Genomic DNA, 135,979 nt, shown 5'->3' with positions numbered 1-135,979 from the left:
TCAATAATATTTATTGAGCGCTTACACTGTACTAGTAATAGTACAGTAATACAGAGCACTGTATTAGTAAGCGCTCAATAAATACAATTGAATGAATGAATGAACCTAGGAGGTGCTCAATCAACACGATTGAATGAATAAGAACGGAAGACTGGAAGCAGGAGACGGGGAATGCAACTGTTAATGGTTGGATTTTCCTCTCCCAAGCGCTCAGCCCGGGCCTCGATACACAGCAAAGCCTCGCCCGCGCGCGGCGAGGGCAGGACTACAACTCCCGTCATGCGTTGCGGGCCGGCGCGCGGAATGCTGGGGGGGCGCGGACTTCCGGTTCCGTCCCTCCGAACTACAAGGCCGAACTACAATGCCCAGGTGGCTTTGCGCGCGCGGGGGGGCGGGGCCGACGGCACTTCCGCTCGGGCTGAGATCGGCCTCCTCCGCCGTCCGGGGTCCCCGTCGTCGTCGCCGGTGGGAAGAGGGACGTCTGGGGGAGCAACATGGTAAGGGGGTCGCCCCCACCCGGTTTGGGGGGGGGGGGTGGGGAGGGGGCGGGGGCTCAGGCCCCTCCCTTGCAAGGACGCAACGGCCAAGGGCTCTGCGTCCCGGCCGGAGATGCCAGTGGTTAGCGTCAACCTCGGTCAGTCCTATTTATGGAGCGCTCACTCTCTGCACAGCCCTGCGCCAGGCGAGGGGCAATGTGTCTGTTGTTTTATTGCACTCTCATTCAGGCGTATCGATTGAGCCCTTCCTGCCTGCCAAGCACTGTACTAAGCGCCTGGGAGTGTACAAGAGAACAACGGACACATTTCTGCTCGCAGTCGGGAGTCACCGTCTCCCAAGCGCTTAGTAATAATAATAATAATGTTGGTATTTGTTAAGCGCTTACTATGTGCAGAGCACTGTTCTAAGCGCCGGGGGAGACACGGGGGAATCAGGTTGTCCCACATGGGGCTCCCAATCTTAATCCCCATTTTACAGATGAGGGAACTGAGGCCCAGAGAAGTTAAGTGACTTGCCCACAGTCACACAGCTGACAAGTGGCAGAGCTGGGATTCGAACTCATGACCCCTGACTCCAAAGCCCATGCTCTTTTCACTGAGCCACGCTGCTTCTCTAAGGCACTTCTGCTTCAGTAGCTTACCCTCGATAAGCGCTCAGTAAATACGATCGAATGAATGAATCTGTGTGCAAAGCACTGTACTAAGCGCCTGGGAGTGTACAAGAGAACAGCAGACATATTTCTGCCCGCAGCGAGCTCGCAGTCTAGAGTCACCGTCTCCCAAGCGCTTACTACAGTGCCTTGCCCACAGTAAGTGCTCGTAAATATGATCGAATGAATGAATCTGTGGGCAAAGCACTGCAGTAAGCGCTTGGGAGTGTACAAGAGAACAGCAGACATATTTCTGCCCGCAGCGAGTCACAGTCTAGAGTCACCCTTTCCCAAGTGTTTAGTACAGTGCCTTGCACACAGTAAGCGCTCAATAAATACGATTGAATGAATGATTGGACAGGGTTGGCAGAAACGTCCCCTGACCACAACGAGCTTAAATGCTGGGGAATCAGTGGTATTTATTGAGTGCTTACTGCGTGCAGAATACTGTACTAGGTGTTTGCGAGGGTACAATACAACAGTGTGGGCAGGGAATCTCCCCCGATTAGACCGTAAGCCCGTCAAACGGCAGGGACTGTCTCTATCTGTTGCCGACTTGTTCATTCCAAGCGCTTAGTACAGTGCTGTGCACATAGTAAGCGCTCAATAAATGCTATTGAATGAATGAATGAATGAATGTGTCTTTTTGTTGTTTTAATTGTACTCTCCCATGCGCTTAGGACAGGGCTTTGGACGCAATAAACGTTCAGTAAATATGAATGAATGAACACAGTTGGCAGATACGTTCCCTGCCCACAACGAATGTAAATGTTGGGAATCAGTCAGTGTTATTTATTGAGCGCTGACTGGGTGCAGAACACTACTAGGCGCTTGGGAGAGTACAATACAGCAGAGTTGGTAGACATGTTCTGTGCTCACAACGAACTCACAGTGTCGAGGGGGAGATGGACATTAATGTAAAGGAATGAATTACGGATGTGGACATAAGTGCTGTGGGGCTGAGGGAGGTGGGACTGGAGAGGCGATCATGGGAAGGATTTTGGGGGAGTCAGGGTTACCGAGGGGAGATAGAGGTGTGGAAAGAGATAGTGGTGACAGATAGAGGCCAGGGAGGTGGCCTAGTGGATAAAGCACGTGCCCGGGAGTCAGAATAATAATAATAATAATAATGTTGGTATTTGTTAAGCGCTTACTATGTGTCGAGCACTGTTCTAAGCGCTGGTGTAGACATAGGGGAATCAGGTTGTCCCACATGGGGCTCACAGTCTTAATCCCCATTTTACAGATGAGGGAACTGAGGCACAGAGAAGTTAAGTGACTTGCCCACAGTCACACAGCCGACAAGTGGCAGAGCTGGGATTCGAACTCATGAGCCCTGACTCCAAAGCCCGTGCTCTTTCCACTGAGCCACGCTGCTTCTCCAGCTCTGCCACTTGTCTGCCAGGTGACCACTTCACTTCTCTGGGCCTCAATTCCCTCATCTGTAAAATGGGGATCGAGACTGTGAGCCCTGTGTGGGACAGGGACTGTAGTCAACCTGATTATCTTCTATCTACCCCAGTGCTTAGAACAGTGCCTGGCATGAAGTAAGCACTTAAATACAATTATTAATTATTGTTATTGTTATCCAGGGCAAGCCCGGGGAGGGGAGGAGGGGGCATCATACCTGCCTGCAGCCCCCTCTATCCCCGATCCCTTTCCCGCCCCTGCCAGGGAGAGAGGCGAGTTATGCTGTTAAATTGTACTCTCCTAAGTGCTTAGTATAGTGCTGTGCACATAGCGAGCGCTCAATCAATACCAGTGACTGAGTTGGCGGTTCTTAGAGCCCCCCACCCCATAACGCGACCCTGACTTGGATGAGTGGGAACTGTAGGGGGTTTGAAACACGTGATGACTGTGAGCTTATTTTGCTCAGGGATTGTCACTGTTTATTGTTTTATTGTACCTTCCCAAGCGCTTAGTACAGTGCCCTGCACGCAGTAAGTGCTCAATAAATACGAGTGAATGAATGAATGGTGGGAGAAGGGTCCGGAGTCAGGCCCCTCCTTAGGGCCCAGGAGTGCTCCTTCCCCTTTCCGCTCCGACTCCCTGGGCGGGGATGGGGTGACCGGAAGCCTTTCCCTGGCTCAGCAGACCAGGCGCTTCCCGTCCGGGCCGGGGGTGGGGAGGCTGGGGGGAAGGAAACGGGAAGGAGGGGTGGGGGGAGCAGGGAGGGATGGGGGGACAGAGGAGGGGGTTGGTCCGAACTGCTTGCTTACTAATCATGCCAGCAGTGTTGCCTAGTGGAGAGAGCACAGGCCTGGGAGTCAGAAGGACCTGAGTTCTAATTATTATTATTATGGTATTTGTGAAGCACTGTGCCAAGCCCTGGAGTGGTTACAAGCACATTGAGTTGGGCACAGCCCCTGTCCCACGCGGGGCTCACAGTCTCCCTCCCCATTTTACAGATGAGGTAACTGAGGCCCAGAGAAGTGAAGTGACTTGCCCAAGGTCACACAGCAGGCAAGTGGCGGAGCCAGGAGGAGAAGCCATGACCTTCTCACTCCCAGGCCTGAGCCCGATCCACTGTGCCATGCTGCTTCTCTTCCAGACAATGACTGGCCCCTGCTTCAAAGCCTTACTGAAGTCGCATCTCCTAATCCCAGCTCCACCACTTAATATAATAATTATGGTATCTGTTAAGTGCTTACTATGTGCCAGACACTGGACTAAGTGCTGGAGTGGTTACAGATGGAATCGGGTTGGATACAGTCCCTCCCTGTCCCACGTGGGGCTCGTGGTCTAAGGAGGAGGGTGGTCAGATATTAATTCCACATTTTAATATTGAGGTAACTGAGGCCCAGAGAAGTGAAGTGACTTGCCCAAGGTCACTCAGCACACAAGAGGGGAACAGGCGTGACGTAGTGGCCAGAGCATGGGCCTGGAAGTCAGAGGTGCCTGCCTGGGAAATCGAGGGCTTTCAGCTTTATAGAGAGGGAGGAGATGGGTGGAATCGCTGGTCTAGTGGATAGAGCACAGTCCTGGGAGTTAGAAGGACCTGGGTTCTAATTCCTCCTCCACCATTGGCCTGCTGTGTGACCTTGGGCAAGTCACTTCACTTCTGTGGGCCTCATCTGTATAATACGGATTAAGATCGGGAGCCCCCCATGGGGCAGGGACTGAGTCCAATCTGATTTGCTTGTATCTACCCCAGTGTTTAGTTCAGTGCCTAACACATAGCACTTAGCAAATACCATTTTAAAAAAAGTGAGGGCTTTGCAGTCTCCTCTCTCACTCTCTCCCTCTCTTATACACATACACAGCTTAGGGGTCAGGAGGCATGGATGGCATCTGCCCCATTGACTGATCCCCTCCCCTCCCCTCCTGCCACTTGTCTGCTGCATGACCTTGGGCAAGTCACTTCTTCTCTGCCTCTCAGTCCCCTCATCTACAAAATGAGGATTAAGACCGTGAGCCCTATGTGGGACAGGGACTGTGTCCAGCCCGATTATCTTGTGTCTACCCCAGCGCTTAGAACAGTGCCTGGCACATAATAAGCACTTAACAAATGCCACAATTATTGTTATTATTATTATTATTCCGCAGATCCGCTTTATCCTCATCCAGAACCGGGCCGGGAAAACCCGCCTAGCTAAGTGGTACATGCAGTTTGATGACGACGAGAAGCAGAAACTGATCGAGGAGGTGCACGCCGTGGTCACCGTCCGAGACGCCAAGCACACTAACTTTGTGGAGGTGAAGCCCCTCTCTCTCTGTCCCCTTCCCCTTCTCTCCCCTCTTTTCCCCTCCCCACACTTAGCCCCCTTCTCTTTACTTGCCAGGATGCTGGTCTCGTCAGGAGGCAATGTGTCTGTCTGTTTATTGTTCTGTTGTTGTCTCCCAAACGTTTAGTACAGTGCCCTGCACGTTAAGTGATCAATAAGTACGATTGAATGAATATCAGAGTGGCCACCAGGGGGCGCAATCTCTCCCATCCTAAGGAAGTGATAATAATAATAACAATAATAATGATATTTGTTAAGCCCTTACTATGTGCCAGGCACTGTACTAAGTGCTAGGGTGGGTACAGGCAAATCAGGTTGGACACAGGCCCTTGTCCCAAATGGGGTTCACAATCTCAATCCCCATTGTACAGATGAGGTAACTGAGGCCCCGAGAAGTGAAGTGACTTGCCTCTGGTCATGCAGCAGACAAGTGGCAGGGCCGGGACTAGGCGTCATGATTAGAAGTCATGACCTTCGGACTCCCAAGCCCATGCTCTATCCACTACTCCATGCTGCTTCATACGCAGTGCTGCTTCGTTATTCATTTATTGGTATTTATTGAGCGCTTACTGTGTGCAGAGCATTGCACTAAGTGCCTGGGGGAGTACAGTATAATAGTATAACAGACACATTCCTTGCCCACAATGAGCTTACAGTCTAGGGGGAAGGCAGAGATTAATATCAATAAATAAATAACGGATATGGACGTAAGTGCTGTGGGGCTGGGGGAGGGGATGAATAAAGGGAGCAAGTCAGGGCAAAGCAGAAGGGAGTGGGAGAAGAGGAAAGGAGGGTTTAGTCAGGGAAGGCCTCTTGGAGGAGATGAGCCTTCAATAAAGCTTTGAAGCGGGGGGAGAGTCATTGTCAGAAAATTGGGACAATTTTCCTGCCTCCGCCTCTGGTCCCAACACCCCAAAATTCCTGGACAGTCCTTCCTCTGCCAGAGCTAAGTCTCAATCAATCAATTTTATTTATTGAACACTTTGTGTGCAGAGCACTCTACTAAGCACTTGGGAAAGTACAGCACAAGAATAAACAGTGACATTCCCTGCCCACAAGGAACGTACAGTCTGGGCAGGAGACAGACATCAACACAAATAAATAAAATAGCAGATATGGACATAAATGCTGAGGGGCTGGGAGAGGGGAAGAGCAAAGGGAGCAAGTCAGGGCGACGCGGAAGGGAGTGGGATATGAGGAAAATTGGGGCTTGCTCTGGGAAGGCCTCTTGGAGGAGATGGGCCTTCAGTAAGGCTTTTAAGGTGGGAGAGACGGGTTGTCTGATGGATTTTTGAGGCGGGAGGGCGATCCGGGCCAGAGGCAGGACGCGGGCTAGGGCTCAGTGGCGAGACAGGCGAGATGGAGGCACGGTGAGAAGGTTAGCACTAGAGGAGCGAAGTTTGCGGCCTGGGTTGTAAAAGGAGAGAAGCCGAGGTGAGGTAGGAGGGGGCAAGGTGTTACAGTGCTTTAAAGCCAATGGTGAGGAGGTTTTATTTGAGATGGAGGTGGATGGGCCGCCTCTGGAGTTTTTTGAGGTGGGGGGTGACACGTCCTGAACATTTATAACAGAGTTCGTAGACTCGTTTGTGTTCCCTAACCACAACCAGCTTCCAGTCTGTCTTGTCTCTTGGGAGGGGCTCATCCTCATCACCCCATTGCATAGACCCCCCTCACCAAGCAAGGATGTGGCCGGAGAAGGTTCAAGTTGGCTTGGACTTCTTTTTTTAAAATGGCATTTGTTAAGTGCTTACTATGTGTTGGGCACTGTACTAAGTGCTTAGTGCTAAGTTCTAAGTGTACTAAGTGTAGATAAAAGCTAATCAGCCTGGTCACAGTCCATGACCCACGTGGGACTCAGTCTTACTCCCAATTTAAAGATGAGGAAGCTGAAGGCCAGAAAAGCGAAGCGACTCGCTCAAAGTCATTCATTCATTCATTCATTCATTAAATCATTCGTACTTATTGAGCGCTTACTATGTGCGAAGCACTGTACTAAACCCTTGGGAGAGTACAGTATGAGAACAAACAAACAAACCATTCCCTGCCCACAATGAGCTCGCAGTGTAGACGGGGAGACAAGACATTAATGAACGTAAATAAATAAATTGCAGATATGAACATATGTACTGTGGGAATGGGAGGGAGAATGAAATGAAGGAAGCAAGTCACCCAGCAGACAAGGGGCAGAGCCAAAATTAGAACCCAGGTCCTTCACCAAGGCTCACTCTCTATCAACTAGGTAATGTTGCGTCTCCAGATTATGCAGACATTTTCCAGAGAGATTTAGATATGGCCGTCCAGGACATTTCAGGACCCATAACTCCTTCAGACTTCCCGGGGCTGTAGCCGTAAACACCGTGTCCGATCTGACAGTCCCGTGCCTGGGCCCGCGCTCGGCCCAGTCGCAAGAGAGAAGCAGCATGGCCCAGTGGCCAGAACACGGGCTTGGGAGTCAGAGGACGTGGCTTCTAATCCCGGCTCCGCCGCTTGTCCACTGTGTGACCTTGGGCGAGTCACTTCACTTCTCTGTGCCTCAGTTATGCCTCAGCTACTTCATCTATAAAATGGGGATTAAGACAATGAGGCCCACTGGGACAACCCGATTATCTTGTAACTTCTCCAGTGCTTGGCACATAGTAAGTACTTAACAAATCCCTTTATTATTATTATTAGCCTGAGGCCTGGCCCGCAGGTGGCGGCTGCTAAACTCACTCTCCAGTCCTGGATGGGAGTCGTCCCCCCCCCCACATCCATCCTGCCCCTGGGGGTGACCATCTCCTCCCAGAGAGCATCCCGCCTCCCCCCAACATCTTGCCACCCACCGGTGGTGACGGTGCCCATGCCGGGGGGCTCCCCAGCTCCCTCTGGCCATGACGGTCCCCTCTCTTTCAGTTCCGAAATTTCAAGATTATTTATCGTCGGTATGCGGGCCTCTACTTCTGCATCTGCGTCGACGTCAACGACAACAACCTGGCCTACCTGGAAGCCATCCACAACTTCGTCGAGGTGGGTGGAGCCTCAACTTTGTGGAGGGAGGGGCTGGGATGCTGGGTGGAGCCTAATCAATTAATGGTATTTATTGAACTCTCCTACGAATCGACGCCTTACCGAGGTGCGAGAGTTTGCATACGCTGACGAGGCTTAGAGCTATGCCTCATAGGGCTACCCCGGATGAAAAGGTCTCAACCAAAGCTTCAAAACAAAGCTGATTCGCCTGTACTGGGCAGCAGCGGCATGAGAGAGAACCAAAGGTAGATAACCAAGCGATCAAAACTTTGGTCAAAGACGATGGCAGAGACTCGAGTTTTTACCGCACGGAAGAAGGCATCGGTAAACCGCTTCCGTCTCTTTACCAAGAAAACTCTATGGATACACGTACCAGAACGACTTTACGACAAGATGGGGTGTTCTGAAGAGGGTGTGTCCATGGAGTCGCTGTGGGTCGGAAACGACTCGACGGCTTTTGAAGAAGAAGAATTGAGCACTTACTGTGTGCAGAGCACTGTGCTAAGATCCTGAAGGAGTACAGTCAAACAGAATTGGTAGACACTGTCCCTCCCCATAAGAATCTTTCAGTCCAGAGCGGGAGACAGATCTGATGTGACCATAAGTTTTGTGGGCCTGAGGTTGTGGTGAGTATCAAGTCCTTAAAAGTACAGATCCAAGGACAAGGGTGATTCAGAAGGGAGAGGGAGTAGGAGAAATGAGGGCCTAGTCAGGGAAGGCCTCTTGGAGGAGATGAGCTTTTAATAAGACGTAGAAGGCCCCGTCTCCTTCCCCCTCCACAATTTCAAGGAAACGAGGGCAAGACTGGCTCAGTGGAGTGGAGCTGCCATCTGCCTGGAAGTTGATAATGATGATGGTATATTGATTAAGGGCTTACGGTGTGTCAGGCACTGTTCTAAGCACTGTGCTTTGGTAGTAAAAGCATCACCTAGACACACAGGTATTATTATCCAGCGTATAGAACAGTGCTTGGCACATGGTAAGCGCTTAACAAATACCATGATTATATTATACTAGCTAGTCAGTTTGGACACAGCCCCTATCCCACTTGGGAAGTTGGGACTGGTATTTAAGGGCTCAAGACACTTACCAGACACTGTACTAAGCACTGGGGTGGATACAAGTAAATCGGGTTGGGCACCGTCCCTGTCCCACAGGGGCGCACAGTCTCAGTCTCCATTTTACAGATGAGGTAACTGAGGCACAGAGAAGTAAAGTGGCTTCCCCAAGGTCACACAGCAGACAAGTGGAGGAGGCAGGATTGGAACCCGTGACCTTCTGACTCCCAGGCCCGTGCTCTGTGCACTAAACTGTGCTGCTTCTCAGCCTGGGAGTATGGCAGGGGCTGGGCCTCCTCCCCTTAGCCTTGAGAGCAGGTTCTTTCCTCCCACCCACAGAAGCAGCGTGGCTCAGTGGATGGAGCACGGGCTGGGAGTCAGAGGTCATGGGTTCTAATGCCGGCTCTGCCACTTGTCAGCTGTGTGACTTTGGGCAAGTCACTTCACTTCTCTGTGCTTCAGTTATGCCTCAGTTACCTCATCTGTAAAATGGAGATTAAGACTCTGAGCCCAATGTGGGACAACCTGATTACCTTGTATCTACCTCAACGCAAAGAACAGTGCTTGGTACATAGTAAGTGTTTATCAGATGCCATCGTCATCGTCACCCCGCACTTATATCATGTGGCTTCCCCAGGCAGCCAATCATATTTATTGAACACTTACCATGTGTGGAGCAGTGGACTAAGTGTTTGGGACAGTACAGTGTAACGATTTAACACACATTTCCTGCCCACAGTGAGCTTATAACAGTCTAGAAGGGGAGGCAGACATTAATAGAAATAAATAAACTGACAGATATGGACACAGGAGCTGTGGGGCTGGGAGGGGAGATGAATAAAGGGAGCAAGCCGGGACGACGCAGAAAGGAGTGGGAGAAGAGGAAAGGGAGGCTTAGGGAAGGCCTCTTGGAGATGTGCCTTCGGTCAGGCTCTTAATGCCACCACGGCCGTCCGTACGTTGCTCCGTAGGTCCTGAATGAATACTTCCACAACGTCTGCGAGCTGGACCTGGTGTTCAATTTCTACAAGGTGAGTCTTCCCCAGCCCGCCCGCCCGCCGCCACTCCCCGGCAGGGCAGCCAGGCCGCCCGCCTCCCCCACCCTGCTCATTTTATTATTGATGTCTGTCTCCCCCGGCTCCAGACTGGGAGCTCGTTGTGGGTAGGGATTGTCACTGTTTATTGTCGTATTGTACTTTCCCAAGCGCTTAGTACAGTGCTCTGCACACAGTAAGCGCTCAATAAATACGATTGAACGAGTTGCGGTTCTCATCAGGGAGCGAGACCGGCCACCACCCACCCTCCTTTCAGGCGGGGAAGGGAGACCAAGCACAGGCCCCAGCTCAGGTACCCCTCGTGTACCTAATAATAATTAACAATAATTACAGTCCTTGTTAAGAGTTTACTATGTGCCAAGCACTGTTCTAAGTACGGGGGCGGATATAAATTAATCAAGTTGGACACAGTCCTTGTCCCATTTTACAGAGGAGGGACCTGAGGCCCAGAGAAGTGAAGTGACCTGCCCAAGGTCACACAGCAGACACGTGGTGGAGCCAGGATTATAACCCAGGTCCTTCTGATGTCCAGGCACTATCCATTAAGCCACGCTGCTTCTACAGGGGTCTAGATAAGCGTCACTTCCTTGGGGCCTTCTGGACTACCCAACCAGCTCATCTTTCATTCATTCATCCATTCAGTCGTATTTACTGAGTGCAGAACACTGGGTGCAGAACACTGTACTAAGCGCTTGGGAGAGTTCAAAATAATAAACACACACATTTCCTGACCACAACAAGTTTATAGTCTACAAGGGGAAACAGACATTATTGTAAATGAATAAATTACAGATCTGGACATAAATGCCGTGAGGCTGGGACCGGAGAAGAACAAGGTAGCGAGTCCGGGTGACGCAGAAGGCAGTGGGAGAAAAGGAAAGGGGGGCTTAGTCTGGGAAGGCCTCTTGGAGGAGGTATGCCTTCAAAGAGTTTTTGAAGCGGGGGAGGGTCACTGTCGGATTTGAGGAGGGAGGGGCAGGACGCGGGCGAGGGGTTGCCAGCGAGAGATGGGCGAAATCAAGGTTCAGGGAGATGGAGGTTCAAGAGCGCGCCCCACAGCCACCTGTCCCCGGCCAGGCAGCGGCGTGTGGGAGGAAGAGCCGCCCCTGGGCCCCGGGGTGGGGGCGTTCCCCGTGCCCAGGGCTGACCCACCCGCGCCCTCGCCAGGTGTACACGGTGGTGGACGAGATGTTCCTGGCCGGCGAGATCCGGGAGACCAGTCAGACCAAAGTGCTGAAGCAGCTGCTCATGTTACAGTCCCTGGAATGAAAGCCGGAAAATCCCTCCTCCCCCTCACCCGCGGCGGGCACGGGATCACGCCCCACCCCGGGTCTGAGCGGCACCCCGTGCCCTGCCCCTCGGCCCCGGCCGGCCCGGGTCCCGCTGGGGCCCTGTGGACCAAACCCGGGACATCTCTCTGGGCCTCGGCGCTGTCGCGGCCGGAAGGGCCCCCGGGGCAGGGGGAGGTCCCCGTCCCCCTTCCCGGGCCTGTGGCATCGCTAGTCTGGGCCCCCTCTGTTCCCAACCCTCCTTGCCCCCTCCCTCCCAGCAGGAGGCCAGGGAAGGGGTGGGAGGTCATGTGCGTACAGTTGTGTAAGCGTCTTGTAAACCGGATCCAGCCAATAAATCAACGGGCCATGTCCTAGCCCTCACTGCTTTCTCCGATCGTATTTCATTGTCGGATTTACTGAGCACTTATTGTGTGCAGAGCACTGTACTAAGCGCTTGGGAGAGTACAGTGCAACAATAAACGGACACATTCCCTGCCCACAACGAGCTTACAGTCTGGGGGGGGGAGGGAGACAGCAATACCGATAAATAAATTACAGCTATATCCTCTCAGTGTGGACTGGCCAGGGTCCAGGCACCAGCCTCCCTGCAATAGGACAGTGTGGGGTGAGGCCCAAACAGAGCCTCCCGCCTGTCTGGTCGTTATCTCCTTCGGACAGCAGTGCCAGGGGGAGGGAAAAGAGGGTGAACAGTGTGTCAGCACACCCAGTCAGTCAGTTGTATTTATTGAGCACTTACTGTGTGCAGACCACTATATAAAGTGCTTGGAAAGGTACATTAGAGCAATATAACACATTGCCCGTAATGAGTTTACAGTCTGTGGGGGAGACAGACATAATAATAACAATAATGTTGGTATTCGTTAAGCGCTTATTATGTGCAGAGCGCTGAGGTAGATACAGAGTGATCAGGTTGTCCCACACGAGGCTCACAGTCTTCATCCCCATTTTACAGATGAGGGAACTGAGGCACAGAGAAGTTAAGTGACACCCACGGTCACACAGCTGACAAGTGGCAGAGCCGGGATTCGAACCCAGCATAGTAATAGAAATAAATTACAGATGTGGACAGAGGTGCTATGGGGTGGGGGGGGGGAGATGAATAAAGGGAGCAAGTCAGGGCGATGCAGAAGGGAGAGGGAGAAAGAGGAGAGTAGGGCTTAGTCGGAAGGCCTCTGGGAGGAGATGGGTCTTCGATCAAGGACTTGAGGGTGGGGGGAGAATAGTAGTCTCTGCTAGGAGGAGGGTGGGCGTTCCAGGCCAGAGGCAGGGTGTGGGTGAGAGGTTGTGGGGCATATGGAGAAGCAGCAGCATGGTTTAGAGAAGCAGGGTGGCACAGTGGAAAGAGCACGAGCTTGGGAGTCAGAAGTCCTGGGTTCTAATCCCGGATCTGCCGCTTGTCAGCAGTGTGACCTTGGGCAAGTCACTTCACTTCTCTGTTGCCTCAGTTCTCCTCATCCGTAAAATGAGGAGGAAGACCGTGAGCCCCCCGTGGGACAACCTGATTACCTTGTATTTACCCCAGCGCTTAGAACAGTGCTTGGCACATAGTAAGTGCTTAACAAATACCAACATTATTATTATTATTATTATTATTACATGGAGGGCAGCAATGGCAGATCTGGCCCTAGAGCGCTCAGAAAGGCCGGATTTCAGGGGTGCGCGGGTGAGGCCGGAGCTGGGCAGGAGCCCCCGCTCCCGCCGTGCCCTCCCCGAAAGCCCCAGCAGGCGGCGCCCGCGCCCGCTCCCGCCCTGCGATTCTCATTCTTGCCCGCAGGCGGCGCCCGCGCCCGCCCTGACCCTCCGCGGAGCCACACCGTCTCATTCCAACCGGCAGGCGGCGCCCGCTCCCGCTCCGAGCGAGCCATGTCGGCCGCTCCGACAGAGGGCGCGCCTGCGCTCCCGCTCTGCGGCCCCGTCTCGCCTTCATTCCGTCGGATCTGTTGAGGGCTTACGGTGTGCAGAGCACTGTACTGAGCGCTTGGGAAGTACAATTCGACAGCAAATAGCCACAATCCTCGCCCACCTCTGCAGCTCCCGGGGCGGCGGGAGGCGGGGCGGTTCCTCTCCCCCTCCTCCTCCTCTCGGAGAGGAGCTGATTCTTCCCACCAGGGGGCGCAAGAGGGGATGAGTGGGAGGGGTCGGTGGGCGGGGGTCCTTGGGGCGCTGCTCCCTCGCTCTCCTTCTTTCCTTCCTCCTTTCCTTCTTTCTTTCCTTCCTCCCTCCCCCCGCGCCGCCGTCGTGCCCGTGCGGGTCCCGGCTCCCAGCTGCGCCCTCAGGTCGGGTTTCCGGGTGGGGGCGGGGGCGGGGGCGCTGGCATCGGCTCGAGACCGGCTGCTCCCACCCCGGACACTCCCCTCCCCCTCCCCCCGCAGCCCTTGATGCCGTCAGAGGGGAGGAGCAGCTGGTCCTAGGCCAGCAGGCGAGGGAGGCACCCGGACCTCCTCCTCCCATCCCCTCCCCCCTCCTCCCATCCCCTCCCCCCTCCTCCCATCCCCTCCCCCCTCTCCCATCCCCTCCCTCTCCCATCCCCCCACCCCTTTTCCCCCCTTCCCAGCCCCCCACCCCTTTTCCCCCTTCCCATCCCCCCACCCCTTTCCTGCCCTCCTCCCATCACCCCCTTCCCTCCTCCCTTCCCTCCTCCCCCCTTCCCACCCCTTCCCCGCCCTCTTCCCATCCTCCCCTTCCCTCCTCCCCCCATCCCCTCCCTCCTCCCTCCTCCCCCATCCCCCCACCCCTTTTCCCCCTTCCCATCCCCCCACCCCTTTCCTGCCCTCCTCCCATCACCCCCTTCCCTCCTCCCTCCTCCTCCCATCCTCTCACCCCTTCCCCGCCCTCTTCCCATCCTCCCCTTCCCTCCTCCCCCCATCCCCTCCCTCCTCCTCCCCCCATCCCCTCCCTCCTCCTCCCATCCCCTCCCTCCTCCTCCCATCCTCCCACCCCTTCCCCCCTCCTCCCATTCCCCCCATCCCCTCCCCCTTTCCCCCCTCCCCCCCCCCGCCCTGCCCCGCGGGAAGCTCCGGGATCCGGCTCCCTTAATCCCAACGACGAGCGAGGAAGAGAACCTATGCAAAACGCACAGGGGAGCTCCGTCAACCGGACCCGGCTCAGTCGATCGGATTTGTTAATAATAATAATTGTAGTATTTGTTAAGCGCTCACGACGGGCCAGGTACTGAACTAAGCGCTGGGGTGGTTGCAACCAAACCGGGTTGGACGCGGTCCCGGTCCTACTTGGGGCTCCCAGTTTCAATCCCGTTTTATAGATAAGGTAACCGAGGCACAGAGAAGAAAAGTGAATTGCCCAAGGCCACACGGGCCGAGGCGGAATTAGAACCCATGACCTTCTGACTCCCAGGGTCAATATAACAATATAACAGATACAGTCCCTGCCCATCATGAGCTCACAGTCTAGAGGGGTGATGGGCGGGTGAGGCCCTGCAGCCCACCCCGTCCCTGTCTTAATGAGAGGCCGGGGCCAGCTCCCCCCCCCCGTGGGCCTGTCCGGGCACGGGATGGGGGGTTTGTTTGGGCCAGGCCGGGCCCATCTTTCGTGCCGATCCCCGTGTGGGGTGGGGCGGTGAGGAGTCAGGCACCTTCTTCTGCCCCGGGGCCTGTGTGTGAATCCAGGTTGGGCGAAAGGTCAGGGCCCGGACACGCGCGGGGAGAAACAAGCAAGACTCGGCCTCCCTGGGGTCTCGGGGGGGGGGGGGCAGGCGGCGGTCACGCTCAGACAGACCACCCCCCCCCTCAGAGCGTCTCCGACAAGCCTCGGCTGCGCTCCGCCGGGCCCATTGCCCTCACGGGGGCGGGTGAGGTTTCCGTGCCAGGTGGACCGTCGGGCCGGGCCGGGATCGGCCTGTCTCTGCCCGGGTGGGCTCCGTGCCCGGGCCCGGGATTGCCTCCGGTGGCGGCGGCGGCGGGAGGAAGGGGCAGGCGGGCTCCTTGCTGGAGCGGGTGCCGTTGCCCGGCCCGGCGCCACGCTGGGGCTTGTCTGGCGGGCTCCGGTTTCGGGGAGGAGGGGGATTCGCTCACCCTGCCCCCAGCTCCTTGGCCCAGGCCCCTTCCCTACTTCCTGTGGCTCCCTGGGACCTCGCACCTGACCCCCTTCCGATTTTCCCAAGTGCTTAGCACACAGTTAGTGCTCAATAAATATGATAATAATAATGGTATTTGTTAAGCACTTACTATGTACCAGGCGGCGTGCTAAGCGCTGGGGTGGATGCAAGCAAATCGGGTGGGACACAGTCCCTGTCCCACGTGAGACTCACAGTCTCGCTCCCTATTTTACAGATGAGGAAGCTGAGGCCCAGAGAAGTGAAGTGACTTGCCCAACGTCACACAGGAGACAGGTGGCAGAGCCGAGATTAGAACCCATGACCTTCTGACTCCCAGGCCCGAGCTCTATCCCCTATGTCATGCTGAATGAATGAATTTAATATCCAGGGGGACTTGGCTGGGAAAAGAAGCCAAGGGAACCAGGGTCAACAATCATCTCCCCCCACCCTGGGCACCCAGCTTGTCCTTTCCCCAGGGTGTTGGGGGGGCAGGATGAGCGGGGGACGATCTGCTGGATTGTACTTTCCCAAGCGCTTTGTACAGTGCTCTGCACACGGTAAGCACTTTGGCTCAGTGGAAACAGCCTGGGCTTCAGAGTCGGAGGTCGAGGGTTCGAATCCCGGCTGTGCCACTTGTCAGCTGTGTGACTTTGGGCAAGTCACTTAACTTCTCTGGGCCTCAGTTACCTCATCTGTAAAATGGGGATTAACTGTGAGCCTCTCGTGGGACAACCTGATTACCCTGTATCTACCCCAGCGCTTAGAACAGTGCTCTGCACATAGTAAGCGCTTAGCAAATACCAACATTATTATTATTATTATTAATAATAATAAATACGATTGATTGAATGAATAAATGAAACTGGGGGCAGGACAGCAGGCCAGGGGGTGTCCGGGGGTCACATCTCAGTGCCCTGGCCAGCCTGGGTGCTGACCAGACACTCTGCAGCCAGTGACCATCTGGTGGACAAAGTCTGAGAAGGGCAGGGGGCACAGCGGGGAGCGGCGAGGGCAGCCCAGGACGAGGGCGATCGGTCCCGTCTCCGTCGATCCAGCTGGTGTCCATCTCAAAGCAGCGCCCGTCCTGGCCTCCTGCCCGCCGCAGGCCCGGAGGCAGGCCTGCCTGGGTCCGGCTGCCCTTTGATGGGGGTGGGAGTGGGGAGGGTCAGGTGCCGGCAGAGAACGTGACCAGAGGAAGCGGCGGGAGGGGATGGGGGGAATGTGGGCACCATCAGGGGCAGCGAAACAGAAGCAAGCGACCGTTCCAACAAGCCTGAAGGCCGGGAGTTCCTCAGCGGGGCTGCAGGCTCGTGGCTCTTGGCAGGAAGAAGCTAAAAGAGAAGCAGAGCTCCTGGCGCCACTTACGAGCTGGAGGCTGCTGACATCCGGTGGGGGGGGGGGCAGAAAACGGGCCCAGGCAGCTCAATAATCATAATAATTGAGGTATTTGTTAAGCGCTTACTCTGTGCCAGTCATGGACCAGACATGAAGCAGCGTGGTTTAGTGAAAAGGGCACTTAACTGGAGTCAGGGGATTTAATAATAATTATGGTATTTGTTAAGCGCTTACTACGTGCCAGGCATGGTTCTAAGCGCTGGGGTAGACACAAGATAATCGTGTTGGACACAGTCCCCGTCCCACTTAGAATTCACTGTCTTAATTCCCATTTTACAGATGAGGAAAATGAGGCCCAGAGAAGTGAAGTGACTTGCCCAAGGTCACACAGCAGACAAGTGGCAGATCCGGGATTAGAACCCATGACCTGACTACCAGGCCTGTGCGTCTTTCACTAGGCCATGGGTTCTAATCCTGACTCCACTTGCCTGCGGTGAGGGCTTGGATAATTCACTCGTTTTTCTCTGTGCCTCACTTTCCTCTTCTGTGACTGAGAGTGTGAGCTTCGTGTGGGACAAGGACCGTGTCCAACCAGATAATCGTGTCTCTACCCCAGCGTTTAGTGTGGGGCCCGGCACATAGCAAGCGCTTAACAAGTACAACTGGCAAAAAAAAAAAGTCCCTACCCTACACTGAATTCACTAAGGCGGAGGAGAACAGATGAGGAAACTAAAGCCCAGAGAAGTAAAGTGACTTGCCCAAGGTCACCCAGCAGGGAAGCAGCAGAGCTAGGATTTGAACCCAGGTAGCCTGATTCCCAGCCCTGTGCCCTTTTCCCTCTGGCTACGCTGCTATTCCAGCCCCTAGACAGCCCAGAAGAATTCCCCGCCTAGTGGTATTCCGATCTTCAAAATAAGGATTTGACAAGCAGTTGTCACGAAAAGGATTCACTAAGATTTATTTGCCAGCTAGGGAGCCCGTGGTTATCAAGTCATTCAGTATTTATTGAGCGCTTACTCAGTGCAGAGCTCCGAATTAGGCCCTTGGAATATTATCAATCGATCGGATTTGTTGAGCGTTTACTGTGTGCAGAGCGCTCTTCCAAGTGCTCGGGAGAGTACCATATAGCAACATGAGAGAATTGGTTGATATATTCCCTGTCCATGACGAACTTAATCTAGAGGGGGAGACAGACATTAATATAAATAAATAAGGTACAGATTAGGTACATGAGCGCTGTGGGGCTGAGGGAGGAGTGAATAAAGTAGGCAAAAGAGATAATGATCCCTGCCTTTAAGGAATTTTGAGGCTAGGGAAAACTATCATGGGCAGGGGCCTTTTGGACGCCTGTTTCTACAGCAGCAAAACTGAGGAGGCTGGAGGCAAGAGGAGAGAGGCCTTGGCCCCAGGCTACCTTCATTTGTAAAATGGGGATTAACTGTGAGCCTCCCGTGGGACAACCTGATGACCCTGTATCTACCCCAGCGCTTAGAATAATAATAATAATAACGTTGGTATTTGTTAAGCGCTTACTATGTGCCGAGCACTGTTCTAAGCGCTGGGGTAGACACAGGGGAATCAGGTCGTCCCACGTGGGGCTCACAGTCTTAATCCCCATTTTACAGATGAGGGAACTGAGGCACAGAGAAATTAAGTGACTTGCCCACAGTCACACAGCTGACAAGTGGCAGAGCTGGAATTCGAACTCATGAGCCCTGACTCCAAAGCCCATGCTCTTTCCACTGAGCCACGCTGCCAGCAGCGCTGCTCTAGAACGGTGCTCTGCACATAGTAAGCGCTTAACAAATACCAACATTATTATTCGTCGTGAGCACACTCTTCCTCCCGCAGGCTGGGTGGAGTTGAGCTTTGGGCATTCCCCCTTTTTTGTCCCCTTTAGACAACACCCTGGACTTTTAATTCCCCCCTCTCCCCTGTCTTTGCTTCCCCCCGGAGGGTAAACTCGTTGTGGTCAGGGAATGTGTCTGTTTATTGTTGCATTGTGCTCTCCCAAGTGCTTAGTACAGTGCTCTGCGCTGTAAGCACTCAGTAAATTGAATGAATGAGTCTTCCCTCTGGCCAGAGTCCTGGGGGCAAGGAGGGGGTCTGGGCTCCGTACTAAGCAGTAAGATAATAATAATGGTGGTATTTGTTAGAGCTTATTATGTGTCAAGCACTGTTCTAAGCACTGGGGTAGATACAAGGTAATCAAGTTGGACACAGTTCCTGTCCCACACGGGGCTCACAGACTTAATCTCCATTTTACAGATGAGGCAACCGAGGCCCGGAGAAGTGATTTGCCCAAGGCCACGCAAAAGACAAGTGGCAGAGCCGGGATTATAACCCATTACCTTCTGACTCGTAGACTCTGTGCTTTGGAGAAGCAGCGTGGCTTAATGGAAAGAGCCTGGGCTTGGGAGTCAGAAGTCGTGGGTTCTAATTCTGCTTCTGCCACTTGTCAGCTGCGTGTCTTCAGGCTAGTCACTCAACTTCTCTGAGCTTCAGTTCCCTCATCTGTAAAATGGGGATGAAGCCTGTGAGCCCTATGCGGGACACCCTGATTACCTTGCATCTACCTCAGCGCTTAGAACAGTGCTTTGCACATAGTAAGCGCTTAACAAATGCCATCATTATTATCTATCCATTACCCCATGCTACTTCCAAGCACTTGAGAAAGACAGTAATAATTGATATTTGTGGTATTGGTTCAGCATATACTGTGAACCAAGCACTGTGGATAATAATAATGAAGCAGCGTGGCCTAGTGGCAAAAGCACAGGCTTGGGAGTCAGAGGATGTGGATTCTAATTCTGCTCTGGCACTTTGTCTGCTATGTGACCTTGGGCAAGTCAGTTAGCGTCTCTGTGCCTCGGTTACCTCATCTATAAAATGGGGATTAAGACTGTGAGCCCCAGGTGGGATAGGGATCGCGTCCATCCTGATTCCCATCTAAGCGGTTGGGAGAGTATAAGACAACAGAGTTAGCAGACACATTCCTCCACCACAGCGAGCTACCGTCTAGAGGGGGAGACAGACATTAAAATAAATAATTTGTACTGTATAATTTAAAGAGATGTGCATAAGTGCTGTGGGGTTCAAATATCAAATGCCCAAAGGTTACAGATCCAAGTACATAGATGACGCAGAAAGGAGAGGGAGCCAAGGAAAAGAGAAGACCTCTTGGAGGAGATTCGTTCCTTCATTCAATTCAGTCGTATTTATTGAGCGCTTACGTGTGCAGAGCACTGTACTAAGCGCTTGGAAAGTACAATTCGGCAACAGAGACAATCCCTACCCAACAACGGGCTCACAGTCTAGAAGATGTGACCTAATAATGCTTTGAAGATGGGGAAAGTTGGTGGTGTGGTGGTTTGGCATGTAAGGAAGGGGAGGGATTTCCAGGCTGGGGGAGGATGTGGCAAAGGAGTTGGTGGTGAGATAGATGAGATTGGGGCACAGTGAGTAAGCTGGATGGAGAATCCAGGTCCTCTGACTCCCAGGCCCTTGCTCTTTCTACTAAGCCCATTTTGCTTCTCTGTTCTTAAGAATACACTGATTACACATGCATGAAACTTCCCTGTGCCATCCGTATAATGGGGATGATACCTATTCTCTCTCCCTCTTAAACCGTAACCTCATGTGGGACAGGGACTGTGTCTAATCTGATTGTATTGTATCCACTCCAGTGCTTAGTACACTGCTTGGCACAGGCCTGGGAGTCAGAAGGACCTGGGTTCTAATCCCAGTTCTGTCACTTGGCTGCTGTGTGACCTTGGGCAAGTGACTTAACTTCTCTGTGCCTTAGTTACTTGACCTGTAAAACGGGGATTAAGACCCTGAGCCCCATGTGGGATTGGGACTGTGTCCAGCCCGATTTTCTTGTATTCACCCCAGCGCTTAGTACAACGCTTGGCACATAGTAAGCGCTTAACAAATACCTTATTATTATTATTTTTATAAACTCTTTAACAAATACCAAGCCTTGACTACTGCATCTGGTATCCATGCTTGCTGATATCCATGCTTCCTGCCTCTCCCCACTCCAGTCCATACTTCGCTCTGCTGCACGGATCATTTTTCTATAAAAAAGTTCAGTCCATATTTCCCCCTTCCTCAAGTACCTCCAGTGACTGCCCAGCCACCTCTGCATCAGTCAGAAACTCCTCACCATTGACTTTAAAGCACTCCATCAACTCACCCCATCCTACCTCACCTCACTCATCTCCTCCTACTCTGGCCTCATCTGCAAATTTTGCTCCTCTAGCTCCAATTTACTCACTGTGGCCCGATCTTGTCTATCTCGCTGCCATCCTCTTTCCCACATCCTCCCCCTAGCCTGGAAATCCCTTCCCTTCCATTTATGCCAAAACATCACACTCCCACATCTCCAAGAGGCCTTCCCCAATTAAACCTTCTTTTCCCCCATTCCCTCTCCCTTCTGCATCATCTATGCACTTGATTCTGTGACCTTTGGGCATTTGCTCTTTGCCCCCCGCTCAACCCCACAGCACTTAGGTATGAATCTTCAAATTATATATTATAAATTATTTATATTAATGTCTGTCTCCCCTTCTAGACTGTAGGCTTGTTGTGGGCATTCATTCAATTCAGTTGTATTTATTGAGCGCTTACTGTTTGCAGAGCACTGTTCTAAGCACTTAGAAAGTACAATACAGCAACATGGGCAGGGAATGTGTCTGCTAACTCTTTTGCATTGTACTCTCCCCAGCCCTTAGTACAGTGCTCCGCACATAGCAAGTGCTCAATAAATACAATGGATTGATTGATACTATAATTATGAATCGATCCTACATAAAAGCTGGGGGAGGAATAAATAAATAGATGAATGCACAAGGTGGCTGAGGGTATATATGACTTGGGGAGTTAGTGATGATGGTGAAGATTTTCACAATCAAATGATTTTTGGAGTCTCAGATCCGGTGATCTGGGTCAGGAGAATCTGGGTGACAGCAGAGGAGTGGGGGCACCATCTAGGGCAACCTGGCACCCCCAGTCACCCCGGAAGGCTGAATTACTCTTGAACCCTCCGGGGTAGAGGTCGGTGCTCTCCCAAGGGGCTGGAGAGAAGGGATGGGACTGGACTTTAGGATGCGCGTTGCCATGGCTTCCGACGGTGGGTCTTATCATGGTCTTGTGGGTGGGTGTGTGCACGTTCTCGCATCCCATGCTTGTTTCCATGGAAACTATTCCCTGCACCTGGGAGGCAGCCCATGAAGCACTGGTATTTAAGTGGTGGGGGGGGCAGATAGAAGAGGGGGAAAGAAGCCAGTGATGTGATGTCCAGGTGCAAGACTCCACCCTGTATGCCCTCTGTCCCACCCAGCCTGCCCTGAGCTCTGGACTGGGCAGCTCCAGCTTGAGGGAGGGTAGGAGGGAGGGAGATTTGGGGGGAAAGGTGGGGGAATCAGGGGGGTGGGGCCACCCCCATGTATTCCAGGGGGTTGGGGCTGGATTGGGATTCGTTTCAGGCAGGGAATGTGTCTGTTTATTGTTGTCTCGTATTTTCCCAAGTGCTTAGTACAGTGCTCTGCACACAATAAATGCTCAATAAATATGATTGAACGAATGAATGAATAACTGAATCTGGAGATGGGGGCTGGGTCCGGGCTAAGGTTGGGTCCGGTCGGAGCGGAGGAGCCTAAGAAGGAAATGGGTCTCACTCCCACGCAGGGCAGGCGAGGGTTTGGGGAAGGAGGCGCCTGCCCACCATCAGGAGAGGCCTGGCTGCCTTGGCAGCTGTGTGGGGGAGTAGAGTTACGGGCTATAAAGGGCAGAGCGACCACTTTGGGAGAGGGCCTGCGGGCCAGGGAGGCCTGGCAAGGTATCTGAGCCGGGTGGTATCCTGAAGCGTATCCACCAGTGATCCAGAGCCCCCCCACCCCAAGCCATGCAGCTGCACAAAACCACACCAGACATGGGACTCGACACCACCCTCTATAACGGGCCTCGGCCGTGCAGCTGGGCAAAGCCATGCCCTCCTCGGGGGTCGACCAACCCTCCCCATGCCGCCCAGCCCGGCAGCTGGGGGAGAAGACATGCTCACCACGCCCTCCACTCGCTTCGGTGCAACACCTCCAGCCGACCTCTCCGGCTCCAAACAGTGCCAGAGGAGCGGGATCCTCAGGTAAGTTCCTGTTCTTGGCTCCCACCCGGGCCCCTGCCCCAGCCTCCACCCCACAATGCCCTCTGGGCTCAAGGAAGAGCTTGTTGTTGGAGTCATTTCTTCTGAGTGTGGGAGAGGAAGGGGGGGGTGTCCACGGACCCCCACGTTCCTCCCCGAGTCTCACTGAGCCTCGTCCTGAGACCATTCCGAGCAGTGGCCAGGGTCTGGGGCCGTGGCACCTGAGGGTGGTGCCAGCCTCTCTGGCTCTCCTCTTTCCAGGGGCACCTGGCCAAAGTGGGCTCTGTGCAGGCATGGGGCCAACAGGCAGCAGCTGGCATCTCTGGGGTTTCCCTAGCTAAGCCCTGCAGGACAACAACTGCTATCAACTGCTGGATGCCAGGGTGGGCGAGGGGACTGGGAGCGGGAGGCAGATCCCCCTTTTCCTCCAAGCCGGAGACCCTGGGCAGAGATTGGCTGGATTCCTGAAAGCTAAGAGTGGAGGGTGGAGTGGGGGTCGAGACTGGAGCTGGGTTGGGTGGGGGGGAGGCAGGGAGAAGGTGGCTTGGGGCCGGGGCTGGGGACCAAGCCTGTGCTTGGGAGCTGGGCAGGGGAAGAAGCTGGAGAAAGGCTGGGTTGGGGCTAGAAGCTGGGGCTGGATTAGGAGCTGGACAGTGGGGCGAGGGGGGCTGGGAATAGAACAGGGCTGGGCTGGAGGCCGGCGATGAGTTAAAAGCTGGGCTTGAATAATAGTAATAATTATTATGGTATTTGTTAAGCGCTTACTAAATGCCAGGCACCGTACTGAGTGCTGAGGTGGATACAGGCAGATTGGGTTGGACACAGTCCCTGTCCCACGTGAGTCTCGTTCCCCATTTTACAGATGAGGTAACTGAGGCACAGAGAAATTGAATGATTTGCTCAAGTTCACACAGAAGATAAGTGGCGGAGCCGGGATTAGAAACCATGACCTTCTGATTCCCAGGCCCGTGCTCTATCCGCTGTGCCGAAGCTGGGCTGGGCTGCGGTCCAGGCACCGAGGAACTGGATAATAATAACAGTAAGAATAATAATTGGGGTATTTGTTAAGCGCTGTACTAAGCGCTGGGGTGAATACAATCAAATCATTCATTCGATCATATTTATTGAGTGCTTTCTGTGTGCAGAGCACTTTACTAAGCTCTTGGGAGAGTACAACAAAAAGCAGACACATTCCCTTCCCACAGTAAGCTTACAGTCTAGAGGTGGGGGAGACAGATATCAATACAAATGAATAAAATTACAGATATGGACATAAGTGCCGTGGGGCTGGGATGGGCAAAGAGCAAAGGAAGCAAGTCAAGACGATGCAGAAGGGAGTGGGAGATGAGGAAAGCCAGGGGCTTAGTCTTATTGGAGGAGATGTGCCTTCAATAAGTCTTTGAAGGAGGGGGTCGCCGGTCAAATTTGAGGACCGTAGAAGGAGAGAAGCAAGTTGAGGTAGGAGGGGGCAAAGTTGGGTTGGTCACAGTCCCTGTCCCTCATGGGGCTCACAGTCTTCATCCCCCTTTTTTCAGATGAGGGAAATGAGGCACAGAAAAGTAAAGCCATTTGCCCATAATCACACTGCAGACAAGTGGCAGAACTGGGTTTAGAACCCAAGAACATCTGACTCCCAGGCCTGCGCTCTATCCGCTAGCCCTAGCAAAGCCCACGGCTGCTGGTGCCCACCTCCGTGTCCGTGCTCCCCTGCCCCCCCATCACACCTCCCTGTCACCCCTTCCTTCCCACTCCTGCTCTGCCCTGCCCTGCCCAGCCGGGGCCCTGCTGACCAATTGACCTGCTGACTGGCTGGATGACTGGGCCAGGGCTAGACTAGGGAGAAGCAGCATGGTGTAGTGGATAGAGCCCGAGCCTGGGAATCAGCAGCTCGTGGGTTCTAATCCCGGCTCCGCTGCTTGTCCGCTGGGTAACCTTGGGCAAGTCACTTGACTTCTCTGGGCCTAAATGACCTCATCTGTAAAATGGGGATTGGGACGGTGCCTCCCACGTGGGACAGGGACTGCGTCCAACCCAATTTGCTTATATCCACCACAGCACTCAGTGCAGTGCCTGGCACATGGCAGGCGCCTAACAAATACCATAATTATTATTATTAGGGTTGGGCTGGGGCAGAGGGCGGAGGGAATGCAACGCTGGCTGGCGGCAGGCCCCGGAGACAGACGCGGCACGTTCGGCCTTAACGAGGCGCGCGAGAGAGAGTTCAGCTATTCACCACCTGGAACAAATCTGTTGCGGCCTGTCCACCGTCACCCCGCCGCCTTCCTCCTCTCTCCCTTCCTCCTGCCAACCCCCTAGATCCGCGCCTCGAGCTAGCTCCACAGGAGTTGCGGGAAGAGGTGGGGGGCACGAGAGAGAGAATTCACACCTGGTCCCAAGTCACAGAGTATGTGGGTCGGGGTGGAATCCGAGCATAAACCCAGTGAAACCCTTCAGCACGCCCCAGGCCGGACGCATCATGCCCCGGGCCCAGCTGTCGGGGCGGCAGGACAGCAGGGGAGTGGACAACTGAGACTCTCCGCTTTCTCCTGGGAGACAGGGAGTGGGGAGGGTATGGTTGTGGGGGAGCTCCCCCGCTTCTCAATGCTGAACGGTTACCAAGAGAGACAGAGATAGAGGGAGACAGAATAATAATAATAATTGTAGTATTTCTTAAGCGCTTACTATATTCGGGCACTATTCTAAGCACTGGGGTGGATATACAAGCAAATCAGGTTGGACACAGTCCCTGTCCCATAAGGAGCTCACAGTCTTACCCCCCACACACACACCATTTTACAGATGAGGTAACAGGCATAGAGCAGTAAAGAAATAATAATAGTAATTGTGGTATTTGTTAAGCACTTATTATGTGCCAGGCAACATACTAAGTGCTGGGGTGGATACCAGCAAATCGGGTTGGACACAGTCCCTGTCCCATGTGGGAGAGGAGTGGAAGCAGAAGTAAAGAAGGACAGAGGCAGAGATGGAGAGTCAGAGGCAGAGATTATTATTATTGTGGTATCTGTTAAGCGCTTACCATGTGCCAGGCACTGTACTAAGCATCAGGGTGAATACAAGCAAACCGGGTTGGCCACGGTCCCTGTCTCACGTGGGGCTCATAGTCTCAATCCCCATTTTACAGCTGAGGCAACTGAGGCCCAGAGAAGTAAAGTGACTTATCCAAGGTGGAGGGAGACAGAGGCAGAGATGGAGAAAGATAAAGGCAGAAATGGAGACGGGGCAGAGATGGAGAAAGAATGAGGCAGAGCAGAGGAAGACAGAGACAGAGGAGGAGAAAGAGACAGCAAGAGGCAGAGGTGGAGAGGGAGAGGAACAGAGAACAGCGATGGAGGGAGACAGAGACAGAGATGGGGGAGACAGAGACAGAGGCAAAGATACCTTCATTCATTCATTTAATCATGTTTCTTGGGTGCTTACTGTGTGCAGAGCACTGTACCAAGCGCTTGGAAAGTACAATTCAGATGCAGCGTGGCTCAGTGGAAAGAGCACAGGTTTGGGAGTCAGAGGTCATGGGTTCTAATCCTGGCCCTGCCACTTGTCGGCTGTGTGAATTTGGGCAAGTCACTTAACTTCTCTATGCCTCAGGTACCTCATCTGTAAAATGGGGATGAAGACTGTGAGCCCCACGTGGGACAATCTGATTTCCTTCTATCTACCCCAGCACTTAGAACAGTGCTTGGCACATAGTGAGCGCTTAACAAGTGTCATTACTATTATTAATAAAGATGAGAAGGGCTCACAATGGGCTCACAGTCTAGAAGGGAGGAGACAGACCTCAAAACAAATAAACTTCTCACTCTCCATCACCTTGCCCCGTCCTACCTCTCCTCCCTTCTCTCTTTCTACCGCCCAGCCCGCACGCTCCGCTCCTCTGCCGCCCACCTCTTCGCCGTACCCCGTTCTCTCCTATCCCGCCGTCGACCCTCGGGCCACGTCCTCCCGCGGTCCCGTAACGCCCTCCCTCCTCACCTCTGCCAAACTCATTCTCTTCCCCTCTTCAGAACCCTACTTACAGCTCACCTCCTCCAAGAGGCCTTCCCAGACTGAGCTTCCCTTCTCCCTCTACTCCCTCTACCGCCCCCCTTCACCTCCCTGCAACTAAACCCTCTTTTGCCCCCATTTCCCTCCGCTCTTCCCCCATCCCTTCCCATCCCCTCAGCACTGTACTCGTCTGCTCAACTGTATATATTTTCATCACCCTATTTATTTTGTTAATGAAATGTACATCGCCTTGATTCTATTTATTTGCTATTGTTGTAATGAGATGTTCATCCCCTCGATTCTATTTATGCTATTGTCTTGTCTGTCCGTCTCCCCCGATTAGCCCGTCAAAGGGCAGGGGCCGTCTCTATCTGTTACCGATTTGTACATTCCAAGCGCTTAGTCCAGTGCTCTGCACATAGTAAGCGCTCAATAAATACTATTGAATGAATGAAGAAGGAGAGAGCTGGGAGCCTGAGAGCGGTAGTAAAGATCGGGAGGCTGCTGCTGGGGAGGGGAAGGGTGTCCCACCGGACCAGAGGGAGCCCTCGCCGCTCCCCGGGGCTGGCGGGCCGGACAGGGGCGGGGCCGGTTCCGGTTGTCCGTTTGCCTCGGCGGCGGCGACGACCCTGGAAAGTCCCTAAGGATCGAAGGGCTGCCGGGCCCCTCCCCCGGTCCCCAGCCCCGGGAAGCGGGGGAGGTTTAGTGGGGAGGGGGCTGAGGACGGACCGATGGAAGGGCGGACATCTGGACCTGCGGGCAGGGTTGGCCCCGGAGCCCAGGAGAGGAGAGCCGTCCGCTCCTCCGCCTTGGGCATCCCGGGCCCAGCTCCGACCCGCCAGATGCCACGCTGGCCGCTCCGACGGGAGGGGACTTCCAGCCACCCAGAACCCGGGGGTCGCCCCGCCCCCACAAAATAGTCCCCCCTCCCCCTTTCCCGTGGCACAACCCCCAGCTCCACCCCTCGGGACAGACTCCTGATGACACCCTGAAAACAGTCCTCCTCCTCCTTTGGCTCCTCTTCCACCACCTCCTCCTCCTCCTCTTCTTCTTCCTCCTCCACCGTTCATTCATTCAGTCATTCAATCGCATTTACTGAGCGCTTACTGTGTGCAGAGCACTGTACTAAGCGCTTGGAAAGTACAATTCAGCAACAGAGACGATCCCTGCCCACAACGGGCTCACAGCCTAGAAGGGGGGAGACAGACCTCAAAACGAATAAACAGGCATCAATAGCACCAGTAAAAATAAATAGAATCAGCTGGATGCACATCAGAACAAGTGAACAGGCGTTAATATAAATAAATAGAATTATAGATAGGTACATAGATACGCAAGTGCTGTGGGGTGGGGAGGGGAGTAGAGCAAAGGGGCTGAGTCGGGGCGATGGGGGAGGAGTTGAGGAAAAGGGGGGCTTAGTCTGGGAAGGCCTCCTGGAGGAGGTGAGCCTTCAGTAGGGCTTTGAAGGGGAGAAGTCCTCCTCATCCTTCTCACCCCTTCTCCTTTCCCCTTGTCCTCCTCCTCCTACTTCTTGACCTTCTCCTCCTCCTTCTCCTCTCCCCCCCTTCTCCTCCCCCTTCTCCTTTTCCTCCTCGCTTCTTCTTCTTCCTCTCTTCTTCCTCCTCCTCCTCTTCTCCCCCTTCTCCTCATCCACCAACTTCTCTTCTTCCTCCTCCATCTCCTGCTCCTCCTTGTCCCCCTCCCCCCTTCTCCTCTCCTTCTCCCTCCTCTCCTTTCCCTCCCCTTCTTCCTCCCTCCTGTCCCCATCCTCCTCTCCTTCTCCCCCTGTCCCCCCCTTGGGGCTGGGGGATGAGATGAAAGCGATGATGAAGGTCTGAACGTGTCTGTGTGTGTTCCAACAGCAAGCCTGCCCCGGACTGCAGGGAGGTGGGGAGGACCCGTCCGGGCCGGCTGCCGGGCGCCTGGAGCCGAGGTGACGGAACAGGCCCGGCCCCGTGCCCCAAACCGGTTTCTAACACCCCAGATGCCTCTCCGGCAACCGCAGATCCCGAGCTCCCGGTGGGAGGACTACGGTCTCCAGGCGGGAGGGCCGTGGACTCCCAGTGAATGTGCTCAGAGGCGGGGGTTTGGACTGGAGCCCGCCAGAGCCATGAAGCGATGTGGTCTAGTGGTTAGAGCACGGGCCTGGAAGTCAGAAGGACTAATAGCGCTCTGCCACTAGTCGGCTGTGTGAACACAGACAAGTCACTTCACTTCTCCCTGCCTCAGTTTCCTTGGCTATAAAACAGGGATTAAGACTGAGAACCCCATGTGGGACAAGGACTGTGTCCAACCCAATTTGCTCGTATTCATCCCTGTGCTTGGTACAGTTCCTGGCACATAGTAGGTGCTTAACAAATGCCACAAGTATTAATTATTATTTATTCCCCAGTGTGCTCCTCACCAGAAACACTGAGGACAGAGAGGCTCAGGTTGTGGGGGCCGGGGGGTGTCTAGGAGGGGAGAGGGAATCACCTTGCCAGGGAGGGGGCAACAACAGCTAGAAGGGCTGGCAGGGAGTCCCAATTTGCAGGTCTTTCTGGCCCTGTTCAAATCCTGGGGTGAGTGAGCCTGGAGTCCAGCCCCAGTAGCTAATAATAATAATAATAGTACTGGTTAAGTGCTTACTAAATGCCAAGCACTGTTCTAAGCACTGGGGTGAATACAAATTAATCAGGCGGGACACAGTCCCTGTCCCACAAGGGTCTCCCAGTCTTAATCCCCATTTTATAGGTGCGGGAACTGAGGCCCAGAGAAGTGAAATAATAATTGTAGTATTTAAGTGCCTACTATGTACCAAGCACTGTTCTAAGAGCTGGGGTAAATACAAGGTGATCAGATTGTCCCCTGTGGAGCTCAATGTCCATTTTACAGATGAAGTAATTGAGACACAGAGAAGTTAAGTGGCTTGCTCAAGGTCGCACAGCAGACAAATGGCAAAACTGGGATTAGAATCCACGACCTGATTCCCAAGCCTGTGCTCTTGCCACTAGGCCAGGCTACTTCTCCTGAAATGTGAAATGACTTGTCCAAGGTCACAGAGCAGACACATGGTGGAGCCGGGATTACAGTCCAGGTCCTTCTGACTCCCAGGCCCATATTCTATCCACCGAGCCACAATTGTGAATCCCACTAGGGACAGAGAACTTGTTTAATTCCCATCTGTGTATTTCTCCCAGAGGTTATCGCAGTGCTCTGAACACAGTAAGTGCTTAATTAAAAATCTGATTACCACTATTATGGTCTTTGTAAAGCGCTGTTCTAAGCACTGGGGTAGATACAATATTACAGTGGCTTCATCCCCACAGTCAGACTCCTGGAGTCAGTGACCCCCGTTACCTCTGTGGACTCAGCTGGCCAAATGGGGGAGGTGGGTGAGTCTTATCCCATCCAGTTGCCTCTGCTTCTTCACCTGCGCATGGACCCTGCGGACAGAGGAGTTTTTTGGTGGCTTTTTTTTTTTTTTATGATATTTGTCAAGAGCTTATTACAGGCCAGGTGCTGTACTGGGTGCTGGGTTAGATACAAGCTAATCAGGTTGAACGCAGTCGATGTCCCACATGGGGCTCCCAGTCTTAATTGTCATTTTACAGGTGAGGTAACCGAGGCACAGAAAAGTGAAGTGACTTGTCAAGGTCACACAGCGGACATGTGGCAGAACCAGAATTAGAACCCAGTTCCTGCCGACTCCCAGGCCTGTGCTCTTTCTACAGGCCTGAGATGGGGGAGGGAGGGGCTGCCTGCCTGTCTTGGGGGGTGGGCATGTCTCTGGTGGAAGGATGGGGACTCCCAGAAGAGGATCTGGGACCACAGAGGTGATCTTCAGGGGCGCTGAGTGCGGGGGTGGAGGAGGGGTGGGGGTGGGTCGCCTGGCTTTGTCAGGCCGGCGGGATGCCAGGCGGGCGTCCGGGCCCCAGGGGCCAGCTCTGATCCAGGGTGGCCACGATCAAAGACGGGGTTTGGGATCAAAGGGTACGGGGAGCCAGCTGGCCGGCCGGCCCGACGCTGGGTGGGACCAGAGCGAAGCGGGCACGGTGCCGGGCTGGGCCGGGGGCGGCGGCGGCGGCGGAGAGCCTGTAGGTTGGCACGCTGGGCCACTGGGGAAACGGAGACCGGAGATGTCCACGCCGCCCCCGCCCTGGTTGGAGAGGGGAGGCGGAGGTGAAGTCAGACTGCAGTCCTGTTCCAAGCGGCGCCTGGGGCGGCGACTTCTAAACACGATGTTTCCACTGAGGCAAAATGCTTCCATTGAGGGAAGATTTCAGTTCCAGGTCAAGGACCTCTGCTCCTGCCCACTCCCCCTGGCTCCCACCGATGGTCGGGGGAGAGGGAGGAGAGGGGACGGAGCTCGGGTTTGAGATCCTTGAAGGCCGGGGGTGCAGAATTCTAAACTGGATCCTTGGGGAAGGGAAGGGTCGGACTCATTCAATCGTTCATTCATTCAGGCATATTTATTGAGCGCTTACTATGTGCAGAGGACTGTACTAAGCGCTTGGAAGAGTACGGTATGAAAATCAACACACATTCACCGCCCACAACGAGCTTACAGTTTAGAGGGGGACAGAGACATTGATATGAGTAAATAAATTACGGATATGGACACAAGTGCTGTGGGGCTGGGAGGTGGGGGATGAATTGAGGGAGCAAGTCAGGGCCACACAGAAGTAAGAGGGAGAGGTGGGTTGTGGATTAAGGTCCAAAGCAGCATGATGATGATGTTGGTATTTGTTAAGCCCTTACTATGTGCAGAGCACTGTTCTAAGCGCTGGGGCAGATACAGGGTAATCAGTTTGTCCCATGTGAGGCTCACAGATAATCTCCATTTTACAGATGAGGTCACTGAGGCACAGAGAAGTTAAGTGACTTGCCACAGTCACACAGCTGACAAGTGGCAAAGCCGGGAGTTGAACCCATGACCTCTGATTCTGAAGCCCACGCTCTTTTCACTGAGCCACCGAGCACAGGCCTGGGACTCAGAAGAACCTGGGTTCTAATCCTGGCTCCGCCACTTGTCTGCTGTGGGACCTTGGGCAAGTCACTTCTCTTTGCCTCGGTCACCTCAGCTGTAAAATGGGGATGAAGACTGTGAGCCCCATGCGGTACATGGACTGTGACCAACCTGATTAGCTTGGTTCTACCCTAGCGCTTAGTACAGTGCCAGGCACAAAGTAAATGCTTAACAAATTCCATTAAAAAAAGGGTCCCTTGGGGGCGTTGGGGGAGGCAAGACCATGGATGGAAGTTGAGAGTAAACTCCTTGAGGGCAAGAATCGTGTCTTCTACTTCTGGTAAACATTCCCAAGCTCTCAGAACAGCCCTTTGCACATAGTAGGTGCTCAGTAAATACATTTAATTGCTAGATTGAAGGGGTTACTGAGAAGGAGCGTGGCCTAATGGAAAGAACACGGGACTGTGTCCAACCTGATTAACTTGTATCCCCAGCTCTTAGAATAGTGCTTGACACACGGTAGACGCTTGACAGATATTATAATTATTGTTACTTGTTAGTATTACTTGACATTATTATTATTCTCACTTCTCCCCCAGTCCCACAGCACTTAGTTACATATACCTAATTTATTTATTTTGCCTGCCTCTAGACTGTAAACTCGTCGTGGGCAGGGAGCTTCTTTCATTCATTCAATCGTACTCATTGAGCGCTTACTGTGGGCAGAGCTCTGTACTAAGCGCTTGGGAGAATACAATACAACAACAGATACATTCCCTGCCCAGAAGGAGCTTACAGTTTGGAGTGGGGGAGACAGACATCATTACAAATAAATAAATTACGGATCTGTACATACGTGCTGTCGGGGGGTGCGGGGAAGCAAAGGAAGCAAATCAGGGTGACGCAGAAGGGAGCGGGATAAGAGGAAAGCAGGGGCTTAGTCTGGGAAGACCTCTTGGAGGAGACTCTGCCCTATTGTACTCTCCCAAGTGCCTAGTACAGGGGTCCGCACATAGTAAGGGGTCAATAAATACCATTGATTGATTGAGCATAGCGGAGTAGATAGAGCATGGGCCTGGGAATCAGAAGGTCGTGAGTTCCAATGCCGCCAATTGCCTGCTGTGGGACCTTGGGCAAGTCACTTCACTTCTCTGGGTCTCATCTGTTAAAATGGGGATTGAGACTGCGAGCCCCGTGTGGGACAGGGACTGTGTCCAATCCAATTCGCTTGTACAGGGCCTGGCACATAGTAAGTGCTTAACAAATACTATTATTATCATTATTTATTTATACTGAGGTCTGTTTATTTGTACTGATGTCTGTCTCCCCCCATCTAGACTGTGAGCTTGTTGTAGGCCGGGATTATCACTCTTTACTGCTGTTTTGCACCTTCCCAAGTGCTTAGTACAGTGCTCTGCCCACAGTAAGTCGTCAATAAATATGATTGAAAGAAGGAATGAACGAATGAATGATGTCTGCCTCCCACCCTATAGGCTGTGAGGTCATCGTGGGCAGGGACTGTCACTTTTTACTGATGTATTGTGCCTTACCAAGCGCTTAGTACAGCGTGGCTCAGTGCAAAGAGGCCGGGTTTAGGAGTCAGAGGTCACGGGATCTATTCCCGGCTCCGCCACCTGTCAGCTGGGTGACTTTGGGCATGTCACTGCACTTCTCGATGCCTCAGTTCCCTCATCTGTAAAACGGGGATGAAGACTGTGATCCCCACGTGGGACAACCTGATGACTCCGTCTCTCCCCCAGCGCTTAGAACAGTGCCCGGCACAGAAGAAGCGCTTAACAAATGCCAACATTATTATTATTATTATTATTATGACCGTATTCTGTCCCCAGTAAGCGCTTAATAAATGCAACTGAAGGATGATGATGATGTTGCCGAATTGCCCATTCCAAGCGCTTAGTATAGTGCTCTGCACCTGGTAGCGCTCAAGAAAGGCTATTCAATATGATGATTATTAGTGGAAAGAGCACAGGCTTGGGCGTCAGAGGTCCGGGTTCGAATCCCCGCTCTGCCACTTGTCAGCCGTGTGACTGTGGGCAAGTCACTTCACTTCTCTGTGCCTCAGTTCCCTCATCTGTGAAACGGGGATTAGCTGTGAGCCTCACGTGGAACAACCTGATGACCCTGTGTAGGGGAAGCAGCGTGGCTCAGCAGAAAGAGCCCGGGCTTGGGAGTCAGAGATCATGGGTTCGAATCCCACCTCCGCCCCTTGTCGGCCGGGTGACTTTGGGCAGGTCACTTCACTTCTCGGGGCCTCAGTTCCCTCATGCGTAAAACGGGGATTAAGATTGTGAGCTTCACGTGGGACAACCTGATGACCCTGTATCTCCCCCAGCGCTTAGAACGCTAGTAAGCGTTTCACAAATACCAACTTTTTTTTTTCCCCTCTGGGCCTCAGTTGCCTCATCGGGAAAACGGGGATGGAGACTGGGAGCCCCACGGGGGCCAACCTGCTGACCTTGCATCCACCCCCGCGCTCAGAGGAGTGCTCGGCACATGGTAAGGGCTTAACGAATCCCAACATTATTATGATTATTCAACCTCGCCCGCCCCTCCTGCACCTCTCCCGCGCCAGATCACGCCCCTCCCCGCCTTTTTCCCCCCTCCCGGTGATGCGGGGGGGGGGGCCGGGGACGAGGCCCCCTTCCTCCTCGGCCAATCAGGGGGTCGACGCAGGGCCCGCCCTCGCTCCCCATTGGGCCGGGGCTCCGGGCAGGGCTCCGGGCGGGGCCTGGGAGAGCGGGATTAATCCGGTCCTTCCGCCCTCCCTCCCTCCCTCCCTCCCGGGGCTACGGCGCGCGGGACCGGTCCTCGCCAGCTCCCCGCCGCCGCTCCTCCCGGGAGAAGAGGTCCTTCCCCAGGCGCGACGATGGAGGCCGGCCCGGACAAGGGTCCCTCCAACGGGGAGGCGGCCCGCAACGGCGAGGTCCCCCGGGGCGGGGCCGGGGACGAGACCGGGCGTCGGGGGCCGTGGGCCCGGCGGATCCGCCGCTGCCTGCGCGGGAACCTGCTGGTGGTGCTGACGGTGTCCGGCGTGCTGGCCGGAGCGGCCCTGGGGCTGGGCGTCCAGCGGCTGCCGGCGCTCGGCCGGGCCCAGGTCCTCGCCTTCTCCTTCCCCGGGGAGCTGCTGCTGCGGCTGCTGAAGATGATCATCCTGCCCCTCGTGGTCTGCAGCCTGGTCGGGGGCGCCGCCAGCCTGGACCCCGCCGCCCTGGGCCGCCTGGGGGGCTGGGCCATGCTCTTCTTCCTCCTCACCACGCTGCTGTCCTCCGCCGTCGGGGTCTGCCTGGCCTTCATCATCCAGCCCGGGGTCGGCGGCGGGGTCGCCCCGGCCGCCGGGGAGACGGGGCTGCCCGAGACCAAGGAGGTGGTGGACTCCTTCTTGGACCTCATCAGGTGGGGCCGGCCGGGCCGGGGGGGGCTCCGGGGCCACCCCGCCGCCGAGGGCCACGTGTCTCCGCCTCGGCCTTCCGCGGAATCGCGGGGATAAACGTTTCAGTCGTTTTCTCCAGCGCTTACCGCGCACGGGAAAGTACGGTGCGACCAGAAGCGGTGACAGTCCCCGCCCGCCGCGCCGGCATTTCCCGCCCTCAGCCCTCCTCTCCTCCCACCTCTTCTGCGCCGCTCGGACTCGCTCCTTCATTCGTCCCCACGGCGCCTTCGTATATTTCTGAAATTTACTTCTCTCTGTTCATGCCCGGCCCCGGACTGCGAGTTTGTCGTGGGCAGGACTGTGCCGGTTGTTATGATGGACTGTCCCCAGCGCCTAGTCCAGTGCTTCGCACGCAGTAGGCAGCATGGCAGAGCACGGGCCCGGGAGTCGGAAAGTCGTCATGGGTTCTAATCCCGGCGCCGCCACTCGTGACCTTGGGCGAGTCGCTTCTGGGCCTCGGTTATCTCATCTGTGAAATGGGGACCGTGAGCCCCACATGGGACGGGGGCTGTGTCCAACCCGCGTAGCTCGTGCCCGTCCCAGCGCTCGGCGCAGGGCCTGGCACGTAGTAAGCGCTTCACGGATGCCATAATTATTGTAATTAATAACAGGATTGCCATCAGAGAGGGGGAGTGAAGGAGCGGACCTTGCCGCCCACCCCCGGGGGCCCGGTGTGAGGTTATCCCGGGCCGGGTCGGGAAACCCTCGCCCTCCCCCCGCTCCAGCCTCCGTCTTGGGCCGCCGAAGTCGGGCCGGCTGACTCAGTGGTCTTTCCGTGATGACACGAGCCCCAGGCGCTAGGAAAAAGTGTCTCGGCTTCCGCTGCCCCGGGGCTGGCAGGGGGGCAGCCCGGGGCGGGACGGGCAAGGGTCCGCGGGGACCGGGCTTCGGACCCGGAGGCTCCGTCCTCCCCGGGGGCCGCGCTCGGTCCGGGTCGGAGGATCGGGTTCTCCCCGCCCACCGGGGCCCGGAGGAGCTGATGCAACGGGGCCCTGGGGTGGGCTAAGCGGCGGGGAGGGCGGGGCCGGATTGGCACCCCGCCCCTCGGCGGCTGGGAAGCCCCCTAGATGTGGGGGCGAGGACTGGACACCCCCCCCCCCCCCGTTATTCGACTCCTTCTCTGGAGCTCTTGGGGATCCCCGGGTTCCGGGAGGGAGCCGGGCCCCCCGCCCTAACCCTGCGGAGTGGTGGGGGGCGTCTCAAATGCACCTCGAGCCCATCCCGGATGGGGGTTGCCGGGGACCGGGACCAGTCCGAGCCGGCTGGGACAAGTTCTCCCCTTGGGTCACGAGGCCCGGGAACGTCCTTGAAGCCCTGCCCGCTGCTGCCCTCCCCCTCACGACCTCCCCCCGGCAGGGAAGGTGGGGGTGGGGTTGGGGGGTGACATCCCTCCTATCTGACCCCTCCGGTCTCTTGATTGTGTCTGCAGGAACATCTTCCCCTCCAACCTGGTCTCCGCTGCCTTCCGCTCGGTGAGTCTGGGCAGTGGGTGGGTGGGCCGGGCTGGGGGATGGGGCCGGCTCGCATCCCGTCCCCGCTGACCACCCCTATGTCTCCCTCCTCTCCCCCCAGTACGCCACCAGCTACATAAACGTGACCATCCAGCGGAACCTCAGCACACAGCTCGGTGAGGTGGACGGGACCTGGGAGAAGGTGGGTGTTTTCTGCCCTGGCCGGGGGGTGGGAAGTATAATTGGGGTCTTGGGGTCCGACCTGTTGAGTCTCTTACGTGTCTGTGTCTCTGTGAGCGAGTCCTGCCGGTTTACCCCGCCTCCTGCTTCCTAGGTGCCTACGGGGATAAAAGTTGAGGGTGTGTATGTATGTGTAAATATATGTGCGTGGCCTACTCCGAGCCACCCTCCCCGTTTCCCAAGTGCCTGTGGGTGCAGAGGCGGAGAGCGTGTGTGCAAATATATGTGCGTATCCTGTTCTGAGCTGCCCTCCCTCCTGTTTCCCAAGTGCCCAGGGGCACAGATGTAGAGGGGGATAATAATTAATGATTACCGTGGCGTTCGTTAAGCGCTTACTGTGTGCGGGGCCTTGGACTAAGCGCTGGGGTAGATGCCAGTAGATAGGGTTGGACACAGTCCCTGTCCCATATGGGACTCACAGTCTCAAACCCCATTTTACAGATGAGGTAACTGAGGCACCGAGAAGTAAAGTGGCTTGCCCAAGGTCAAACAAGATAAGTGGCAGATCCGGGATTAGAACCCATGACCTTCTGACTCCCAGGCCTGTCCCCCTATCCACCCAGCCAAACTACTTCTCGTGTGGGTGTGTGTGTTCATATGCACTGCTCTGAGCCACCTTCCCTCCCGTTTCCTAAATGCCCAAGGAGCTCAGAGGTGTGTGTGTATATAATAATAATAATAATAATAATAATGTTGGTATTTGTTAAGCGCTTACTATGGGCCGAGCACCGTTCTAAGCGCCGGGATAGATACGGGGTTATCAGGTCGTCCCACGTGGGGCTCAGTCTTAATCCCCATTTTACCGATGAGGTAACTGAGGCCCAGAGAAGTGAAGTGACTTGCCCAAAGTCAAACAGCTGAGAAGAGGAGGAGCTAGGATTAGAACCCGCGACCTCCGACTCCCAAGCTCGTGCTCTTTCCACTAAGCCACGCTGTTTCTCTGTATGTGTGTACGCACGTGCGCGCTCTGCTCTAAGCCACCTTCCCTCCTTCTGTCCTGTTTCCCAGGTGCCAGTGGGCGCGGAGGTGGAAGGCATGAACATCCTGGGCCTGGTGGTCTTCGCCATTGTGTTTGGCGTGGCCCTGCGCAAGCTGGGCCCGGAGGGGGAGCTGCTCATCCGTTTCTTCAACTCCTTCAATGAGGCCACCATGGTGCTGGTGTCCTGGATCATGTGGTAGGCGGCAACGGCTGGGGAGGGCCCTCGGGGTGGCCGGGGGCGGGCAGGTGGGCCAGTGGGAGGCCCCCCCCCGATCTGTCCGGTTCAGCCCCCACGGCCCCGGGCGGGCCGACTCGCAGACAAAGGCCTCGGCCCTGCCCCGCTCTCACCCTGCGAGGCCCAGGACCTTTCCCGGGGCTGACGAGAGCACCCCTCGCCCCCAGGTACGCACCCTTGGGCATCATGTTCCTGGTGGCGGGCAAGATCGTGGAGATGGAAGACGTGGGCAAGCTGTTTGCCAGCCTGGGCAAGTACATCTGCTGTTGCGTGGTGGGCCACATGGTGCACGGGTTGGTCCTGCTGCCGCTCATCTACTTCATCTTCACACGCAAGAATCCCTACCGCTTCCTGTTGGGTACCATCCCTGCCCTGGCCACCGCCTTTGGGACTTCCTCCAGGTACACGGGGGCAGGGGGTCGGTGGGCCCCAGGGCGCCGCTTCATACTGTGGGGGCCGTCGGGCCTGGACTTGAGGCTGGTGGTCTGGCGCTCCGAGCCGGGGGCCGGGTCCGTTGTGGGGTGACGGGGTCGTCGATCCGTCAGCAGTATCGGTTGAGCGGCTAAGCGCCAGTACCGATTGAACCGCCGCCCCGTGTAGTACGTGGCGGGGAGAGGCGGGGTGGGCGGCCAGGGGTCTGGAAGTACGAGGCTGTGGGAGGGAGCTGACCCCCACCCCCTGCCACCACTCGCCACCCTCAGCTCGGCCACACTGCCCCTGATGATGAAGTGCGTGGAGGAGAACAACGGGGTGTCGAAGCACATCAGCCGTTTCATCCTGCCCATCGGGGCCACCGTGAACATGGATGGGGCCGCCCTCTTCCAGTGCGTGGCCGCGGTCTTCATCGCCCAGCTCAACAGTCGCCCGCTTGACTTCATCCAGGTCATCACCATCTTGTGAGTGATGGAGGCCGAGGACCGGGGGTCATCCTTTCCCCGGTATCGGACATCTCTGGGGCGGGAGGATAGCTAAAGTCCACCCCGCTCCTCCGGTCGAGGCAGGGCGGTGTCTGTCCCTGGCCCGCCTTCCACTAGAGTGATGCAGAGAACAGCCTCCTTGCTGACCTCCCTGTCTCCTGTCTCCACTCCAGTCCATTTGTCACTCTGCTGCCCAGATCATTTTTCTACCAAAAGTGTTCAGTCTGTGTTTCCCCGCTCTTCGAGAGCCTCCAGTGGTGGCCCACCCACCTCGGCATCAAACAGAAACTCCTCACCACTGGCTGTAAAGCAGTCACTTTGCCCCCTCCTACCTCACCTCACTACTCTCCCACAACTCAGCCTGCACACTTTGTTCTTGCAATGCTAACCTTCTCGTTGTACCTAGATCTCCTCTATCTCACCACCCACTTCGCACCTCAGGCCTGGAACTTCCTCTCTCCTCATATCCGATAATTACTCTCCCCCCTTCAAAGCCTTATTGAAGGTACATCTCTTCCAAGAGCCCTTTCCTGATTAATCCCTCCTTTCCTCTTCTCCCATTCCCCGTACGTCACCTTGACTTGCGTCCTTTATTCTTCTCCCACTAAAACCCACAGCACTCATGTCCATATCTGTAATTTATTTATATTAAGGTCTGTCTTCCCCTCCAAGACTGTAAGCTCGCTGTGGGCGGGGAATGTATCTTTGTTATTGTACGGTGTACACAGTAAGTGCCTAAATATGATTGACTGGGTGGGGGCCCAAAGGAGGGGAGCCTAGATCTCCCTTCCCACCTAATCACGGAGAGCTCTCTGGAGAGAGGGAGTAAAGGCGTCCGGTGTGAGCATCTTCCCTTCTCCCCAGGGTCACGGCCACCGCGTCCAGCGTGGGGGCAGCGGGCATCCCGGCCGGAGGGGTCCTCACCCTGGCCATCATCCTGGAGGCAGTCAGCCTGCCAACCAATGACATCTCCCTCATCCTGGCCGTGGACTGGCTCGTGTAGGTGCCGCGCGGCTGGGTGGGGGCGTGGGGGCGAGGGCGCCGAGGGGACCGGGGGGCCCCGTCCAGCGCTCCCCTATGTCGACGCTTCGTGTATCCACAGTGACCGGACGTGCACCATCATCAACGTGGAGGGGGACGCGTTCGGTGCCGGCCTGCTGCAGAGTTACGTGGACCGCATGGAGGCCGCCGCCCCGTCCCTCGAGCTGGCCGAGGTCAAGACGGAAGCTCCGGCCCCTACCCCGCTGGAGGAGGATCACCTCCTCCCGAAGACCCTCCCCACTGACAAGGAATCGGTCATGTAGTCACCCCCGGGGCAGTCGGGGCCTCGGACACTGGGATGGACCGCTGCTGGGGCCATGGCGGCCTTCCGCCCCCTCTCCCCACTGGACCCCCTTGACCCTCCAGGGACTCCAGGGACCCCCCCCCCCCACAACAACCAGCCCCGTGGGCCGGGCCCTGCTGCCGGAGGGCTGGGGCCCAGGGATGGGCTGAGAGCGACCTCGAACCCTGCCCTGCCCACCCCCAGTGCCCATGTGTACGCGTGGTTGTGGGGGTGGTGCGTGCCCTTCCTGTCTTCCTCCAGCCCAGAGGCAGGGGCACAGGTGTGTGTGAGTGTGCGTGTGTCTGTGTGTTTAGGTACGTGCCCGTCGGTGTGTGTTTTTTGTCCCCTTCTACTGCCCTTTGGGCCACAGGGGTCTGGGATGGCCCCCAAACGTGTCCAGAGAGGATATGTGTAATTTAATTGACTGTTCATGGTGACAATAAAGAAGTAGGATTGTGCACGTCCCTGTGGTTTTTTTTTTTTGGTTTTGCGGGGTGCACGGGGATGCTGCCAGAAGGGGCCCCTCCCCCTCCAGGTGCAGCCGGCAGCGGAGTCGCAGAAGTGCAGGCTGCCTGACTCCTGCTCCTTCCCGTCAGTTCTGGCTCTGTCCGGCCCAGGCCGGTAAGGGGTCTACGATGGCACGCAGTCCTGGCACCGACTGCTCCGGGCAAAGGCCTCGGGCTTGGTCCGCCCTGGCGCCCGGCCAGCCTGCTGGACCCTATCCCTGCCCTCTGAGGCCTCCAGAGAATAACTGTGGTATTAGTTAAACGCTTACCATGTGCCTGCCACTGTACTAAGCTCCGGGCAGTGGCGTAGCTTAGTGGACAGCACGGGCCTGGGAGTCGAAAGGACCTGGGTTCTGATCCTGGCTCTTCGACTTGTTTGCCATGTGACCTTGGGCAAGTCAGTTAAATTCCGTGCCTATTACCTCATCTGTTAAAGGGGGATAGAGACTGTAAACCCCACGTGGGACCAGGGACCGTGTCCAACCCGATTTGCTCGTATCCACCCCAGCGCTTAGGACGGTGCCTCACACGCAGTAAACACTTGACAGATACCATAACTGTCATGTCCCGCTGCAGCGTGGCTCAGCGGAAGGAGCCCGGGCTTGGGAGTCAGAGGTCGTGGATTCTAAACCCGGCTCCGCCGCTTGCCAGCTGTGTGACAAAAGTCACTTCACTTCTCTGGGCCTCAGTTACCTCATCTGTAAAATGGGGATTAAAACTGTGAGCCCCACGTGGGACAACCTGATCATCTTGTATCCCCCCCCCAGTGCTTAGAACAGTGCTTCACACATAGCGCTTAAATACTACCCTCGTCACTTCTCTGGGCCTCTATTACCTCATTTGTAAAAAGTGGGGATTAGGAATGCGAGCCCCAGGTGGGAAAGGGATTGTATCCAACCTGATTAACTTGTACTTACGAACAGTGCTTAGAACAGTGCTTGGCACACAGTTGGCACACAACAGGGGCCATTATTATTAGAGAAGCAGCGTGGCTCAGTGGAAAGAGCCCGGGCTTGGGAGTCAGAGGGCATGGGTTTGAATCCCAGCTCTGCAGCTTGCCAGCTGTGTGACTTTGGGCAAGTCACTTAACTTCTCTGGGCCTCAGTTCCCTCATCTGTAAAATGGGGCTAAAGACTGTGAGCCCCACGTGGGACAACCTGATCACCTTGTATCCCCCAGCGCTTAGAACAGTGCTTTGCACATAGTAAGCGCTTACCAAATACCACCATTTATTTTTATTTTTATTATTAGAGCTGGAAGTGGGCGCCCTCTCCTGGTAGTGTGTGCTGGGGGGGGGGAGGCAGGAGGCAGGTTTGGACCCGCGATCAGGAGGGCCCCTCCTCCGCCGCAGACCGAGGCGGGGACCGGACGGGCAGCAGCAAGGCGACAGTCCTTTATTGGGACGGACCCGGGGCCTCCGGCCCGGCTGACGGTTCGGTCGCATCCCGCCGGCGGGGCGGGAGTGGTTCAGGCCTCCCCCTCCAGCCTCCGGCGGGCCGGGTTGGGGTACTCGGGCTTCTCGATGGCCCCCTCACCGAACTTGAGCTCCAGGAAGTGGCGGTAGTTGTTGGGGGCCCGGGCCACGAAGCCGGCGAAGCGCAGCGGCACGAGCGGGCGCAGGAAGTGCTCGGGGAACTCGACGTCCTGCCGGTGGCCCAGCCACGTGTCCTTGGTCATGACCCCGTCGCGGGGATAGAAGGGCCACAGGTCGACGTGCAGGTGGTTGTGCTCGCTGTACTGCACGCGGAAGAAGTCGCCCTCGACGGCCTTCTCCCAGACGAAGCCGCGCTCGTCCACCACGGAGCCCGCCTCGGCCCCACGGAGCAGCTCGCAGCCGGCCACGTCCTCCAGGTAGATGCCCAGGTCCACGTCGTAGTCCCAGGGGATGATGTCCCCGAGGCGGGCGGCGCCCAACAGGCTGCCGCCCTCTAGCCAGTAGCGCACCCCGGCGGCCTCCAGCACGCCGGCCACGTGGCGGGCCGTCTCGCGCAGCGCCCGCAGGCAGCAGGGCGGCGTCCAGCGGCCCCGGTAGAGGTAGTCGGGCGTGTCGTCCAGCACGGTGCCAAAGCAGCGCGGCGTCTCCTTGGAGCAGCCGAACCACTCGCGCCGTCCGTCGTCCCAGTCCACCCGCTTGACGCCCAGCTCCCGCAGCAGCCGCTCCCGCCGCGACCGGCCCAGCCGCTCGGCCTTCCAGCGGGCGTGGGCCGAGGACAGGGGCGGCCGCCGGGCCGGGGCGAAGGGCAGGTCCAGCAGCCGCACGGCCCAGCCGCGGGCCGCCGTCTGCAGGAAGAGGCTGGAGCCCAGGGGCCGGGCGAGCGGGGCCGCCAGGGCGAAGAGGTCTCGGGCGCGGAGCAGCACGACGGCGGGACCCCCGTCCAGGGCGGCGCACAGCGGCGGGGCCGGCGCCGGGCCGTAGCGGGCCGTCCACTCGCGCACGCTGATGTTCAGGGCCAGGCAGCGCGGGGGCGGGCCCACCGGGGCGGCCACCAGCCGGGCCCCGTCCTCGCCCTCGCCCTCCAGCGCCGCCGCCATGCGGGCCAGCTGGCGCGGGGCGTCGGCCCGGACGCCGTCGGGCACCAGCGCCACGAAGGGGGTGGCCACGTGGGTCTCGGGACGCACGGCCGGGCCGTCCAGGGTGGGGTCCAGCAGCAGGAGGCGCACGCCGGGCCCGGCCGGCAGGGCCAGTGGCGGGTAGGGCGGGGCGTCGGCCACCACCAGCACGGGCTGGGCCGGGTCGTGGCGCAGGAAGGAGGCCGCCGTCTCGGCCACGGCGTTGTCAAAGTCCTCGAACTCGCGGATGAGCACGGTCACGGCGGGGCCCACAGCCGAAGGGCGCGGGGGGCCGCCGCGGCGGGGGGGACCCGGGGGCCGTCGGCCGCGCTGCTGCTGCTGCAGCCACGACACGTACAGCAGGACCAGCAGGTTCAGGAGGATGGCGGCCGCCAGCACCGTCTGGCAGCAGGACAGCCTCATGGTCCCGGCCCGGGGGAGGGGGCTGGGGGCCTCCCGCCGGAGGAGGGGGCGGGGGGAGGGGGCGGGGGGAGGGGGCGGGGGACGTCGGCGAGGGGTGCGGCGGGTGGCGGGCCGGACCGGAGCCTGGGTGGCTTAATGGATAGGAGCGCAGACCTGGGAATCGGAAGGACCTGCGTTCTAATCCCGGCTCCGCCACACATCTGCTGTGTGACCTCGGGCGAGTCACGTCACTTCTCTGGACTTCAGTTCCCTCGTCTGTAAAATAGGGTGAAGACTGTGAGTCCCGCGTGGGACAGGGACTGTGTCCGACCTGATAAACCTGTATCTACCCCGGCGCTTAGAACGGTGCTTGGCACGTGGCCGTTATCGGGCAGGGATGGTCTCCGTTGCCGAATTGTACATTCCAAGTGCTTAGTACAGTGTTCCGCACATGGTTAAGCTCTCAATAAACAGTGCTGAATGAACACAGTGGAGTCCCCTCCACTCTACCGAGACTGCTCTCTCTAAGGTCACCCATGACCTCCTTCTTGCCAAATCCAATGGCTCCTACTCCATTCTGATCCTCCTTGACCTCTCTGCTGCCTTTGACACTGTCGACCATCCCCTCCTCCTCCATACCTTATCTCACCTTGGCTTCACGGACTCTGTCCTCTCCTGGTTCTCCTCTTACCTCTCTGGCCGATCATTCTCGGTCTCCTACGCTGGAGCCTCCTCCCCCTCCCATCCTTTAACCGTTGGAGTTCCTCAAGGGTCAGTTCTTGGCCCTCTTCTGTTCTCCATTTACACTCACTCCCTCGGTGAACTCATCCGCTCTCACGGCTTTGACTACCATCTCTACACAGATGACACGCAGATCTACATCTCCGCCCCTGTCCTCTCCCCCTCCCTTCAGGCTCGCATCTCCTCCTGCCTCCGGGACGTCTCCACCTGGATGTCGGCCCGCCACCTAAAACTCAACATGAGCAAGACTGAGCTCCTCATCTTCCCTCCCAAGCCCGGTCCGCTCCCAGACTTCTCCATCACCGTGGATGGCACGACCGTCCTTCCCGTCCCGCAGGCCCGCAATCTCGGTGTCATCCTTGACTCGTCCCTCTCGTTCACCCCACACATCCTATCCGTTACCGAGACCTGCCGGTTTCACCTCTACAATATCGCCAAGATCCGCCCTTTCCTCTCCACCCAAACGGCTACCTTACTATTACGGGCGCTCGTTATATCCCGGCTAGACTACCGTGTCAGCCTTCTCTCTGACCTCCTTTCCTCCTCTCTCGCCCCGCTCCGGTCTATTCTTCACTCCGCTGCCCGGCTCATCTTCCCGCAGAAACGATCTGGGCGTGTCACTCCCCTTCTTAAACAACTCCAGTGGTTGCCTATCGACCTCCGCTCCAAACAAAAACTCCTCACTCTAGGCTTCGAGGCTCTCCATCACCTTGCCCCTTCCTACCTCTCCTCCCTTCTCTCTTTCTACCGCCCACCCCGCATGCTCCGCTCCTCCGCCGCCCGCCTCCTCGCCGTCCCTCGGTCTCGCCTATCCCGCCGTCGACCCCCGGGTCACGTCCTCCCGCGGTCCTGGAACGCCCTCCCTCCTCACCTCCGCCAAACTGATTCTCTTTCCCTCTTCAAAACCTTACTTAAAAATCACCTCCTCCAAGAGGCCTTCCCAGACTGAGCTCCTCTTCCCCCTCTACTCCCTCTGCCATCCCCCCTTTACCTCTCCGCAGGTAAAGCCTCATTTTCCCCTTTTCCCTCTGCTCCTCCACCTCTCCCTTCCCATCCCCACAGCACTGTACTCGTCCACTCAACTGTATATATTTTCGTTACCCTATTTATTTTGTTAATGAATTGTACATCGCCTCGATTCTATTTAGTTGCCATTGTTTTTACGAGATGTTCTTCCCCTTGACGCTGTTTAGTGCCATTGTTCTTGTCTGTCCGTCTCCCCCGATTAGACCGTAAGCCCGTCAAACGGCAGGGACTGTCTCTATCTGTTGCCGACTTGTTCATCCCAAGCGCTTAGTACAGTGCTCTGCACATAGTAAGCGCTCAATAAATACTATTGAATGAATGAATGAACACAGCAAGTGCTTAACAAGTACCATAATTGTGATCAGCCTGGAACCCGACAGCCGAAGCGGGGGCCCTCGGACCGCCCTTAGGTCCAGCCCCCTGCCTCCAAGCAGACCCTCAGCCCAGTCACAAGATCGCAATCCATGGCTCCAGTGGGCTCCGCCTCAGCCCCCGCTTCTTCTTTTCCTTAACGATATTCGTGGCACACTTACTACGTGCCAGGCACTGTTCTGAGCGCTGGGGTAGATCCAAGCTAATCAGGTTGGCCACAGTCCACGTCCCACACGGGGCTCACGGTCTTCATCCCAGTTTATTATGGGCAGGGAGCCCGTCTACTAATTCTGTTGTGCTCGCCCAAGCGCTAAGTATGGTGCTCTGCACGTAATGAGCACTCACTAAATATCCCCGATTGACAGATTTACAGATGAGGAAACTGAGGCACGGAAAAGTTAAATGACCTACCCTAGGTCAAGCAGCAGACAGGCGGCCAAGCCGGGACTAGAGCTCAGTTCCTTCTGACATCCGGGCCCAGTCTCTCCGCGGGGCCAGGCTGGCTTCCCTCGCTTGGTTCCGCGTCCACGCCGGTGGGGATCGATCTCCCTTGGGTCCAACCCATCTCCCTCCACAGAGGAAGCGCGTCTGTGGGCCGGGATGTTCCCCAGGGGGCGAGGACGGAGAGCCGCGCTCGGCCCAGGCTCAGGCCCGGGTCTCGGTCTCCCGAGGGGCCGGACCTCGGCTCTCCGGGATCCCTCACCGTTCCCGGGATGGGCCTGTTCCCGGGCAGACGGTGCCATCTGCAGGCTGCGGCGGGCCCGGCCCGTGCTCCCGGCCAGAGTCCCTCCCTGCGACCTTCAGTGCTCCACGTTGGGTGGAATAATAATAATAATATTAGTGGTATTTATTATTATTAAGCGCTTACTATCTGCCAGGCACCGGACTAAGCGCTGGGTAGATACAAGCTAACCGAGTTGGACACAGTCCCCGTCCCCATGGAGGCCCCACAGTCTTAATCATCTCCATTTGACAGATGAGGGAACTGAGGTACAGAAAAGCGAAGTGACTTGCCCAAAGGCACACAGCAGACAAGTGGCCGAGCCGGGATTAGAACCCAGGTCCTTCTGACTACCAAGACCGAGCTCCATCCACTAGGCCACGCTGCTTCCTGTCCTTCACCTCTCCCTAACGGGAGCTACCAAGGGCCACGCTCTGCACCTGAAAGTGCTCCACCCCGGGCCTGTGGTGTGACCTTGGGGAAGTCACAACTTCTCTGTGCCTCTGTTTCCTCAACTGTAAAATGGGCAGCGTGGCTCAGTGGAAAGAGCACGGGCTTGGGAGTCAGAGGTCATGGGTTCTAACCCTGACTCTGTCACTTGTCAGCTGTGTGACTCTGGGCAGGTCACTTAACTTCTCTGGGCCTCAGTTACCTCATCTGTAAAATGGGGATTAAAACCGTGAGGCCCACTTGGGACAACCTGATCACCTTGTATCTCCCCCAGTGCTTAGAAGAGTGCTTTGCACATAGCAAGCGCTTAACAAATACCACTGGACTGTGAGTCCCATGTGGGAGAGGGACTGTATCTGACCTAAGTGACATGTATCTACCCCAGTGCTTAGGACAGCATTTGACACATAGCGCTTAAACAAGTACCATAAAAAACAAAAAAAAACAGGTCGCTTTACTTGTGCTCTCTCCCCAAAGCTCCAATCATACAAAGCCTCAGTTTTCTCATCTGTAAAATGGGGATTAAACTCTACTTCTTCCGACTAAGATTGTGAGCCCCATGAGGGATTTTAGTTCTAAAACCAGCCCTACTACTCGTCTGCTGTGGAACCTTGGGCAGGACACTTAACTTTTCTGTGCCTCAGGTACCTCACCTGTAAAACGGGGATTAAGACGGTGAGCCCTAGGTGGAACAGGGACTGCGTCCAACCTGTTGAGCCGGTATCCACCCCAGCGTTTAGAACAGCGCTTGACGCATAGTAAGCGCTTAACAGATACTATTATCGTCATTATTATTATTGAGACCCCGGCGGGTCCAGGCTTCCTGCCGCGGTTTCTCCCCCCCGTTCCTTCCTGCTGCCCTCCTTTTCCTCCTCCTCTCTGGATTCCAGCCCTGGGAACTATCTGCCGGACACCCAAGGGGCAGAGAGGGGACCGGGCTAGGTCCAGCCCCGTCCAGGAGCCACTAGTCCGGCGGTGAGAGGGTAGGCCGGCTCCTGCCCTTGACCCACGGGGCTGGCGCAGTGGAAACACCTACCTGCCGACAGCCGACGAGAAGTTACTTCCTCAGGGTCCGTCGGCTCCTCTCACCTGTGCTGCCCTGGGAGACACAAGTCCATACTGTTAGTTGGGTTCAGTGCCTACCACTTGGGGCAAAGCCCTCCCCCGACCCTCCGGACCCCAGACCCGTTTCCCACCGACCGGGCCCTGGTTTCCCACTGCAAACGGCCGAGCCCTGGTGCGAGGGGCAGCGGGGCAGGACCCCCGGACTCCGGGGAGAGGTTGGAGGTTTCGGCGGCCCCCTTAGAGGGGGCTTGCGGTCTCTTTCCAGGCATCGTCGGGACCTCACCGTGTGCCCCCCCAAAAAAAGGAGGGGTGGGGGTGTCGCGGAAAGCGTTACTCTGGTAACCTCCCCCTCCCTCGCCCCCTTCCGACCTGTAGTAAGCATTGTGGCTCAGTGGAAAGAGCCCGGGCTTGGGAGACAGAGGTCATGGGTTCAAATCCCAGCTCTGCCACTTGTCAGCTGTGTGACTATGGGCAAGTCACTTCTCTGTGCCTCAGTTCCCTCATCTAGAAAATGGGGATTAACTGTAAGCCTCACGTGGGACAACCTGATTACCCTGTATAATAATAATGTTGGTATTTGTTAAGCACTTACTATGTGCACAGCACTGTTCTAAGCGCTGGGGTAGATACAGGGTCATCAGATGGTCCCACATGGGGCTCACATTTTTTAAACCCCATTTTTACAGATGAGGGAACTGAGGCCTAGAGAAATGACTTGCCCACAGTCCCACAGCTGACGAGTGGGATTCGAACCCATGACGTAACTCCCTAGCCCGGGATCTTTCCAATGAGCCACGCTGCTTCTGACCTCAGCGCTTCGAACAGTGCTCTGCACCTAGTCAGTGCTTAACCAAAACCAACATTATGTAGTAATGAAGCAGCGTGGCTTAGTGGAAAGAGCACGGGCTTGGGAGTCAGAGGACATGAGTTCTAATCCCGACTCTGCCACTTGTCTGCTGTGTGACCTTGGGCAAGTCACTTCACTTCTCTGGGCCTCAGTTACCTCCTCTGCAAAAATGGGGATTAAAAAAAAATGAGCCCCATGTGGGGCAATCTGATGACCCTGTATCTCCCCCTGCGCTTAGAACAGTGCTCTGCACATAGTAATCGCTTAACGAATACCATAATTATTATGGTATTAGAGAAGCAGCGTGGCTCAGCGGAAAGAGCCCGGGCTTGGGAGTCAGAGGTCATGAGTTTGAATCCCGGCTCTGCCACTTGTCAGCTGTGTGACTTTGGGCAAGTCACTTCACTTCTCTGGGCCTCAGTTCCCTCATCCGTAAAAGGGGGATTGACTGTGAGCCTCACAAGGGACCACCCGATGACCCTGTATCTCCCCCAGCGCTTAGAGCAGTGCTCTGCACACAGTAAGCACTTAACAAATACCACAATTATCATGGTATTAGAGACCACTTGTCAGCTATGTGACTCTGGACAAGTCACTTCACTTCTCTGGGCCTCAATTCCCTCATCCGTAAAATGGGGATGAACTGTGAGCCTCACGTGGGACCCCCCGATGACCCTGTATCCCCCCCAGCGCTTAGAACAGGGCTCTGCACACAGTAAGCGCTTAACAAATACCACAATTATCATGGTATTAGAGACCACTTGTCAGCTGTGTGACTCTGGGCAAGTCACTTCACTTCTCTGGGCCTCATTTCCCTCATCCGTAAAATGGAGATTAACTGTGAGCCTCACGATCGACCACCCGATGACCCTGTATCCCCCCCCCCCAGCGCTTAGAACAGTGCTCTGCACACAGTAAGCGCTTAACAAATACCGTAATTATCATGGTATTAGAGACCACTTGTCAGCTGTGTGACTCTGGGCAAGTCACTTCACTTCTCTGGGCCTCAATTCCCTCATCCGTAAAATGGAGATTAACTGTGAGCCTCACGTGGGACCCCCCGATGACCCTGTATCCCCCCCAGCGCTTAGAACAGTGCTCTGCACACAGAAAGCGCTTAACAAATACCATCATTATTATTAGTAGTAGTACCGCCTTCGCTGGGGGGGGGGGGGAAAGGAAGACGGACGGCGTTACCATAGCAACGCCGGCAGCCTCGCACCTCCCGGGGGCCGCAGATGGCGGGGGAACGAAGCCCAGGTCGGGTTTTGTAGCAACGGGGCTACGGAGGGGGTGCTCGGAGACTTCTTTAATGGGGCGGGGGGGTGGGGGGGGGTCCGAAAGGGTGCGGGAGGGGAGCGCGGGGCGTGTGAGGGAGCGTGAGGCGGCGGCGGCCATTTTGGAGGGCCGGCTATGTGGCAGGAAGGCCGGCCGGGCGGCAGTGCGCCTGCGCGGGCCGCCCCTCCCCTCCCCCCCCGCCCCCCCCGGCCGCCAGCGGCGGCGGCAGCAGCAGCAACGACGGCGCCTCCATCATGGAGGAGCGAGGGGCCGCCGCCGCCGCCGCCGCCTTCCGCCCGCTGCCGCCCCCGGCCTCCTCGTCGTCCCCGGCGGCCCGAGGCGGCCCCGCCCCGGCCCTCGGCCCCCCGGCCCCCTCCTCCGGCCCCGAGCCGCTCAGCCTGCCCGGCATCCTGCACTTCATCCAGCACGAGTGGGCCCGCTTCGAGGCCGAGAAGGCCCGCTGGGAGGCCGAGCGCGCCGAGCTGCAGGTGAGCCGGGACCCGGCCCCGCTTCTCCCGCCCCCCCCTCACCCGCTCCGGCCTCCGCCTCGCCTGCCGCCGCCATCTTGGACAGCGATGGCCGCCGCCCCCGGCGGGAGGGGCCCGCGCCGCTCTCCCCCCCCCTCCCCCCCCGGCGGGCACCGGACCGGCCCGGGGAGGGAGCCGGAAAACGGCCCGGGAGGGAGGGGGCGGGCGGCCGGACACCGCCGGGAGAACTGCGGGAGGGGGCGTGGAACGACCGTCATCATCATAACGGCACTTGGGAAACGCTTACTCTGTGCCCGGCGCTCGGCGAAGCGCTGGGCTAAGGTACAAGGTCATCGGGACGTCCCGCGTGGGGCTCTCCGTCTTCGTAATAATAATGATAATAGTGGTGTTAAGCGCTTACTCTGTGCCGAGCACCGTTCGAAGCACTGGGCTAAGGTACAAGGTCATCAGGCTGTCCCACGTGGGGCTCACCGTCTTCATAATAATAATAATAATGATAATAGTGGTGTTAAGCGCCTCTTCTGTGCCGAGCACTGTTCGAAGCGCTGGTCATCGGGCCGTCCCACGTGGGGCTCACCGTCTTCGTAATAATAATAATAGTGCTGTTAAGCGCTTACTCTGTGCTGAGCACTGTTTTGAAGCGCTGGGCTAAGGTACAAGGTCGTCATGCTGTCCCACGTGGGGCTCACCATCTTCATAATAATAATAATAGTGGTGTTAAGCGCTTACTCTGTGCCGAGCCCTGTTTGAAGCGCTGGGCTAAGGTACAAGGTCGTCAGGCTGTCCCACGTGGGGCTCACCATCTTCATAATAATAATAATAATAATAGTGGTGTTAAGCGCCTCTTCTGTGCCGAGCACTGTTCGAAGCGCTGGGCTAAGGTACAAGGTCGTCAGGCCGTCCCACGTGGGGCTCACCTTCATAATAATGTGTTAAGCGCTTACTCTGTTCCAAGCACTGTTCGAAGCGCTGGGCTAAGGTACAAGGTCATCAGGCTGCTGTCCCACGTGGGGCTCATCGTCTTCATAATAATAAGAATAATGGTGTTAAGCGCTTACTCTGTTCCGCACACTGTTCTCTTCTAAGGTACAAGGTCATCAGGCTGTCCCACGCGGGGCTCACCGTCTTCATAATAATAATAGTAATAGTGGTATTTGTTAAGGGCTTACTCTGTGGCGAGCACTGTTCGAAGCTCTGGGCCAAGGTACAAGGTCATCAGGTCGTCCCACGTGGGGCTCACCGTCTTCATAATAATAGTAGTGATAAGCGCTTACTCTGTGCCGAGCACTGTTCTAAGCACTGGGCCAAGGTACAAGGTCATCAGGCTGTCCCACGTGGGGCTCACCATCTTCAAAGTAATAATAATAACAGTGGTGTTTGTTAAGTTCTTACTATGTGCCAAGCACTGGGCTAAGCTACAAGGTCATCAGGCTGTCCCACGTGGGGCTCACCGTCTTCATAATAATAATAGTAGTGTTAAGCGCTTACTCTGTGCCGAGCACTGTTCGAAGGGCTGGGCTAAGGTACAAGGTCATCAGGCTGTCCTGCGTGGGGCTCACTGTCGTCACAGTAATAATAATAGTGGTATTTGTTAAGTTCTTACTATGTGCCAAGCACTGTTCTAAGTGCTGGGCTAAGCTACAAGGTCATCAGGCTGTCCCACGTGGGGCTCACCGTCTTCATCCCCATTTGATGATGATGCCGTTTGTTAAGCGCTTACTATGTGCCAAGCACTGTTCTAAGCACCGGAGAGGATACAAGGTCGTCAGGTTGTCCCGCCTGGGGCTCAGGCTTCATCCCCGTTTTACGGATGAGGTAACTGAGGCGCAGAGAAGTGAAGTGGCTTGCCCAAAGTCACACAGCCGACGAGCGGCGGAGCTGAGATTTGAACCCGTGACCTCTGACTCCCAAGCCCGGGATCTTTTCACTGAGCCGCACGTTTGACAGATGAGCTGAGGCACAGAGAAGTCAAGTGGCTTACCCAAGGTCACACAGCAGACAAGTGGCGGAGCTGGGATTAGAACCCACATCCCCCCAACTCCCAAGCTTGGGCTCGTTCCACTGAGCCACGCTGCTTCTTTCGGTGGCCAGCTGGACTCGGTCTTTTCCCAGGAGTGTGGGGGGCGTTCATGGGGTCAGGGCTGGGGAGAGGAGGGGCTGGACACGGAATAGCTCTTTCCCCGAACCGCCCCCCCTTTCCCAGGGCATGGGGCACGTTCCCCGACCGGGAGCCGGAAGATGGCAGAAGAAGAAGCGGAGCGTGAACTCGGGGAATCTGGCCTCACAGGGAGCTGTGCTGCTGGACGTAGGTCCGAGCGGGTTTGGACGGGTCTGAGGGCGAGTGGTCCATGCTGGATCAGGGACCGATCCGGGAGAGACAGAGATGTTGGATGATCTGTGCTTGGTCACTGGGTGAGGGTCAGGGATGAAGAGGGAAGAATCAGGGGTGTCGGGTGGGCCGAGCTGGGTAATCTGGGGAGAGTCAGGGGTGTCAAATGGTCTCTGCTTGGTCACTGGCTGAGGATCAGGGCTGGAGAGGGAAGAGAAGGGGAGAGTCAGGGGTGTTGAATGGTCTCTGGCCACTGGGTGAGGGTCAGGGATGGAGAGGGAAGGGGCGGGGAGAGTCAGGGGTGTTGGATGGGCCATGCTGGGCTACTGGATGAGAATTGGGGATGGAGAAAGAAGACGTGGGGAGACTCAGGGGTGTTAGATGGTCTGTGGTGGGTTACTGAGGGAGAGTCAGAAATGGAGAAGAAAGAGAAGGGAAAAGTGAGGGGTGCTGGATGGTCCATGCTGGGTTACAGGGGGGAGAGTCAGGGGTGTTGGATAGTCCATTCCCGGTCATTGGGAGCTAGGAATGGAGAAGGAAGAGGAAGGGAGAGTCAGGGGTGTAGCATGGTCTGTGCTGGGTTACTGGGGGAGAGTCTGGCAGGGAGAAGGAAGAGGAGTATCCGGGGTGTTGGATGGTCCAAGCTGGGTTACTAGGGGAGAGTCGGGTGGAGAAGGAAGAGGAGGGGAGAGTGATGGGTGTTGGGTGGTCTGTGCTGGGTTACTGGGAGAGCTTTAGTGATGATGGAGCAGAAAGAGGAGGGGAAGTCAGAGGTGTTGAATAGTCGGTGCTGGGTTGCCGGAGGAGAGTCAGGGGTGTTGAATGATCTGTGCTGGGTTCTGGGGGAGAGTCTGGGATGAAGAAGAAAGAGGAGGGGAGAGTGATGGATGTTGAATAGTCCGTGCTGGGTTACTGGGGTTGAATCGGGGATGTTAGATGGTCTTTGCTTGGGGTTGGGGCGGGGGTGTGTGTGGATGGAGAGTGGTGAGTCAGGGGAGTTGGATGGGCCATGCCGGGTCATTGGGGGAGAGTTGGAAGTCAGGTGGTCTCTGCTGGATCACGGGGTCGGAGGGGGCAGATTAGGGATGGAGAGAAGAGAGCCAGGGATGTTGGATGAGCTGTGCTGGGTTACTAGGGGAGAGATAGGGGTGTGGGGTAATCCAGCCCAGTTTCTGGGGGAGAGTCAGGCCCATGGGGCCATCCATGCAGGGTCACTGTTGGGTGAGTTTGGGATGTTTAATGGTCCTTCCCTAAGCAGGAAGGTGGATATTATTATAATAATTAAGTACTTGTTATACGCTTACCCTGTGCCAAGCGCTGTTCTAAGTGCTGGGGTAGATTCCAATTAATCAAGTTGGACACGGTCCCTGTCCCACATGGGGCTCGGCTTTAATTCCCATTTTACAGATGAGGGAACTGAGGCCCAGGGAAATGAAGTGACTTGTCCAAGGTCACAGATATGGTGGAACCCGGATTAGAACCCAGATCCCCCTGACTCCCAGACTCGCGCTCGACCCAATAAGCCACACCGCTTCCCTTATCCAGGAGGCTATCCGGGAGGAGGGCAGCCAGCACAGCAGTAGAAGTCACGGGGTGCTCAGAGGAGCCGGGGCCGGAGGGCTGACCCAGGGTGGTGCGGTCCATCGCTTACTGCCTTTGGGTTCTCGTCTATGGGTGATAGCTCCTGGCCGAGGGAGCCGGGGGAGGGTCCGCACAGCGAGGTGAGCCAACCCGGCTTGCCACCCGCGTGCTTGGGTCTGTTGTCGGATCCCCGCTCTCCCTGGAAGGATTTCCCTGGCTGGAGCCGGACCCCCTCGTGGATCCAGCTGTGGCGATGCAAGTCCACCCACCCCACCCCCGCCGTGCTTATCGATCAATTCGACAATCGAAAGCATCAACCAGGAGCCTGCTATGTGCTGTGCGGTGAGCTAGGGGTTGGGAGGAGTCCGAGAGAGCCAGGAAGCACCCGTCCCTGCCCTCGAGGTGTTTGCAGTCTAGCGAGGAAGGTAGATGCTAAAGCCGACTTCAGAGGAGAGGGAGGGTTTGAAGGTAATAATAATTTTGGTATTTGTTAAGCGCTTACTATGTGCCCGGCATCTTACTGATCACTGGAGTGCATACAAGTAAATCAGGTTGGACACAGTCCCTGTCCCACATGGGGCTCATGGTCTTAATCCCCATTTTACAGTTGCGGGAACTGAGGGCCAGAGGAGTGATTTGTCCAAGGTCGTACGGCAGACAAGGGGCGGGGTGGGATTAGAACCCGGGGCCTTCTGACTCCCAGGCCCAGGTTTTATCCACTAGGTCGTGTTGCTTCTCCGCTATCAGTTGTAGGGTAAGGGATCCCAGTTAAGTTGGTGCCTCCTCACTCCCTCACCCACCTCCTCCAGGCGCAGGTGGCCTTCCTGCAGGGAGAGCGGAAGGGGCAGGAGAACCTCAAGACAGACTTGGTGCGACGGATCAAGATGCTGGAGTTTGCACTGAAGCAGGAGAGGTGAGGGCTAGGGCCGGCCCGGGGCCCTGCTAGCCAGAGCGACCCCCGTTAGCCTCCTACTGTCCCCCCTCCTCACAATGCCGCAGGAGTCTTTGGACCTCTAGACTGGAAGTTCGTTATGGGCAAGGGATGTGTGTTTTTTGTATAGCGTACTCTCCCAAGCACTTAGTACAGTGCTCTGCACACAGTAAGCGCTCAGTTAATATGGTTGACTGACCTGGGGAGTTGGGTCAGGTGGGGGAAATCAGTTGGCCCCCCGGGTCTGTGAAGGGTGAGGGTCGTGGGCTATCGCAGCCAGTGGGATCGGGGTTAAGCTGTAGGGCAGAGCTCTCAGGGGTGGGAGAAGCCCCGGGCCGTTGGAGCTCACCAGCCCCTGCCTGTCCATCTCCCGCTGCTGGGATCGGGGTGGGCGGCTCAGAGTCGGTGGTGCGGCTGGCGAGGGTCTGGAGTTTCCCAATCTCACCTGGGTCTAAACGGTCAGGGGTCCTGCCCCGGCCCCCTGCCCCAAAGCTGCTGGGAGTCCCCTGGCAGGGACGGAGGGTGAGGAGATATCTGCCCATCACCCGCCGGTCCCGCCAGCCCCCACCAGCCCCCACCAGCCCACGACCGCCTCCCTGCCCTTCCAGGACCAAGTATCACAAGCTGAAGTTTGGGACAGAGCCCCAGCAGGGAGAGAAGAAGGCGGCGGCGGACCCGGCGGAGCAAGGTAACCCTCATGCAGAGGGGCAGACCCAAGGATGTGTGGTGCCGTGGGTAGGGCGGTGGCCGGGACGCAGCCTACGGCCAGCACGCGACCCTCCATCGGCCCGTCTCCCTGCCTCCTCGCCAGGTGCCCTCTTAGGCCCCTCGGACGCTCCGGACGGCAGCCAGCTGGCGTGGAAGGAGGGAAGGCAACTCCTCCGTCAGTGAGTGTCGGGGGCTGGCGGGTGGGGGTCGGAGGGGTGCGGGGCGAGCCCCCCACAGCTCCTGGAGCTCCCCCCGTCTCGCCCCCGCCCGGCCAGGTACCTGGAGGAGGTGGGCTACACGGACACCATCCTGGACATGCGGTCCCGGCGCGTCCGGGCCCTGCTGGGCCGCGGGGCTGGGGAGCTGAATGGGGCCGGCCTGACGTCCAGTGACGGCCCCTCGTCGGGGGGAGAGTCCCTGCTGGTCAGGCAGATCGAAGAGCAGATCCAGAGGTGAGGGCTGGGGGTCCCGGGGAGGGCACCGAGGGGGACCCACGGGTTGTACACCCGGCTCCTCCCCCCATCGTGGCCCCCGCCCCCCTGACCCGGCTCCTCCCCTCCCCCGGGCACGGCAGGAACGCCGGTCAGGAGGCCACGGCGCAGCCGGGCGGCGCGGGGCTGGAGAAGGTCCCGTTCCTGCAGAACTGCGAGGACGAGGACAGCGACGAGGACGAGGACCCCGATGGTCCGCCCCCAGAGCCCCAGCGCCAGCACAAGAAGCAACGTGTCAAGGCAGGTCCCAGCCAAGGGGTGTGTCTCCCTCTCCCCCAGTCCCTCATCCACCCCACCCAGGGCCGGCTGGGACTTTCCTACCTCTGAGCCTGGCCCGGCAGGTTGGGTTCTGTTGTGCGTGCGCCTGTGTGTGAGGGAGGGGGAGGCACCGAGCCTTCCAGCCTCTCCACGCCCCTCCCACCCCACAGCTCGTGCCTAAGCCCCTGGCGCCTGAGCTGGAGGACGAGGATGAGGACGAAGACTCAGAAGATGCCATCAATGAGTTTGACTTCCTGGGCTCCGGGGATGAGGCAGACAGCTCGGGGGATGCCCGGCACGCGGGGGATGGGGATGAGCTAGGTAAGCGGGGATGAGGTGGGGGAGTGGGCCAGGGGATTGGGGAGGGAAGGGGCCGGGGGCTCGCTTTTCCTCCCAGCTCTGCCCGCAGCTGCTTCCTGTGGCCGGTCCCCCCCACATCCTCGGCCCCGGCCAGTCGGCCGGACGGAAGCTGCCGGCCGGATGCGTTTCCTGGTCGTAGTCGGCTAGCTGGGGGGGTGGGAGTGGGGGTGGGTCCGTCCAGTGCCTGGGATTGCGCCTGGCAGAGAGGGAAGTCAGACCTGCTGGAGGTCTGGCCCGGGTAGGGTGGGGTGGGAATGCCTGGGGCCGGAGGGGGTGGGGCGCTGTGCGTGTGTCATCTGCCCATTCCCAGTCTCTTCCCGACTTCGCGTGCGAGTGAGGGGCTCCGGGCGGGGCAGAGGCACATTGGTGACCCTCTACCCTCTGGCCTCAGAGAGTCGTCGGGTCAAGCTACAGGGGATGTTGGCGGAGCTGCGGGACGTGGACGGGCTGCCCCCTCCGGCCCACGGGGCACCCCCCGGCACCCCCCAGCCCCGGGCGCATGACGGTGAGAGACGCGGTTGTCCTCTCCCCGTCCCCCCTCCTTCCTCTCCTTTGCCCCCTTCCCTCTCCTCTGCCCCCTTCCTCAGTTCCAGTCTTTCACTCTGTCCCTTTTCCTCCTCCCCCTACCTTGTCATCCCCTCCGCCCCCGCAGGCTCCCTGGGCTTTTCTTCCGACGTCTTCATCTTGGACACGATTGGGGGAGGGGAAGTGAGTCTCGGGGACCTCGCGGACCTCACCGTCACCAACGACAACGACCTCAGCTGTGACGTGAGTGCTGCCCACTCTGGGGGATGTTGTGGGATCCGAGGCGGGGCAGGCTCGGGTGTGGGGGCTGCCGACTGGTGTTAATGCGACCCTGTGCCCCCCTTCCCCAGTTGTCAGACAGCAGAGACGCCCTGAAAAAGACGTGGAACCCCAAGTTCACGCTGCGCTCTCACTACGACGGTGTCCGGGCCCTGGCCTTCCACCACCGCGAGGCAGCCTTGTTAACTGCTTCTGAAGATGGCACCCTGAAGCTCTGGAACCTGCAGAAGACGGGGGCCGCCAAGAAGTGAGCAGGACGGGCCGGGGGGCTGGGCGCTGGGGCTGAGTTCCACAGGAGCTCTCCCAACCAGCCCATTCCCCTCCCCTCCCCTCCCTCCCACAGAAACGCTGCTCTGGACGTGGAACCAATTCACGCCTTCCGTGCACACAGGTGGGTGAGCCTCCGCCACTCTCCCCCTTCCCCATTTCTCTCCGCCACCTCCCCTACACTCCTGACCCTGAACTCGGGCGTTCGTGACCCCCGCAGCATCCTCGTGCACATCATCTTGCACTCCCGAATACTGAAGCACTGACCCGTGTCCGTGCCCCCGTCTTGCCGCTTCCCGTTTGTCTCTTCCGTTGGACTTTCAGCTCCTTGAGGGCAGGCACCGTGGCTACTAACTCTTTCTGGCGTCTGCGAAAGGCTCGGTCCAGCACTGTGTTCACAGGGGATGCTCGGTCCGTGCTACGTGGGGTGGGTAAATCAGTCGGTGGTATCTGTTGAGCATATACTGCGTGCAGAGCAGTGTCCTAAGTGCTTGGGAGAATACGACGCCACGGAGATGGCAGGCACGATCCCTCCCCTCAAGGAGCTTTCATTCTAGTGGAGGAGTTAGCCTTTAAAATAAATTTCAGGTAGGGGAAGTGACAGAGTAGAAGTTTCTGGATATGAGTGCTGTGAGGCTGGGGTAGGGTGAGTATGAAAGTGCCTAAGTGGTAGTGATAATAATAGTTGCGGTGTCGGTGAAGCGCTTACTATGTGCCAAGCATTGTTCTGTACACGAGGGTAGATACGAGGAAGTCGGGTCGGACACGGTCCCCGTCCCACGTGGGGTTCACAGTCTTAATCCCCATTTTACAGACGAGGTAACTGTGGCCCAGAGAAGGGAAGTGACTTGCCCAAGGTAACGCAGCAGACAGGTGGCAAAGCCGGGGTGAGAACCCACGTCCTCCGACTCCCAGGCCCTCGCTCTTTCCACTGGGCCACTCTGCTTCACTCTAAACCCACGCGCTTAGCGACGCAGCAGGGAGGGAGGATAGGGTGACGAGCGGAGAGGTTATTCAGGGAAGGCCTCTTGGAGGAAATACGATTCGGATAGGACTTGGAAAATGGGGAAAGTGGCAGTCTGACATGAAGGGGGAGTGGGAGCTCTAGGCCGGAAGGAGGACCGGGGCAAGAGGTCGGTGGCAAGATAGACAAGGTCGAGGTACAGTGAGTAGGTTGGCATTAGAGGAGCAAAGTGTTCGGGCTGGGTTGTGGTGGAAAATCAGCAGGGTGAGGTAGGAGGGGGATCAGTACAGTGCGCTGCACATAGTAAGCGCTCAATAAATACTGTTGAATGAATGAATCAGTGATTTGAGGGCTTTAAAGCCAAGGGTGAGGAGTTCCTGTTTGATGCAGAGGCGGATGGGCAACCACTGGAGGTTCTTGAGGAGTGGGGAGTGAGTATTCTCCCAACAGCCCAAACGTGCTTTTAGAAAAATGATCTAGGCAGCAGAGAGAAGTACAGACTGAAGTGGGGAGACAGCAAGCAGGGCTGTCAGTGAAGAGGCTGATGTAGTTATCAAGGTGGGATAGGATGAGTGCTTGGAGGTAGCAGTTGGGATGGAGAGGAAAGGGTGGATTTTTAGCGATACGGTGAAGGTAGAACTGACAGGATTTGATGAATGAGAGGTGAGTAGAAGGTAATACCAAGTTACGGGATTGGGAGATGGTATGGTGGTGCTGTCTACAATGGCATAGTGGGGGGCCACGGGTCTGGGAGTCAGAAGGTCAGGGGTTCTAATCCCCGCTCCACCACATAAAAATAATTTTTATGGTATTCATTAAGCGCTATGTGCCAAGCACTGTTCTAAGCACAGGGGTAGCAACAGCGTCATCAGGGTGTCCCATGTGAGGCTCACGGTCTTAATCCCCATTTTACAGATGAGGTAACTGAGGCACAGAGAAGTGAAGTGGTTTGCCCAAGGTCACACAGCACAAGGGGCAGAGCCAGGATTAGGACCCGGGTCCTCTGACTCCCAAGCCTGTGCTCTTGCCACTAGGCCACGCTGCCTCTCAAGTTGAGTCGGAAGCGCTCGATAAATACCATTGATGACAGCCAAGTAGAGATGTCCCGAAGGCAGGTGGAAATACGAGACTGCGGAGGGGGAGGTTGAGGCTGGAGAGGTCGGGAAGAGGGGGAAAGTGGACGGAGGAGCCCGGGCCCTGAGCCGGCCAGTCTTCCCCTGCGCCCAGAGGTCCGGTGCTGGCGTTGGCCGTGGGCAGCAACAGCGAGTCCTGCTACAGCGCCGGGGCGGACGCCCACATCCGCTGCTGGCGAATCCCCGACCTGAACATGGATCCCTACGATGGCTACGGTGCGTCCGGGCCTGCCCCCTCCTCCCCTCCGCCGCGGCCGCCCGGGCAGAGCACGCCGTCGCTGTGTGAGCGGGGGTGGGGTTGGGCTTCCCGGAGGGGCCGGGGGGCGTCGGGAGGTGGGGCGGAGCGTGAGGCTCCCCGGCCTTGTGGGGAACGGTGTTACGGGGTGGGGGTCCGCAGCCTCTGACGGGGGTGACGGTCTCGGGGGCAGAGCCCGGGGTGCTGAGCCGGGTCCTGGAGGGCCACGGGGATGCCGTATGGGGCCTGGCCTTCAGCCCCACCACCCACCGCCTCGTCTCCTGCTCGGCCGACGGCACCGTCCGCGTTTGGGACCCCAGCGGCAGCCCCGCCTGCCTGTGCACCTTCAACACCACCAGGGGTGAGTGCCCAGCACGCATGGGGCCTCGGGGGAGCTACAGCACGAGGGCACTGGGTGGTGGGCCCTCCTTCCCCCCTCCTCCTTTCCCCCTCCTCCTTTCCCATCTTTCCTCTTTTCCCACCCCCCTTTTTCCTCCCCTTTCTTTTCCCACCCCCCTTTTTCCTCCCCTTCCCCCCTTTCCTCCCTTTCCCCCTCCTTTTCTTTTTGTTTCCCCTTCTTTTTCCCCCTCTTCTTTTTCCTCTCCATTTCCTCCCCTTTAGCCTCCTTTTCTTCTCCCTTTCCTCTTCCTCTCCTTTTTACTTTCCTCCCTCTTTCCTGCTCCTTCTCCTTTCCCTTTCCTCCCCCCTTTCCCTTTTCCCCTCTTCCCCTTTTCCCCTCTTCCCCACGTCGTTTCACATCAGGCCCTGGCCCTAACGCTGACCCTAATCCACCCCCAGAAAACGGGACCCCCACCTCAGTGGCCTTCGCCAGCACTGAGCCGGCCCATGCCGTGGCCACGTTCGGCTCAGGCGACACAGTTCTGTACGACCTCGAGACTGCCCGTGCCATCCTCACCATGGAGTCCCGGGGGGCCAGCGGTAAGGGGCCGGGGAGGGGGCGTGGTGGCCGGGTAGGGGAGGACTGAGGATAGGGGTGGTGCTTGGGGCAAGGGAACCAGTTAGGCTCAGACCTCCTGTGTGAAGGAGTCAAGCTGAGCGATGGTGCTTCCCCCCGCCACCCCCGGCGTCCAGGCCCAACTCACATCAACCATGTGGTGAGCCACCCGAGCCAGGCTGTCACCATCACCGCCCACGATGACCGGGGCATCCGCTTCCTGGACAACCGGACAGGTAGGCCGGATGGGCGGGGAAGGGTGGAGCAGGGGCGCCCTGGGCCATGGTGCCACCCGGGCCGCACCACTGGGCAGGGGTTAGGTTCCTGGCGCTCACACTGCGTCTCTCCCCATGTAGGGCAGTGCATCCACTCCATGGTCGCCCATCTGGATGCCGTCACCTGCCTTGCCGCTGATCCTAATGGCGTCTTCCTCATGTCAGGCAGTAAGTGTGTGTGTGTGTGTGTGTGTGTGTGTGGCGCCCCGCACCCCCAAGTCCCCCCTCCCCACGCACCCCTTCCTCACCGTGCCCCCGCACCCCCAGGCCACGACTGCTCGCTGCGGCTGTGGAGCCTGCAGAAGCGCACGTGTGTGCAGGAGATCACGGCCCACCGCAAGAAGCACGAGGAGGCCATCCACGCCGTGGCCTGCCACCCCGGCAAGGCCCTCATCGCCAGCGCCGGGGCCGACGCCTTGGCCAAGGTCTTCGTATGACACCCCCGCGCCGCTCCCCCCAACCCCCCTTGCAGGTCAGTGGCTCAGGCGGAGTCTGGGGCGGACACCGAAGCTTCCCCCCCCGCCCCCGGCCCCTCGACTCCGCTGGCGTTTGCCGCCGGGGGGTCTCCACGGTCTCCACGCAGGGAGCGGTTGGGCCGTGCCGGCGTCCACGGGGACCGGCTCAGCCCCGTTCCCGGGCCTCTGGGGGGCTGGGGTGGGGCCGGGGCAGCTCAGGAATCCCCCCACCCCTTTCCCCAGTCGGCCGCCTTTCATCCCTCCCTGCCCTCGCCGGCGGCCCGGGCAGAGGGGGTGTCGATGGCGTTGTGTGAGCTGCTGCTTTTTACGGGCCCCGGAGCGAACTAGAGGGAGGGGGCTTCCGCCGCAGCCGCGATTTTTTTTTCCATGACGTGAGGAGGCCTGGGCTGGGTCCCACCGCCCCCACCCCCCTCCCCTCCCCCTTCCGTCCCAGCCGGGTCTCACGGCCCCTCCCCCAGCCGTGGGGGCGGGCACACAGGAGAAAGGGGGCTGTCCTGTGGTGCTTCCCCCTCGCCCCGCCCCACCCCCAGTCCCCAGCCCCACACACCTGCAGCAATAACTCTGGGGCAGGGGGCGCCCAGTTACACTACCAGGGTGTTACCAGGCATCGGGGGGGAGGCAGGGAGTAGGATAGCCGCTCCTCCCCTCGCCCCCACCTCCCCGGGTCCTGGTGCTCCCCCAGACCCCCACTCCTCCAACCTAGGCCCTGTAGGCCACAACAGCACTAACTGCCCGACGGGAGGGGCTACCCCCGGCCACTCCCGCCTCCATCGTCATCCCGCCCCTAGCCAGCCTTTCTGGCCACCTCCCCCCCGCCCCCCACCCCTCCCCCTAGCCTCTGACACTACGGGGCCCGTAGGGGCCTGCTGGTCCAGCCCAGGCTCCAGCCCCACACCTGAGTGTGGGGGCGGAGGGAGGGGGTCCCTCGATCCTCAAACCCCTCCTTCCCCCTGTACATTGTGTATAAATAACTGGGATTTTAAATGGAGGCGGGCCTGGTCGGCCTGCCGCTGGGGGGTCCCCCTCCCCCTCCTCCCCGTTATCACTGTGTGATAGTTGCCGTCCGGCCCCGGCCCGTCCTCCCGTCCGGCCCGTCCCCGTCCCCCCCGCCGTCCTATCCTCCCCGTCCACCATCGCGCCTCGTGGATATTTATTTGACTTTCACTTCACCTGTTTCTATACCCCCGACTGGGCTGTCTGTGAAAACTGTCTCAATAAAAAACCTTTGGAATAAAACCGGCACGGACTCCGGGGCCAGGCGGAGTACGGGGGGTGGGCACCCGGGGCCGTGGGAGGCAGGGAGGAAGTGGGGGCAATGGAGCATGTCCCCCGCCACGGCAAGGCCCTGTCCCCGGGGGGGAGGGCGGGCCGGGGCTGGCCCCTCTGTGCCTCGGCTGTGCTGGGGGAGGGGCCGGTCCCTGATTCGCTGCCCGCCCTGTTGGGATCCAGGAAGGGGGTCCGTCGCTGGGGCCCGGCCAGGGCCCCTTGGGTCGGGATGGGGGTGGCACCGTGTCCCCGTTTCATCCTCCCCCTCCGCGTACGTCGGCCATCCCAGCCACGGCCTCCAACCTCTTCCCCACCCTCCTCCCGTGCTCCCCCCACCCAGCCGCCCCCAGAAACGGAAGCACCTGCCCCCACCCCCCCACCCTGCAGCCTCTGCAGCCAGCCCGGGGCTGACAAATGCCCCGGGCAGCCAGTGGGCTGGGCTGCTTCTGGAGGGTTGTGGGTCCGCTCCCCAACACCGAAGGGCTGGGGTCGACGCCACTGTCTGCCGGGAAGGGGAGCCGGGCTCCCCCTGGGGCCGGACGCACCAGAGACCCACGATCTTCCCGCTAAGCGAGGCACACGTGTGCGGTACACACGGTACCCAAGTGTACGTTGCAGTAATGGGACCCTAGGCATGTTGTCAGACACATGTGGGCCTACATGCTAAGCATGCATGTGCAGACACCTGGGCCCTGGCTGGGTGCCCCTCCCCCCAGGTGGCGGTTTAGGCTGCGCCTCTGACTTCCTTCCCCGCCCGGATATGGCTCCAGCGGCCAGCCCCCCTTCCCCTGCCGCCACAGAAGCAGTAGCAGCAGTGCTATTTGGTAGACGCCCACCGCATCCAATGCACTGTACTAAGCGTTTGGGAAAATGTATCCAGGGCCCAGTCGCCCCTGCCCCTGACCTACTGTGGCTCAGGCCCCGCCTCTCCCTCCCGCCGACCCAGCTCCGAGGCCCCCACTCCCTGCCAGATATCGGGGGCCCAGGGAAGGGGTTCCCTGGGATGTGGGTTTGTCTTTTTTAATGGTATCTGTTAAGTGCTTACCTTGTGTCAGGCACTGTACTAAGCGTAGGGGTGGAGACAAGCAAATCAGGTTGGACTCAGTCCCTGTCCCTCATGGGACTCACAGTTTTCTTGCCCCCCCATTTTGCAGAAGAGGTTAATTGAGGCACAGAGAAGTGAAGTCACTTGCCTAAGGTCACACAGCAGACAGGTTTCGGATCCGGGATTAGAACCCAGGTCCTTCTCATTCCCAGGCCCATGCTCTATCCACTAGGCAACGTTGCTTCTCCGAGGCTTGGCACTGAGCTGGGGGCTGGGGAAGGAGAGCTCACTGAGTGGGTTACGAGCTTGGAGGGGCCCTAAACCATTTGTGGTTTCCCAATATGGTCTGGGGGGCCTCTTCCCCACTGGCAGTGTGCAGGGTGGAACCCCTGGCCCCCGGCCCCAGGGAGGCCCCACCCTCTGCTCAATGAGGCCAGGTGGGACCGGAAAGACATGGGCTGCAGACCCACTTGGGTGGTGTTTGGGTCTCCCCTGCTCCACCCAGATCTTTCCCCTCCCACCACCATTCCCTCCCTGCAATAATAACAATGCTAATCACTAATAATAACGATGATAATTACCGCGTCTGTTAAGCGCTTACTATGGGCCGGACACTGCTCAGCCCTGGGGTGGATACACACAAATGAAGTCGGACACAGTCCCTGTCCCACATGGGTTTCACAGTCTCGCTCCCCACTTTCCAGATGAGGTCACTGAGGCGCAGAGGCTTGCCCAAGGTCACACAGCAGACAAGAGGCGGAGCTGGGATTAGAACCCATGACCCTTTGACTCCCAGGCCTGTGCTCTACCCACTACTCCATGCTGCTTCTCAGAACAGAGCCCATGGGTCCCCTTCAGAAGGCTTCTGTCCTCTTGGCCTGGTTCTTTGACCCATGCTTGGATCCCTGCGGCAGCCCCCTCCTCTCCTCACACCCCTCTGCCCCCCATTCCACCCTCCCCACCCCATTCAAGAGAAGCAGCGTGGCTCGGTGGAAAGAGCACGGGCTTGGGAATCAGAGGTCATGAGTTCTAATTTCGGCTCGGTCACTTGTCAGCTGTGTGACCTTGGGCAAGTGACTTACCTTCTCTGGGCCTCAGTTCCCTCATCTGTAAAATGGGGATGAAGAGTGTGAGCCCCAGGGGACAACCTGACCACCTTGCATTCCCCCCCCCCCCCCGGTTGCCGGATTGTCCATTCCAAGCGCCTAGTACAGTGCTCTGCCCATAGTAAGCACTCAGTAGCACTCAGTAAATACTATTGAATGAATGAGCACAACAGTGCTTGCACATAGTAAGCGCTTAACAAATGCCATTAATTAGTAGTAGTAAGCGCTTAACAAATGCCATTATTATTATTCCACGCCTGAACCTCTGATCCTGCTCCGGTTTTAAGCACCAGACCGGCCAGTGCCCCCAGGTCACCCCTTCGTCGTCCTCCTCCCCCGTTTTCCCGCAGCCTGTGGTCAGGGAGAGGGGCAGCCCCCGCACCCCTGGGGGAGAAAGTCCAGGGCGGGTGGAGCGCTGGGGCGGAGAGCCGCCGCCTCGGGGGCATCGGTGGGGGGCACGATGCCCAGGCCGGAGGACCCGTTGGGCTCCCGCTCTCCGCGCCGGGAAAAGTTTTCTTTCCGCGGAAGGGGCGGGAGGGAGCGGGCGGGAAGGGGGCGTCCGGGATGGAGGAGGCGGAGGAGGGAGGGGGGACCCCGGGCCTCCCCTCCCCCCTGGGGCGGCCCGCTCCTCCGCCGCCCCACCTCGGCGGTTTCCCCGGCAACGGGCGGCCCCGCCCTGCTGACGTCACCCGGGGAGGCGCCCATTGGCCGCCGGAGCCGTCACTCAGGACACTTCCTCCCGCCGACGACCCAACTTGAGGGGTGCAGGAGGCGAGCGCCGTCGGGAGCGACCCCCGCCCCCGGTAACCCTGCCCCGGCCCCCGCTCCCCGGCCCTCCCGGATCCGCCTCCCCCGCACCCCGCTCCCAAACTTCCCCAACTTTTTCACTTTGCCCCCCCCCCCCCCGCGGCCCCGATCCCCCGCGGGACCCCTGCCCCTTCCCCCGGCTCCTCGCACCTCCGCGACCCCCTCCCCCCGATTCCCCGGGCCCGGGATCCACTCGATCCCGGGACCCGGCCCGCTCCGCCCCACGAGACCCCCCCGGGCCCCGATTCCCTCCCGGGCCGCCATCCGCCCCCCGCCCCCCGCCCGGACCCCGGTCGGTCCCCGGGACCTGCCCTCCGCCCCGCCCGCCGTGGGCCGAGCCCCCGCGGATGTGAGGCCGCCGGCCCCCATGGCCACCGTCCCGTCGGCCGCCGCCCCCGCGGGGGTCCCCGGCTCCCCGATGTCGCCGCCCCCGCCCGGACCCGAGCCCCAGTCCCCGCTCCCGCTGTCTCCGGCCGCCCTGCCCTCGTCCCCGGCCCCGGGCCCGCTTCTGGCCCCGGCCCCGGCCCCGGGCCCCGGCGTCTCCTTCCACATCCAAATCGGGTTGACCCGGGAGGTGGTGTTACTGCCGGCCGCCTCCGAGCTCGCTCACGTCAAGCAGCTCGCCTGCTCCATCGTGGACCAGAAGGTACCGGCCCGGGCGCGGGGTACCGGGGGGAGGGCGCGTCCGGATGCCCGGGCCCCAGAGGGACTTGGCAGACAGAAAACTTGGTGCGTGTTCGGCGCTGCCGGTAGTTTTCTGGTGGAGGAAACGGGTGTGAGCAAATCTGGGGAGAAGGAAGGTAGAGGGCGAGGGCGGGGGAGGGGGCTGCAAGGAAAGGAAGGGGGTGCAAGGAAGGGAAGGGGTTCCAAGGAAGGGAAGGGGTGCAAGGAAAGGAAGGGGGTGCTAGTTGGATGAGGGGGGAAATGTTGTTGGGGGGACGGGGGGGGGCTAGCCTCCAGGCAGCGGGTTCCAGCTAGCTCCCTCGGGAACTCCCCCATGCTCACTCACACGCACACACCACACACACACTCTGTCTCTCTCCCCCTGTGGTCTCTCTTCCTCCGTCTGTCCGCACTGCACGTTTAGTGGAAAAACAGAAACCGGAGCCGGGGCAGGATCGGGTGTCAGGGGATGGTGGGTGGGAGGGGGGCGAGAAAGGAGGGGGAAAGGATGCGCTCTGGGGGCTGAGACGCCGGGACCCCGATCCCAGCTCCCCCCCCTTCCCCTCCCCCCCGGCTGCAGCGTGTCCTCTCCGTGACCCCACCTCCGGCCTCTCCCTGCCCACTCTCTGTCCCCCGTCCCCTCCCCCAGGGTCCGGTCCGGCCCGGTCCTTGCTCCGAGAGGATGAGGGGGCGGGGAGGTTGTGGGATCGGCGAGGGGGCGTCTCCCCGGTGTCCCGGCCTCTTCCTAATCCTCGGTATTTGGGGCGGGGCCGTGAGTCAGGAGGGCGGGTCGGGGCAGGAAGCCGCGGGGAGCCGGTGCCAGAGGAGCCCGCCGAGGGCCAGGGACGCCCCGAGACTGGGGAGGGGGCGGCCCCCGTTCATTCATTCGATAGTATTTATTGAGCGCTTACTATGGGCAGAGCACTGGACTAAGCGCTTGGAATGGCCAGTTCGGCAACAGAGACCATCCCTGCCCATTGACGGGCTCCCAGTCTAATCGGGGGAGGCAGACGGACCGAAACAAGACAACTGAATCCCGATAAATAGAATCGAGGGCCGATAGATAGAATCAATAGATCCCCCAGCGGGTACTCCCCCGAGCCCCCGAGCCCCCGAGCCCCCGAGCCTTGCCGCTGTGGCTCCGACCTGATGATCTCGAATTTGCCCCAGCGCTTAGTCCAGTGCCTGGCACCGAGTAAGCGCTCGACAAGTACCACTCTTATTATCACTGCTAGAAAGCCGGGGGTGGGGGGGGAACCCGAATGAATTAGGGGAGCAGGGGCTGTTTCCCCACCCCCACCCCGCGCCCCCCGCCGGTGGAGGGGCAGGGGGCGTTTCTTGGCCGCCCCCTCGGTTGCCCTCGGCGCCCGGGGCCGAAGCCCAAACCTCCTCATCCTCCGTGCGCTTGAAGCTCCCCGGGGGCGGGACGGGGAGGGGCGAGGACCAGGGTTCCCGGCTCTCCCGGTTTACCTTTGTGCCCGGGACCGGCCCCGGCCTCGGCCCTCGGCCGGCCCCGCTCGGGTCCCGCCCCCGGCCCCCTTAGGACCGGCCCCGGGGTCCGGACGGCTTCGGCCGGGGCGTTTCGCCTGCCCCCGCCTCGCCAGGCCCCGCTGCCCTGCCCCGACCCCGCTCCGGCCTGCGGCCAAACAATAGGGATCGGCAGGAAACGGGATGACAGCCCGGACGGAGCGGAGCCTGGGCGCTGGGGGAGGGGCGCGGCGCGGGCCGGGGAGGGTCCGGACCGGGGTTTGGACGCCCCTCCGTCCCGCCCCCAGTTCCCGGAATGCGGTTTCTACGGCCTCTACGACAAAATCCTGCTCTTCAAACACGACCCCGCCTCGGCCAACCTGCTGCAGCTGGTGCGCTCCGCCAACGACATCCAGGAGGGAGACCTGGTGGAGGTGGTGCTGAGCGGTGAGGGCGGGACCGGGGGCGGCTCCCAGCGGGAGGGGTACCCGCCTCCCGGCCCGCCAAAGCCTCGGTCGCCGCCCATCGTTTTGGGGGATCCGCCCCCCACCCCGGCCCCTCTCTTTCCCTTACCCCCAAAGCAGCCCGCCCGCCTCGCCGTCTGTCCCGCCGCTTCTCGACACGACTCCCTTCAGCCGGACCACGGCTCTTCCCGCCTCAGAGCTGCCTAAAAATAAGAATAATGATGGTATTTGTTAGGCGCTTACTATGTGCCGAGCACTGTCCTAAGCGCCGAGGTAGATACGGGGTGATCAGGTTGTCCCGCGTGGGGCTCAGTCTTAATCCAGCTGAGGATTGAGGAGTACCTTACAGGTGAGGTAACCGAGGCCCAGAGAAGTTAAGTGGCTTGCCCAAGGCCACACACCAGACAGGTGGTCGAGGTGGGATTCGAACCCTGGTCCTCTGACTCCCAAGCCTGTGCTCTTTCCACTGAGCCATGCTGCTTCTCTAAAAAGCCACCTTCTCCCAGGGAGCCCTCCAGGATTCCCCCTCTCCACCCCACCGCTACCTTTGTCCCACGGGTTTGTCGGTTATTACTGGATGATTGAACCCTGTCAGAATCCATGCTCTTAACTCTGCCACTCTTTGGGTCTTCTTCACCACCGTGCGTTCCCTTGTCTCGCCCACTAAATTGTAAGCCCCTCGAGGCCTGCTTCTCTGGTAGTTTTCCAAGGGCAGGTTCCCAATCTAGTGCTCCGAGCTTAGTACAGTGCACCCGATACCGCTCTGCACAGAGCGTTCTGGGCCCAGAAGGTGCTCGGTACAATTTTGCACACAGTAGGTGCCCAGTTCTGCACATAGCGCACAGAAGGTGCTCAGTACAGCACTCTGGGTACAGTAGGCACCCGGTACACACAGGAGGCTGGCTCAGTATGAGGTCCGCTTCAGGGGGAAGGTCGCCCCTCTGACCTCCCCCTGCCCCCTGCAGCCACCGCTACCTTTGAGGATTTCCAGATCCGCCCTCACGCCCTCAACGTCCACTCGTACCGCGCTCCGGCCTTCTGCGACCACTGCGGGGAGATGCTCTTCGGCCTCGTCCGCCAGGGGCTCAAATGCGACGGTGAGACCGGGTGGGGATTGGGGACCGCGGGGGCCGGGGGGCGGTTCAGGGTCGGGGAGGGACACTGGGGTGGCCCGGTGCTTCTCTGCCCAGGTTTGATCCCCGCCTCCCCCTCCCACCCAGGCTGCGGGTTGAACTACCACAAGCGCTGTGCCTTCAGCATCCCCAACAACTGCAGCGGTGCCCGCAAGCGGCGCCTGTCCTCCACCTCCCTCGTCAGCAGTCAGTCCCTGCGCCTTCTCACCACTGAATCCCTGCCCTGTGGCACCGACGAGCTGGTGGGCCAGGGGAGGGGGCGCAGCCGGGATGCGGGAGTGGGACTGAGATGCGGGAGCCGGGCTGAGGTCTGTGTGTATGTGTGTGTGTGTGTAATATTTTTTAATATTCTGTACTGATAAAAGAATAATGCCGTGGCTTACTATACTATAGAGAAGCAGTATGGCGTAATGGATAGAGCACAGGCCTGAGAGTCAGAAGTTCATGGGTTCTAGTCCTGGCTCCACTTGTCTGCTGTTTGGCCTTGGGCAAGTCACTTCATTTCTCTGTGCCTCAGTTTCCTCATATGTAAAATGGGGCTTGAGCTGTGAGCCCCATGTGGGACAGGGACTGTGTCCAACTTGATTTGCTTATCTCCCCCCCAGCGCTTAGTACTGTGCCTGGCACATAGTAAGCACTTAATACATACCTCAATTAATTAATTATCTAGTAATTATGGTATTTGTTCATTCAATCCATCGTATTTATAGAGCGCTTACTGTGTGCACAGCACTGTACTAAGCGCTTGGAAAGTACAATTCAGCAGTGAAGAGAGACAACCCCTGCCCGCACCAGGCTTAAAGTCTAGAAGGGGGAGACCCACATCAAAACAAGTAAACAGGCGTCAATATAAAGAAATGGAACTATAGATATATGCACATCAAAACAAGTAAACCAGGTGCCAGACACTGTTCTACGCGCTGATAAAATAAGAATGCCATGGTTTACTGTAGTGCTTTTATAATCAAAGTACTCTCACACGAAGCAGTTCATTTCAAACCTCATAACAACCCTGTGAGGTAGGGAGACAAAGCAGGTATTATCTCTGTTTTACAAATGGGGAAACTGAGGTACAGGGTAGTTAAGTGACTCGCCCAGGGTGACTGGGCAGCTTAACAGCTCAGCTCAGACTTGAACCTGGGTCCATCTACTTCTAGACCTGCCCTCTGCGGTATATGCGGGCGTGTGTTTGTGTGCGTGAGCGCAGCGGGAGGGAAAGTTGGCACTGTGTCCGGGCACCCCGGGGCAGAGGCAACTCCGAGGGAGAGGGATGGGCAGGGGGTTCCCGCAAGAGACCGAGCCGGGTTCCCGCAAGAGACCGAGCCCTCTCCCCTTCCCCCCGCCCCACCTCCCCCCCAGACCCGCAGCTCCACCGAGTCCTTCCCGCGCCGCCCGGCCTCTTCCTCCTCCTACATGGGCCGCCCCATCGAGCTGGACAAACTGCTGTTGTCCAAAGTCAAGGTCCCGCACACCTTCCTGATCCACAGCTACACTCGGCCCACCGTCTGCCAGGCCTGCAAGAAGCTGCTCAAGGGCCTCTTCCGGCAGGGCCTGCAGTGCAAAGGTGGGAGGGGGCGGAGGCGCCGGGTCGTGGGCGGGAGGCCGCTGAAGCTGGAAGGTCAAAGATCAGCGATATCCCAGGGCCTCAGGGAAGACGGGAGGAGGGGGCTGCTGGCTTCCGGCCGAAGCCGCCACCTCTCCCCGCAACCCCCAACCCTGCTCCCCCTACCCAGATTGCAAGTTTAACTGCCATAAGCGCTGCGCCATCCGAGTCCCCAATGACTGCCTGGGGGAGACTCTGCTCAATGGAGGTGAGTCCTCTCGACTGCAAGCTGGCGGTGGGCAGGGAATGGATCTGTTCTATTGTGCGGTACTCTCCCTAAGGCTTAGTACAGTGCTCTGCACCTAGTGTGCGTTCGATAAATACGATTGATTGAGGCGGGGGCGCAGTGCGGGGGAGCTTGGGGCACGACTGGGACCCGGGTGAGAGGGGAGAGGGTCCCAGAGGCAAGCCCCGCTGACCTCCCCCATACCCCCACCCCACCCCCGGCCCGGCAGACGTGCCCATGGAGGATGCCGGCGACTTCAGTGACGCCGACAAGAGCTCTCTGATGGACGAGTCGGACGATTCGGGAGTCATCCCCGGCTCCCACGCGGAGAACGAGCTGCGGGCCTCTGAGGAGGAGGGCGACGACAGCAAGGCCCAGAGGTGTCCACCCCGCCCCAACCTGACCCCCGCTCGGTCCTAGCCACGCCCCCTCCCTCTCCCACCCTGGTGGGCTAGGGAAGGGGGTCTCCCAGGAGGGGTGGGTGGGTGAAGGTCGGCCTCCTCAATGGACAGGATGCGGTGGGGGAGTGGTCGCTCGGGCCAACGCGTCTTCGCCCCCTCCCCCCAGCTCCATGGGCTACATCCCATTGATGCGCGTGGTGCAGTCGGTGAGGCATACGACCCGCAAGTCCAGTACAACGCTCAAGGAAGGCTGGGTCGTCCACTACAGTAACAAAGACACCCTGGTGAGGCGGAGGGGCGACGGGGACGGACAGGGGATGGGCCAACAGCGGGACGGATCCGTGGGAGGGAGCTGGGGTTCCCTCCCCCCCCAGTCCCCTCCTGGGCCCCCTTGTCTGACCTTTCCCCAGGGGGGGGGGCAGCAGAGCCTGGGTGATTCCCAAGGAACCAAGTTCCTTTTTTGAGCGGGAACGGTGGGCGGGGGGGATGCGGAATGGAGTGGACCAAGGCCGGGAGATTGATCCTGGACCACCTCCTCTCTTCTCCCTCCCCGTCCCCCGACCCTTTCCCCTATTTCCTCTGCCACGCATCCAGCGGAAACGACATTACTGGCGTCTGGACTGCAAGTGCATCACCTTGTTCCAGAACAACACGGCCAATCGCTACTACCGGGTGAGACCCAACCCCCACCTCCATCTCTCACCTGGCCGCGCCCATCTGCCCAGCCTGGCCCACCTCCTTCCGGTTCCTCCCATCCCGGGCCCCTCCCCGAATCTGCCCCACTCCCCAGCCCTGGAGCCCAGACTCCTTTAAACCTCTGGATGCTGGCCCCCAAAGTCCTGGGTTCAAATAGTTCCCTTTGGGGAGGGCAGGGAGAGGGCGTCCAGGAGGGGTATGGGGTCTGGGATTGGATGGAGGAGGGAGCTCCAGCTTCTGTGGATTGGCCAGGTGAGGAAGCCTGAGCCATGATTGGCAGCTGCTGCAGTCTGTAGAAGCAGCGTGGCTCAGTGGAAAGAGCACGGGCTTTGGAGTCAGAGGTCATGGGTTCGAATCCCTGCTCTGCCACTTGTCAGCTGTGTGACTGTGGGCAAGTCACTTAACTTCTCTGTGCCTCAATTACCTCATCTGTAAAATGGGGATTAAGACTGTGAGCCCCACGTGGGACAACCTGATTCCCATGTCCACCCCAGCACTTAGAACAGTGCTCTGCACATAGTAAGCGCTTAACACTTTTTTTTCTTTCTTTCTTTTTCTTGTCGCACCGTACCAGTACAGTCAGCAAGTTGGTCATTCATTTCAGTTCATTCAGTCGTATTTATTGAGCACTTACTGTGTGTAAAGCACTGTACTAAACGCTTGGGAGAGTACAATGTGTCGACCGAGGCAACAGTGGTAGTTATTAGGTGCTGGCTCTGTGCAGCACCCTGTACCGAGTGCTTGGGAGAGTTCAACAGAGCGAGAACAGAAGGCCCCACGTCCCAAGGGCTGCGATGGAAGGCCCTCTGTGTCCCGATTGGCTGTGACTTTCTCCCCCCACCCCTCTCTGACCCGCAGGAGATCCCACTCTCGGAGATTCTGGCTGTGGAGCCGGCTCAGAACTTCAGCCTCGTACCCCCGGGCACCAACCCCCACTGCTTCGAGATCATCACCGCCAACGCCACCTACTTTGTGGGCGAGACCCCCGTCACGGCCCCCGGAGGGCCCAACCCCTGCGGGCAGGGGGCGGAGACGGGCCGGGGCTGGGAGAGCGCCATCCGCCAGGCCCTGATGCCCGTCATCCTGCAGGACGCTCCCAGCGCGCCAGGCCACGTGCCCCACCGTGCGTGAGCCCCCTCCCCCAGCCGCTCCTTTCATCTATGCATTCATTCAGTCGTATGTATTGAGCGCTTACTGTGTGCAGAGCACTGTACTAAGCGCTTGGGAGAGGGCAATTTAGCAATAAACACACACATTCCCAGCTCACAACAAGCTTACAGTTTAGAGGGGAGACAGACATTAATAGAAATAAAATAAATGACAGATACGGACGTAAGTACTGTGGGGCTGGAAGGGGGGGATGAATAAAAGGGAGCAGGTCAGGGCAACTCAGAAGGGAGAGACCCCACCCGGGAGCAGCCGGGCCCCGTTCATTCGTTCATTCAGTCGTATTTATTGAGTGCTGACTGTGTGCAGAGTACTGTACTAAGCACTTGGGGCTTGTCCTCGGGTCCAGGGGGTTGGGGTGGGAGGCTGGGGTAGCAGGGCGTGGCGGGGAGGGAGGGCGATGACAGGAACGTGTGATGGGGGTGCTGGGCCAGGGTCCCAGGCTTCCTGTTCCCATCTTAGGTCAAGCGTCTCTGAGCATCTCCGTATCTAACAGCCAGATCCAGGAGAATGTGGTGAGTCCGCTCCCCACGGCAGCCCCCCGAAGCCCCCTTCTGGTACCCCACAGCCCCCCTCTACGCTCCCCATCACCCTCCCCCCATCTCTTCCAGCCCAGGAACAACAGGAAATCCTCACTGGCCCCCGCCACGCACCTTCTGACCTTCCAACCCAATCTCCTTTATCCACCCCAGCGCTTAGTGCAGTGCCTGGCACATAGTAAGCGCTTAACAAATACCACAGTTAGTATTATTATTCTGCACCTTCCGTCACCTCACTCGCCATTGTTCCCCTCCTCCCAGGATATCGCCACCGTCTACCAGATCTTCCCGGATGAAGTGCTGGGGTCCGGGCAGTTTGGTGTCGTTTACGGAGGTTAGCGACGCCCCTGCTCCGGCCCTGAACCCCACAACAGGTTGGGGGCGGGGGTGGGGTGGGCGGGGCCGTGATGCGGCCGGCTCCTGGACGAAGCACCGCGGTGACCGTTTCCGCGGCCTCGAGGGATCCTCGGCTTGGCCCCGCCTCCTCCCGGGAGGTGGGGAGAGTGGGCAGGATGGGGCTCCGTGGTCACCCTCCCCCTTCGGTCCCCTCGTCTCAGGAAAGCATCGGAAGACGGGCCGGGACGTGGCGGTGAAGGTGATCGACAAGCTGCGTTTCCCCACCAAGCAGGAGAGCCAGCTGCGCAACGAGGTCGCCATCCTACAGGTGAGCGCGCGCCTCCCTTCGGTCTAACCTCCATCCCTCCCACTGCAGCTGCCATCCAGTCACTCCTTTCCCCCGGAGGGGGGCGGGCTGGCCGAGGGGCACCCTCGGGGCACGCCTCCCCGCACTGATCCTGCCAGTGGCTCCGCGCGTCCCCCCCTAGAACCTGCGTCACCAGGGAATCGTAAACCTGGAGTGCATGTTCGAGACGCCGGAGAAGGTGTTTGTGGTGATGGAGAAGCTGCACGGAGACATGCTGGAGATGATCTTGTCCAGCGAGAAGGGGCGGCTCCCGGAGAGGCTCACCAAATTCCTCATCACTCAGGTTCGGACCCTGACCCTGCCGACCCCTGCCCCCCCACCCCCCGAACCCCCTGCTGTTCCCACTTTGGCCACCGGAGGGCGTCCCCCCCCCCCCCCCAAAATACTCCCCGGCCAAAGGGACTGCGCCCGACCCCCCTCGTCTGGCCGGGACTGGGCCCAGGGACAAAGGCTGAGACTGCAAGGCCCCCGGCCGGCCCCGGCCCCTCCCTTCCCCCAGATCCTGGTGGCCCTGCGGCACCTGCACTTCAAGAACATCGTTCACTGCGACCTGAAACCAGAGAACGTCCTCCTAGCCTCTGCCGACCCCTTCCCCCAGGTGAGGCCTCGACCCCGCCCCCATCCCGGTCACACCCCCTCTCCTCCCCTTGCCCTGCCAGGTGAGAGCCTGACCCGTTCCCTGACCATTCCCCACCCCCTCCTCCCCCTGCGTGCCCGGCCCATCCTCTCCATCCAACCCTGCCCTCCGCCCCCGGCACACCTCCGACACCCAGAACCACGGCCCCACCTCTACCACCCCTTGCTCCCCTCCTCCGCACCCCTGTCCACTCTCCACAGCCTTCACCCCCAGCCAGACCTCCACCCCAGCCTCGGATCTCAGGGTGTGCCTACCCCAGGGTCGCCCAAAATTTTCCCACCCCCTCCGCACGGAGGGGAGGGGCGTTTGCCCACCTTGCTGTCCGACAGCCCTGGGCCGCGGGGGCTCCTCGGCACCCACGCACGCGCCCACGGGGCAGTCGTGTACACGCTCGGCGGACCCTTCCTCTGAGAGAGGCCGAGGCACGGGGAACCCGCCCGGCCCGTGACCCGCCCTCCCCTCCCAACACGCCGCAGGTGAAACTGTGTGACTTCGGCTTCGCCCGCATCATCGGGGAGAAGTCATTTCGGCGGTCGGTGGTGGGCACCCCGGCCTACTTGGCGCCCGAGGTCCTGCTCAACCAGGGCTACAACCGGTCCCTGGACATGTGGTCCGTGGGCGTCATCATGTACGTCAGCCTGAGCGGCACCTTCCCCTTCAACGAGGACGAGGACATCAGCGATCAGATCCAGAACGCCGCCTTCATGTACCCCTCCAGCCCCTGGCGCCAGATCTCCGCCGAAGGTGCCCGTCCCTCTGGGGTGGAAATAGTGAGGCGGGGAAGGGGAGAGGCTTGGGGTGGCACTCCCCGGGTCGGGGTGGGGCCGTGCCTGGGGATGGGGTTGCTCAGTCACGGAAACCCCCTCCTCTTCCCCTCTCACGTAGCCATCGACTTGATCAACAACTTGCTGCAGGTGAAGATGCGCAAACGCTACAGTGTGGACAAGTCCCTGAGCCACCCCTGGCTCCAGGTGGGAGCGGGTCTGGGCCTGGGTGCAGGGGGTGGGGACTCGAGATGGGGTGGGGTCCGGGCGCAGCGGGCGAAGCCTCGGGATGGGATGGGACCTGGGCACAGGGGGCAGATCCTGGGATTTATAGTGGTTAGAGCACTGGCCTGGGAGTCAGAAGGACCCGGGTTCTAATCCCAGCTCCACCACGTGTCTATTGTGTGACCTTGGGCAAGTCACTTCACTTCTCTGTACCTCAGATCCCTCATCTGTAAAATGAGGATTAGGACTGTGAGCTCTATGTGGGACACAGACTGTGTCCAACTTGATTTGCTTGTATCTACCCCCCCTGCTTGGCACAGTGCCTGCCACCTATGAAGCATTTAACAAATACCATAAGAAAGAGACAGAGCCTGGGCAGCAGGGGCAGGGCTTTGGGGCAGAAATGGTCCAGGGAGTATGGGAAGGCTGCCATTGGCTGGAGAGATTAGGGGCATGGCCTTGGCTCCCATTTTTTTAAGTGGTAAATGTTAAGTGCTTACTATATGTCAAGCCCTTTTCTAAGCAGGTCGGCCACAGTCTCACTAAGTAGGCTCACTAAGTAGGAACGCAGATATTGAATTCTCGTTTTGCAGTTGAGGAAACTGAAGCATGGAGAAGTTAAGTGACTCGCCCAAGAAGCAGAAACTTGAGAAGCATCATGGCCTAGTGGATAAAGCTCAGGCCTGGGAGTCCAAAAGACCTGGTTTCGGATCCCGGCTCTACCACTTGTCAGCTGTGTGACCTTGAGCAAATCACTTAACTTCTCTGTGCCTCAGTTCCTGGATCTGTAAAATGGGGATTAAGACTGCGGTCCCTCTGTGGGACAGGGTCTGTGTCCAACCGATTATCTTGTATCTATTCCAGCGTTTAGAATCGTGCCTGGGATATAGTAAACACTTAACAAATACTACAACAATAATAGTAATAATTATTACAATTAAATGGTGGAGCTGTGATTAGAACCCAGGTCCTCTGGCTCCCAGGCCCATGTTTTATCTTCTAGGCCACACTGCTTCCTATTGACTTCCTGTTGGTCAGGTCAGAGATATTGATCCAGGCTTCCGTTAACTGGATGGGTTAGGGATGTGGACCAGGCTTCTATCGGATGGGCTGGTCAGGGGCATGGACCAGGCTCCAGTGGACTTCCCGCATTAACCCCGGCCCCTCGCCCCGGCTCCCACACTCTGGTCCTCTAGGACTATCAGACCTGGCTGGACCTGCGGGACCTGGAGGGCAAGATGGGCGAGCGTTACATCACTCACGAGAGCGACGATGCCCGGTGGGAGCGCTTTGCCGAGGACTACAGCCTGCCCTACCCCTCACACCTCCGGGGACGGGGCCAGGGGCAGGAGGAAGGGGATGGGGACGGAGAGCGGGTGGGCGTCCAGGGCGGGCAGCCGGAGGACCGTGAGATGCAGGGGCTGACAGAGCGGGTCAGCATCCTGTGAGCGCGGGGTTGGGGGTGGATGGCCCCGGTCCTCTGAACCCAGCCCCCTGGGGGGCCTCCAGGCCAGGCTGGGAGGGTCAGTGTGGTGGGTGGGGGGAGGCCGGGTCGGCAAGGTGGGCCCCTGGCCCCCTCCCGGGCCCCCCGCGGCCCAGACCTAGACTTCCGGCCAACGCAGCGTCTCTCCCTGGCCACCCCAGCTTGGGCTGTCTCATTCATGGCGTACGCCTGCTCAGGGGTGGGCCTCAGGCTGGAGTCAGGATGGTCACAGGCCCCCACCTTGATGTGGGTCAGGAGCCTTGGGGCCCAGGCCATCAGCTGACCACAGGCCACCACCGTGCTGCGGGACTGGAGCCTTAGGGCCCAGGCCTCCGACTGACCACATGCCCCCACCGTGCTGCAGGTCTGGAGCCTAAAGGGCCCAGGCAACCGTCCTATCGTAGGCCCCCACCGTGCTGCGGGCCTGAAGCCTTATGACCTAGGCTGCCATCTGATCTCAAGCCCCCACCGTTCTGCAGGCCTGGAGCCTTAGGGTCCGGGCCGCCGTCTGATCGCAAGCCCCTATCGTGCTTCGGGGTGCTCAAGGTCCAGCCGCTGTCTGACCACAGGCCCCCACCGTGTTACAGGACTGGAGCCTTAGGCCCCAGGCCACTGTCTGACCACAAGCCCCTATCATGCTGCGGGCCTGGAGCCTTAAGGTCCAGGCCACCGTTTGACCACAGGCCCCCATCACGCTACAGTATTGGAGCCTCGGGGCTCAGGCCACTTTCTGACCCCAGGCCCCCACCGTGCTGTGGGACTGGAGTCTCAAGCCACTGTGACATTGTCTGGCCATAGCCCCTCAGCACCCCCCACCGCGCTGCCTGGTCGGGCCTCATTCATCACACTCCTCACTCCCTCCACGCCCCCATCCACAGCCCCACCAGTCCTCGCTGGAAATAACGGGTCTGGGAAGTGGGATCCATCCTGCTGAGCCGGCCCTGGTCGAAGTAGGGGCTGGGGGGGAAGGGGACCCGTCGCCTGGTTGTTCTGCTCCTCATCCCCCTCCCTCCTCTCCCCCTCCCCTCACTTTATCCCAGTCCGCGGGACCGGCCCTCCTTCATTAAAGTGATTATGAGTTTGAATTCCTTACTGTTTTTGCGTTTTCCCTCTCCCGGCTCACTTCCCCCAGCCCCCCCGGGTTTTTCCCTTCCCCACGTCCCCGGCTGCAAAGCTTCCTGAGCTGCGGCCGCTTCCGGGGGTGAGCGGGGGGGCCTGACCTTCAGCATAGCTGTCTGGGGCTAAAGCTTGACGCGTCTGATGAAGGGGACTTCTGGCAGAATTAGCCGGGGGGTGCGAGACGCTGGGGTCCTGCCCCAGCTGCTGACCCCCGACCTTAGTGTGTGTGTGTGTGTGTGTGAGTCGGGGGGGGGGCGTTTCCAGATTCCCAATTAGGGAAGGCGATGCAGTGTGTGGGGAATTCCACCGGAGGGCGCCAGGAAGCCTCCCGCAGAGCGCAGGGCTCTCGGGTGGCCCGGCCGGGCCTGCGGGGGCGGCCCCGGGGCCCGGCCGGATCCGGCGAGAGGCAGAGGTAGCGGGATTCCTCGGCCTCCCGGAGCACAGGAGGGGGAGCGCTTGGGGCTGGTGGGCGGCCGGACACCTGGGTCAGGAAGCCCTCCCAGCCGGGCCCCGGGCCAGTCGGAAATCTCGAGTCTGCGATTTGGCTTCCGCAGGCTGCTCTGACCGTCTCGTCGCCGCCGCTGTCCACCTCACCCCCCTTCTCCTCGTCTTTGTCTCCCTTATCTCCTCTGTGTCCCCTCGTCCTTGTCACCTCCTTCTCCTCTCCCTCGTCTTTGACACCCCCTCTTCCTTGTCACCCACCCCTTTCTCTTCCACCCCCTCCTCCTCCTGCTTCTTCCCCCTCTCCCTTCGCCTCTCTTCCTCCCTATCCTTTTCCCACCTCCCGCTCCCCCCGGCTCGGGTTTACAGCCGCTCACCCCCAATCCCCTCCTAGGACTAGAACCTAAATCATCATCATCCTATCCCCCTCCACTTACTCTCCCACTTAATTGGGGGGTGTGCGGGGGGGAGGACAACGGCACCCACACCGTGTCATGTGCCCCCCCCCCCCCCCGGCTATTTATAGCCCGCAACCCAGCTGGCTCAGCCCCCCACGGACCAATCGCAACGCAAGAACCGGGACGAAGGGGAGGTTCCGGGCCCACCGAACCCGGAGAGAAAGGGGCGGGGACGAGGAGAAGAAGGGAGCAAATGGATTGGGAGAAGTGGGCGGGGCCCCTCGGTTGTGGTTAGGATCCGGGCGGGGCCGAACCGCCGGAGGGAGTCGGGGAGGGGCGGGGCCATGCAAATGAGGGTCGCGGGAGCGTGGCCGGGCGGATGATTGACGGCCGGCCAACCAATCTCCGGGACGAGCAGGCGACGGAGGCGGGCCGGGCAAACGAGAGGAGGTGGTTATGCAAACGAGTCCCTCGGCGGGGAGGGGAGATGCAAAACGCTGCAGGCGGAGTCCAATCGACGGCCGACAATCCCCGGAGCGGGCCGGGGGGGCGTGGCCATGCAGATGAGCGGGGTGGCTCACCCAATGGGCGAGCGCCCTGGGGGTGCGGCTATGCAGATGAGGCGGTGACAGCCGGGCCGGGCGGCGGGGCGCGGGCAGTGGGGACGCGCGGCGGCTGGGACCGGCGGAGCTCGGCCGGGGCTGGGGATCGGAGGACCGGGGGGGTCCGGGGGCTCCGGGGGGGTCCGGGGGCACCGGGGGGCCCGAATAGCGCTGCCAACCCCCGGGCCCGGGGGCGCCTCGGCGCAGCCATGATCCGGGCGTTCTCGTTCCCCGTGAGCCCGGAGCGGGGCCGGCTCCGGAGCTGGCTGGAGGGCAGCTTGGCCGGCCTGTGCGAGCTGCACTTGCTCCGGGAGCGCCAGGAGCTGCGCGTACAGCGAGCCCTCCGCCTGGGGCCCGGAGCCGCCCAGCCCCCGGACCCGGGGCCCGGAGGGGCCGGCGAGGACGAGGAGGACGAGGGCGACGAGGAGACGGCGCGCCGAGCGGCGGCCGCCCTGGAGGAGCAGCTGGTAAGTCGGCCGCCCCCGCCCGCCCGCCCGCCCGCCGCTCGGTTCCCATTGTCCCCCGGGCCTGGGGGCGGCGGCGGCGGCTTCGGGGGGCTCGGGCACAATAGCCCAGACCGGGGGGGCGGGAAGTCGGGGGCCCCGAGGCTTCCCGGGGCTGCGAGGAGACGACATCTCCCCCCATCCCCCGCCCCCTCCCCGACACTCCATCTTGGGGGGAGCGGGGAAGCGAGACCGATGGGTCTGGGGGCCTGGAAGAACCGCAGCGTCGCCGTCGGGGTGGGGGAGGGGGGCGGGAGTGAGGGTCCCGGGGGAGCGGGGGAGGACCGGGGACCCCCAATCCGGGCCTTCCCCTTCCGGCCTCCCCGGCTGCGGGGCCTGCAGTGGGCGGCGGCGGCGGCGGGCCCCCGCAAAAAGGAAAGACGGGGAGGGGGAGAAGGGGTCGGCCGGCTGGGGGGAGCTGGGGGGCCGGGGGAGGCAGCCGGGACGCCCGGGTTTGCGGCTTTCGGGAGAGTGAAGAGCTGGGACCGAGAGCCTCTTGGAAGGACAGAAAGCGGTCGGAGAGTCGGGGGCTCCGGTCCCTTTTCCGGGGGGCAGCGAATACCCCTTGGGGGCTGCCACGCTTACTCTGGCGGCGGGGGGGTGGGGGGGGGAGCGCTTGGAGATCTCCTGGAGCTTCCCTTCCCCCAACCTAATCTCTGCTTAACCTTGAGCCCGAACCTTCTGCTAGAAACTGAGGAATGAGGTTCGGGGAGACCTGCCCCTCCCCTCCCCTCCCCCCCCCCACACCCCACACACCCCACCCTGCCCCCAGTTGACCAACCCGGACTTTCTTCAGGCCGGGCCAGACCTCTCGGACCCGGGGCCCGGGAATGAGGGGGCGGGGATCGGGGGCATTTTGATATGCAGATAAGATGCCTTTAGGGTCCATATTTCCGACTCCCGGGGGACGGGGGGACGGGGGGGCTGCAGCAGGATGGGGAGAGGGGCTGCGGGGGTCACCGGCTCCGGGCCCGCCAGCAGTTGTGGACATCGCTGGGAGCCTCGGTCATTGCAGACCTTTCCCCCCGGGATCGGGTGTCTAGATTGGCCTGGGACGAGCCGTTATAGCGTCTTTCTCGCGGGCTGCTCTAATGTTGGTATTTGTTAAGCGCTTACTAGGTGCAGAGCACTGTTCCAAGCGCTGGTTTTTTAATGCTCTATCCCTCTCTCTCCGAGTGTCTCCTTACCCTCTGCAAGGACTGTCCCTGAGCCCCTGGTTCTCTGTGCTGCTGGATCTCTCTCTGCACGTTCCTGGGGTCCTGTCTCTCTACAGCTGGATTTTTGTCGGTCTCTGTGCCCCTGGATCTCTCTTTTCCTGCCTCTGTGCAGTCGGGTCTCTGCCCGTCGCTCTGCCGTTGTCTCCCTGAGTATCTCTATGTCCCGGGTCTCTGGGTTCATCTCTCCGGGACTCCCATCTCATTGTGTGTCTTAGTCTCCATATCTCTCGTGTCTGTCCCTCGTCTTCACCTGGGAATAGTGGGGTAAGGGGCGAAGGGGAAGAGGGTCTCTCTTTCTTGTGTTTCGTTCCGTTTTTATGTCCAGGGTCTCTGAGTCACTATCTCTCCGTCTCTGGGTCGCTCGGGGTTTCTGGCCTTTGAGAAGCACCCCAGGCTTTTGGCAGTCCACGAGTGGGGAGGGCAAGTCTGGCCTTCGGGCCGCGGGTCGGACGAAACGGCGGGGGGGCGAGAGGTCTGGGGTCTGGAGGGGTGCCCGGCCCACCCCCCGCCCACCAGCCGATTCCTGGGGCCCCAAGGCGGGGGCGCGCGGGCCGGGGGGGCGCGCGGGCCTGGGGGGGGGCGGAGGGCGGACCCAGCTGGGGATTAATGAGGCGAGTGGAGACGGCCAATGGCGGGTCTTTCACTTTGCATCTTGCTCAGGAAGCCCCACCTCCTCCCTCTCTCCCTCCATCCCTCCCTCCATCATTCCCTCCCTCTCCCGCAGCTGGAGGGGCGGGCAGAGCTCGGGGCAGACCCTCCCCCCACTCGGACCCTGCAGATTCCTCCCGAAGCAGAAACAGCTGTGGGAGCCGAGCCCGGCCGGGGTTAGAGCTGGAGGGACGCAGGGGGTGGAGGTGTTCCTGGGTCTTCGAGGGAAGCGGGGTAAGGGCCGGGAGGTGGGGGAAGGCTAGGCCAGACTCGAGCTACTTGGCTGGACCCCCCCCTCCCTCCCTCCACCCGGCCCATCAGCATCTCAGAAGCAGCAGTGACCCCCGCCAGAGCCTCGTGGGGGAGAGGCCATGAGGAGGGTGTTGGGGGGGGAGGGGGGATGGATGGGGAGGTCGTAGCAGAAGAGAAGACTCCCGCCTCGCACTCAAGGCTCAAGGCCGGGAGAGGTGGGATGGAAGAGGTGGGATGGAAGAGGCGGGAAACCGCCCCCATCCCTACTTGAGGTCGCCGGTCTCTCCGAGGGAGGGGCCGCTGCTGAGTCGGGGGGATCCCGCCCCCGGGTTCTCGCCCTCAGAGCGAGGATCTCTAAGGGGACGTGTGTGTTAGAGAAGAAGGGGTGGGGGGCTCCCACGAGGGCGGGGAGCCGCCGGCTGAAGCGGACCAGGAGATCCAGGCCCTCAGGGCGAGATTGGGGGTCTCTTGGTCCCTACACGAAAATGAGATGCAAAGACAAGCTGTGGTCTTCCTCTTTAAAGCATCTATGGGTCCCGGGGAGAGAGGAGAGGAGACGGGGGCAAGGGAGCGGAGGAGGGGAGATCTCGGGGCCTGGGCTGCTCGGCCCACGCGGGGTGGGGTGGGGTGGGGGCTGCTGAGATGTCTGGGTCCGCCCCGGGTCGAGACGCCGGCGACTAATATGGACCAAGCAGCGGGAGGCCGGGTCCCCCGACCCTCGGCCCGAGTTGCGGGGAGGAGGGTCGGCGGGCCGGGGGCGGCCGGACCCGGAATGGGGAGGGACGCAGAGATCTTGGTCCGTCCGTCGCCCCGCTTGAGGCCAAGGTTCTTCCTCCTCGTCGCTCCCTTTGCCCAAAATAGGAAAGGAGCGGCTGGGCAGGGCTCCATTCTGGGACCTAGGCCCGCCTTCCTTCCCCTTCTCCGCCCCCTCCCCTTCCCCCCCCGCAGGCCCCTCCATTCTAGAACCGCGGGGAGAAGGCGTGGAGGGATTCGGCTGTGGGATGGAGGTCAGGAAGAGGCCTCTGGCTGCCTCTTCCCAACCGCCTGCTGAGCATCCCGCCCCCAGTCCCGGCTACAGACGAATAATTTGTCCGCCGTCTGGGCGTCAAAGTTCAGAAGTCTGGGCCGAGTCCAGACCCTACTCCCTCACGAGAAACCCCGCCCGCAGGGGCCTCCTGGCCGCTCCCCCGGTCCATAGGGTCCGGACTACGGGGGAAAAGATATAGATGATGGGGATGGAAGGGCGGTGAGGGTGAAATAAGGGCGGTGAGGGTGAAATAAGGACGGGAGGAAGGGGGATGGGGAAGATGAAGGAGGACGGAAGGGGATGGTGAGGATGTGGGTGGACCGAAGGGTATGTGAAGATGAGGGTGGGTGGAAGGGGATGTGAAGATGAGGGTGGACGGAAAGGGATGGTGAAGATGAGGGTGGACGGAAGGGGATGGTGAAGATGAGGGTGGACGGAAGGGGATGTGAAGAAGAGGGTGGACAGAAGGGGATGTGAAGATGAGGGTGGACGGAAAGGGATGGTGAAGATGAGGGTGGACGGAAGGGGATGGTGAAGATGAGGGTGGACGGAAGGGGATGGTGAGGATGAGGGTGGATGGAAGGGGATGGTGAAAATGAGGGTAGACAGAAGGGGATGTGAAGATGAGGGTGGACGGAAAGGGATGGCGAAGATGAGGGTGGACAGAAGGGGATGTGAAGATGAGGGTGGACGGAAAGGGATGGCGAAGATGAGGGTGGACAGAAGGGGATGTGAAGATGAGGGTGGACGGAAAGGGAAGGTGAAGATGAGGGTGGACGGAAGGGGATGGTGAGGATGAGGGTGGATGGAAGGGGATGGTGAAAATGAGGGTAGACAGAAGGGGATGTGAAGATGAGGGTGGACGGAAAGGGATGGCGAAGATGAGGGTGGACAGAAGGGGATGTGAAGATGAGGGTGGACGGAAAGGGAAGGTGAAGATGAGGGTGGACGGAAGGGGATGGTGAGGATGAGGGTGGATGGAAGGGGATGGTGAAAATGAGGGTAGACAGAAGGGGATGTGAAGAAGAGGGTGGACAGAAGGAGATGTGAAGCTGAGGGTGGACGGAAGGGGGTGGTGAAGATGTGGGTGGATGGAAAGGGATGGTGAGGATGAGGGTGGACGGAAGGGGATGGTGAGGATGAGGGTGGACGGAAGAAGATGAAGGTCATCGGGGATGGGGAAGATGAGCGGGGAATGGAAGAAATGAGGGAGGATGGAAAGGGATGAGATGAGGGAGGACAGAAGAAGACGGGGAAGATGAGGGAGGATGGAAGGGAATGGGGGAGATGAGGGAGGACAGAAGGGGATGGGGAAGATGAGGGAAGATGGAAAGGGATGGAAAAAATGAGGGAGTACGGAAAGGGCTGGGGAAGATGAGATGGAGGAGATGGAGAAGGAAGGACTAGGACGGGGAGAATAAAGGGCGAACCATGGGGTGGAGGGGGACAGAGAGGGGTTGGAAATGGAGGGGATTAGGCGGAATGGGGAGGAGGATGGACGATGGACGAGGGGGAGGACAGAAGGTTGAAGGGGGGATGGAGAGGATGAGGGAGGATGAGGGAGGATGGAGAGGGGATAGGGAGAGTGAGGTGAGGAACGGGAGGATGGGGGAGGGATTGGGATCGTCGATGGGGGATGGAGGGAGGGAGGGAGGGAGGGATGAAAGAGGGGAGGGGAGGCCAAGGGCACCCGGCAGCTGATTGGCGACAGGCAGAGAGGAGGCTGTGACCCCACTGATCCCCGACTCCCCCACCTCGCAGGAGGCCCTACCGGGCCTGATGTGGCAGCTGGGCCAGCAGCTGGGGGAGCTGAGCCTGGATCCTGACGGCGGCGACATGGACACCGGCAGCTGGCCCAGCTCAGGTGGGGATCCGGGCCGGGTCGGGTGGGCTGGCGGCGGGCTCGGGGCGGGCTCGGGGCGGGGCGGGACGGCCTCTCTCCTAATTATCTCCAAGCTCTAGACCGGGGAGATCTCCAGACCTCCCGGGGGAGGGGGGCGGGGCAGAGCAAGAGTCCCGGTCCGGCCAGAGGGCACGGGCGGACCCCAGCAATTCCCCCAGGGCCCTCAGCCACGACGGAGCCCCCGGGCCCTTCCTGCTCCCTGGCCCGGGCCTCCCGCCGCCTGTCCCCTTCCCCGCAGGTTTCTATGAGGGTCCCGGCTCGGCCGCGGCCCCGGACTCCCCGCCGCCGGCCTTCGGGGGCGACAGCGGCTTCTCGGGCTCCGGGTCCTACGGCCGCCTGGGTCCCGCCGAACCGCGCGGGGCCTACGCCTGCGAGAGGCCCAAGTCAGTAGGTGAGGCGGAGCGGGGCCGGGCGGGGGGTCGCCCAGACAGGGAGGGGGGCCACGGTGGCGATGAGGGGGAGGGGCGGGACCGGGGAAGGGGGCATCGTTCGTTCATTCATTCATTCATTCATTCATTCATTCAATCGTATTTATCGAGCGCTTACTGTGTGCAGAGCACTCACTGTACTAAGCGCTTGGAAAGTCGAGTAGAGCATTAAAGAGAGACAATCCCTGCCCACAACGGGCACCCAGTCTAGGGGGGCGGGGGGAGACGGGCAGCAGAACAAGTAAAACAGGCATCAATATAAATAAGTCAAATTACAGATCTCTACATATAGAGCTAAGTGCCGCGGGACGGGGAAGGGGGAGGAGGAAAAGGGGGCTTAGTGGGGGAAGGCGACTCGGCGGAGGTGCGCCTTCGGTAGGGCTTGGAAGGGGCGGGGGGAAGAGGGCTGTTTAGTGAAGGGGGGGCGGCCGGACCCCGGACTCCTGGGTCCCTCTGGCCCTTTTCTCACCCCCTCTCCCCCTCCCAACCCAGGAGACTCGGGGCCCAGCCCCCGGGAGAGCGGCGCCCGCGGCATGGTGCCCCGTTCCCTGTCGGCTCCCTACCCCAGCGGGCCGGATGGCGGCGGCGGTTCAGGCGGCGGTTCAGGCGGCGAGCGGCGAGCCCCGTTCCTGTCCCCCGGGCCCCTGCCCGCCGTGGCCCTGCAGAGCCCCCTGCCCTGCCGCCGGCTCTACCCCGACTCGCCCTTCTCGGCCGCCCAGGCGCGGGGCTTCCCCCGCGAGGCCCCGGCCCCGCCGCCCGATTTCGACCCCGACGGCCCGGCCCCGGACCCGGCGCGCGGCCGCCGCGTGGAGAACTACATCAGCGGGCTGCTGCGCCGGCGGGGCCGGCCGGGGAAGCCCCGCACCAACCTGGGGGCCCAGGAGGCCCCGGCGCCCCCGCCCGCGCCCCGCCGCCAGAACAGCCTGCGGCAGCGCCCGGCGGACCTGTCGCCCCCCGGGGGCCCCGCGCGACCCCCGCACCCGCCGCCCCTCGAGCGGCGCAGCGGCTCCTCGTCCCCGTGCGGCTACGAGGCCGGGCCCGGGGCGGCCCTGGCGGCCCGCGGCTGGGCGTCGTGGGACTCGGAGCGCCGCAGCCCCCCGCCGCCGCTGCACTCCAGCCTCCCCAAGCCCCCGCGGCTGCAGGCCGCGCCGCGCCCCGCCCTCTCCATGGACCTCTACCCGGGACCGGGGGCGGGACTCGACGCCTACGAGGCCGGGCTGGCCCGCTTGGACGCCGCCGGGCTCCCGTCGGGGCTGGGGTCGGGGCTGGGGTCGGGGCTGGGGTCGGGGCTGGGGTCGGGGCTCCCCGCCGGCTCGCCGCCGCCCAGCCCGGGCGAGGAGCAGCTGGTGAAGGCGCAGTACATCCCGGCGCAGGCGGGCGCCCGCGGCCCCACCGCCCTGCACCACCGCGCCGCCCGCCGCAAGGGGGCGCCGCCGCTGGCCAAGGGCCGCAGCATCGAACTGTCGCCCGAGCGCGGCGCCCCCTCCGCGCCCGCGCCCGCGCCCCCGCCGCCCGCGCCCCCGCCGCCCCCGCCGCCCCGGGAGCGCCCCCGTGCGGCCGGAGCGGGCGGCGGCGCCGGCGGCCCCAAGAAATGCCGCTTCACCGACGGGGCGGCCGGCGGCCGGCGGGGCTCCCCGCGCGGGAAGAAGGCCGCCCGCTCCCAGTCGGAGAACAGCCTGCTCAACCGGCCCGGGGCCGCCCCCGGCGCCCCCAAGTACCACACGGTGGAGCGCGAGGAGCCGCGGCCGCCCCGGCCCCGCAGAGCCCCGCACGGGCCCGCCCCCGGCCCCGCCGGCTACCGCAAGTGGCGCTCCACCGCCGAGATCAGCCGCGACGACGGCCCCGGGCCGGGCGGCTGCGGGGCTCCGCCCAACGACGGCCGCCGCGGGAAGCGGGCCGGCCGGGCGCCCGGGGCGTCCCCCCCGCCGCCCCCGCCGCCGCCCCCGCCGCCGCCCCCGCGGCCTCTGCTCTACGGCTACGCCGGCAGCGACTCCGAGTGCTCGGCCGGTCCGGCCGGGGCGCCGGGACGCCGGGGCCCCGCGGCCTACGGCGGCCTGGGCTACGGCGACAGCGAGTCCAGTCTGAGCGAGGGCGAGTCTCCGGCCTTCAGCTCCGGCTCCAGCGACACGGACGGCAGCGGCGGCGGGCTCGTGTGGCCCCAGCAGCTGTCGCCACAGCTGGTGGCCGCCGCGGGTCCCGGGGGGTCGGGCCCCGGGGGGACGGGCTGCGGCCCGGGTCCCGGCCCCGGCCCCGGCTCCGGTCCCGGCCCCGGAGCGGGGCAGCCCAAGGTCTTTGTCAAGATCAAGGCGTCGCACGCCCTCAAGAAGAAGATCCTGCGCTTTCGCTCGGGGTCACTCAAGGTCATGACCACCGTCTGAGCCGCCCGCTCCCCCCGCCCCCCCGGGACCCTCCCGGGACCCCCTCCTCCCCCACACGGACCCTCCTCGTCCCAACTTCCACGGCCCCCGGTCCCGACCCCTCCGTCCCTGCGCCAGGAAGCCCCCGGGGACCCGCCCCTCGGTTTCTCCGGTCCTCTTCCCGCCCCGGCCAGTCCCTGGACGTCGGGGGAGGGAAAGGCGATGACCTCACGGGCAGAACGGGGGGGGGGGGGGCGGCCCGGCCGGTCTCTTTCTGACGTCAGAGAATGTTTACATTGTGCGGGGGTGGGGGCGGGGAGAGGGGCCGGGAAGTCGGGGGGCTGGGGGGGGGGTGGCCGGGGCTCTCTCTCGCCCTCCCCACCCCCCGGGCTCCGGGCTTCCCACGGCCTCCTGGTCCGGCTTTAGCCACCCCCCCTCCGATCCCCAACCACCCAGGACTCTCTCGGCTCCAACGGGGCCGGGGCCCCGCCGCGTTTGGCGGGGCGGATCGGGAAGCGGTCATAATAATAATCGTAGTGTTTGTTAAGCGCTTCCTATGTGCCAAGCACTGTACTAAGCGCCGGGGTGGATGCAAGCAAATCGAGTCGGACACGGTCCCTGTCCGACATGGGGCTCGCGGGCCCCATTTTGCGGATCAAGTAACTGAGGCACAGAGGAAGGGAAGTGACTTGCCCAAGGTCACAGAGCAGGCAAGTGGCGGGATTAGAACCCATGAGCTTCGACCTCCAGGGCCCGGGCTGTAGCCACTACGTCGTGCCCCCACCTTGGTGAGCGCCCCCGGGGTCCTCAGCCCGCCCCGACTGCGCGCCTCTCCGCCCACCCCCAAGCAGCGGACTTCGGAGGCCTCGGAGTTGACTGCCGCAGCAGGCCTCTGATTGGCTGGGACGTCTCTCCTCCGCCCTCTCTGATTGGTTCATTCGCAATCCAGCGGGCCCCGTTCTTGCCCAGCCTCTCCACCCCGCCCTCGGCTGATTGGTCCCTGCCCCATCCCGGCGTCTCCCGTTCTCCCTTCCGATTGGTCCGTTTACGATCCAGCGGATTCGCTTCGGGAGGGAAGGAGGACGAGGGCGGGGGGGAGGGGCGGCCCTGCATCCCTCGCCCGCCCCGCGGAGCGGGGGTGGGTGCGAGGGAAGGGGCCATCCATCCGCGGGAGCGGTTTTTCGGGCCGTTTGTTGGTTTTTAATCGCTGTATTTATTCTCCCGAGACTGGCAGGGCTCCGGTGTTGCGGGAGGGGGCCGGGGGGAGAGGGTAGCGGAGGGTAGGCCTCGTCCCCACCCCCTCCACAGCCGTCGAGGAGCCGGCTGGCCGGTGTGTGTTTCTGTAACCTCTTTGTAAATAAATCGCCAGTGTTGTTTGTGTGGCCGCTTCTTCCGCAATGGGGGAGGGGGGGAGTTTGCAACTGCTTCTTGGGATTCGTGTGTGTATGTGTGTGTGTGTGTGTGTGTGTGTGTGCCCGCGAAGGGACAATCTGCCCGATTGTCTCTCGGACCCACGGCACCTCAATTCTCTCGCTGTGTGGCCTACATACCGTACTGTACAGTTTCCCCTTCTTCACTGGAATGTCTTCTAGCTGTGTAGCGAAGGAATGTCGGGCGGCTTCCATCTCTGCGGGTCGGAGGGTGCAGAGTGTGAGTGCATGCTCGCGTGAGAGAGAGAGAGAGAAAGTGTGTGTGAGTGTGTGTTGGGGAGAGGGGAGAGGGTCTGGTCTGTCTCGCTGCACTTTCCTCTCCTCCTGGAGCCGCAGTGGCGGCTTTGGCTTCCCAGCTTTATGAAAACCAGATGGTGGGAAGAGCCGCCCCGGCCAGGGCCCCCACCCCATTCCCCTAAACACACAAAACCCGCCTTCTCAGACGCAGGACACTCCTTCTCAGCTCCCCCGAAACTCAACAAAAACCTCTCCTCCGCCCCCCCCCCCCCACACACACACAGTGAGCGGGAGGAAGGGCCCGGGGGTGCCGGCTGCCCCTTGGGTGGGGGAGGGTCTGTCCGTGCGGGCCGTGCGGGGGCGGGCCCCCTCGGTGACGGTCGGTCTGGGCAGGTCGTGGCCGCCCGAGCGGCGGCTGATGTGGTCCAGGTGTGGTCCGGGCGACCCTCCCCCATCACCCCGCCGCTTACGACCCCCGCCCCCATCCGGCCCGAGAACAAATCGGGGGTGTGTGTCTGTGTGTTGGGGGAGGAGGGGCTCTGGGTTTCGAAGCGTGAGGCCCCTTTTCCCTCACAGGGCCGGGAGCCTAGGGGGTCTGGGCCCGGGGGAGGGGGCAGGGAGAGGGGGGCAGCTTCAGGCGACTCCCTCCGCCCTTCTCTGCCCTCCCCCCCTCCAAAAAGACGAGGGGGGGGAAGGCGGCAGGGTCCCTTAGGGTTGGTCGGCGGAAGCCTGGGTCCGCCCCCTCCTCGAGGAGCCACCCTGCCCCTTAACCCCGGGCTTTCCCCGCCGAGTACAGTGTTCTGCACACAGTAAGCGTTCAATGAATGAATGAAAGGTCATGGGTTCTAATCCCACTTTGCCACTCGTCGGCTGCGTAACCTTGAGCTAGTCGCTTCACTTCTCTGGGCCTCAGTTACATCATCTGTAAAATGGGCATTGAGACCGTGAGCCCTCGCAAGACAGGAACTGCATCCAACCGGATTGGCTTGTATCCACCTCAGCGATTAGTACAGTGTCTGGCACATAGTAAGCGCTCAATAAATACCATCATCGTCATCATCGTCTCGCACAAGTGCTCTTTACACACGAGCTCGCACATCCCTGGGGCACGTGCCCTCCTGGGCCTCCCGCCGGTTTCTCCCACCCGCTTCGCAGACATGGGGGACGGGGGACGGGGGAGGATTGGGGGAGGTGGAGAGCAGTTGGGGAGGGGAGAAAGGAAGTGGGTGGGTCGGAGAGACCCCGGAATGGAAGAGGCGGAGCCACGCGGGACCAAAGCCCCTCTGTGGGGATCCCAGGGGTCCAGGCCGCCGGGCCCCACCTTCCAGGCCCAGGCCTGTCCAGACCCTCCCTCTTCCGTCTCTTCCCGACCGATCCTCTTCGCTCCTTTCCCAGCCGGCACATTTTATGAGCACGGGCTTGGGAGTCAGAGGACGTGGTTTCTAATCCCATCCTCCTTCCTCCCTAGAACTCCTTCCCCCTTCATATGCGATAGAAGGCCGCTCTCCCCACCTTCAAATCAATCAGTTAATCAATCCATGGCATTTATTGAACACGTATCTCCTTATAATGAACGCTTGGGGAGAAGAAGCATGGCCTAGTGGATAGAGCATGGGCCTTGTGAGTCAGAAGGTCATGGGTTCTAATCCTGACGTCATTTGCCTGCTGTGTGACCTTGGGCAAATCACTTCACTTCTCTGTAAAATGGGGATTAGGACTGTGAGCTCTAAGTGGAACAGGGACTTTGTCCAACATGATTATCTTCCATCTAACCCAGTGCTTAGAACAGTGCCTGTCACATAGTAAGCTCTTAACAAATACCGTAATAATTATTATAATTATTAGAATAGACTAAGAAGACATGATCCCTGATCCTTAAAGGATCTTAAAATCGGCAGGTGGGGGGAGGGCTTGTCATTGATTTCCACTTGTATACTCTTTCCCCTATATATTAATGTCTGCCTCCCCTTCTAGACTCTAAGTTCATTGTGGGCAGGGAATGAGCCTGTTTAGTGTTATATTGTACTCTCTTAAGGGCTTGGTACAGTGTTCTCTACACAGTAAGCCCTTAATAAATATGACCAAGTGGCTGACAGTGCTTAATACAGTGTTCTGCAAACAGTAAGCCCTTAATAAATACTATTTCTGCTACACACAGTAAAATCAATGACAGGTAGGGAATACAACGGAATATAAGGATATGAACAAAAATGCGGGGAGGGTGGGTCAGTATCAAGGTGCTTAGGGTCACAGATTTTACTGCGCAGATGATGAAGAAAAGAAGCAGAAAAGAATCCAGAGATGGGAAATTACTCGGGGTAGATTTATTGGAGCAGATGAGATTTTAGAAGGGGAATGATCTTCAGAAATCTAGACTGTAAGCTCATGGTGGGCAGGGAACGTGTTCACCAACTGTGTTGCATTGTAATGTCCCAAGAGCTTAGGAAAGGGCTCTCTACACAGTAAGCACTCAGTAAATATGATGGATTGATTGATTCCCCGCCACTTAAGATCATTGTGGGCAGGGAACATGTCTACCATCTCTGCTGTATTGCACTCTCATTCATTCAATCATATTTATTGAGCACTTACTATGTGCACAGCACTATTCTAAATGCTTGGAAAGTACAATTCAGCAACAAATAGAGACAATCCTTAACCAACAATGGGCTCACAGTCGAGAAGGGGGGAGACAGACATCAAAACAAGTAAACAGGCATCAATAGCATGAATAAATAGAATTATAGACATATACACATCATGAATAAAATAAATAGGATAATGAATATGTACAAATATACACAAGTGCTGTGGGGCGGGGTGGAGGGTAGAGCAGAGGAAGGGAGTTGGGACGATGGGGAGGGGAGGAGGAGCAGAGGAAAAGAGGGACTTGGGCTGGGAAGGCCTCCTGGAGGAGGTGAGCTTTCAGTAGGGCTTTGAAGGGGGGAAGTGTGCTAGTTTGGTGGATGTGAGGAGGGAGGGCATTCCAGGTTAGAGGTAGGATGTGGGCCAGGGGTCGATGGCGAGAATGAGACACAGTGAGAAGGTTAGAGGCAGCAGAGAAGGGGAGTGTGTGGGCTGGGTTGTAGAAGGAGAGATGGGAAGTGAGGTAGGAGGGGGCAAGGTGATGGAGAGCTCTCTCCCAAGTGCTTGGTCCAGTGGTCTGCACACTGTAAGTGCTCAATAAATATCATTGATGGTTTGACTGATGTGATGGGGGAGAGAGTTCCAGGCAGGAGGGAGAGCACCAGCAAGGCATGAGACCAGGAGGAGACACAATGTCAAGGTTTAAAACCCTGCTCAAATCACCACTCCTCTGGCAAAGCTTCTCCAAGTGTAGACTGTTAAGTAGTTGTGGTCAGGGAATGTGTCTGTTATATTGTTCTATTGTAATTGGACTGCTAATAATTATAGTATTTGTTAAGCGCTTACTATGAGCCGGACATTGTACTAAGCGCTGGGGTGGACACAAGCAAATCAGGTTGACACACAGTCCCTGTCCCAGTGTCCTACAGTCTCAATTCCCACTTTACAGATGAGGTAACTTGAGGCCCCGAGAAGTGAAGTGACTTGCCAAAGTTCACACAACAAGCAAGTGGTGGTGGCAGGATTAGAACCCATGACCTTCTGACTCCCAGGCCTGTGCTCTATCCAGGAGGCATACTGCTTCAAAGCCCAGTACAGTGCTCTGCACATTCTAAGCGTTCAGTAAATACAATTGATGATTGATTAATTAATCGCTCACCACCCCTCCGCCCCATTTTATTTCTTTCCCTACTGCTTCACCCATGCACGGGACTCCTTACCCTTTCAGTACGTTCTTATGGTGTTCATCCCACCCTTTCCCCACTTCAGCTCAGATGAGCATATCTTTTTGCTCTGCTGTTTCCCTACCTGTAATTTATTTTAGTGTCCGTCTCTCCCGTTAAATTGTAAACTCCTTGAGAGCAAGGATCGCGTCTACCAGCTATTCTCCCAAGCGCTTAGTACAGTGCCCCGAAACGAGCCAAGTTCTCAATAAATACCACTGATTGGTTGATTCTCTGCCCCCGTAGACCTATCGGCCTCAGTGTTTCTGACTCTCTGCCTCTGCCTCTTTGTCCCTCTCTGCCCCTCCCCCATCCCTCCCTCTCTCTCTCTCTCTCTCTATCTCTATCTCTGTCTCTCTGTCTCTGCCAGACTCTCCTGCCCCGTCTGGCTCACTCAGGTGTCTGCCTCCCCCTTCCCCCCCATCGCCCCCTCCCCTGCTATTGACTTGGTCTGGTTGCCATGGAGACGGGGGATGAAGGGGGAGGAGGGAGAACGATTTGCTCAGAGCGGGGCCGGGGTCCCCTGGGGGAGGGTCCTGCCGGAGGGATCCGCTCACAGATGCTCCCTCTCCCCTCCTGCCTAGGCCGCGGCCTCGGCCCAGCCCCCAGACACACACACACACACACACACACACACACACACATTCCAGTTTTCCAGGCCGCGGCCCGGACTCTAATTTTAGCCTCCGCAGGTCAGGACCCTGCGGGACCGCGGGGCCCCCTCTCCTGGCCCTGGCCCTGTCCCCTGCCCGCGGCGACCCCCGGGGGGGAGGCGAAATCCGGAGAGAGGAAGGGATGGGTGGGGGGAAAGGAGGGATGGAGAGGGGGAGGGAAGGTAGGAAGGGTGGGAGGAGGAGGCGAGGGCCCCTGGGGAGGGGTCTCCGCCTCAGCTCTGGGAGGCGACGAGTCGGGGTTAGAGGGGGCGGGGGGAGCGTCGTATGGCGATAGGAAGGAGTTCGTGGCGGTAAAAAAGTTGCCGCCCCTCCGGTAAGCGCTTTGAGATCCTCCGGCGGGAAGCCCGGCGGTCTCCTGGCTGTCTTGTAGCGCCGCCTTGTGGCCAGGAGCGGTCCCGACGCCAGCTGGCCGGGGCCGCCCACCGAGGGGGCCGGAGGAGGGGGCGGCCCGGAGCCCGTGGGGGGCTCCTCCCCCCATTTAGTCATTCATTCACTCATTCAATCCTATTTACTGAGCGCTTACTCTGTGCAGAGCGCTTGGAAAGTACAATTCGGCAACAGAGACAATCCCTACCCAACAACGGACTGTGGCGGGGGTGGGGAGAGGGGAGGGGGTGCTTCAGGGGGTGGCACTGGTTGGGGGGCATTGTGGGCGGCAGCTCTGCAAAGGGGCACTGCAGGAGAGGAACTGCTGGGGAGGTACTAAGGGGGCACTGCAGGGGGTGCTGCCAGGGATGGCACCTTGGTGGGGGTGAGCAAGACTTCCTCTCCCAATGCTCTCCCAAGGTCTCTGGCCCACTGCCCTGGAGGCCTTTCCCCCTGTACTGGCAGGACTGAGGCCCAGAGGCCGCCTCTGGTCCAGGGTCACACAGCAGTCTGAGACTGAAGCAGCGTGGTCTAGTGGAAAGAGCACAGGCCCGGGAGTCGGAAGGACCTGGGTTCTAAACCCAAATCTACCACTTTTCTGCTGCGTGACTTTGAGCAAGTCACTTCACTCTAGAGAAGTAGTGTGGCTCTGTGGAAAGAGTAGGGGCTTGGGAGTCAGAGGATGTGGGTCCTAATCCCGGATCTGCCACTTGTTTGCTGAGTGACTTTGGGCAAGTCACTTAACTTCTCTGTGCCTCAGTTACCTCATCTATAAAATGGGGATTGAGACTGTGAGCCCCAAGTGGGACAACCTGCTTACCTTGTATCTACCCCAGCGCTTAGAACAGTGTTTGGCACATAGTAAGCGCTTAACAAATACCATTATTATCATTATTAACGGACTCACAAACGAGAATAATAATAATAATGTTGGTATTTGTTAAGCGCTTACTATGCGCCGAGCACTGTTCTAAGCGCTGGGGTAGACATAGGGGAATCAGGTTGTCCCACGTGGGGCTCACAGTCTTCATCCCCATTTTACAGATGAGGGAACTGAGGCACAGAGAAGTTAAGTGACTTGCCCACAGTCACACAGCCGACAAGTGGCAGAGCTGGGATTCGAACTCATGAGCCCTGACTCCAAAGCCCATGGTCTTTCCACCGAGCCACGCTGCTTCTCCGGGCGGGGGGGACGGACAACAAAGCAAACAAGTGAGGCATCGATAGCATCAATACAAATAAATAGAAGGATAGATGTAGACACAGCATTAATCAAATAAATAGAATAATAAATGCGTACTTACATACACAAGTGATGTGGGGCGGGAGGGGGGTAGAGCAGAGGGAGGGAGTCGGGGCGATGGGGAGGGGAGGAGGAGCAGAGGAAAAGGGGGGCTCAGTCTGGGAAGACCTCCTGGAGGAGGTGAGCTTTCAGGAGGGCTTTGAAGGGAGGAAGTGGGCTAGTTTGGCGGAGGTGAGGAGGGAGGGCGTTCCAGGCCAGAGGTAGGGCGAGGGCCGGGGGTCGACGGCGGGACAGGCGAGAACGAGACACAGTGAGGAGGTTTTAGCGGCGGAGGAGCGGGGTGTGCGGGCTGGGCTGGAGAAGGAGAGAAGAGAGGTGAGGTAGGAGGGGGCAAGGGGATGGAGAGCTCTGAAGCCAATAGTGAGGAGTTTTTTGCTTGATAGGCCCCGAGGGCCGGGCTGCCCCTGGGTAAGGGGCTCGGGGGTGCCAGGGATAGGAGGGCGGAAGGGAGAGACCGGGGCAGGGGTCCCCATCTTCTGAAGGAGGAGGGAAGGGGATGCCTAGGTCAGTTCTGACTGAACAGCATCCTCAGAAGAGATGGTCTCGGGGAGTGTGTTTGTGAGTGTGTGTTGTTCATGCATTCATTCAATGGTATTTATTAAGCGCTTACACTGGGTGTAGGCCATTGTACTAATCGCTTGGGAAAGTACAATGCATCACCCCGCGCGTGACAGTGGGTGAGTCTGGGCGTGACAGTAGGAGTGTGTAGGTCTCTGAGTTGAGACAGTGTGTGGTGGATCTGTGAGACTGTGTATGACTAAGTGTCAGTGAGTGTGTGATTGGGCATGATGCCTGAGACTGTGTCTGACTGACAGCATGTGGGTGTCTCTGCGAGTGGATGGTACTGAATGTGAAGGTGTGTTTATGTGCTTGTGACTTACGGGTGGTTGTGTGTCTGTGTCAGGTATCTGCGACAGTTTGTGTCTGTCTGTGTGACTGTGTGACGATGTGGCAGACTACATGTCTGTGGCAGTGCGCCCAGCCCACCGTGGTGCTTATTACAGCGCTCTGCCCACGGTAAGTGCTCAATAAATACGATTGAATGAATGAACGAACGAATGTGCGTATGTCACTGGGTATGACTGTGTGCACGTATGTGACTGTGACGGCATGTGGGTGTCTTTGCGAGTGGATATTACTAAATGAGAGAGTTTGTGTGCCTATGTGCTGGTGACGTGTACGTGTGTGTGTGTGGAGGTATCTGTCACAGTGTATGACCATGTGGCAGTGTGCCCATATAACCACCTGTGCTGCAATGTGCCCATATGACCACCTGTGTGACAGTGTGTATGTGACTGGGTATGACTCTGTGTGGGTATATGTGTGCTTGAGAGACTGTGACAGTGTGTGGGTATCTGTGCGAGTGGATGTTACTGACTGTGAGAGTGTGTTCGTGTGGTTGCGTGCTTGTGACGTGTGTGTGTGTGTGAGGGTATCCGTGACATGTATGACCCTTCGACAGTGTGGCAATCTTGTGTGTCTGTGACAGTGTGCCCATATGACCACTTGGGTGACGGTGTGTATGTGACAGGGTATGACTGGGCATGTGTGTGTGTGTGTGTGTGTGTGTGTCTGTGACAGCATGTGGGTGTCTGTGCAAGTGGATGTTACAGGCTGCGAGAGTGTGTTTGTGCGCTTGTGTGCCGGTGACCTGTGTGGGTGTGAGGGTATCTGTGACAGTCGATGAGAGCATGTGACAGGGTGGCAGTCTATGTGTCTGTCGGTGGCAGGGCGCCTGTCCGCCCCGTGTGTGTGTGTGTGTGTCTCGGTGTGCCTGTGTGCGCGCAGCGGGGAGCGGCGGCTTTATTGCAGGTGGAGGAGGGGGTTGTGGGGGTGGGGGCGGGGGGCGGGGCGCGCTGCCCCCCAGGGGGCCCCGAGAGGCTGCGCCGTCAAACCCAGAACCCACACTTGGAGAGAAGCAGCAACAGGTACCTGCCGTCCCCGCCCCGGCCCTGTCCCTGTCCCTGTCCCTGCCCCTGCCCCTGCCCCGCTGCCCGGTCCCAGCCCGGTTCGGCCAATGCCCCATCACTCCCTCCACCCCGACCCCTCCATCCTCTTCCTCCTTTTCCTCCTCCCCTCCGCCAGGTCCTTTCCCTCTCTCCTTCTCCCTGCCCGTCTGTCTCTGTCTCTGTCTCTGTCCCCCTCTCTCCCCTCGTCCCACTGTCCTTCCACCTCTCTGTCCCGCTGACCCCCCGGATCCCCCTGTGTCGTCGTCGCCCCCCTCGTCTCCTGTCCCTCCATCGCCCCGTCCCCCTGCCCTCCCCTCATCCCGCTCCTACTCTCCAGTCGGCTTTTTCCTCGGCCCTGTCCCTATCCTGGGGTGGGGGGATTTGGGGAGCCCCTTTTCCCGGCCCCCCGCCCCCCCCCCCCGACCTCCCCCGGCCCCTGCCCTTCCCCTCCCCCAGGCCCGGGCGGTGAGTGTGTGGCTTTGAGCGCCCCAGGCTCGAGGCGGGGGCAGCTGCTGGAGGACCGTAATGAGCTCCCCCTGGACCCCTTCCCTCCCCCCTACTCCCCCCGCGCCCGCCGGGAGGCCGACTTCCCTTTGGCTCGGAGCGCGCTAATTGGCGCCGAGCGCCCCGGGTGGCCCCCCCCACCGCCGGCGGAGACTGAACCATCGCCCCCTCCCCCTCCCCCACCAGACCCCCTCCCGCTCCTTCATCTCCCCACCTCGCTCCGCCGCCTGGGAGAGGGGAAAGGGGAGAAACTGAGTCACGGGAGGGCATCTCGGCCGGAAGGCCCCGGCGCCCCGCTTCTTCGAAGCTTAGTGGGGGGCGGGGGTCCCGCTGTCGTTCCTCCCCCCTGTTTTCCGTTTTCCCGCCCCCTCCCGCTCAGGGCTGCCTCCTGGAAGCCCCGTGCCCTCCCTCCGCCTCCGGGGACCAGGCCCAGGCCTCCTGTTCGTCAACAAGCCGCCGCCGCCATGTCCAACAACATGGCCAAGATCGCCGAGGCCCGCAAGACGGTGGAGCAGCTTAAACTGGAGGTCAACGTTGACCGCATGAAGGTGCGATCCGGAGAGGCCACCCGCGGCCCGGTAGAGGGGCCTGGGGTGCGGGCGAGGGGGTAGGGCTGGGGTGAGAAGCCCCCCAAAGCAGCCCCCGAAAGCGGGCCCGGGGGAGGGAGGTGCCCCGGCCCGAGGGAGGAGGGCCGTCCCTCCGGACCCTCGACGGCACCGAGGGTCAAGGGGCGGCTGCAGCCCCGAAAAAGTCCGGCAGGTGGCGCTTCGGAAAAAAGGGCAAGGGACCACCAAAGTCGGTCGTTCCGGTGGTAGCCACTAGGCGGCGCCCCCGCCCTCCCATCCTTCGGTCCGGTCCCTTCTGGTCCGGTCCCTTCTGGTCCGGTCCCTCTGGTCCGGTCCGGTCCGGTCCGGCCTGGCCCGGTTAACCCCTTACCCCCGCACAGATATCCAAGGCTGCGGCCGAGCTGCTGGCCTTCTGCGAGGAGCACGCCAAGGAGGACCCGCTGGTATCCCCGGTCCCGGCCGCGGAGAACCCGTTCCGGGAGAAGCGGCTCTTCTGCGTCCTCCTCTAAGCGCTCCGCGGAGGCCGGGTGACTCCCCCCGGCTCGAGGACAATGCACTGTCCGTCTCCCCGACTAGGCTGGAAGCTCCCCGAGGGGAAGGGTCGCGTGTACTCACTCTGGCCGACTCTCCCAAGCGCCTAGTGCAGTGTCCTGCCCCACGGTAGGCGCTCAGTTTATACCACTGGTCGGTTGATGAATTGAATAAAGGTGACGGCGGCTTCACCCCAGTGTCCTGCCTCCCTCTGTCCCGGCGGGGAGGGAGGGGAAACTGAAATAAGCGAGGAGCAGCCCGGGGGGAGGCTTTGGGAGGGTGGTGGTGGTTGGAAGAGGATCCGGGACTCCTGGGTCCTGGCGAGCTCGTTGTGGGCAGGGATTGTGTCTGTGTATGGATGCATTGTACTCTCCCAAGCGCTTAGTGCAGTGCGCTGCACACGGTAAGCGCTCAATAGATCCGATTGCATGAATGATGGAATGAGCGGTGGTAAGAGCGGAGCGGCCTCGAAGCTGGGCGGGGCCCGCTGGCTGCCGGTCACCGAGGCGCCCCCTGGTGGCCACTCAGCAGCAGCGGGGCCCCACCCGCCGCCGTCCGTTCGGACCAGGGTTGGGTGGGAGCCCGGTGGGGTCGGGGGTCGGGGGTCGGGGGCGTCGCAGGCCAGACCATTTTGTTCGTTCGGCCCTTCATTTACTCCTTCATTCCCTCGATCCTATTTATTGAGCGCTTACTGCGTGCAGAGCACACAGAAGCAGCGTGGCTCAGTGGAAAGAGCGCGGGCTTGGGAGTCAGAGGTCATGGGTTCTAATCCCGGCTCTGCCGCTAGTCAGCTGTGTGACGTTGGGCAAGTCCCTTAACTTCTCTGTGCCTCAGTCACCTCATCTGTCAAATGGGGATTAAAAAAACTGTGAGCCCCACGTGGGACAACCTGATCATCTGGTATCCCCCGACGCTTAGAACAGTGCTTTGCACATCGTAAGCGCTTAACAAATACCACACTTATTATTATTAACTAAACCCCACGTTAGACAACCTGATCATCTTGTAATAATAATAATGTTGGTATTTGTTAAGCGCTTACGATGTGCAGACCACTGTTCTAAGCGCTGGGGTAGATACGGGATAATCAGATTGTCCCACGTGAGAGTCACAGTTAATCCCCATTTGACAGATGAGGTAACTGAGGCACAGAGAAGTTAAGTGACTTGCCCACAGTCACACAGCTGTCATGTGGCAGAGCTAGGATTCGAACTCATGACCTCTGACTCCCAGGTCTTTCCACTAAGCCACGCTGCTTCTCTATTCCCCCCCCCAGCGCTTAGAACAGTGCTTTGCACATGGTAAGTGCTTAATAAATGCCATAGAAAAACACTAAGCCCTAAGCTGTTGTAAGCTCCTTACAACAATAAGAGAAACAGTCCTTGCCCAGAACGAGCTTACAGTCTAGATGGGGGGAGACAGACATTAATATTTATTGTCGTGTTGTACTCTCCCAAGCGCTTAGTACAGTGTTCTGCACACGGTAGCATGGCTTAGTGGAAAGAGAAAGGGTTTGGGAGCCAGAGGTCGTGGGTTCTAATCCTGGCTCTGCCACTTGTCTGCTGTGTGACTTTGGGCAAGTCACTTAACTTCTCTGGGCCTCAGTGACCTCATCTGTAAAATGGGGATGAAGACTGTGAGCCCCATGTGGGACAACCTAATTACCTTGTATCTACACCAGCGGTTAGAACAGTGCTTGGCACATAGTAAGCGCTTAACAAATACCAGCATTATTATTATTATTATTAACTAAGCCCTTGGGAGAGGGCAATACAAAAAGAAAGAGACACAGTCCTTGCCCAGAACGAGCCTCCAGTCTAGATTGGGGGGAGACAGACATTAATATTTATTGTCACGTTGTACTCTCCCACCCCCTTAATACAGTGTTCTGCGCACGGTAGCATGGCTTAGTGGAAAGACCATGGGTTTGGGAGTCAGAGGTCGTGGGTTCTAATCCCGGCCCTGCCACTTGTCTGCTGTGTGACTTTGGGCAAGTCAGTTAACTTCTTTGTGCCTCAGTTACCTCATCTGTAAAATGGGAATGAAGACCATGAACCCCATGTGGGGTAACCTGATTACCATGTATCTATTGCCTTGTATCTACCCCAGCGCTTAGAAGAGCGTTTGGCATATAGTAAGCATTTAACAAATACCATCATCATTAGTACTAATAGTAGCAAGCGCCCAGTAAATATGAATGAATGAATGAATAAGAGCGCAAATACAGGCATTCATTCATTCAATCTTATTCATTGAGCGCTTACTGTGTGCAGAGCACTGAACTGATTGCTTGGAAAGTACAATTCAGCAACAGAGACAATCCCTGCCCACAACGGGCTCACGGTCTAGAAGCGGGGAGACAGGCAACAGAACAAGTAAACAGGCATCCATAGCATCAGTGTAAATAGAATTATAGGTGTATATACACATCATTAATATAAATAAATAGAATTATAAATATGCACACTTATACAGAAGTGCTTTGGGGAGGTAGAACAAAGGGAGCGAGTCAGAGCGATGGGGAGGGGAGGGGGAGCAGAAGAAAAGAGGGGCTTACTCTGGGCTCATGTCCTTTTCTTTACATCTGCTTCTTCCCCCTTTCTGCAGTTTATTTTTATGTGTGTCTCCCCTGCTAGCCTGAAAAATCCTTGAAAGCGGGGATCATGTCTATCTACTGCACTGCACTTTCCCAAGTGCTTAGAACAGTACTTTGAACACAGTAAGTGCTCCACGATGGATTGAATGAATGACTTTGAATGGGATTTTCTTGTTTGTGGTCACAAGGAAATATATTTTCTTTTATAAGATCTTACTTCCAATTTGAGAGTGCATTGGTTTACACTCCTAATGGCAAGGTAATTCCTCAATACTAATGCACATTCCAAAGCAGACCATCACTAAACTGTGTAAGTGCAACACACGTGGATTTTGAGTCTTGGAAAATGATTTCCCATTTTTTAATAGCGTTTATAAACGCTTACTATGTGCCAGGCACTGTAGTAAGCGCTGGGGTGGACACAAGCTAATCGGGCTGGACACAGACAATCTCCATTTTCCAGATGAAGCATCGGCAGGGTCCCCCGCACTGGGCCGGCGACCCCCGCACCTTCGGCCTCGGCTCTTTGGGAGTCGGCCTCTCTGGCGCTCTCTTCCCCTCTTCAAAGCCCTACTGAGAGCTCTCCTCCTCCAGGAGGCCTTCCCAGACTGAGTCCCCCCCCTTTTCCTCTGCTCCTCTTCCCCTCCCCATCGCCCCTACTCCCTCCCTCTGCTCTATCCCCTTCCCCTCCCTACAGCACTTGTGTATATTTGTACATATTTATGACTCCATTTGATGAATGATGTGTATATATCTATAATTCTATTCTGGTGGTATTGATACCTGTCTACTTGTTTAGTTTCGTCGTCTGTCTCCCCCTTCTAGACTGTGAGCTCGTTGTTGGGTAGTGATTGTCTCTACCTGTTGCCCACTTGTACTTTCCAAGCGCTTAGTACAGTGATCTGCACACAGTAAGCGCTCAATAAATGCGATCGAACGAATGCATGGCTCCCCCGCAGGCGGGAGAGGACACTGAGGCCGGGCGGGCGGGGCTGGAGTGAGGGCCGGATTGGTTGGCGGGGGAGGCTGACAGGGATTTAGCTCCCCGAGGACCATGGCTGCTCAATTATTTACAATTATATTAAGCTTTCGCTTCTTGCAGCTTCTCGGGCTGAGGCCGTTCCTGCAGGTCCCCCGGGCCCGGCCGGCCCCCGGCCCCGCCCCAGCTGGGCCCGCCCCAGTTCGCTCCTGTCTGCCGGACCCCCTGGGACCCGCCCGGAGGAGATGCAGGAGGGAGGGAGGAGGAGGAAGAAGAAGAAAAGGAGGAGGGGTGGGGATGGCTGTCAGGCGCTGGACTGGGCTGGAGGCTGGGCTGGACCCCGGATCTGTGCCCGAAGAGGACCTACACGGTTTCTGCGGCCTGGCCGGGCCTTGGGGCTCGATGCTGGGGGCCTCGGCCACTGGTCCAGGATGGGAGCCAGGGACCCCCAAGCATCTCCCAGGTGCTGGGAGACCCGGTTGACCTGGGGCCCGGGGCAGTGACACGACGACCGTGACGGGGGCCGAGGGAAACAGCGACGGAGGGCCGAGGGCGACGGTGAGCGGGAACTGGGGACAGGGGTCTGTCCGGGCCTGGAAAGCCAGGTGGCCTGGGCAGACCAGAACCAGCTGCCACTGATCTGGTTATGACGTGGGGCGGCAGCACCGGCGCCAAGTACCAAACCAGACCCCGGGGGCCGGAAGGGACAGCGGTGGGGACGGGGGAGGGAGCCTGGGGGGAGGTCCAGGGCCCAACCTGAGCTGTCCGCTCTTCTGGGAAGTGGACGGAGCCCACAGGAAGCAGCATGACACAGTGGATAGAGCACGGGCCTGGGAGTCAGAAGGACATGACTTCTAATTTCGGCCCTGCTACTTGTCTGCCGTGTGATCTTGGGGAAATCACTTCACTGTTCTGTGCCTCAGTTACCTCATCTGTAAAATGGGGATGAAGACTGGGAGCCCCATGTGGGGCAGGGACTGCATTCAACCAGATTTGTCCGTATCCACCCCGGTGCTTAGTACGGTGGCTGGCATATGAGATCTTAACAGATGCCATGATTATTACTATTATTATTAATAATAATAATTTCCATCCAGCAGTGGGGGCCACCCCAGCCAGGGCCTATAATCCTCACACAGACTCCTTCTGCGTCCCCAGACACACCCAGAAATGCCATCACCCACACCCCCATACACACTGAGACACACTCAAACACACACACAATCGGTAAAACCCACCCCCAGATTTCCACTGTGGCCTAGCGGAAAGAGCATGGGCCTGGGATTCAGAGGACCTGGGTTTTAATTCCAGCTGGGTGCCCACTGGCTGACTTTAAGCAAGTCACTTAACATCTCTGGATCTCAGTTACCCTATCTTAGAAATGGGGATAAAATACCTATTCTCCCTTCCTCTTCAGCTGTGAGATCCATGTGGGCAGGGATTGTAGCCAACCTGATTAGCTGGCATCTATTCCAGTGCCCAGTACAATGCTTGGCAAATAGTAAGTGTTTAACAAATACAACATTTATACACAGACCTTCATTCACAACCAGAAACCCCCACCCCCAGGCTGCCATACACACACAGACCTCTGTATACAGAGATCCCCTTACACACAGAAATCCTCCCCATACACAGCCTTCCATCTAGACAGAACCCAGACCCCCACATAAACTCTCAGAGACGACGCCCACAGTTAGATACCCTCCCAGGCAGATCCCCTGTAAACACCGTAACGAACAATCAGTGGCATTTATTGAACACTTACTCTGTGCAGAGCACTGTACTAAGTGCTTGGGAGAGTCCACCAGAGTTACTAGACAGTGCCTGCCCTCAAGGAGCTTCTAGTGTAGGGAAAGAGACAGACAGTGGGCAGAAGGACAGGACTTATGGATGTAAGTCAGGCGTGCAAGCTGAGGTGGACAGAAGTTCTCTGGGATGTTCTGGGCTCCTGAAGAGTAGGAAGTATGGAGAAGCAGCATAGTCTAGTGGATAGAGCACAGACCAGAGAGTCAGATGACTTGGGTTCTAATCCCCACTCCACCACCTGTCTGTTGTGTGATCTTGGGCAGTGCTTCAGTTCCCTTACGTATGAGCCCCATGTGGGACATGGACAGTGTCCAACCTGATTAACTTGTATCTACCCCACTGTTTAGTTCAGTGCCTGGCATTTAATACAATTTAAAAAAAGGGCCAGAGGGAGATATAAGCTGAGGGGAAGATGAGTTAGTTGGAAAGGACTCGTGGAGGAGAGAGAAGTTTTGCGAGGCTTTGAGGATGGAGAGAAGAATGGTCTACCAGATGTTAAGTGGGAGAAAGTTCGAGGCAGAAGGGAGGGGGTAAGAATCAGGGAAAGGAAGGGGAATGAGGCATGATCAGTAGGTTGGCTTAAGAAGAAAGAAGCCTACTAGCTGGGGTCCGGTGGGAGAAGAGTGAGGATAAATGGATAAGAGAGATGATTGAGTGCTTTAAAGTCAACAGTCAGGAGTTTCTGCTTGACTCCAGAAGGAATGGACAGACATTGGAGGATTCTGAAGACTGGGCATTTGGGAATAGAGTGACGATTTAGAAAAATGATCCAGGCAGTGGAGGGAAGCGTGGACTGGAGAGGGGAGAGGCTGGAGGCAGGGAGGTCAGAGAGGAGGCTGATGCCATGGTCAAGGTGAGATGTGACAGGAGCCCAGACCTGTGTGGTGATCAGTTGTATGGAAAGGAAGGGGCAGAGCCGAGAAACGTTGTGGAGGGAAATCTGACAGGATTTGGCAGCTAACTGGATCGGGGTGGCTGGGGGAAGGGTTGAAAGAGAGGAAGGAGTGGAGGATTCATTCATTCATTCAATCATATTTATTGAGCGCTTTCTGTGCAGAGCACTTTACTAAGCACTTGAGAGGGTACGCTGCAACAATAAACAGACACATTCCCTGACCACAAAGAGTTTACAGCCTAGAGGTGGGGAGACAGACATCAGTACAAATTAAGAAATTAGAGATATGGACATAAGTGCATAAATGGCATAAGGATAATGCTCCGGTTGTGGGATAGAGAGATCGGGGGAGCAGGGTGGTGGTGATGTCTAATGTTATGGGGAAGTCAGGTGGAGGGAAGGGCTCCGGAGGGAACATGAGAAGTTCAGACGTCCATATACACAGTCACTGACACCCAAGTATACACACTGACATCCAAGTACAACACAGACACCCAGAGACAGTCCCAGACACCCAAGGACACACACAGAGACCCATGTATAAACACAGACACCCAGGATATACAGTCACAGATCATGGCTCCATATAGGTACACAGACACCCAGCTACAGTTACATACCCCCATCTAGAAATACAGACACCCATACCCAGAGAAATACCTCGACTCAGAAAGACAGAGAAGACAGACCTGGGCAGACGTGCCCACCCACAGTTAGACAGAAACACAGACGTCCCCATTCAGAGGGACTCGGTTCCCGTTATGGCTCTGCTGTGTGACTTTTGGCAGCCCCGCACCCTCTCTGGGCCTCTGATGGATGAGGAGAAGGCTCAGAGGCTCCAAGTCTCTGCACCAGCTCATGTTCTCCCCGCCCCCACCCCCCCACATCAGCATCCTTTAACTCCTTACTCTCCAAGGGCCCCATCCCCTGACCCTCTCCTCCCTCTTCCCCTGGTTCCATCCCAAATCCAGGCCCAGGGCCCAGGGCCCAGGATGGGAACTGGAGCCTGTGGAGTCTGCTGAGTCACTCTCCCTCGTCGTCATCTCGTTTCCCCTAACCAGCTTCCCCGGAAACCTCACCAGGCTGGACCCCGTCACCCCCTCGAAAAATAGACATCCTGACTGCCCCCCACCTGACCCCACTGTGACCCGTTAGGTCTGAGAGCAGGGGGTGGGGAGGAGGGAGATGTGCTGGGAGTCAGGACTCTTGATTTCTCCTTTCCATCTCTGGACCCACTCCTGGTGCCCAGAAGTGGGGAGCTGGGGAGAGAGAGAAGCAGCTCGGAGGACCCCAGATCCCGGGGACCACCCCCCACTGTTCCAGACACCGGGTAGCCTCACCCCTCACCCCCACACCCAGGCTCCCACCCAGACCCCACCGACACTGGCTTGGAGAGCGGGCGAGGACTCTAGAGATGAAGGATCAGGCCGGGGTAGGCAGAGAGACAGGCAGAGGTAGGCAGAGACAGAGGGCCAGGCAGAGAGAGGCACACAGAGAGCCAGAGTAGGAGTCTGAAGCATTTCCCTGCAGAGAAGGGGTTGGGGAACGGTCTGCCAACCCCTAGCTCTGTGCCTTGCCCACGCCATCCTGGCCTGAGCCCTTGCTGGCGGACAGGTCCGGGAGTTAAGACTGTGTCTGGCTGGTTCAAATCCTCCAGTCTCGTTAATATTTAATAACTTCCCTAATTACCTCCTGCTCCCAGGGGGCAGGGGCAGGACTCCTGGGTGGGCTTCCGTTCTGGCTCCCTTCTCCCTATCCTGCCCGCCTTCCCGGGCTCCCAGCTACCGGATCCCCTCTCCCTGGGGTGCCCCCCTCCCCGTTCTCCCTCCCCTTCACCTTTCCCCTGCTCCCAGATTCTCTGATCACCCCGACCTTGCCTCCACAGTTTCCCGGACCCCTACCCACTCATCTTGTCCCCCTCACCCCTTCATCGCGCCACCCCCCACCAACCCCCCACCACGCTGGCCCACCGGAAGACCCCGGTCACTGCTTGATTGGGAGGGGGGGCACAGCGGGCAAGGTGGCTGTTGGAGATAGGGCTGGGGTGGATGTAGTTGTGGGGAACTCCTACGTCCTATCTCCGGCTGCTGGGACTCAGACAGGATGAGTCCAGCGGGAGATATCCACCCCCGAGCTGGCTGCTGGCTGGAAGGGGCAGGGGCTGGGCAGGGGGGCTGGGCTACAGCTGGGGCTGACCAGGGGCTGGGCTGGGCAGGGGCCGGACAGGGGCTGACCTAGGGCCTGGGCTGGGCCAGAACAGAGTTGGGCTAGGACTGGGGCTGGGTGGGCCTGGGCTAGGGCTGGAGCGGGGCTGGGCTCGTCTGGAGCAGAGGCTGGACGAGGGCTGGGCCGGGGCCGGGGCAGGGGCAGGGGCAGGGGCCGGGCTGGACACGGGCGGAAGTTGAGGCCCGGGGTCTTCTGGCCGGTCTCTACCCTCCCCCCCGGAGTCAGATCGGCAGCTGCTGAGACTACCCCCCTCCCCCCGGCCACTCCCTTCCCGACTTGGGGGTGGGGGCGGGGGAGCTTCCGAGGCTCCCCAGCTCCCTCTGCCCGGAAACGCCAGCAGCTTCGGCTCGGGTTCGCTCCCGGGGGGCCCGGGGAGAGGCGGAGAGCCCGAGAGCCGGAGAGGCGGAGCCAGCCCCCCGCCCCCCGCCCCCATTAACCCTCATCTGCCCGCCGTTCTGCCAGCCGGACTGTCGGGCTGGGGCATCCCTTGGTGGGTGGAGAGGGCAGCGGGCCCTCGGAGGGCAGGGCCAGCGCCTCTTGCTGCCTATCCGTCGGTGGTGACCGCTGGCCTCCTCCTTGCTGCTTTCCGGAGGGCTGCCTGGAGGCCGCCACCCCTCCCCTCCGACCTTCGAGCGGGGGTCTCGGAGCGGGGAGGAGGGGAGCTGTTTGAGGGGAGCCCGGAGAGAGAGCGAGCAGGTGAGGACGGCCGAATAGGATTCTGAGAGTCGCCCCTTCCCCTCATCCCCCTGTGCTCTTCAGAGTCCCTCAGGGAGGCGGAGGTCCGCTGACTCCTGAAGGGTCAATTCTGGGGTCCCCTCTCTCCGGGTGCTTCTGGGCTTCTCCAGACATTTGAAGGAAGGAGAAAGAGGGGACCCAGGCGACCCCAAGTTGAACCCTGTCCTTCCCCTGCTCTGCTTTCACTCCTAGTAATAATTTGTTATTATTATTAGATAAACACTCACTATGTACCAAGCATGTTCTAAGCGCTGGGGTTAATCGGTTAATCAGGTTGGACACAGTCCCTGTCCCACTTGGGGCTCACACTCTTAGCCTCCATTTTACAAATGAGGTAACTGAGGCCCAGAGTAGTGAAGTGACTTTTCCAAGGTCACATAGCAGACGTGTGGTGGAGCCTGGATCCGGGATTAGAACCCAGGTCCTTCTGACTCCTGGACCAGTGCTGTATCCATTAAGCCAGGCTCTTCCTCTCGTCCCCCACCTCCTCCTCCTTGTGTCCCCCTCCCCCGCCCCCTCCCTGCTTCCTCCCTCCTTCCTTCCGCCTCCACCAGGGAGGGCCTGGCTGATTGCTCAATCCTCTCCCTCCACGACCCGGACAAGCACCCGATCATTGCAAGGACGGGGCAATGACCAGGGCCCTGGGAACCTAAGCGTCAGCCTCCCGGATGGGATTATTCATTCATTCATTCAATGGTATTTATTGAGTGCTAACTGTGTGCAGAGCACTGTATTTGAACCCAAGCACCAGAGTCTCAGTTTCCCCTCCTCCGCCCCTGCCCCCTCCCCACCAACTGGAATAAAATCCAGGCATCCAGTCTCCCTCCTCAGTCTTCAGCTCAGCATCCCAATGCATTTTGGGGATTGGCTGACCGTCCCCCCCCCCCAAACTAGACAAACCCTGGCTTCCTATTGGCAAGCTTGGCAGTGGGAGAAAAGGGAGACAGGGAGAGGGACAGGGACAGGTATTCAATAAATACTATTGAATGAATGAATGAATGAATGAATGAATGAATGAATGAATGAGAGACGGGACGGTTGAGGAAGCCAGGAACCGCAAAACTAGAACCCAAAATGGAAGACACCCAGCTCCGCACACACACCACCACCACCCAATTTCAAAGGCCTTCTTAAATCCCATCAACTTCTCGAGACCTTCTCTGAGAAATTGATCATCTCCCCACTTTGTGTCCTCACCCGCTTCAACTGCTACCTCAACTCTGCCACCTTCAAAAGCACTTGTGTACAAGTTTTGTATCCTCTATCGCTTCCTCCTATCTGCAGGGGTTTTTTTTTAATGGTATTTGTTAAACGGTTAATATGAGCCAGGCACTATTCTAAGCCCTGAGGTAGATACAAGATAACCACTTTGGAAACCATCCTTGTCCCACAGGACGCTTGCAGTCTCAACCTCTGTTTTACAGATGAGATAACCGAGGACCAGAATTGCCCAAGGTCACACAGAAGACGGGTGGTGGAGACGGAACTAGAACCCAGGTTCCTGTGACTTCCAGGTCCGACCGCAGTGCATTTTAGGACCTTTGTCCTGGGCGGCACTGCAAGATCCTAGAGGCCAGGGACTTTCTCTACTCATTCTATTTTGCTCACGAGTGCTTAATCTAGAGCTCCGCACCAGGTAGGAGCTCAATAAACATTATGATTGATTGAATGACTGATTGCAAGAGGGAGGCTGAGAAGAGGGGAAGTGGTGGGAGACAGACCCTACCCGAGACTTCCCTTCCCACTCTCTCACATCCCACTGTCTCTAGTCTGTGAGCGCGTTGAGAAGCAGCATGGTGTAGTGGATAGAACACGGGCCTGGGAGACAGGTCATGGGTTCTGACCCCGGCTCGGCCACTTGTCTGCTGTGCGGCCTTGGGCCAGTCGCTTGACTTCTCTATGCCTCAGTTACCTCATCTGTCAAATGGGGATTGAGACTGGTGAGCCCCACATGGGACGCGGACCGCATCCAACTGGATTTGCTGGTATCCACCCCATTGCTTAGTACGGTGGCTGGCACATAGTGAGCGCTTAACGAATACCATCGGTATTATTGTGAGCCGGGAGTGTCACTCTTTATTGCCGTATCGTACTTTCCCCAGGCGCTTAGTACAGTGCTCTGCACACCGTAAGCGCTTAATAAATACGATTGAATGAACGAACCTAGAGGGCTGTAGGAGAGGCAGGCCACTGCTTCGCCCTATCTCCCCGCGGCAGTCCCCGGGGCGGAGATAGACGCGGCGAGAGACACGGGTCGATGAAAGAGACGCAGTGAGAGACAGGAAGGAAGAATTGGGGCGAGAGCGGGGCGGGGGAGAGGGCGGCGGAGGATCCCGACAGACGGAAGGCCGGGGGGACCGGAGGCCTTCCCCGGGGACAGTCCGGGGAGCGGAGCCCTGCGAGCGAGCCCTTTAAGGCAGGAAGCGGCGGAGTGGAGTGGCCTTCAGATCACCCTCCTCCCTCCCTGTTCCCCGCCCGTCCCCCCCCCCCCCGGTCCCTCCCCCTCCCGCCCCACCCCCCGGGATTTTCTCAAAGCCGCTGTCCCAGGCCCCCGGGCTTTCACAGCCTCGGGGCAGGAGGCCGAGAGGCGGCCGGGCCGGGCCGGACCGGTCCAGGGTGAGAGGCGCCTCTCCCACAGGAGGGGGACGGGGGCCAGGGGCCAGGGGTCCGCGGTGGTCGGGCCGGGGGGGAGAGGGCGGTGGCGGGTGAGGGGCCAGCAGGCGAGCGGGCGAGGGACTGGGGGGCGGCGGGGATGAACGACTCGTGCTCTAACAGCACCCACCTGCACCGGGACGGGAGCCCTGTGCTCAGCGCCGTGATGTTCGGCGCCGGCGTGGCGGGCAACGCCATGGCCCTGGCCATCCTGGGCGTCCACCGGCAGTCGCTGCGGGCCAAGTCGTCGGCCTTCGCCGTCCTGGCCACCGGCCTGGCGGCCACCGACCTGCTGGGCACCTGCTTCCTCAGCCCGGCGGTGTTCGCCGCCTATGCGCGCAACAGCTCGCTGCTGGGGCTGACCCGCGGGCCGGGCCTGTGCCAGGGCTTCGCCTTCGCCATGACCTTCTTCGGGCTGGCCTCCACGCTGCTGCTGTTCGCCATGGCGGTGGAGCGCTACCTGGCCCTGAGCCGCCCCTACCTCTACGCCCAGCACGACCCCCGCCGCTGGGCGCGGCTGGCCCTGCCCGCCGCCTACACCTTCTGCGCCGCCTTCTGCTCGCTGCCCTTCGCCGGCGTGGGCCGCCACATGCAGTACTGTCCCGGCAGCTGGTGCTTCATCCAGATGGAGACGCCCGACGACGCCGCCGCCCGGGCTTTCTCGCTGGCCTACGCCGGCCTGGTCACGCTGCTGGTGGGAGCCACTTTCCTCTGCAACGGCTCGGTGACCGTCAGCCTCTGCCGCATGTACCGGCAGCAGCGGCGGCGCTGGGGCTCCCTGGGCCCGGGCCGCGCCCGGAGGAAGAGCTGGTTCGGGGCTTCGTGGGGCGAGGCGGAGGTGGACCACCTCGTCCTGCTGGTCGCCATGACGGGCATCTTCGCCGTGTGCTCCCTGCCGCTGGCGGTGAGTGGGGAGGGGGGTCCGGGGCGGGGACCGCGACGCCCACCCGGGGCCCGGCCAATCTGGCCCCCTGCCCCGCGCCCACCGGCTCCGTTCCTCCTCCCGCTCCCCCTCGCCCCTTGCCCACATGCCCCCCGGCTCACCCCGCCGGTATCCTGACTCTCGTTCCGCTTCCACGGAAAGCCGCCCCCCGACCCGATTTCCCCCCGTTTCTGGGAGGGGATCCTGGGTGGTCGGCGGCCGGGGGAGCCCGCCCGGACCCCACCGTGCTTCGGCGAGCTCTGAAGCCGGGCCCATCGGCCCACCCCTCCTCCCGGCAATAGGGGGGCGGGGGACGTCCTAGTCATCCTGGCTGCTCGGTTTGGGCTACCCCCACCCCCATCCCCACCCGCGCTCGTTTCCAGGTCTGCGCGCCCCGGGTCCGCTGCCTCCGCCTCCCCCGCCCCGGATGGGGCGATGGGAGCGGATAACAGCCCCGCACCACTTTATCACCCTTCTTTCCCTCCGTGCCCTCACCGCCACCCGGTCGACACCCGCCGCGCAGGGCGGGAGCCGGCGGCGGAGGAGCGAAGTGTGCCGGCCTTGCCCTCGGCCGTGCCCTCCCTCGGCCGGGCTGTCGGGCCGCGGGGCCGGAGTGCGGGGAGGCGCGGGCCCAAGGTCCAGGCCGGGCCCAGCGGGGCGGAGGGAGGATCCGGCGCTCCCGGCCTGGGACCCGTCCGGAGGGGCCATCTCGACGCTCTGCCTCCTTGGCCCCCACAGATCCGCGGCTTCATCGGGAGCCTGGCGCCCGGAGAGTCCCGCTCCCTCAAAAAGGACCTAATCGCCTTCCGCTTCAGCGCCTTCAACCCCATCGTGGACCCGTGGGTCTTCATCCTGTTCCGCAAGACGGTCTTCCGCCGGCTCCGCCAGCTGCTGTGCTGCGCGCGCGCTCCGCCCCCGACCCCCAAGACCCCCGACCTCGCCTTCCAGTCGCGGGCCCAGGGCTCGGACCCCCTCCGGGCGGCCGGGAAGGCCGATGAGGCTGCCCCCCACCCCCGCGGATGACGTCATTGGGAGACCCCCCCACCCCCACCCCCTCACCCCCAGCCTTCCCGGGGGGAGCTGAAGGATCGGGCGCGGGACGCCAGGTCCGGGGTCGGGGTCGGGGTCGGGGTCCGGCTCCGACTCCTCCCATCCCTGCCGGGCCGCGGAGGCGGGGGCGCCGGAGAGAGGAACAGGCTGGCGCTGGCGGATCGCTCTCCCAAAATAACTGCCCACCCCCGTCCCCGCCCCGCCCGACCAGCCCCGCCTGGCCCCGGGTCGGCCTGGACACTTGGGTCGGGTCCAACCTGGTCCCGGCCGCCCGCCCCCGCTCCACTTCGCCCTCGAAGACTCCGCGCCTCCCACCTACCCGCGCGGCGGAGATCCCCCGCACCATCCTCCGCCAGGCCGCCGCCTGGGCCTTGGTCCCGGGAGACAAGGAGCGTGCGAGATTGGGAAGGGGTAGCGGGGGCGGGGACCCGGCCCCCAATAAACTTTCCTTGCCCTCCGAAGGACCGTGACCTCCCGCCTCTCCCCAGCGGCTCCCGCCCAGCCCGGCCTCTGGAATCTCGGAGCCAGGGGAAGGGGAGAAAGCGGCAGGAGACCCAGGCCACGGCCCTCGGGTCGGGGGCTGGTCGAGGGCGCGAGAATGTGTGGCAGCGGGCGGCGAGCGGGGCAGAACCGGGTCAAGTCGTCTTCTCGGTTTCCCCTTGGCCTCCCACGCACTGGCCCATTCTGGGGCCACAGCCTTCTCCTCTGCAACTGCTTCCTCTCGGCCTTCCCAACCCCACCCATCCGTCCACCCCTCCGTCCGTCCGACCCCGGGCTCCCTCCATCCGCCCCACCGTCCCATTTGCTGCGGGCCTACGATGCGCCGCCGAGCACGGTATAACGCACCGGAGAGTTCGATAGAGGGAGAAGCCGCGGGCCGCGCCCTCGGGGAACTTTCAGGGGCCCGTTCCGTGCGGGCACAGCGGCTGGCTGGGATGCCGGGTAGGCCGGTCCCGGGCCTCGGCGCCCGGTCCCGCACGGAGTGGCGGCGCGGGAAAACGGGAGACCGTGGGGCTTCTCCGGGATTCCGGCGCCCCCTACCGACCGCGCCGCAGCACGGCAGGCGGCGGAGGCGGCGGCCACGTGCGGGATGGGAGGCGGGGGGACGGGGACGGGGACGGGGACATCGCCCCTTGGGTCGGACTTGCCCCGGACTCCGATGCCCGGCTAGGATCCGGCCACCCCCCCACCCTCTCACCCATCAGGGCTAGGGCCCTGCAGCCGACTGCAGCCCCCTGCCCCCACTCAGCGGGGAAGACCCTGGGGCTCAGGCTGTGACCCGGCCCTCGCCCTCTGATGGAGGATGCTCTGAGGTTTTTACCCACACCCAGCCGCGATGTCCCCCAGTCGGTCTAACCTAAATCTCTTCTGTTGGGGGACCGGTTCTTGCCCGACCCAGGAGGTGAGGTTCTGACAGGAGGAGGAAGCGATGTTTATCGCATCCCTGGCAGTAATGATAATAATAATGTTGGTATTTGTTAAGCGCTTACTATGCGCCGAGCACTGTTCTAAGTGCTGGGGTAGATACAGGGTAACCAGGTTGTCCCACGTGAGGCTCACAGTTAATCCCCATTTTACAGATGAGGGAACTGAGGCACAGAGAAGTTAAGTGACTTGCCCACAGTCACACAGCTGACAGGTGGCAGAGCCGGGATTCGAACTCGTTTCAGTGTTTCCCCTCTTCCATACTCCCTCCTCCAGGCCTTTCTGCCCCTTCCCCTGTGGTGTTATCTGCAACAGGAGGGAACAGGGATCAGACTTGGGGAGAAGGTGATGGAATGGGCCGAGAGACCCCTCTCCCAGCCCCTTGCCTCTGCCTGAGGGTAAGGGGTGGGGATTCGATGGGATAATTCCTGACCCCCCCACCCCCAAACACACAGCAGGCCGTGACCTCCCCTCTGGGGAAACTCAGGCATCATGACATAATGGAAAGCACACGGGCCTGGGAATTGGACACCCTGGGTTCTAAATTTGGCTCTATCACTTACCTGTTGTGTGACATTGAGCAAGCCGCTTACTTTATCTGTGCTTCCATTTCCTCAACTGTATAATGGAGTTTCACTACCTAGTCTCCCTCCCTCTTAGACTATGAGCCCTGTGAGGAGCTGAGAATCAACATGGTCTTGCGACAGAGCAGAGGCCTGGGAATCAGAGGGACCAGAGTTCTAATCCAGACTCCGCCCCTTGTCCGCTGTGTTACCGTGGGCAAGTCGCTTCTCTGTAACTCAGTTACCTCATCTGTAAATTGGGGATTACGACTGTGAGCCCCAGGTGGGACAGGGACCGTGACCAACCCGATGAGCTTTTATGCTCTCCAGCGCTTAGAACAGTGCTTGACCCATAGTAAGTGCTTAACCAATACCATCATCGCGTCCGACGCACTTAAAGCGTAACAATCCCAGTGCTAAGTGCTTTGCACATAGGAAGCACTGAACAAATTCTACAATAATCATTATTCAGAGATTGTATTTTCCATTGAGCACTGTGCCCCGTACTGGGCCGTTGAGCGATACAACGGAAGCACGAGACTCCAGCCCTACCCATAAGGGATTTCCACTCTAAGGGGGAAGACAGATTTGGAACCATGGACTTTGCATCCATACATGGGGAGTGGGGGAAATGTCAATAAAAGATAGAGGCACAAGAGGCAGGCGAATGGGGTGATAAGAATGGGAAGTTGGGAAAATGGTAGAGAGAGGCATGAAGGAGGGGGGAATCAGGGGGTTTTGAAAGTGGAAAGGGCTGGGGGCCTGGCAAATATCGGGGCTGGGGGAGCTCCGGGGCCCGGGGGCAATGTGAGGGGCTGGAAGAGGGCAAGGTGAGGGGGGTGGATGGGGGCAGCCAGGAGGAGAGCTTGGGAAGAGCAGAGTACGAGGAGAGGGACAGTGGCTGGACAGAGCGGAGAACCGATCCATGAGGTGGACAGAGCGGGCGGAGAGCCTGGAAGCCGACCGATAGGAGTCTGTGCTGGGTGCGGGGGGAGAGAGCAGGTCACTGTAGGGGCTGATGAGAGGGGAGACGTGTGCTGAGCAACATTTCAGAAAGATGATCCAGTCAGCAGCATAGAGTTCAAACTGAAATTGTGGGGAGGCCGGAGGCAGGGAGGCCAGCAAGGAGGCCAGGATAGTAGTCCAATCGTGCTCCGGCGAGTGTGGCAGTAGATTAGATATGAGAACAGAACGAGCATGAGGAGGCAAAGAGAACGCCAAGGCTGAGGGCTTGAACCCAGAGAGGGTGGAAGGGGTGTTGATGGGGATAGAGAAGTTGGGAGGCGGATGAGAGGGTCGAGGAGTCCGTTTTGGACACAAAGTTTGAGGGGCGGGCAGAGACACACCTAGACTGGAAGTTCATTGTGAGCGGGGAAGGTTTTGGGTATATTGCATGCTCCCAAGCACTTAGTTCAGCGCTCTGTGCACAGGAAGCCCTCAATAAATATGATTGACAGAATATCACAGTGCAGATGGCCTGGAAGCAGGAATAGGTACGGGATGGGACAGTGGGAGAGGAGCCTGGACTGGCCAGGACAGGAAGCTGATGTGCGGAGCCATCCACTGGCACAGAAGCAGCAGCTGAAGCTGCACGAAGGGATGAACTTCCCAAGAGAACGCGAAAGACCGTAGAGCTTCGCACATTCCCACGATTAGCCGAGAGGGAAGGCACAAAAGAGAGTGAGAAGGGGCGGTCAGAGAGGTAAGGGGTCCAGGAGAGCGGTGAGTCAGTAAGCCTAGAGGCGTCTGGTTGTGTTCCAGGAGAAAAGGGGTGTTCCACTGTGTGGGAGGCACCTGACAGGAGGAGGGAGACTAGGCCAGGTGAGGGGCTTTTAGATTTGCCTACAAGGATCCAGATGAATCGGGAGAGAATAGCCTGGAAGGAGTCCAGGGGAGGGCAACCTGTCTGTGGGGGCTCCAGGTGGGCAAGCTGTGTGACCACCAGTATCCCAGTCCTGCCCTCAGGAGCTGGGGGGCGGGGGGGGGCGCCCTCACTGCCAGGTAACAATTACAGTATTTACTAAACACCTACTAAGTGCCAGGCACTCTTCTAAGCGCTAGGGTAGATACGAGATAATCAGGTTGGATTCAGTCCCTGTGCCACATGGGGCTCAATCTCAATTCCCATTTGACAGATGAGGGAACCGAGGAACCGAGGCCCGGAAAAGTGAAGTGACTTGCCCGAGGTCACAGAGCAGACGCGTGGCGGAGCCGCAATTAGAATCCATGACCTTACCCCACGAACCAGGGGGCCAGACTGCGGCTGGCGGCTGTCTTGGCGGAGGGGGAGACCGGCTGTCCGGACGAGGGGAGCGGGGTCAGTGGGCACTAAGTCCGGGGCTCAGTCGTGTCACACAGAGGAGCGGAGGGGACCCGAACCAGGTAGTCACTGTGTTTTATTGGAAAACATTGATATATATTTTCTTCACAGCTTGAACTGAACACAATATTGCCCCATTTAAAAAAAGAACAACCCCCCCCCCCCACCGCAATATCCACAGCCATCGCTGCCCGCTTTCCTCCCCTCCCCCACCCCCACCCCACAGAGACGGGGCCTGGAGACCCGCCCTCCCACCCTGGCAGCGTCCCGCTCCAGCCCCCTGAGCCAGCCGGGCAGGAGAACCCCAGATTAAATTAAACAGCAACGAGCGAGTCAGCCCCCGGTGCCCTCCTCCCCCAACGTCGAAATGAAAAAAAGAAAATCATCGTTAAGAAGCAAGTTCACGGATCATGCTGTCTGCTGGGGGCGGGGGGTGGGGAGGACCAGGCAGGCAGGAGAGGGAGGGAGCGCGGCGCACGGGGGGCACGCCGGTGGCGGGCACAGACGGAAGGAAGCGGGCAGGCACCACGACAGCGTCACGTCACAACAAGCGCCGGGGGCGGAGCGCGGGGGTCCTGGCAGCGGCGGGTGGAGAAGCCGGTTTCTTTTATTGCAAGATGCCCGACGGCGCTTGGGGGGTGGGGGTGGGGGTGGGGGAGGGCCCGGGCCGCCCCCGCTCAGAAAGACCGGCACGTCACACGGTGATACCGGTGGGGCGGGGGGAGGCGGGCGCGGTGGGCACATCGCCACAACTCCCCAGGAGGGGCACACGCACCGCTGCAGGGACGTGGTTCTGGCCAGGAACAGTCAGTGCGAGGGGCAGACCGGCCGGGGGGGGGGGGCAGGGGGAGGGGGCGGTAGCCGCCCTCGCCGGGCTCCGGGCCGCCCCCGCCGGGCTCCGGGCCGCTCCTGCCGGGGAGCCGCCCCCACCGAGGGGCCCTGCTGCAACCCACCAGAGCCTCCTTGGACCCAGCCCGTCCCCCGGCCGGAGAGACGGGACTACCTTCCCTTCCCCCGCCCCCGGCCGGGCCCCCCGCCCACCCGCCCGGAACCCCGAGGCCGGACGCATGCAACACAGAAAGGTTCCGCTCCTCGGCCCCATGTGCCTCGGGAAGGCAGCGCCCAGGCACGGGGCCGGCACTAGCCACCGAAAACAAAGTGAAAACGAAATTCTTCATCATCGTCCAGGCCGGGGAGACGGAGAGCGGTCACAGAGTGGAGGGAGGCCCCCCGGGGCCGGGGGGAGTGGCCGGACAAGGGAGTCACTTGAGCCTTTTGGGGGTGGGGGGTGGGGGGTGGGGGAAGGGTAGAAGCGGTCAGGGGTCAGTCGGAGGGGGCGGGAGGGTCATTCAGGGGAGGTCGGTCAGAGGGATGGGAGTCCGGGGGGGGGGTGGATGGGATGGGAAGGGAAGGGGGGGGGACACGACCACGCAGCTCAGGACAGGACACACCTTCTGATGCTTTGTCAGTCTAAGTCAATTGGTGTTTGTGGGTAGGAGTCGGGGAGCGAGCACGGGGGGGAGAGAGATCAAAGGAGAACAGACATCACCAGCTGCCCTGCTGCTCCTCACTTTGCGGTCATCATCTGTACGAACTCTGGGGGAGGAGAACAGAGAATGGGGTCAGCCGGGGGACCGCCTCCCCTCCAGTTCTCCCCGCCCCCCTACTCCGCCCAGCCTCCAGGCCCGACCGACCTTCGTAGTTGACTTGTCCGTCCCCGTCGATGTCGGCCTCTCGGATCATCTCGTCCACCTCTTCGTCTGTCAGCTTCTCGCCCAAGTTGGTCATGACGTGGCGCAGCTCGGCTGCACTGATGTAACCGTTCCCGTCCTGCGGGGATTTGGGGGGTGGGGGGCGGTCAGGGGGTGAGCGTCCACGGCACAGGCTGCCCCCCGACCCTCCCGGAGGGGCCCGAGGCCCACCTTGTCGAAGACACGGAAGGCTTCCCTGATCTCCTCCTCGCTGTCCGTGTCCTTCATCTTCCTCGCCATCATGGTCAGGAATTCGGGGAAGTCGATGGTGCCGTTGCCTGCAAGGGCCGGAGGCTCATCACGGCTGGTTTGGGCAGGTGGCCCCGGGGGGCGGGGAGGGGGAGAGGCGGCAGTGGGAAGGGAAGGCGGGCCTCCCGGCGGCCTCCCGGGCTCAGGGTCGGCAGGGCGTGGGGGCCCGGGCCGGCTCCGGTCCGGCTGGTGCCCTCACCGTCAGCGTCCACCTCGTTGATCATGTCCTGCAGCTCTGCCTCGGTGGGGTTCTGCCCCAGCGACCGCATGACGGTGCCCAACTCTTTGGTGGTGATGGTGCCATCCCCGTCCTTGTCAAACAGCGAGAAGGCCTCCTTGAACTCTGAGGGGGAGACAGGCGGGCTGCGGGTCTCCTCTGGGTCGGGACCTGGATGCCCTCCACCTCCCCCCCCCCAAACCAGTCCCCCACCCCAGGGCCTCCGGAAGACTCCCCCTTCCCTCGAACACCTATGGCCACAGGCCCGGAGTCCCTGAATCGGGCAAATCCTCAGAGGGGCCCACGTGGTGCCCATCTCTGCGACAGCTCTCAGCCCCACCCCTTTCCCGAGCTCCAGGGGGAGGATGCCAGGCCGAGGGCAGGAGGAAGCCTCGCCACAGAAAAATGCCGGAGGTCGGAGCCGGGTCCGCGGACCTCCCGCCGCTGAGCGCCGGGAGGCTGCGGCCGGAGGAGCGAGGAGATGCCCCTGCACACTCTGCTCTGCTGGCAGATTTCCCCCTTGGCTCACAGTCAGGGCGTGGTTGGTTGGGGCGCTCAGCACACCCACAGACTCTTCGCAGACAGAAAAGGGGCAGGAGACCAAGTACTTGGCCATTCCCCTCCGTCAGCCCTCGCCCCGTCGCTCGGTGGGGCGGTGGACAAGGGGAGCAGAGAGGCCGGGCCCGAGGATATTGGAGGCACAGGTCGGGGCACATCCGAGAGGCCCCCTGGGCTGAGTCCAGCTGAGCTTTGAGGGGCACGGAGGGTGGAGAGCTGCTGCCGCTCTGAGCGCCCGGGAACGGAGGAGAGCACGCTGACTCCCGGCGGCCAGCGGGAGGTACCGGTTGAGCCGCCCCGGAGGCCCCGCCCGCCCCCACCGCTCACCTGCGATCTGTTCCTCGGTCAGCTGGTCAGCCTGAAAATAGCAAGGACACAGGTCAGCTACCGGTTGAGGAGACTCACACAGTCCCTCTCACACAGAGAACGAGCAACAGTGTACAAAACCCGAGACGCATCCGTCCGCTGGCTTCCCCGGCTGGAGAGCCTCCCCCGGAGGGAAACGGCCCCTCCCCGGGCCCGGGCCGGACCTCGAGGCCTGCTCCGACAGGCTCCCGGCCGCCAGACCGGCTCCTGCTCTCCCTTCATCTGCGGGAAGAGCCCGAAGAGGTGGGATCCCTCGGGCCCTACAGAGCCTTGGGCTGGCCGCCTGCGGCGGAGCAGATCGGGGAGGCTTCGGAGGTGGAGGGAAGGCCACTCGAGACGGCCCCCCGGTCCGCCCAGGCTGGCAGCCGGCACACGCGTCAGGGCCAAGAGTGCCGGGCGGAGAGTCCGGGCCTGGGGCCGGGCCGCCCCCGTGCCTCGGGTGGGTCTTCCGGGGTGGGGAACGGCACCGGGTGCGCAGGGCGCGCAGGGCCCAGGCCCCTGCCCCACTCCCGACAGACTGCGGCGGCGAGCCGAGGGACGGACGGACGGAAGGACGGACGAAGAACTGCCAAGAGTCGGGCTGCGGCGGCGGCGGCAGAGACTGCAGTGTTTAACCCCTTCCTGCCCCGCCCCCCCCCCCGCCCAGCTCCCCCCGGGAACACGCTCCCCCGACACCAGAGCGCCGGGGACCGCAACCGGGGCGAGCGGCGAATCGTGCCCAGACCTTAAGGGCCGAGCAGAGAGACTCCCCGGACCACCGAGCCGAGGCGGGCTGATCTCGGCGGCCCCCTCCCCGGGAGGACGGTGCGCCGTGTGGAAACTGAGCTGCTGCTGGGGGAGGAGGGGGGAGGGGCAGGCAGCACAGCCCTGGCTCCTGCAGAACGCGGGGTCAACGCCAGGCCCGACCGTCATGACACCGGAGGAGCCGGCCAGCCGGGAGAGGAGGCCCCGGGTCTCGTTACAGGGCAGGGGCCACGGGGAGGGCACGGCGGCGGGCGGGGGCTCGCAGGTCTCTGTGCCACCTGGCCCGTCGACGGGGCTCCCGGCGGGGCGGTTTTTGGGGCGGCAACAGGTCGCCGAGTCGGGTAGCGGGGCCCTTGGTGCCGGAAGACCCCCTCGGTCGGGTCGGCCGCCGGGGCGAATCTCATCCGGATCGCTCTCCCCGTGGGGGTCCGTGCTTCGCCCGCTCTTCGCCACCCTCTCCGGTGGGCGGAGTCGGCCCCGGCCGTGCCAGGAGCGGCGGAGCTGGGCGGCCTCGGGGACCTCCGGGGGCGAGGGTGGCGTCTTCCTCCCCGGGGCCGGGGGCCGCCCCCCGCCGTCTTCCGGGCCGGCGGGCCCAGGCGGGGCCCGGGGTGCGGGAGGCGGGAGTCCCGGCGGGGCAGGAGCTGGGGGGGCCGTGGGGGGCAGCCGGGCGGGAGCAGGCGCCAGCGGAAGAGGGCAGGCCGGGGAGCTGGGGGCGCCGTCCCTCCGTCCCCGTCGGGGTGGCTCTCCGCATCTTCGCCCGGGGTCGGGAGCGGGGGGGAGGGGGGTCTCGGCGACTGCAGGGGCGAGTCCGTGCGTGGGGGGCCGTGTCCTCTTCCCACGGGTGGGGGCGGGGGGGCGTGGTTTACGGGGCGAGAGCCTCGAAGCCTCAGGCAGCAAGCACAATCTGGTAGTCGGGGCATCGTCAGACAGCGGTGGTGGGTCGCCCCCGGCCAGCGCCGGAGAGGGGGAGCAGTGCGGGGGGGTGGGGGGCGGGCGGGCGGGCGCGGGGAAGAGTCAAGCGCTACCTTTCTGGGATTTTCCAAAGCCCCAGCCGGGCCAACCCGCGAAAAGCATCCGGTACAAGGCCTCCAGGACTTTGTGGGGCAGGAGGCCTAGATGGATCAATTGTCTCCGGTCAACGGCGGGGGCTTCGGCCGACCCCCGACCCCCGTCCCCTTCCCCCACCACTCGGGAGACACGCAAGAAGCGGCGGGAGGGAGATGCGGGGGCCGGACGGAAAGATGGACGAAGGACGGACGGAAAAGGAGGGAAAGAGAGACCGAGGCCCGGCGGCGCGACGCCCCGGGCGGAGGAGGGGCCTGGCCCGGGCGGCGGAGCCCGGGGTCCGCGGGTCCAGCGCCCCCCGCCCCCCTCACCGACCCCCCCCCCGTCCGTCGGAGGGTCCCGGGTGCTCTCGCTGGCCTCCCGGGCCTCACCAGTCGCCGCCGCCAACGGTCGCATCCTGCCTGGACTCCATCGCACCGCCCCCGGGGGTCGGCGGGGCCGGGCCAGGCGGCGACCCCCGGCCTGCGGACCCCGGAGACGCCATCCTCTCTCTCCCCAGCCGCCCCGAGGACCGACCCCCCCGCCCCTCCGATCCGGAGCCCCCCCCAACAACCTTCCCCCCCCTCCCCCGGTGCTCGGCGGTGCTGGAGCTCCCCCCCTCCGTGCACCGGGACCGGACGCCCCAGCGGCGGCGCGCACTCACCATGGCGGGGCCCGGGCGGTGGGGTCCGGTGCGTTGGGAACGAAGCTCGGGGACGGCAGCTGCACAGCAAGGACTCCGCCGCGCTCCCGCTCTTGCTCCCGCTCCCGCTCCACACTGACTGCAGCGCGCACCGCTGCTGCTGCTCCTGCTGCCGCGGCTGGTCCTGGTCCTCCTGCTGCTGCTGCTGCTGCTGCTGCTCCTCCCGCCGCCGCCGCCGCCTCCTTCCCCGCCCCCCGGCCTTCACCGCCGCACTGCGGCGCCGGATCCCTCCGCGCGCGCGCGCCCGCGTCCCCGTCCCCCCCCCCCGCCTTGGGCGGAATCCACAACCCGGACGCGCGCGCCTTCCCCGCCGCACTACTTCGCCCCCTTTCCCACCGCCTTCTGCCGGCGGACGAGCACCGCTCGGCTGCGCGACGCGTCCCCCCTGTCATCCGGGCCGCTATTGGACCAGAGCGATAGCACAGATGAGAGCCGCCCCCTCATTGGTCCGACGTTCCCTGCAATGCGTCAAACGAGGCCGCTCCACTGAGGGGCCCCGGGGGTGGGGTGGCCTCGATCGGGGAAGGGGTTGGGGGACGACGGAAAGGCCCGGAGGGATCGGTCTGGGGTTTCTACACGGATTCGGGGGATTTCGACGCCCCCGATAACACCCACGAAGGTGGCCGAGATGGAGGGAGAGGCACTGCCGTCCACCCGTTTGATGGTGGGACCCTGTATTAGCGTCATCACGCAGCTCCGCCCCGGGCTCAGGTTGGAGAGGCGCGGTGACGGTCACATGTTCTCCTCAACGTCCCGCCCCCTCCCCTAACACCTGGCCGGGGGCCACGCCCCCTCCTCCAACACCTGGGCCGAGGCCACGCCCCCTCCAACACCTGGGCTGAGACCACGCCCTCTTCTCCAGTACCCGGGCTGGGGCCACGCCCCCGTCTCCCGATACCTGGGATGGGGCCACGCCCCCTCTTCCAACACCTGGGCCGGGCCACGCCCCCTTACCCAATACCTGGGCCGGGGCCACTCCCTCTCATCAGTACCTGGGCCGGGGCCACACCCCCTCTTCCAATACCTAGGCCGGGGCCTCGTCCCCTCTTTCCTATATCTGGTCCCGGGCCACGTCCCCTCTTCTCATTAACTGGGCCGCCCCCTCTTCCAATATCTGGGCCGGGGCCACCCCCCCTCTTCCAATATCTGGGCCGGGGCCACGACCCCTCCTCCAACACCTGGGCTGGGGCCGCACCTTCATTCCCATACCTGGGCCGGGGCCACACACCCCTCTTCCAATACCTGGGCCGGGGCCACGACCCCTCGTCCAATACCTGGGCCGGGGCCACACACCCCTCTTCCAATACCTGGGCCGGGGCCACGACCCCTAGTCCAATACCTGGGCCGTCGCCTCTCCCCGCCTTCCAATACGCTCCTTGTGCCAGGACATTGAGCTGCCGGGGCCGAGTCCTCAGTGACCTACAATCCCAGTCCCGGCCCCCGCCCTCCCTTCTCTTCACTCCTTGTTCCGGAGGAGGGAAACAGGGAGCCGGGCCTCCATTAGGATGCCTGGTCCTCGATTTTCCTTCTACCCCAATGACCCTGACTCCTTCCCCTTTCTCTCCACTGGCCCGTGGAGCCAGGGAGAAACAGGAATAGTCCAGTGGGAGATAGAGTTACCCCTCGTTGGTACTCATGTGGATTATCTATGGTAGAGGGCTTTTCTCTCACCAACCGTGATTGGTGACTGTTAAAACACCTTCTATAGGCAAAGGTCCATACTAAATTCCTAGGATAGTCCAATAGAAACAATAATAATGATAATCATAATTACGGTATTTGTTAAGGGCTTTCTACGTGCCAAAAACTGTTCTTAGAGCTGGGGTAGATACAAGGTAATCAGGTTGCTCCACTTGGGGCTCACAGTCTTAATCTCCATTTTACAGATGAGGTAACTGAGGCACAGGGAACTGAAGTGACTTGCCCAAAGTCACCCAGCTGACAAGTGGCAGAGCCGGGATTAGAACTCACGACTTCAGATTCCCAAGCCCTGGCACTTTCCACTAAACCACGCTGCTTCTCTAAGCTCTAACCTACATAGATGCTGCAGGTCTGGGGGTGGCGAATAAAGGGAACATATCAGGGTGATGCAGAAGGGTGTGGGAGAAAAGGAAAAGAGGGACGAGTGGTGGAGTTAAGATTACAACCCAGGTCCTTTTGACTCCCAGGCGTGTGTTCTGTCCACTAGACAACAGTGCTTCTTACCTTTTCTCTCCACCAAAACTGTTACTGCGCCGATCCAAGCCCTTCTCCTATCCCGTCTTGACTACTGCATCAGCTTCCTCACTGACCTCCTTCCCTCCTGCACCTCCTTACTCCATACTTCACTCTGCTGCCTGGATCATTTTTCTAAAAAATCATTCAGTCCACGTCTCCCCATTCCTCAAGAACCTCAGGCGGTCGCCCATCCACCTCTACATCAAACAGGAACTTCTTACCATCATATGTTTTAAAGCCCTCAGTCAGCTCGGCCCCTCCTACCTTATCTCATTATTTACTGAGATTATTCACAACCCAGCCTGCACACTTCACTCCCTTAACGCCAACCTGCTCACTGTACTTCAATCTCCTCTATCCCCCTGCCTCCGGCTGGTCATCCCTTGTCGGGGTCCTCCCGCTAGCCTGGAACTTCCTCCCCCTGCCTGTGGTAGCCACCACCACCCTCTCCACCTTCAAAGTCCCTCTAAAATCACATCTCTAAGAGGCCTTCCCTAAGTCCTCATTTCCTCTACTCCTTCTCCTTTCTGCATCCCTCTTGCACTTCATTAATGGTGGTATTTGTTAAGCGCTTACTACATGCCAAGCACTGTTCTAAATGCTGATTTATACCCTTAATGCACCTCGCCCTCAGCCCCACAGCAATGAATAATAAGAAGAATGATGGCATTGGTTAAGCTCTTACTATGTGCCAGGCACTGTACTAAGTGCTGGGGTGGATACAAGCAAATCGAGTTGGACACAGTCCCTGTCCCATATGGGGCTCACAGTCTCGATCCCCATTTTACACATGAGGTGACTGAGGCACAGAGAAGTGAAGTGATTTTTCCCAAGGTCACACAGCAAAAAAGTGGCAAAGCTGGTATTAGAACCCATAACCTTCTGACTCCCAGGTCCTTGCTCAATCTACTACGCTCTGTTGCTTTTATGTACACATCCCTAATTTATTTATATTAATATCTCCCCCTCTAGATTATAAGCTCCTTGTAGGCATGGATCATTTTTCTACAAAAATATTCAGTCCATGTTTCCCCCACTCCTCAAGAACCTCCAGAGGTTGCCAATCCACCTACACATCAAACAGAAACTCCTCACCGTTGGCTTTAAAGCAGTCAATCGCCTTGTCTCTTCCTACTTTATCTCCCTGCTCTACTGCTCACAACCCAGCCCGCACACTTCTCTCCATTAACGCCAACCTACTCAGTGTACCTCCATTTTACTATCTCTCCACCCAACTCTTGCCCACATCCTGCCTCTGGCCTGGAATGCCCTCCTTCTTCATATCCAACAGTCTCTCCCCACCTCAAAGCCTTATTGAAGGCACATCTTCTCCAAGAGGCCTTCCCTGACTAAGCCCTCACTTTCTCTTCTCCCACTCCCTTCTTCATCATATTTGCACTTAGATTTGTTGTCCTTTTTCACTCCCCCGTCAGCCCCACGGCACTTATGTACATATCTGTAATTTATTTATTTATGTCAGTCCCCCCAACGCCCCAGATTGTAAGCTCATTGTGGGCATGGAAAGCGTCTACCAACTCTATTACAGTGTGCTCTGCCAAGCACTTAGTTACAATGCTTTGCACACAGTATACGCTCAATAAATGCCATTGGTTGATTGGAACATATCACTTGATTGGAAAAGTCACTTCACTGGGCCTCAGTTACCTCATCTGTAAAATGGGGCTTGAGACTGTGAGCCCCATATGGGACAAGGACTGTGTCCAACCTGAGCTGCTTGTATCCACCCCAGCGCTTAGTACAGTGACTAATCCATAATAATAATAACGATGGTATTTACTAAGCATTTACTCTGTGCCAAGCACTATTTTAAGCGCTGGAGTAGCTACAAGGTAATCAGGTTGTCTCACGTGGGGCTCAGTCTTAATCCCCATTTTACAGATGAGGTAACTGAGGCCCAGAGAAGTGAACTGACTTGCCCAAAGTCACACAGCTGATAAGTGGCGGAGCGGGGATTAGAACCCATGACCTCTGACCCCCAAACCCGTGCTCTTTCCCCTAACCCCGCTGCTTCTCTAGTAAGCGCTTACCAAATACCATTATTCATTCATTCAATAGTATTTACTGAGCACTTACTATGTGCAGAGCACTGTACTAAGCACTTGGAATGTACAATTCGGCAACAGATGGAGACAGTCCTTGCCCAATGACTGGTTCGCAGTCTAATTGGGAGAGACAACAGAACAAAACAAAAGCAGGACAACATTACATCATTCACTCATTCACTAGTATTTATTGAGCACTTACTATATCACTATGAATTAGGATTGATGGCACATTGCTTGAGCCAACCGGAAGGGGTATGGCTGGAGAGAAAGGACAGCCCGCAACCACATTTCTCACCCGCCACCCTCAGTCCTCGGGAGAGAGCTGCAAAGGAGGGAGCAAATGGGCAAGTCACTTAACTTCTCTGTGCCTCAGTTACCTCATCTGTAAAATGGGGATGAACTGTGAGCCTCACGTGGGACAACCTGATTACCCTGTATCTACACCAGCGCTTCGAACAGTGCTCTGCACATAGTAAGCGCTTAACAAATACCAACCTTATTTCCAACTGCCTTATTTCCAAACAACTTATTTCCAAATTCCAGTTTCCAATTGGAACTTAGTTCCAATTCCAACTGAGCAGCGTGGCTCAGTGGAAAGAGCCTGGGCTTCAGAGTCAGAGGTCATGGGTTCGACTCCCGGCTCTGCCACTTGTCCGCTCTGTGACTGTGGGCAAGTCACTTAGCTTCTCTGTGCCTCAGTTACCTCATCTGTAAAAAGGGGATGAAGACGGTGAGCCTCACGGGGGACGACCTGATTAATAATAATAATAATAATGTTGGTATTTGTTAAGCGCTTACTATGTGCCGAGCACTGTTCTAAGCGCTGGGGTAGACATAGGGGAATCAGGTTGTCCCACGTGGGGCTCACAATCTTAATCCCCATTTTACAGATGAGGTAAATCTCATTTACAGGGTACAGGGTAAATGAGATTACCCTGTATCTCCCCCACAGTGCTCTGCACATAGTAAGCGCATAACAAATACCATTTAAAAAAATGGGGTGACACTGGGGGGGCTGCGATTTCCCCCCCTCCCCGTTCTCCCTGCGCCTTCCAGGCCTCCCTCCCGCCGCTTCCACCAGGTGGCGCACCAACCACGTCAGAAGAAGCCCCTTTGTAGGCCCGCCCCGTCCTCTGATTGGCTCCTCAGCGGCCAACTCTGATTGGACCATTTACAATCCGCTCCATTGGCCAACTCTGATTGGACCATTTACAATCCGCTCCACCGCCCACCTTCTGCCGAGGTGGGAAAAAACACGCGGCTGCTTCCTCTCACGAGGCGAGACTGCGGGCCTCCTGTCCAAGTGCCTCGGGGGAGTAATAATAAGAAGAATGATGGTATTTGTTAAGCTCTTACCATGTGCCAAGCACTGTACTAAGCGCTGGGGGGTGGGGGGTGGATACAAGCAAATCGAGTTGGACACATTCCTGTCCCATATGGGACTCACAGTCTCAATCCCCATTTTACAGATGAAGTAACTGAGGCACAGAGAAGTGAAGTGATTTTCCCAAGGTCACACCCCCAAAAAAGTGGCGAAGCTGGTATTAGAACCCATGACCTTCTGACTCCCAGGTCCTTGCTTAATCCACTACGCTCTGTTGCTTTTATGTATACATCCTTAATTTATTTATATTAATATCTTCCCCTCTAGATTATAAATTCCTTATAGGTGGATCATTTTCCTACAAAAATATTCAGTCCATGTTTCTCTCATGCGAGTAATAATTAGGCCGAATGAACTCATGCCAGAGACAAAGAACAGGCCTCCGTCCCAAACAAACTTCACTGGATCTCGCTGTCGATTCCCCCGCCTCCTCCTCCCCCAGATCCGACAGCCCATAGCTCTGATAATAAAAATCGCAGTATTTGTTAAGCGCTTACCATCTGATAATCGGGTGAGGTGCATTCTTATCCCACGCGGGACTCACAGTCTATGGAGAAGAGAGGACAGGTATTTAGAGAAGCAGCTTGGCTCAGTGGAAAGAGCACAGGTTTAGGAGTCAGAGGGCATGGGTTCTAATCCCGGCTCCGCCACCTGTCAGCTGTGTGACTTTGGGCAAGCCACTTGACTTTTCGGTGCCTCAGTTACCTCATCTGGAAAAGGGGGATTAAGACTGTGAGCCTCTAAGTGGGGCAACCTGATTACCCTGTATCTAACCCCAGTGCTTGGAACAGCGCTCGGCACATAGTAAGCACTTAACAAATACCAACATTATTATTATTATTCCTTATTTTGCAGTTGGAGAAACTGAGGCTCAGAAAAGTTAAGTGACTTGCCCAAAGTCTCACAGTAGACAAGTGGCAGAAGCTGGATTAGAATACAGGTGCCCGGACTTCCAGGGCCTGCTCTGCCATCAGAGTGCCATCCCCTGCTCCATCGCTGTTCTGGTTTCCTTTACCGTTCCTGTGGATCGTGTCAACCCATCAGTCGCCTAGGCATTCCTAGCTTCCTCATCCTGTCCTTCCCACCAGTCCCCCCAGCTCCTGCTCTCTCTAATTTGTCTGTCTGCATCTCCTGTTGACAACATATAAAACATTCTATAATTTATCAATGTAACGTGCCTGTTATAATGTACTCTCTCGAGCACATAGTACAGTGCTCTACACACAGTAAGCCCTCAATAAATACGATCGATTGATTGGATAGTGAGCTTCTTGAAGATGAAGAACATGCTTCAGTCAAGTGCTTAGTTCAGTGCTCTGCACTCAGTAGGTGCTCAGTAAGGAACCTTTTTTAGGGTCTTGGTGAAGCACGTACTATGTGCTAGGTATCGTACTAGGTGCTGGGGTTGATATAAGCTAATCAGGATGGACACAGTCCACGTCACACTGTCTTAATCCCCATTTCACAGATGAGGTAAGTCAGGGACCTAGAGTGAAATGACTCCCAAGATCACTCAGTAGGCAAATGGTGGACCCGGAATTAGAGAACTCAGCTCCTTCTGACTCCCAGGTCCTTGTTCTATCCACTAGGCCTCACTGCTTCAAGGGCGAGGGGGAGGGGTCAGCTAGGGTCCTCTTCCTCCTGACTTTGTTCCTGAGCCCTCCAAAACTGCCGCCCCAGAGGTCCGGTTTGCTCCAGGTACAGATGGGAGGGACGAGGCTGAGGGTAAGCTGGGAGTTCACCAATGCCAGCTCTAGCTCAGCATTTCCTGACTTTCTGCTTTGCCCAACTTCAAACTGGTAATCTTCCCTGTGGCACAGCCCTCATTTTTTTAATGGTATTTGTCAAGTGCCTACCACGTGTCCTCTAGACTATAAGCTCGTTGTGGGCATAAAATGGCTCCATTATATTGTCATACTGTATTGCCCCCAGCATTTAGCACGGTGCTCTGCACAGAGTAAGCGCTCAATAAATGCAATTGATTGATTTAGTGTCAAGCACTGTTTTAAGCACCGGGGTAGATACAAATCAATCAGGCCAGATACAGTCCCCGTCCCACATGGGATTCATAGTCTGACTAAGATGGAGAACAACTATTGATTCCCCATTTTGCAGTTGAGGAAACTGAGGCACAGAGCAGTGACCTGACTTGTCCAAATTCCAGCTCCACCACTTGTCTACGGTGTGACCGTGAGCAAGTCACTTCACTTCTCTGTGCCTCAGTTACCTCATCTGTAGAATGGGGGTTAAGGCTATTCTGATCGGACCATTTACAATCCAGTCCACAGCAGACCATCTGCAGAGGTGGGACGAAAACACGGATGCTTTTTCACTAAGCTAGACGTACTGTACTAGTCTCTTACGAGAACAGGGACGGTGTCCAATCTGATTAGCTTGCATCTACTCCGGAGCTAAGTGCAGTGCCTGACGCAGAGTAAACGCTTGACAAATATCATAAAAAAAGACATAAAAAACCCCCAGACGATTTATCTGAGCCTCAGTTCCCTCCTCTGCAAAATGGGAATTCAACGCCTATTCTCCCTCCTATTTCAACTGTCAGCCCCATGGGGGCCTTGATTATTTTGCTCTACGTCGGTGCTGAGAAGAGTATTTGACCCAGAGTAGTCTCTTCATGCCAGAGTTATTATTTTTACGCTCCGAATAAGCACTCGAACTTGATAATGAATTGATTTATTGATGGATTGATCGGGTCCCGACCCGTCGCTCGGCTCCTCTCCTCCCTCAGGCTGGGGCTCCTTTCGCCACCAGGGGGCGCAACTCCCCCGTGCTCCGCGGTTTCCCCGGGTGTGAGGAACGGCCCGCCAGCAGGGGGCGCTGGGCAGGCGGGGCCGCCAGCAGGGGGCGCTGGGCAGGAGGAGCCCGCCAGCAGGGGGCGCTGGGCAGGAGCGGGCGGCCGCCGCGGGGTCCCGGCTCCCAGCCCCGCACCAGTCCCGCCCCGCGCCGCCCTCTCCCCGCACCCCGGGGACGGCGGCGGCAGAAGCAGCAGGTGGAGCGGGCGGGCGGGGTGAGGACCGCACGGAGTTTATTGACGGGTTCGCTTCCCCCGGGGCCGGGAACCCGCCCCCCGCCTCGATGTGCGTGTCCAGCGTCGGAGGGTGTCGGCGTCCGGCCCGACCCCGGCCGTCGGCCTCCCCGCATCCCGTACGTGACGGGCGACGGACCGGGTGGGGTCCCGGCCCTCGCCGTTCCCGCGCCGGCGGCCTCACCTGGACGCAGAGAAAGCAGGTGGGGGCGGGGATGGGGCCGGGGGCGGGGGGCGGGGATGGCGGGGGGGGGCCCGTACCTGTGGGCCGGCGGGTCCGGGTCCGGGCGCGGGCGGGCGCAGTCCCGGCGTCGGGCGTGGGGTCCGGTCTTGCGGGCCACGTGGAGGGGCCCGGCCCCCGCGGCGGGGACGCAGCACCAGTCGAGCTGGGCCCGGTAGGTGTCGGTGCCGCAGCACAGCCCGCCCAGCGGCCGCACCCGGCCCCCGCAGCACTGGGAGCCCCGCGGGTCGTAGGCCTCCGCCCCGCAGCGCTTCCACGGCTGGCACAGCCACACGGGGGGCGTGGGGGGCGCTGGGGAGAGTCACGGGGGGCCGCTCGGGGGTCCGGACGCCCGGGCCCTCCGCCGGCCCCGCCGCCCGCTCCCCGCCCCGCCCCGCCTCCGCCCCCGGCCCCGGCCCCCGGCCCCGGCCCCGGCCCCGGCCCCTCTCCTCGTCCTTACCTGGGCCGTCCTCCGGGCCGGTCATCGGCGCCCCCAGCGAGCTCAGGATGGTCCCCAGGCCGAGGGCTGGCGGAGGGGACAGGGGAGGCTCAGCCCGGCGGGGGCGCACACGGAGGGACCGAGGGACGATGAAAGGACGGGGTGACAGAGGGCCGGAGAGACGGAGGGGGGGAAGGACGGAGAGACAGAGAGATGGAGGGACGGGGAGACGGATGGACAGAGAGATGAAGGGACAGAGAGATAGAAGGATGGAGGGAAGGAAGGACAGAGGGAAGGAGGATGAGAGAGACTAGGGGAGGGAGGGAAGGACGGGGAGACGGATGGACGGAGAGATAGAAGGATGGAGGGACAGTGATAGAGGGATGGAGGGACAGAGATCGAAGGATGGAGGGACAGAGAGAGGGATGGTGGGACAGAGATAGAAGGACAGAGGGAGAGAGGATGAGAGAGGCTGGGGAGGGTGGGGGAAGGACGGGGAGACGGAGGGACAGAGAGATGAAAGGACAGGGAGATAGAAGGATGGAAGGACAGTGATAGAGGGATGGAGGGACAGAGAGAGGGACGGAGGGACGGAGATAGAAGGATGGAGGGAAGGAAGGAAGGAAGGAAGGACAGAGGGAAGGAGGATGAGAGAGACTAACTAGGGGAGGGAGGGAAGGACGGGGAGACGGATGGACGGAGAGACGAAGGGACTGAGATAGGACGGAGGAACAGTGATAGAGGGATGGAGAGACGGAGGGAAGGAAGGACAGAGGGAAGGAGGATGAGAGAGACTAGGGGAGGAAGGGAAGGAGGGACGGAGCTGGGCCCTTGTGTGGGAAGGAAACCTGGGCCGGGCGGTCGCGCCCGGCGTGGGGCAGTGGGTCGGCGCGGGGTTCCGAGAGTGGCCGGATCGGGCTCGGGATGCGGGGGACAGAGACCCGCCACCTCCCCACCCCCTCACCCAAGAAGAAGCCGCGAGGCGCCATTGGGCGTTATTTCCAGGGCCCGGGGTCGGTGGGACCCAGAAAGCGGGTCTGTGGGCTTTTAAGAGCGGGGCCGGGGGCGGGCCCGGGGCCCCCCGAGGCCTCCCTGGAGACGAGGCGCGGCCTGGGCAGGAATAACCCGGGATGGACACACCTGTTTCCCCTTCCCTGAGGTCACAGCACGGAAACGAGGGTAAACGGGGAGCCGGCTTCGGCCGAGGAGCTGCTTCCGGGCTCTGAGGGCTGCGGGGGCAGGGGGAGGCCCGGGTCGACCGTCGGTGGGCCTCTCGGGGATTTCGGTCAGTCCCGGGGCTCTGTCCCCGGCCCCGGGAGCCTTCGCCAAGTCTTGGCGCGCAGGGGCGTACACCTGCGGGCATTTGCACGCGTCCGCGTGTGTGTGCCAAAACCTGCGGACATCTGCATGCACCTGCGTGGGATTATTCACGCGGCACGGTATTTGCACCCTGCTCCCGGGTTCCTGCGTCGCATCTGCAGAGTGCAGCCCCATCCGTTATCGCGGTCTCTTTCCCTTCCGGCCCCGGAGCCAGGCCACCACTCTCCACCCCGGAAAGTGCCCCCGGCGAGGG

General features: G+C 59.4%; 9 protein-coding genes and 1 long non-coding RNA gene across 10 annotated transcripts; 7 read left to right on the top strand and 3 right to left on the bottom strand.

Moving 5' to 3' along the window:
* The first annotated feature begins 387 nt into the window (after positions 1–387).
* On the top strand, positions 388–11,651 carry AP2S1 (adaptor related protein complex 2 subunit sigma 1). The gene is made up of 5 exons (XM_029065337.2): positions 388–497; positions 4,694–4,843; positions 7,765–7,878; positions 9,908–9,967; positions 11,159–11,651. The coding sequence occupies exons 1-5, from the start codon at positions 495–497 to the stop codon at positions 11,258–11,260; spliced, it is 429 nt and encodes a 142-aa protein (XP_028921170.1). The 5' UTR covers positions 388–494; the 3' UTR covers positions 11,261–11,651.
* Positions 11,652–34,547: 22,896 nt separating this feature from the next.
* SLC1A5 (solute carrier family 1 member 5) lies at positions 34,548–40,821 on the top strand. Its single transcript, XM_029065256.2, has 8 exons — positions 34,548–35,178; positions 36,645–36,687; positions 36,788–36,868; positions 37,915–38,081; positions 38,288–38,521; positions 38,822–39,016; positions 39,902–40,036; positions 40,140–40,821. Exons 1-8 carry the CDS (start codon positions 34,652–34,654, stop codon positions 40,339–40,341), a joined length of 1,584 nt encoding a protein of 527 aa, XP_028921089.1. The 5' UTR covers positions 34,548–34,651; the 3' UTR covers positions 40,342–40,821.
* Positions 40,822–42,238: 1,417 nt separating this feature from the next.
* LOC100083058 (fukutin related protein) lies at positions 42,239–43,876 on the bottom strand. Its single transcript, XM_001513607.3, has one exon. It carries the CDS (start codon positions 43,838–43,840, stop codon positions 42,335–42,337), a length of 1,506 nt encoding a protein of 501 aa, XP_001513657.2. The 5' UTR covers positions 43,841–43,876; the 3' UTR covers positions 42,239–42,334.
* Positions 43,877–44,055: 179 nt separating this feature from the next.
* On the bottom strand, positions 44,056–50,358 carry LOC114812138. The gene is made up of 3 exons (XR_003759772.2): positions 50,239–50,358; positions 48,166–48,228; positions 44,056–44,095 (listed from the first exon to the last, which is right to left on the bottom strand). It is a non-coding gene; the product is annotated as an uncharacterized LOC114812138 (long non-coding RNA).
* Positions 50,359–50,573: 215 nt separating this feature from the next.
* STRN4 (striatin 4) lies at positions 50,574–63,811 on the top strand. Its single transcript, XM_029064977.1, has 17 exons — positions 50,574–50,807; positions 55,527–55,630; positions 56,257–56,336; positions 56,460–56,535; positions 56,632–56,808; positions 56,931–57,087; positions 57,276–57,426; positions 57,857–57,970; positions 58,118–58,233; positions 58,341–58,516; positions 58,613–58,660; positions 60,728–60,849; positions 61,062–61,229; positions 61,667–61,807; positions 61,961–62,059; positions 62,180–62,266; positions 62,366–63,811. The coding sequence occupies exons 1-17, from the start codon at positions 50,574–50,576 to the stop codon at positions 62,533–62,535; spliced, it is 2,220 nt and encodes a 739-aa protein (XP_028920810.1). The 3' UTR covers positions 62,536–63,811.
* A 3,354-nt stretch (positions 63,812–67,165) lies between these two features.
* On the top strand, positions 67,166–80,057 carry PRKD2 (protein kinase D2). Its single transcript, XM_029065207.2, has 18 exons — positions 67,166–67,444; positions 69,237–69,375; positions 70,358–70,489; positions 70,613–70,767; positions 71,885–72,089; positions 72,259–72,336; positions 72,584–72,734; positions 72,922–73,039; positions 73,350–73,427; positions 74,310–74,574; positions 75,081–75,133; positions 75,419–75,491; positions 75,715–75,821; positions 75,982–76,143; positions 76,360–76,458; positions 76,974–77,241; positions 77,383–77,468; positions 78,683–80,057. Exons 1-18 carry the CDS (start codon positions 67,166–67,168, stop codon positions 78,932–78,934), a joined length of 2,700 nt encoding a protein of 899 aa, XP_028921040.1. The 3' UTR covers positions 78,935–80,057.
* A 1,630-nt stretch (positions 80,058–81,687) lies between these two features.
* DACT3 (dishevelled binding antagonist of beta catenin 3) lies at positions 81,688–90,157 on the top strand. The gene is made up of 5 exons (XM_039912169.1): positions 81,688–81,996; positions 86,938–87,040; positions 87,318–87,470; positions 88,000–88,765; positions 88,802–90,157. The coding sequence occupies exons 1-5, from the start codon at positions 81,739–81,741 to the stop codon at positions 89,883–89,885; spliced, it is 2,364 nt and encodes a 787-aa protein (XP_039768103.1). The 5' UTR covers positions 81,688–81,738; the 3' UTR covers positions 89,886–90,157.
* Positions 90,158–100,433: 10,276 nt separating this feature from the next.
* On the top strand, positions 100,434–101,424 carry GNG8 (G protein subunit gamma 8). The gene is made up of 2 exons (XM_029065368.2): positions 100,434–100,684; positions 101,083–101,424. Exons 1-2 carry the CDS (start codon positions 100,601–100,603, stop codon positions 101,209–101,211), a joined length of 213 nt encoding a protein of 70 aa, XP_028921201.1. The 5' UTR covers positions 100,434–100,600; the 3' UTR covers positions 101,212–101,424.
* Positions 101,425–113,205: 11,781 nt separating this feature from the next.
* Positions 113,206–115,076, top strand: PTGIR (prostaglandin I2 receptor). Its single transcript, XM_029065301.2, has 2 exons — positions 113,206–114,029; positions 114,786–115,076. The coding sequence occupies exons 1-2, from the start codon at positions 113,226–113,228 to the stop codon at positions 115,068–115,070; spliced, it is 1,089 nt and encodes a 362-aa protein (XP_028921134.1). The 5' UTR covers positions 113,206–113,225; the 3' UTR covers positions 115,071–115,076.
* A 5,787-nt stretch (positions 115,077–120,863) lies between these two features.
* Positions 120,864–125,173, bottom strand: CALM3 (calmodulin 3). The gene is made up of 6 exons (XM_029065336.2): positions 124,999–125,173; positions 122,508–122,538; positions 121,605–121,748; positions 121,328–121,434; positions 121,100–121,235; positions 120,864–121,001 (listed from the first exon to the last, which is right to left on the bottom strand). Exons 1-6 carry the CDS (start codon positions 124,999–125,001, stop codon positions 120,973–120,975), a joined length of 450 nt encoding a protein of 149 aa, XP_028921169.1. The 5' UTR covers positions 125,002–125,173; the 3' UTR covers positions 120,864–120,972.
* Between the last annotated feature and the right edge of the window lie 10,806 nt (positions 125,174–135,979).

Source organism: Ornithorhynchus anatinus, chromosome 5 (assembly GCF_004115215.2).
Source record: "Ornithorhynchus anatinus isolate Pmale09 chromosome 5, mOrnAna1.pri.v4, whole genome shotgun sequence".
Classification (NCBI taxonomy): domain Eukaryota; kingdom Metazoa; phylum Chordata; class Mammalia; order Monotremata; family Ornithorhynchidae; genus Ornithorhynchus; species Ornithorhynchus anatinus.
The sequence above is the reverse complement of the archived record's forward strand: the minus strand, read 5'-3'. Positions and strand labels throughout refer to the sequence as shown.

Coding starts and splice junctions, on each gene's coding strand:
- CALM3 (XM_029065336.2), bottom strand. Junction 121,236..121,327: donor CCTTCCGTGTCTTCGACAAG/GTGGGCCTCGGG, acceptor AAATCCCCGCAG/GACGGGAACGGTTACATCAG. Junction 121,002..121,099: donor CGGACAAGTCAACTACGAAG/GTCGGTCGGGCC, acceptor CTCCTCCCCCAG/AGTTCGTACAGATGATGACC.
- AP2S1 (XM_029065337.2), top strand. Junction 7,879..9,907: donor CCATCCACAACTTCGTCGAG/GTGGGTGGAGCC, acceptor GTTGCTCCGTAG/GTCCTGAATGAATACTTCCA. Junction 9,968..11,158: donor TGGTGTTCAATTTCTACAAG/GTGAGTCTTCCC, acceptor CGCCCTCGCCAG/GTGTACACGGTGGTGGACGA.
- PRKD2 (XM_029065207.2), top strand. CDS start 67,166: ATGGCCACCGTCCCGTCGGCCGCCGCCCCCGCGGGGGTCCCCGGCTCC. Junction 73,040..73,349: donor ACAGTAACAAAGACACCCTG/GTGAGGCGGAGG, acceptor CCACGCATCCAG/CGGAAACGACATTACTGGCG. Junction 75,134..75,418: donor GCCAGATCCAGGAGAATGTG/GTGAGTCCGCTC, acceptor CCCTCCTCCCAG/GATATCGCCACCGTCTACCA.
- PTGIR (XM_029065301.2), top strand. CDS start 113,226: ATGAACGACTCGTGCTCTAACAGCACCCACCTGCACCGGGACGGGAGC. Junction 114,030..114,785: donor TGTGCTCCCTGCCGCTGGCG/GTGAGTGGGGAG, acceptor TGGCCCCCACAG/ATCCGCGGCTTCATCGGGAG.
- DACT3 (XM_039912169.1), top strand. CDS start 81,739: ATGATCCGGGCGTTCTCGTTCCCCGTGAGCCCGGAGCGGGGCCGGCTC. Junction 81,997..86,937: donor CCGCCCTGGAGGAGCAGCTG/GTAAGTCGGCCG, acceptor CCCACCTCGCAG/GAGGCCCTACCGGGCCTGAT. Junction 87,041..87,317: donor CGGCAGCTGGCCCAGCTCAG/GTGGGGATCCGG, acceptor CCTTCCCCGCAG/GTTTCTATGAGGGTCCCGGC.
- LOC100083058 (XM_001513607.3), bottom strand. CDS start 43,840: ATGAGGCTGTCCTGCTGCCAGACGGTGCTGGCGGCCGCCATCCTCCTG.
- STRN4 (XM_029064977.1), top strand. CDS start 50,574: ATGGAGGAGCGAGGGGCCGCCGCCGCCGCCGCCGCCTTCCGCCCGCTG. Junction 60,850..61,061: donor GGATCCCTACGATGGCTACG/GTGCGTCCGGGC, acceptor TCTCGGGGGCAG/AGCCCGGGGTGCTGAGCCGG. Junction 62,060..62,179: donor CTTCCTGGACAACCGGACAG/GTAGGCCGGATG, acceptor CTCCCCATGTAG/GGCAGTGCATCCACTCCATG.
- GNG8 (XM_029065368.2), top strand. CDS start 100,601: ATGTCCAACAACATGGCCAAGATCGCCGAGGCCCGCAAGACGGTGGAG. Junction 100,685..101,082: donor TCAACGTTGACCGCATGAAG/GTGCGATCCGGA, acceptor ACCCCCGCACAG/ATATCCAAGGCTGCGGCCGA.
- SLC1A5 (XM_029065256.2), top strand. CDS start 34,652: ATGGAGGCCGGCCCGGACAAGGGTCCCTCCAACGGGGAGGCGGCCCGC. Junction 38,082..38,287: donor CTGGTGTCCTGGATCATGTG/GTAGGCGGCAAC, acceptor CCTCGCCCCCAG/GTACGCACCCTTGGGCATCA. Junction 39,017..39,901: donor ATCCAGGTCATCACCATCTT/GTGAGTGATGGA, acceptor CCTTCTCCCCAG/GGTCACGGCCACCGCGTCCA.